Here is a 135,649-nt window from a genome sequence, read left to right as displayed (position 1 = left end):
GCGAGCGGTCCACATGCGGGGAAAAATCCCCTGATCATTTGCTCCTCCCAGGGGTGACGTGGCATGCCACGTGGCGCCTGTGACAGGTGTCACGCCATGATTGGCTAACGGTTTTTACCTTTTTTTTTTTACTGTCTCTTGGAATTCACCCCACTATAAATAAGGGGTGTACAAATCATTTGGACATTCTAGAAACTTTTAAGACAGAACCTTGGACGCTTGCTCTGACACTTTTGACGATTGCCGCTTGTTTACAGACCGCCTGTTCTCAGACCGCCTGCTTCCTCAGCCGCCCAGTTTTTCAAAAGTTCAGAGACTTCTTCTCAAAGGTAACCGCCTGTTCTCTTGTACTTTTCTCTTTGCTTTTCTTTTTTCCAAAAATGGTAGCCCAAAAGCACACGGCACAACCTAGGTTAGTGATCAGCCGGTCACCGGGGACGGCTGAATCTAGAACTAGGAGTGTCGTCTGCCCCTTGCTGGACCACCCTCTGCGAACTGCCCAGAGTTCGACTGTCTATGTGTCTATGCAGGACACCATGGCCAGAACAAAGAGAACTACAAGGGTGACAAACTCAGACGCCTCCTCATTTTATGTGCCTATTAGCGTGATCTTGGACGTGCTCAAGCGTCCCTAGCACCCCATGTGATTCTATTTTGGCAGAATCAGGGGAAGAGGTACAGAATGACCCTTCCATCATTGATCTATCTAGGCAGGCGGCTGCTTTTCCCGAGAGCTCAAGCGATGACTCTGAGCCTAGCACCTCCAGTCGGTACACTGACGACTCTGAGGAGAAACACTCTCGGCTACATACAGCGAGAGAAAGCCATGAGGCCGAAAAAGGGGAAAAATGGTCAGAGCTGGCTGCAACCCAAAGGGAAATGTATACCCCTTACTTTTGCCATGTTCCCAAAGGCAGGCGCAAGACCATGTTTAAAAAGATTGGGAGTTTCAGGGTTGACCATGTAATGGGTCATGATTACATTTTTACGGTGCCGGATGTCGAGGATACGGTAATCTGGCCAGAGAAAGTCCGGCTACGGGGACAAGTGTTTTGGCTGCTATGAGGCGGCTATTAAAGCTGGTTCAAGGTTTCCTCTACATCCGGCTGTAGAGAGGATTTTGGATGGGTACCAGCTGGGTCTCTGGCAAATGGCCCCAAACTCATGGTTCAACATCTTGGGCTATGTTGACGGCTGTGAGATTTATGAGGTGGATCCAAGCTTTGAAGCTTTTGCTCACATGAACTATCTCAGCCGAACCCCAAAAACAAGCGGGATCGGCTGGTACCAGCTGTCTAGCCACAAAGGCTACATGATGACCATGGGAAAGGAGAACAAATGGAAGGATTGGAGGAACACCTTCTACATAGTCTCCCACCCTGATAAGGTCAAGAATAAGAAGTTCAACAAGTGGAACATGGATCCACCATACTTGACAGGCGGCTCTGACCTGCCGCCTGTTCCTCGAAAAGCCAAAGAAGAGATCCTTGACCGAGGGCTCTTCAAAGTTATTATAGACTGGGGTGAGGGAGTTCATCCCTCAAAATTACATCCCAAAGTATAACTGGTTATACGATGGGACATATCTGGCTGCCTGCGGCCTTAGCGAGGAGATGCCTAGAGGTAGTAGACCGCCTGTTTAGAGTGTCTTGTTAGACTTGGCTGATTCTGTGTCTAACCATTTGATTCATCTTTTGCAGATAAAGCTATGGACAAAATTTCGGCCTCCAAGAAAGTAGCCGCCAAAATCCGCGCGACCATTTTGAGCAAGCGGTCCACTGAGGAGTCACTTGCCAAACAGGCGTCTAGGGTGAGTTACTTTTAACTTAGCACAATCTTTTTATATCTGTCGCCTGTTTGTGGCTAAATTACTTGTGTTACAGGGCAACGTTGTCAGACCTTTCTCCTCTTCCCAGCCGGACCCCAAGGTTAGGAAGCAGACGACCGGGGATGTGTCGACTCCTGACAACGCCAGGAGACAGGCGACCGAGAGGCCAAAAAGGACTCCCCAAAGTGGGGGAAAGACCCCGGCTACCCCTTGGAGCAGCCGGCCTCTGAGAGAGAAAGAGGTGGCGAGAGGTATAATTTGTTCAAATCTCCAAAGTTTCATCAAGCAACGGACTCCTCTGAAATCAGGCGGCTTGTTTTCTGTTATTATGCCGCGTATTAATCAAGGTCTACTTTGCAGATGCCCCTCAAGAGCCGGACCTGGTTCAGATGGCCAAGTCCATGTTGAAGGCCGTCCATGTTGAAGGCCATCCCTGTTGAGAACAGGAAGTCTGTTAAGGGAGTCGGAACCCTTAACCTTGAAGTTATCCTGGCTCTCCTTGCTGAGGTATACTTAGTAAAAAGTTCTCTCTCTTTTTTTTATTTTATTTAAGCATTTTCCTGGTCGCTTGTGGCTGACGACTGTTTTTGGCCGACTGCAGTCTATGCTGCGAGTGTATGGTTTCCGCAAACCTATCTCAGACAAGAACAAAAAGGTAAAAGCTGGGAATGCCATGACCGCCTCTGATTTCGATAAAGCTATGTTCCATATAGCTCAAAACGAGATTCTGACCACTGACATACTGTATTACCAGGCTTCAGCCACTTTGCAGGTCAAGAAGGACTTAGAGGCGGCCAGGAAGAAGATATTGGAGCTGGAGCAGTCTGTAAAGGACCTCAAAGCTGAGATGACGCCTCTAAAGGAGGCAGACAAGGAATCCGAGGGACTCTGCAAGCTGGTAAATAAACTTAAAGGCCGCCTGCAGAGTCAAGAGGCTAACCTCACCCAAAAACTCAATGAGCAAGCTGGCGAGGAGAAGATGGCCCTTGTTCAAGACATGATAGATGACTGTAGCGCCATTATGAAGATGACCTGGGCGGCTCTCTTTCTTGAATCCGGCTATGAAAAATGGGAGAGCCAATTCGCCGCTTGTTCTGATCAATACAACAAGAAGATCATGGAGCAGGCAGACGGCGAAGCGGATGCGGAGGATGAGGCGTCCGACTCCACTTTCGGGGAGTCGGATCAAGAAGAGGATGATAAGAAAGAGGCGGAAGCTGATGGAGAGCCGCCGCAGGAGGAGGCGGATGCCGAGAAAGAACAGGCGCCGGTTGAGGATCCAAACCAGGCGGCTGCCGACACTGAACACCCTCCAACTGCTTGAACTCTCATATTTTTATGTCAACTTTCCTCGGCCTGCGTGCCGCTTGTTCTGTATCATTACCCGACCAAGGGGTCGGGGTTTATTGACAATTTTTAATTTTTCACATTTCTGTCGGTCACCTGGCCGACTATTTATATTAAACATCCAGCCATTTTTGCCGGTTTCTCCAAATTTTGAAGTGTTTGAATTTTTTTGCTTTTCATGAATTTTTCTAAGTGTATGTAGCTTCTTGTCCTCATGAATGCTTTATATACCGACTGATTTTGCCCTTGGACGACTGCCGCCTGGTTTTCAAAGGTGAGTTGATTGACTTGGAATTTTTGATACTTAAAGAGTATTACTAAAAAGCAATCACTATGGTGATTGCCCCAAACCAGGCGGCCAGTCGGCCAATGCCCAGGTGAACACCTAGCATAACTCGGCTCTCGGCCTTATAGTAAACCGCAATATACTAAGTTTGTACTTAGTTTATTTTATTGATCATCAGTAGTCCGTCTTCTTGGTGCTTGTACAGAACAGGCGCCAATTTGGATGTTTTAAATCAGTTTTCGAGGAACAGTGGTCGAATGCCGCCTGTTTAGTACAAAGATAGGCGGCTTTATTCGTACCTTTTAGATTCCATTGTAGGTTGGATGAGCGACTATGAGTTAACCTTTTGAGGTTAATCGGTCTCCGTCACTTGAATTTTGAATAAACAGGAGAATTAGTCGGCCATGGCCGCATGTTGTTTTCTTGTTTACAATTTTTAAGCCATTGACCGTTTTTGTATGGAAACAGCCTAGTATTCGCCTGTAGGTTTACAAGCGGTTACTACTTGATACCTTTAGAAGGAATAGTGGGCGAATACCGTTTGTTTGCCAAAAAACTCGCGGTTTGATTCGCACCGTTTAGGGTCCATTCTAAGGTTGCAATGTGATTATGAGTCAACCCTCTGGGTTAATGAATCTCTGTTACTTTGATTTGAGTGAGTAGAAGAAACAGGCGGCTTTGGCCGCATGGTACCTCTTTATTCGCCAAGTTTTGCTTAGCTATTTACTCAAATTATGCCGACTGTATTGTCCCAAGCAATAACAGGCGGTTTCTGACTTAGATTTTAAATGTCTACCACGTGTATGCAGTGTAGCGGTACGTTTATCTTTATCTCAGGGCAAACGACTGCGAGGTTGTCTTGGAGACACTCGGTAGGGCCGTTTGTTTTAGGTTTATAGAGCAATGTGCCACCCAAATGGGAGATGCTCTCTGCGACGAATTCACCCGGATGGATGTCGTCGGACGCTTGCTCTTTTTTGGAACAGACGTATTATTTTAATTTCATAAGGATCAATCGGCCATGGGCTTCAGGTTGATCATCCGGCTTGTGGCCTCATTAGGTTGTTCAGAGAACAGTTTGCTAAGTTGTCTAGACTTAACATGTTTACTCATGCGAGAGTGAGTGATTAAAAGAAATAAGGTCGACTGTGACAGGCAGCTTGCCCCACTGAGGAGACTTACAAAAGGCTGAAAAGTCAATTGCAAATTTAATTGACATGCTTACATAAACAAATAATTTACAAATCTCAGAAGTAGTACTTTTTCAAGTTGTCTACGTTCCAAGTTCTGGCTAGCTGTCTGCCGTCTGGTGTTTCCAGGCGGTAGGTGCCGCCTTTAACCTCTTCATAGATTCGGTAAGGGCCATCCCAGTTAAGAGTCAGCTTTCCCTATTCGTTGGCCCTACCAACTGCTTCCATTTTTCGTAACACCAAGTCCCCTACTTTTAGGGGCCTCTTGTGCACTCTTTTATTGTAAGCTCTCGTCATTCTCAGATGGTAGATCTCATGGCACAAGGCTGCATTGCCCCTGCGTTCTGGAATGAATTCAATGCTAGACGCATGACTTCCCAATTGGCTTCTTCGTCATAAAGCATGACTCGAAGAGTCTGCTCATAGTGCTCAATAGGCAGAACAACCTCTGCCCGATAAACCATGAGAAATGGAGTTTCACCAGTCGCCCCCTTTTCAGTCGTCCTGATAGCCCACAGGACTTGCGATAACTCGTCAGCCCATAGGCCGCCGGCTTTTTTAATTTTCTTTTTGATGCCATCAGAGATTAACTTGTTGAAGGATTCAACTTAGCCGTTTGCTTGGGGGCGGCATACTGATGCAAAACAATGAGAGATTCCTTGGTCTCCCAACCAGTTCTTGAGAGCATGCGTCTCAAATTGAGGTCCATTGTCAAAGACCATAGACATGGGTACCCCATACCGAGTGATGACATTTCTCCAAATGAAGGAGATGACATCTTTTGTTTTTATGCCTTTGACTGCGTGCCTCCGCTTCTACCCACTTGGTGAAGTAGTCGACTACTACCAAAATATATATCCGTCCGCCTGTAGTAGGCGTATAAGGACCCAAAATGTCCATGCCCCATTTGGCGAATGATACTGGGCTATGGATAGCCGACAAATCAGCGACCGAACGATGGATGAGCTTGCCAAACCTTTGACACTTGTCACATTTTTTAACCATCTCCATGGCGTCTGCTTCTAGGGTAGGCCAGAAGTAGCCTTGCCGCCTAGCTTTCTTTGCTAGTGTCCTGTCGCCTATATGGGAGGCAGAACCCAGAATGCAAGTCTTCGAGGACCTCTCGGCCCTTTTCTGGGGTAACAAACTTCAAAAGAGATTGTAGATACCCTTTCTTGAAAAGTTCCCCTTTGTGAATCTCAAAGTTAGACGCACTCTTTTTCATTATGATCATCTCTGGGTAAGTATCCGGCAGGGTACCGTCTGTTAAATATGCCCGGATGCCATCCATCCAGGTTGAGCTTTGATCAAGGACCCCAATGGGTTCCTCCTCAATGCTCCTTTTTTCCATTACTTCCTAGAAAACAGACCTTGGCGTGTCATAAGAGGCGGATGATGCCAATTTGGAGAAGGCATCCGACTGGTTATTCTCAGACCTGGGCACTTGACTTAGGTGGAATTCTTCAAGTGTCCCAGCCTCTTCTTTGACCGCCTGTAGATACTTGATCATAGCTAGATGTGTGGTGTCATAGTCACCATGGAATGGCTAATAATCAATTGTGAATCAGAACAGGCGTCCACTTTCTTTGCCCCAGCCGCCTTACACATGCGGATGCCGGCTAGTAGGGCTTCATATTCTGCCTTATTATTTGAGGCTTGGAACTTGAAACGTAGTGCATACTCATACTTGTCTCTCTCAGGAGACTGCATATGACGCCTACACCATAACCGTTCATTGTGGAGCTCCCGTCCACAAATACCTTCCAGACTTGATTAGGATTTTCTGGATCGGTCGCCTAGTCATCTCAACAATGAAGTCGGCAAGTGCCTGCCCCTTCACTGCTTTTCTTGGCTCAAAAGTAATTTCTAAGCTTTGCATTTCAATTGCCCACTTAATCATTCGGCCGAATGATTCCATGGTTGTTAGTGGCCGCTTGATTGGTTGATCAGTGTTGACCACGGCTGGATGTGCCAAGAAGTAAGGTTTCAACTTCTTAACTGCCATAAAGAGGGCCAGGCTAAACTTTTCAACCATGGAATACCGTAAATCAGCATTTTTCAAAACATGGCTGATGAAATAGACGGGGAGCTGGCAGCCATCTCTTTCAGCAAGGAGAACGGCACTGAGAGCATGATCAGAGACAACCAAGTACATGTACAACAATTCCTTTGACAGAGGGCTAACGAGCCTTGGCAAAGAGTGCAAATGTTCCTTCAACTTCTAGAAGGCCGCCTTTGCATCCGCCCCCCATTCAAACATAGTCTTCTTCTTGATTGCTTGGAAAAAATAGAGACACTTATCGCCTGACGGGTGAGGAATCTCCCCAATGCCTCCAGACAACCTGTTAATTTTTGAACTTCCTTAACAGTACGAGGCGACTTCATGTCTATAACTGCCTGTATTTTTTCTGGATTGGCCTTTATCCCCGTTTGATCAATCAGAAATCCGAGGAACTTCCCAGACTCAACACCAAAAACACGTTTCTTGGGATTGAGCATGACCTGGTGTCGCCTGAGTGTGGCGAATGTTTCTCGGAGATCTGTAAGATGGTCCGTCTGAAGTTTGGATTTGACTATCATATCATCAATGTACGCCTCCACATTCTTTCAAATTTGATTAACGAAGACTGTATTAATCATTCTCTGGAAGGTAGCAGGCGCATTCTTCAAACCAAACGGCATCACAGTATAGCAAAATAACCCCTGATCAGTGACGAATGTTGTCTTTTCTTGATCCTTCTTCCACAAGGGTATTTGGTGGAAGCCTGAATAGACGTCCATAAAGCTCATCAAGGCATGGCCGGCTGTAGAGTCGACCAAACTGTCGATCTTTGGGAGAGGGTAGCTATCCTTTGGACATGCCTTGTGATAGGCTTATCGCGTACCTAACAAAAATAACCTAACTAATCCTCCTAACAATATAGTAGGGTAAGTAGGGATCGAATCCACAGGGACTATGGTTCACATAAATCTAATCAGACTCAAGTAATCACTAAGCGAATAACAGTCAAACAGGAATAATTATACTAATAACCTAAATAACACAATTAACTAGACTGAGAATTAATCAATAAACTAAAGCATCCAAGATCATGCATTACCGCAATTATGATTGATTCAATAACAAATTCATCCTCAATAACAATCCAATTGACACGAAGAAAGGAAATCCCTAATTAATACCAAATCGTCTCTCTCGAGCTATTCATTGGCTTCCCGAATTAACAATCAAACCTACTTTCGTGGAATCATGAAAACTAAGGACTTTAGACACCATGCTTATATTCTTAATTATTCAATCAACTACTTTCGTGATGATGATTTTCAAACCCTTAATTGAAATACCCTAATCCCGTTAATACCCAACTTTCGTTGATCTAATAACAAAGGGATGATAACAATACAATATCTCTAATCTAGCATTGGCATGAACACAATCAATTAAGCATGTCAATCAAATTATTATTGAGAAATTAAACGATTAAAACCTAGACATCAATCATAATCGGGCTTTGCAAGATCTTGGATTAGGAAACTACTCACACATACTAACGGAATCAAAAGCAATAATCAAATAAGTAAACATAATTAAATGCAGGAAATTAAACTGAAATTAATGTATAAAATAGTGAAGATGAATGCCGGAAGCTTCAATAAAATAATCCAAGTGCTGAAATACAAAGGTTGAATCTAAGGAACAATATGGAAGAATGCTTAAAGGAATTAAAATCTAGGGCTTCCGCCATTTCTACAGAGAAAATAAAAGTGTATCTGAATAAAAGCTAACCTAAAAATGAGGAATACATTGGGTATTTATAGCCCACAAAAGATAAGCCCGAAAAATTAATATGTCGGCTAAAATATAACCTTGCCCGGTCAGACAGGGCAAACAACGCCCGACCGGGCGAGCTGGACTGCTTCAGTCTTCTGTATGTTGCAATTCCTTCTTCGCCCGGTCAGACAGGGCGAAGCCTGCCCGACCGGGCGGACAGGGTCTGAATGTGTACTGAATTATTCTACGCATAATCTCTTGCATTGCTTGCTTCCTTCGTTGCCCGGTCAGACAGGGCAAGGGTGGCCCGACCGGGCAAGCTGAAATACTTGCTTCTTTAATTCACAACTCTTCCAAACATCAAATGGGAACGCGTCCGATCCTTCGTTTAAGCTCCATAATCCTGATAAACTCTAAAAATAGATCGAACATACTAAAGAAGAGATTGTTAGCAAGAAATAGCTCCGTAGAGCTTAAACTCATGTAAAATATCGTAGTGAACCTGGGGAAAAACATAGTATAAAACGCATATATCACCTTGTTCAAGTCTGTGTAATCTACACACATGCACCAGGTTCCATTCGGCTTCTTTACAAGGACAACATTGGCAACCCAATCAGGGAAGTAGCATTGCCGAATGAACTTAGCATCTAACAATTTTTCACCTAGGCGGCTGCTACCTGGCTTCTTTCTTTGCCATGGTTCCTTTTCTTTTGCCTTACCGACTTCTTTTTAGGATCCACAACAAGCTTGTGGACGGCTAGGTCCGGGCTAATGTCTGGCATCTCGTCCACTTCAAAGGCAAAGATGTCTTCAAATTCTTTTAACAAGTGGTGCAAGCCTGCACCGAGTTCAGCAAAAGCAGTCGACTCAACCTTAACAGTCCGGTCAGGACGAGAGTCATCTAAGACGATGTCCATGTGCTCACCAAACGGCTGGGGACGGAGTTCATCCGGCCTTTGACCGGTCAGTGATTGCTATTGTCTATCTTTTTTCTCGGCCTTTCTCTTCTTGCCAGCTGCTGTTGCAGCAGACACAGCTTCCTTGACTGGTTCAAGGTCAGTTGTGTTTCCACTGGGGCCGGTTACGACCACAGTGGGCTTGACATCAGAGAGGTAACACTCCCTGGCCATCTTCTGGTCTCCCCATAGGGAGCCGACTGTTCCATCATCCCTCTCAAACTTGAGAAGCATGAAAGATGGAATGATAACAGCCTTGGATTCATTCAGGGTGGGACGCCCCAAAATCATATTGTAGGCCGTCAATTCTTCAACAACTAAGAACCGGACCACCATGTGACGTCCCTCCCCCTTCTCGCCCAGACGAATAGGTAAGTCTATTCGACCTACCAGATGTACCACACCACCCCCAAATCTTACTAAGGGATGAGAGACCTGGTGCATACTCTCGGGCTTGTACCTGAGCTTGGTCAGGCACTTGTGTCTGATGAGATCAGACGAACTCCGAGCGTCAATGAGGATCTGGCCAACTCTTTGGTTGGCCACTTTGCATTTGATTACAACGGGATCATCATGCGGCCTCCTGACTCTGCCCTTGTCATCTTCAGTGATAATGACTTCGGGGAGGGAGTCCTTGGACGCCTGACTCTCGCCAACTGAGTTAACATCAAGCCCCCTGACATTGTCTTTATTACCCCAGATTCTAGGGCCGCCTCCAGCGAAGCCGGCTACTATTGTATAGATCGGAGTTTCATCAGTATCCGAACTATTAGCAGAGTGACACTTCTTTTTGGGAAGCTGCCCGTGTTAGTTTGTACGGTAACTTTAGACCTCAGAACATAGGACTTGAGTACCCCTTTGTCGGCCAGGCGGTCCAACACACGCTTGAGGCTATAACATTCGTTGGTATCATGGCCAATATCCTCCTGGTAGTGGCAATATTTGTTTTTGTTCCGATTTTTGGCGGAACCTTACATAAGAGCCGGCTTCTCAATAGAGACCTGGTCCTTAATCTCCATGAGGATAGAGTAACAGTCTTTATTGAATTCGTACTTTGGGGAGTACGTCTTCGATTCTCTCTTTTTCTCTCTGGGATGGTTGTTCAGAAGTTTCAGCCACCCAGACTTGTTTTCTTTTCTTTTCTTCTTTCTTAGCCGGTTGTGACGGCCGACTCTTTTTTTTTGTCAGACCTCTTTGAGTCCGACTGTTTACCGACATTGTAGAGTTCGGTCGCTTGTATGTAGGCTTCCGCCTCCATCAATGCCTCTTGGAGGGCATCCACCCTCTTTCTGACGAGGTCGAACTTGAAGGCCGACCCGTCCTTCAGACCTTTGAAAAAGTCTGTGTAGGCTACCTCATCAGACAGCCCTTGAATCTGAATTTTCATCATCAGATTAAAGCGCCTGATATACGAACGCAGCCCCTCCTTCTCTTCCTGCTGTATGGCTCCCAAGTCAAGACTTGTCTTCTTTGCAGGGATATTCATTGAAAAGTTTTACGCAAACAAGTATGCGAGCGTCTTGATATTATTGATGCATCCAGCTGGGAGGTTGCCAAACCATTGTTGGGCGACGCCCTTCAATGTGGCCGGGAAGCATCTACACCATGTGGCATTGTCCAACCCTTGCAGATACATAAGGTTGGTGTATGCCATCAGGTGGTCTTTTGGGTTGGAGGTACCATCATAAGTGCCTACCAACACATTCTTCACCTTGGCCGGATGTGCGGCCTCAGTTATTTCCTTGGAGAAAGCTGAGAGTTGTTCCCCAAGTCTTAGCAGTCGGAGCTTCCAGTCCAAGGGTTGGACATTATGTGTGGCCTGCCCGCCGAAAGAGGGTAGGTTGCATATACGGTTATCCATACGGCATGTATGGCTGTTGGGGCGTATACGGGGCTGCCTGGAACATCTGAGGACTAGAGTGAGCGGACATGCTGCCTGTCTGGTTCTCTTAGTTTGATTGAGAATACCTCATTGAGGTATTCTGAAAGGTGTCATTGAAGTTCGACGTTGAGGCCGACTCTGACAGTTGCATATTCTTCTTTTGCTAGATTATCATCCGAGCATCGGAATATGTTTTCTTGGAACCATCCGGCTGTACATGCCGGATGGCCTTTCTCTTTCCTGGCTCAGGGAACCGAAGTCTGGCCAAGTTTATCAAGGGCTTCTGTCCCCCCCTTGGTTTAGGGTAAGGAGTGGCCTCTCGGTCCTTGACCGGCTTATTCTTCCCAGAATGAGAGGGCTTTTTGGCCGACTGTTCCTTGGTAGGGACAGCCGTCCGTTTATCAATAAGATCTTTTGTCTCCCCTTTGAAACCTGTTATGAGGGTCATGAGCTCATTTCTAATGATGGGGGAGGATCCTTCGGCCACCTGGAGCTGACCAGCCGGCTGGCCGACTGTTTCACTGGACCCTGCCTAGTCGGTGTTCCGTTCCCTCCTTTCAGTAGGACGGATGCGCCGTGTTCTCAGGGACCCGTCAGAGGCCGTGTGGGTGGCGACTTCATAGTCGTCATCTGTATCCTGGTCTGAGTAGACCTGGACATCGGCCATAGGCCGTTTCTCATTTAGAGGCAGTACAGGTTTTTGTGAAGTCATCTCAGAAGTACTCTCCCGACAGACGATGCCAAATGTTTCAGGGTTTTTTTATGTCCTGCGGGAGAGTTACAATTCCAAGACTGACCTTTGGCCGCCTGTACCTACTCCGGTGGGTGGGAACTCCGCCTCCGACGATCAAGTTAGAACGTGTATGAGAAGTAAAGTGCGGAAAGTAAAATGCCTATCTTGGAAATCAAGAGAGTATCTGCAATGTAGAATTGCTCAGTTCGAGGTGTCAGGTGTCTGACGTTCTCTAATTGTGAGTTAACGTGAATTAACTATTTCTAAATAGATGTTCCTCAGAGGGAAACATCTCCCTTTTATAAGGTGTTGGAAAATGTGCCCAATACTAGGTTTTAGTAAACCTAGGCCTGACTGGGATTTGCCTAGGAATTTTGGGCCGTAGAAGGCCATTTTTCTGATGGGTTATTTGTCTGCCACATCTCGTGGCCTAATTGGTCCACCTTGGACCTCTCACGAGGTGACACGTGGCGGACTTTGGTTGGTCCACGTGGATGACACGTGGCAGGATGCGAGCGGTCCACTATAACCTATAGATAGTACTATAAATGTTTTTCTAATGGTACAAACAAGTATATAAATTGTACATCAAATATTATACCACTATAACCTATAGATAGTACTATAAAGAAAACCTATACTCTAATAATATAAAATACATGTATAATAGTAAATTAAAAATACCACTGTAACCATAAAAAAATTACAAAAATTATTCAGTGTCATGTACATTTACCAATTATCCCTCTTATATGCATCTCAAATAAATAGCCGCTATGCGCCTAGTTGCACTCCTATATTGTCATGATGTACTTACTCTATAATCTAGACAATCAACAATTTCCATAATAATTATCACCATGATGTTGTTTAATTTCTCCCATTATCCTACAACTCACACTTGCATCATGAATGGACAATATGCATTAATCAATATATTTCCTCCGTTTTTTATTAGATGCATTCTTTATTAAAAAATGAAAGTTTCAATTTCGATGCATCATTTTTTGTTTTAGTTAATAAATTATCTTTATCTCTCTGCTATTACATGAACCTTCTTTATTTTTTCTTTTCATCTCCTTAAAAAATTACCTAAAAATCCGCAATAACAAAAGTGATGATACAGCAAAAAGGATGAACACCCTATTCTTTTGAGCTGTTATGGTCTACTCTGTTGAGCCCTGCTATGCGTTATATGAATAGTTTGCTCTGTTCTACTCTGATGATATATGCTATACTGTGTTCTGCTCTACTAAGAACCTCAAAAGAATAGGGTCAAAGTATTACTAAACATTTAAACGCTTTCACTTTCCTTCATTTTTATCACATAATAATAAATTCACTTCCGTACTTCTACTATCTGGGCCCCATCTTGGCCTAAGCCATGATAAATAGCCCAAACTCAAATCTCGTGAAGAAATTAAATGCCCCAAATGCAAAATTATATTCCTTCGTATCCAATTTATTTCATTCTCGTGAGAATCCTTTATTACCCCTCAAACTTCTGCATGCACATTTACTCCACCTTCATCCATATATATATAAACGTTACACCTACTAAATTACCAATTTCTCAACCTCAATCTCACCAAAAATTTAAAAATACTCCCTCTCTAAAACAAATATGGGTTTTTTTCCTACATTACACACTACACTACTCGTTCTATGTCTCCTAAATTTACCCCTATCCATTTTACCATTTACCGTTATCATGTCCGATTCCACTCCCCCATCAGCCTTAGTTGATGCCCCTCAATTGGGTTTTACCATGAACAAGAATGGGGCTCGTACTGATACTCGTGAACAAAAGGCGGTATATGATATCATGATAGCTACCGGGAACCCATGGGCGACTGAAATACCCGACGTGTGTCGTGGCCGGTGGCATGGTATTGAGTGTATGCCTGATAAAAATAATGTTTACCATGTGGTTTCTCTCTCATTCGGGGCGCTATCGGATGATACCGCTTTTCCTACGTGTGACCCGACCCGATCATACATATCCAAATCCATCACCAAGTTGCCTTACCTTAGGACCTTATTTTTTTACCGTTGCTTGAGCAACACTCCTCAGCCCATTCCAGCTTTTTTGGGCCGTTTGGGCCCATCTTTACAAACATTAGTGTTAAGAGAAAATGGGCTTGTTGGCCCTATTCCAAGTGAGTTGGGTAACTTGACTAGGTTAAGGGTACTCGATTTGAGCCGGAATAATCTCAACGGGTCGATACCGGTGTCTTTGGGTCGGGTAATTGGGCTAAGGTCATTGGATTTGAGTGGGAATAGGTTAATGGGCCAAATACCCAATTTTACTCTCCCTTCTTTGAATGTCTTAGACCTTAACCAAAATCTATTATCTGGCCCAATTCCTTCAAATATAGGGCTTAGCCAATCTCTAATAAAAATGGACCTCAATCGAAATAGGCTTTCTGGCCCAATACCAGATTCAATCTCGGGCCTAAAAAACCTTATTCTTATGGACCTTAGCTTTAACAGGCTTACAGGCCCATTTCCAAATTCCTTCAAAAACCTTGATTCTTTACAAGCTCTAATCTTAAAGGGCAACCCTATGATATCCACTATAATTCCTAATAATGCTCTAGAAGGCATGAAAAATTTGGTCACTTTGATACTATCCAACATGAAGTTGCAAGGCCCTATCCCTAGCTCCTTGGCCCGACTCCCAAAAATCCGGGTCATCCACATAGACGGGAACGGGCTTAACGGGTCGATACCGGATAGTTTTCGGGGCTTAAAATCCCTTAGTGAGTTAAGAATAAACGATAACCAATTAAGTGGACCACTTCCTCTTGACAAGGATATGTTATGGAAAATGGGAAGGAAACTTAGGTTGTACAATAATTCAGGGCTTTGCTTCAAATATGCAAACAATGGTGATTTCGCGGGTGATTCGGATTTGTTGATGGAATGGGGCATTGGATGCTGCAGTGTACATAGAGCAGGCATGGCAAGATCAGTAGAACATACACTAAAAAGTAGGAACAATAATGTGGATAATATGCCAACATTAGTCAATAATTCATCAAAATTAGTCCATAAATATTGGGTGCTTCACTTGTTATGTCTTCTATTTGTTGTGTGGTCATAGTCTTATAGAAGATAGAAGTGGTTTAGACATGTTTTTAGCCACTTATAGTGTGTGTATATGCTCTGTATATAGTACAATTGAATCTAAATTTCTACTTCGCTCTAAAATAGATTGTGTAATTATTCTTTGTTCTCTTCGTCTAATATTTAATGAAATTAAATTATTTCTGCTCAACTCGATTCGTTTAAACTAAATTCGCATGATTTTAGCTTATCCATTATTTTAATTCTTCTTTCTAGTTACTGATTTTTCACTGAACTTAACTTATCTTTGTTAATATTTTTTATTGACATTAAATTATTTTTCCTTAATATCAAATGGAGTATGTTAGTTACGACTTTTGACAATGTGTTGGACGATCTCATAATATTAGGACAATGCGTGGAATAGAACAATTAGTCAATGTCGTCTCTAAGCTCGGAAGTCGGACTAAAAGGGCTATAAATTTCAAAATTAACATCATTGTCGAAGATGATTTGGAATTTTGCTATTATTGATACTTTACTGTAATTCAACGGGCAATTTTGGTTTGAAATTGGTCCACTCCTCTTATATAGTATTATTTGTACACGGTTTCTAGGTTACGAATTCAACACCAAACCCAATAAAAAACAAGAAATCTTGTTCTTATCTATCCAAAATTCCAAATCAAATATTCAAACCAAAATCACAACTAATCAACTTATTAATGGAAAAGTATTACCCCAAACATCGTACAGATCTTCGAGTACTTGAGGATATAACTTTGATTTGCAATCCCTAAAGATATATATAAGGAGATAGCATAAATTAAACATCACTAATTGAACTTCCTTTATTTATTTATTTATTTTTTATTTATTTTTTGTTTTACAAGTATTTTCTAAATTCTATAGTAAGCCTTCCGGTACATAGAGTAGGAGATCATATATTTCAAGAATAATAATGGATTTGTATGTAATTTTACAAGGTCTCACGGTTGTTACCATGTTAATGGAACTTGTAGAAACCTACAAATGTCTCCCCAAAACCAAACCCGATGATGAACTACCTTTCACCGCCATTATTGGTCGGGTCGAGTATTTAATCTCGAGAGTGCTTAAAACCCATATTCAGTCAAACATATTCAATCTACAATCAGTCCAAACCATTTTAATTCATTTCGTTTTATTTATTAATTAAGCCCGATTAGTAAATAATAAAACCCTAAGCCTGAAATAAGTTCGGAATAGCTAAAACGACGCCTAATTATCACGTGCTTAATGCTTAAGAAAAAGATACAATGAATTTAGACAGAATACAGGAAATCTGATTTGCCGCGCCACGGCAAACTGTATCGTGTCACGGCAATTCGCGCTGTGACACGACAATTTTTAGGTTTAATTTCTTCGCGGCGCTTCAATTTTAGGGTTTCGTGCCTCACCCCTCATATTTTATTTATAAATACGAGAATGATTTCTCAGTTTCGGGGCACCAAATCATTCTCTCTTTCTCTCTTATGCTCTAACCAAAACACTAGCCTTCCCTATTCTCTCACAATACATCCCCTAAGTACTCCCCGGATTACATACAACACCCGAAGATCTATACTTAAACCAGGGCGTGAAAGGTAGAACCGACTGAGGGTTTGAACCAAATCAACTTTACTTTCTTTTAATTTTATTTCAATTTTAGTTATTATTCTTTGAAGCTACTAACAATTTATTCATGATGTAGTAATTTAAAGAAGCGCGGAACATGAGTAATTAATTCACTTAATTACTATTATTTTTATTCTTATTGCTTGTATCATGATTAGGGTTATTATTATGATTTGATTTGACTAACATTATTATGGTTGAATTGCTTCCAATGCTGATGTTGATTTTATTGTATTGATCACCATATTGCATGTTAAAGGGAATATGTAATTGAATATAACGCCTAATAAGATAATTTGGACAACCAGTTTAGGTTCCTTTTTAATCTTGTTGTTCAAGTGATCACGATATTTAGAATTATATGTGTGCATTAACATTCAACCAATTTAACCTAATATTAGTTTGAAGCAAATTGAATCTTTGTTTGTATGCCTTTGAGATTGCAGGAAATACTTTTCACAATAAGAATCGAGTAGAGGCCAATACGGGCGAATATGACTCCATGACTCACTTCGTACCATCATCCCCGTTTCTCCTTTCGTGGTTCCGAACCATATGGAGTTGAGTTAGTAATCTCATGGATTATGAATGGGGTGTAACCATCACGGGTCAATCGTTGCTGCCTTTCGTTGTCCCTTAATCGTGGTTGCTTAAATGATCCGTGAACGGTTTACAAGTTCCTTAAAACTTTGTTGGCGGCTCCCTACTTTCCTTGTCCCTAATCGTGTCCCTAATCGTATATCAATACCCACTTCCTATGAGTGCCAAGCATTTTTACAACATGCTTAACGTAGGCGCGCTTTGAATGACGCCTACAGAACTTTACCAACAAACACATGATGTTATTCACATATTTTTTGTTAGGAAATAAGGGTGTAATTGTGTTTGATTAATGCGGAACAAGTAAATGAAAAATAAGAATGAGAAAAACAATAAAGAATTGAAGATAAACAAAGAACATAACAAATTTACATGGTTCGGTCAAATTAGACCTACATCCACGGGTGAAGGATTCGAGAGTTTCTTCACTATAATGGAGAAAGAACGAGAGAATAATACAAGGAGTTCTAAATCTAATGGCTCAAAAGGTATGATCTAATTGATCAACTAAAGGATCCTTTTATAACACAAGGAAACCCTAATAAAAACCCTAAATTGTTCCCCAATTATACTCAAATAGCCGTCATAGAAAAGATATAATTTTAGAAAATATCCCATAAATTATCCTAGAAGAGCCGAACTATCGAGCTATATCTAGGCAGCTAGCTCAAGTCTGCCGCAAGGCTTCAAAGGGCCGAGCTATAGCTCACTCGCCTAGTGCTGTAGCTCGTCTGCTTGTTGCAATTTTCATTCCAACTTCGTTAGGTTTTCCTAAAACGGCCATAACTTTCTCGTTTCTTATCGGAATTGGGCATATGACCTACCATTGGAAAGATCTTGAAATAAGCTCAAAATAACTTGTAGTTTGAAAGATACCTGCATTCAAAGTCAGCCCTACTAGATCTCGAGTCACAATTTAACATTTTCATTATATTACCGCACAACGCCATCTCTATTTTGGTAATGTATGTATATAGAACTTTGTGAAGAGAATGAGGTATTTGGAGAGAGATTAGCATTAGTATCACCATGGACATTGACATGAAATATTCATCACAAAAGTACTTATAAAATCAATAACATACCGCATTGCTTATTTTTTATTACCAATTATCAAACAGGTCGTTAAAACTATATTAATGTAATAATGTTGACTTAAAATAGATTTAGATTAAAATCAAGCTTAAATAAATAACTACTCCGTACGTAAGGCAACTTGAGCACAAATAAATAAAGATATCTCATTTCAATTACAATTTAACGTAAATCAATATATGTATTCCCTCCGTCCCATATTATAGTTTATGTTTGTGTTTTTTCATGGCACTCTCTAGCTCCGTCTCTTAATATTTGGGTTTTTTTCACGGAAATTAAGAAAGTTTGTAGAAGTAACATAAGTGCATGTGGGGTTAGAGAGATATAGAGAGAGAAAAAAAGAAGTGATTGGTAATAATTAAAGAGAGGGAGAAAGAAAGTGTTGGAAATTGATATAAAAAGTCATCATTAGTACAAAAAAGTGATGACAACTTATCAAAAAGAGGAGAATATTCTCAAATAGTACAACCTTAAAATAGAACTAAGTTCTTAATTTTGGACTCCCCTAAAAAGAATACAGGTTCTTAAAAAAGGGACGGAGGGAGTATTTAAGAAATGGGAGGAGAAAGTAAATGAAGTATATAAAAAAGGTGAAAAGTACAATTATAGACAAAAGTTAGCTAGAGAGGAGAAAGTGAATTAGTACATAAAAAAGGTGAAAAGTACAATTATAGACAAAAGTTAGCTAGAGAGGAGAAAGCGAATGAGTATATAAAAAAGGTGTAAAGTACAATTATAAACAAAAGTTAGAGAGAGAAAGTGGAAAAAAGTACAAAGCATGTGGAAAATTCAAGGGTAACTTAAAAATACAATAAATAAATTTTTAAAAAAAGAGGGTATAATGATATTTATATACGGAGTACTATCCAAAAATAAAAACAAGAACAACATTTTGAGTGTTCAAAATAGAAAAACATAAACTATAATATATGGGACGAAGGGAGTAGTAAATAAAAATCACATGAATAAACAACGTAAAACCAAAATATGGACATAATACAAGTTCAAATTGAAAGTTGTAAATGTGGGGTATGAATTGGAAATCTTTAGCTTTAGAGGTTAATCAAGAAGAATTCGTATTAGCCTCCAGGCCAGAGAGGAGTCTTTTTTCTGTCTAAAAGACAAGAAAGGTTGGTCGCGGTCCAGACAGCCTTTCAGTATTGGCAGCAGCGCGCTAAGACTCGACGGGATGCTCTAGGAGAGGTACATTCGAAACTGTTGTTCTCTCTCATTCAATCCAGGCAACGGCGTAATGTCATTCACTATTTAAAAGACCCGGATGGCCTCTGGGTTTCGGATCCAGTGGGTATTAGATCGTTGGCTTTGTCTTTCTATAAGAATCTGTATCAACCAATAGGCTCTTCTTCCATCCTAGATTCAACCTAGTAGGATCACCTTTAGCTTCCTTCTCTCTCATCTGTTCAACAAGAGCAGTTAATGGCCCTATTTAAGACTATGGAGATTAGGCAGGTGATGTTTGGCATAGATGATAATAAAACTCCCGGTCCGCACGGGTTTACTCCAGCTTTCTTTAAGTCTCATTGGCAGGAAGTGGGTTCTCTTGTTATTTCAACGGTCCAATATTTCTTTGCTCATGGTTATATGTTAAAAGACTGAAATCGTACATTCTTGGTTCTGCTTTCTAAGGTGGATAGCCCATAAATGATATCTCAGTTTCGTCTTATTGGCTTGTGTAATGTTTTATACAAATGTATTACCAAGTGTATTACAGGGCGTCTTCGTCTAGTGCTCCCTTCATTAGTTACCTATTTCCAAAATGCCTTTGTTTTAGGTCGCCTATTATCGGATAATGGGTTGCTAGCTCATGAGGTCTTGACTTATATGAATGCATCGAAGGCTAGGAAACACTTTTATGCAGCACTGAAGCTAGACATGAATAAAGCTTACGATTGGGTTTGCTGGGATTTCCTTTTGCGTGCTCTTCAGGCTTTTAGCTTTCCTTCTTATTAGGTACATATCATTCTGTAGACACCTGATTGTGTCTCCCCAAAAACCAAACCCAGTGATGAGTACCTTTTACGTCTTTGATTAACAAGTTCAGTGAAGAGTTGAAGAGTCTCGTGAAGTTCCCCTTAAGCCTTGACCATACCCCCTAACCTAACCTAAAATGTTTTAATCCAAAATCATTTATTTTGTGTCCTTGAAATCATTTATTTCATGTCCAACTCATAAAAACGTCCAAACCAGATTATTTTGGTTCATTTCCTGGTCCAATTATTGTTTATGTGGATGGGGTTTGAAAAGAGCTTTCCAACGATATATTATAAGCCCAAATCCGACTTATAACGAAGAAGTTTTGGCCAAAATACTAAACCGAGTCTAAACCGGACTTAGGTCCACCTTACATATGACCTAATGATGTGGAGGGTCCAAATACCTTAATCCCAATCCTAAACCAATTAGGATTCCTTAGGAGTTTCTAGAATCCTCTAGAAGGTTCTAATTTATCCTTTCCCCGAAAGATAATGATTAAAGAATTTGCACTACTAGAAAACAGCTGATTTTCGACGGAATTTTTCCGTCGGAATCAGCGAAAAATCCGCCGGAAAACACTTCGTCGAAAAATTGGAGTTTTCCGAGGGAAATTCCGTCGGAAACACTTTTCCGACGGAATTGCTTCCGTCGTAGGAGGATTTGACTTTCAACGTCAGTCCGTCGCAACTTTCCGACGGAATTTTCCTCGGAATAATCCGTCGAAATACTTTTTTCCGACGGAAATTTTCGTCGGAAGATGCCTCTTCCGACGGAATATTCCGTCGAAATCTGCTTTTTCCGACGGAATATTTCGTCGGAAATTTAATTAAAAAAAAAAAAAAAACCACCCCCACCACCAGAACCCACCCACCGAAACCTAACCTTGCCTGAACACACCCACCACCCCATCCAGATCCACCCCTGCCACCCCTTAACCCACCACCCCCACCCACCGTAACCCCAACCCACCCCTCACCCACCGTAACCCCAACCCATCTCCACCCATCGAAACCTAACCTTGCCTGAACACACCCCTGCCACCCCTTAACCCACCACCCCCACCCATCCATAACCCCAACCCACCCCCACCCACCGTAACCCCAACCCACTGTAACCCAGAAAAACCCACCCCTACCCACCGTAACCCCAACCACCGTAACCCAGAAAAACCCGAAAAACAAAAATCAAACACAAATCAAAAAATCAAAACCCACCACCACCATTTCTTCCTCAAACAAAAATCAAACACAAATCAAAAAATCAAAACCCACCACCACCATTTCTTCCTCAAACAAAAATCAAACCAAATTCCTATAAAAAATCAAACAAAAAAAAAATTCAAACACAAACACATACCTTTAAACCCGATTGAGTTTGAATTTGGTTTATTAAGGCCAAATTTGATCATGAAAATTCTAGATCTAGGCTTTTCATGGTCAAATTTGACCAAAATAACCATTACTTTACCGTCACCGGAAGGAGAAGGGGCGAGGAAGGAGGAGGAGAAAGAAGGGGCGAGGAAGGAGAAAGGGACGAGGAAGGAGAACGGAGGAGGAGGAGAAAGGGGCGAATAAGAAGAAAGGAGGAGGAGGAGGAGAAAGGGGCGAGGAAGGATAAAGGAGGAGGAGGAGAAAGGGGCGAGGAAGGAGAAAGGAGGAGGAGGAGAAAGGGGCGAGGAAGTAGAAAGGAGGAGGAGGAGAAAGGGGCGAGGAAGGAGAAAGGAGGAGGGGGGCGAGGAAGGAGGAAGGAGGAGGAGGAGAAAGGGGCGAGGAAGGAGGAGGAGGAGGAGAAAGGGGCGAGGAAGGAGAAAGGAGGAGGGAGGCGAGGAAGGAGGAAGAGAAAATCTGGAGAGAGAAGGGGCGAGGAAGGAGGAGAGAAGGAGGAGGAGGAGAGAGAAAGAGAAAATCTGGAGAGAGAAGGGGCGAGGAAGGAGGAGAGAAGGAGGAGGAGGAGAGAGAAGAAAGGGGCAGAGGAGTGAGAAGAGCATGTAGGTTTTATTTTTATAAATAAAATTCCGACGGATTTATTTTAAATCTGTCGGAAGATTAATTTTTCGACGGAAAATTCCGTCGGAGTATTCCGACGGAATTATAATTCGTCGGAAAATTTATTTCCCGACGGAATTAAAATCCACCGGAAATGTTAATTTCCGACGGAATATTCCGTCGAAAAGCCCATATATTCCGAAGGATTTATATTCCGTCGGAATTTTTCGACGGAATTCCTACGGAATCAAAATTTGTCGGAATTTCTGACTTTTTCGACGGAAATAAGTGTCCGTCGGAAACTGTCCGTCGGAAATCGGCCTATTTCTAGTAGTGTTGATATTGAATAAAACATCTCTTTTTTGACAATCCTAATCCCGGTCAAAACTGAATTTCGTGCCTCATAATTTTTATCCAAATACTGGATGGTTGGATTGAAAGGAATGGTGTCCTTCCTACAAGTGTATTATTCCGATAGAGAGTTCAGAATTATCAGAGAGCTAATTCTTCAGTAAGGTCAAGTGATCGGAATGCCTAGGTGGAGGCCGCTTCCGATCAGTGACATTAATGTCACAGCTTAATCTTGACTGAACCCTTCGGGTCGAACCCAATCGAACAACCGATCCGAGACGACGAATCAATCCGAAGGATTTAATAAGTCGTCGGTGTTTTATGAACAAAGACGTCGGATATCGAGCCCAGGGCGTCGAGACCGAGCGTCGCAAGTCGAGACGAATTTAGAATTCGACGAGACGTGAAATCAATCAACCCAAGTCCGAGTTAGTCCGTAGCCCCGCATTTGGCCTAGCCATGCGAGGGCTAGGCTAACTTAAGCCGGAGTGCCCATCGCAAGACTAGCATGCATCGCAAGGCTAGGCCCTTGCTAGCATGCTAGGCGCTAGTGTACAGCGTGCCTAGCAGCCATCGCAAGGCTAGGCCTTGCTGGTTGGCTGGGCGCTGGCGCTCAGCATAGCCCAGCACCCCTCGCAAGCATCGCAGCCATGCGTGCTTGCTTGGCGTGCTGGCAGCAAAGCCTCGCAGCCTTTGCAGCACCAGCACGCATCATCGCATGGCCTAGGCTATGCGTGTGTGGTTGTGCGTATGCTGGGCATCGCAGCACGCACCATCGCAAGCCTAGGCTGCGTGTGTGTGCGTGTGCATACTGGGAAGCAAGGCACCACGCACCAAGCAGCGCCTAGCTGGGCTGCGTGCGTGTGTGTGCTGGGCATCAAGGCACCATGCACCAAGCAGCGCCTAGCTGGGCTGCGTGCGTGTGTCGTGGCTAGTGATAGCACAAGGCATGCATGGCTCGCTAGCAGCACGCATGCCATAACTGGCCATGCGAGGCACCCCAAGCAGCAGTTGGCTATGCGTGCTAGGCCAGGCATAGCACCAGCGCCCAGCACACGCATCATGGTCAGCAGCCCGCATAGCGTGCGTGGCTTGCTGGCTGCGCATATGCGTATGCTGGCTGGCATACTAGCACAGCCATGCTGCTAGGGGCCAGCAAGGCAGCCTAGACAGCCATGGCTGGCCAGCAGCCAGCTGTCCCAGCCACCCTTTTGCTAGGATGGTGGGGACCACTTGCTTGTTGGCTTAAAGGGAGGGATTGCAAATGGTCCCCCCCCCTTGGTTGGTTAGTAAGAAGGGAAAAATGAGTTGGTCCCCCCCTTGGGGTGGTCCTCATTTTCTCTCTTCTTCCTCATGCCACTTGTTGCTTTATGATTGATTTGTACAAAATGAAATTCTCCCACATTGATCATGAATGGGGAGTTCAAGGTTCAATTCCCTATAAATACCAAGATTTTGGCATTTGGGAAGAACACTTGAGTGGAGCTAAAAGGGCATCTCCTTGGATAAGTGAGAAAACCCTAAGTTCGTAAAACTCTAGTTTTCTTGGTCAGGTCTTGACTAACCTTCGAGACTTGGACCGATCGGGTTGGGTTCGTGGGTACGAGCCGTCGGAGACCTTGCATTTGCGGGGTTCAAGTAAGAGCTCGGTTTACGAGCGAAGCACGCGTCAAGGGTAAGAATGTCTTTTCTTTCTCTTTTTAATTTGTTGTTTAATTAGTGATTGCATGCTTAGTTGCCTAAATTAGTGGGCGGGTCTTGGGCGGGTTTCTCTTCCGCGTAGAGTCGGACTCTACGAAACCCAACATGGATAGCCCTTGAAATTATCTTTCCAATGATATATTATAATCCTAATTTCGATAAGAAACGAAAAAGATATGATTAAAATTGAAGGATTTATGTCTTCGTCAAGTGTAATTACTAGATATATAATGGATCAAATTATGGAAATAATTAAGTTCGTCCATTTGGGTCGTCGTTATATCATAGCTAGAGGTACTAACGATCTTTGGGCTAGTAAAATAAGCCAAAGCCTAATTGGACAGATCCTATAAGGTCACACAAAGGGCCTAGATTAAGCATAAGAGAACGAGGCCCGTGATGGACCTCATCCCCCAGGTGGCCAGCCATATGGAGGTGTTTAGGAGGGTTTGGGCTTTGCTTCTAGTATAATTATAATAGGATTATAAATAGACTAGGTGCCTAGGGTTGAAAATACAATTCATGGTAAGTGATGAGATCAAACCCTAATTGGCAAACACGAAAACCAACCCCCTCAAACTTTCCTTCTCTCACACGGCTCTCTCCTCCTCCCTAGGCTCTGGTGGTGGTGATTGCGGTTTTCCCTTTCACTCGACCAATCTAGCATTGGTGGATGCTTGTACTAATCCCGTGGACTAGTTAAGTAGAGGAGTCACGCTTGGGGCTCTATTATCTCCCTGGTTTGTCAATCGAATAGCTACGTGGAATTCACGCTTCAAAGGTATAATTACGTGGTTCTTGTGTGTTATGCTTGTGATCCCGATTTAAGTACATATGAATATGATTCATGAAATTCCGCTTATAGTACCTAAAGTCCTACAGTGGTATCAGTTAGCCTCTTGCATGAACACGCTTGATTATAATAATATGATTACTTGAAGTCCATGTTCATAATTTTATAATCAATTAAGAGGAAGATATTAATTTAATTATGGTTCAATTATTATATTAAATATGATTTAACTCTTGGAATTGATTAAATATGATTTAATTTTCTCAAAATAGTCATAAAGAGGACCGATTTTTGCCCTAAATTGATTCGAAATTTTCGAACCCTAACGCTATTTTATTCGAAATTTTCAAACATAATGAGCCATAGAAATCCAATTTTGTGTGCTTGTTTTGCTCAATTTCGTTTTAAATATGTTTCATAATTTTAATTAGATTGATTTGTGCATAAAAATGTTTGTGTATAATCATCAATTTAATTTTAAAATTAAATTGGGATTAATTTTATGAAGAACCCTAATTTTAAAATTGAATAGGGATTTAATTTTAATTTTGAACAGATTTAATATAATTTTACAAAAGTTGTTTTATTAAATTGAAAAAAAAAGGTTTTAAGTGGTCGGCTGCCACGGCTGGGTGGCGCAGCCACGGTGGCTGCCGACCGGTGTCAGTCCAAGAGGGAGGGAAAGGAGGGCAGGCGGTCTGGGGTGGCTGGGCAGCAGCCGTGTAAGCGCTGCACGCTGCTGCCGTGGCTGCCACTGCTGTTGCTCGCTGCTACCCTTGCGACAGTGGCTACTATAAAGCGGCCAGCCACCGTGGCTAGCTTTGGCTAGTTAACCATGGTGGCCAGCAACCCGTGCAGTTTGGCTTTTTAAAAAAAAATGTTTTAAAAATATTTCGAAATAAAATCAGATTTTATTTTGGCAATAAAATCAAATTTTCAATAGTTGTTAAATTTGGTGATTATCCGTAATTAAAGTGGTTAATTTTGAATAAAATTAGTTAGGATATTTTGAGCATATTCCAAAATGATAATAATTTATTTAAATAATGTGATTATCCCATAATTAGATTAGGAATTAATTAATTTTAAAATTATTTGTTTGGCTAGTAATTAGGATAGAATCTCCTAAATTAGTTAGGAAAATCACAGAAAATAAATATGATTTATCCTTCCATATTAAAATAAGATTTGATTCTATCTCATGACATATTTCAATAATATGATATTTTATGGATGGCAATGAATAATATACGATTTTATCTAATTATGATTAAAAATATGAGACATTTTAGAAATCGTGTTGCCTTATTATGAACGATCTTTTAGTTTAGGCAAACATGTTGAGTGATTTATTATATGGCACTTTTATATAATATATGATATTATGTTGCTATATATAGACTAGTATGGCCCATAGATTCTAAATATGATCTGCGCATCGTGACGTATTTTTGTAATCTAGATACGATCTGCGTATCGTTAAGTATTTTTGTAACTTTATTTAAAGTAAATATATTAGTTATTTAAATAGTTTATTCCAAAGAAGCCCATGAAGTGAAGGCCCAAAGGAGCAAGGTGGATGGAGATCCATGAAGGTTCAAGTGGGAGCTTTTCAATTCTAGTTTTCTTAAGACTAAGGGGTCATACTATGTCATGTTTTATTTATACATTAGTAGATCATGCATGTTAGATTTTATTGATGTCTGTGATGATGCGCTAGAGTTCACTAAATAATCACAACATAATAAATCTAGGTCCCGGTAATATTGAGATTGCCTTTTCCAATTAGATACCCAACAACCCTTCAATCGTAAGTGATGGGTTTGCCTCCGCAGGGTGTCACTTGTTATCTTAGGTAATTTGGGGTAGATCACGTTCTACACATTTAATTGGTTGTGCTCAACAAGGTTACCTAAAGCGTTTAGAACCTTGAAGCAAAGGGTAATAATTAAACATGTGATGGTTAATTATTCAACCAAGAGTTACAAGAGTTGTAATCAGTAAAGAGTTTACTCACCTTGAAAATGTAATGCTTGATGGTAGGGCCTCAGTCCGGTTAAGTATTACACAAATAAAGGATCTTGGAATCACTTAATTTAAATGTGACCATTTTATATTGAATAAAGTGCTTTAAAGTAACCTATTTAATTCGTTTATGGTTCTTTAATTTTAATTAAACATAATTATTAAACTTTGCCTTATTGTGTAATAGATGGGTAGCCGTAATAATAATGACAACAATATTTACAACCTTCGACCATTCCTTAAGAAGGATAGGTTGACAGGAGACAACATTTCCAACTGGAAAAGAATGCTGAGACTTTCGAAGGGTCTCTCGGTGGATCCTACATGTCTTTTCTGTCGTTCTGAGGCAGAGACGGCCACTCATCTCTTTCGTGACTGCCCTGTGGTTAGTCAACTCTTGGTGAATGGTCCTTTGGGATTGGATAGTACTCTTCTTTACTTTAAGCCCTTCGCACTCTGGTTTACGGACTCAATTTCAGCCTTTAGACATGATCGGAATTGGGATGGACTAGTGTCCTTTGTCTGTTTCTTCTGGGCCGTCTGGCTTACTCGTAACCACGGTATTTTCAGACAAGCAGTTTGGTCTCTTTCCTCTATTCTCCACCTTTCTGAGGAGTAGATTCTTCGTAGCTCCCAAGCTAGGATCTTTCGAGATCACGTCTCTTCTACACCTCGGCTCCATTCAAGCTCGGTTTCCCCCTCTACGACTTACTGTCTTCGGGGAACTTCTACGGATACCGTGGATTGTTGTGTTGATTTTTGATAGGGCTTGGTGTTCTAGTGACAATAGTGCTGGTGCTGGATGGATCTTTAGGGAGGTTTCTTCGGACCGAGCGTTAGGTGGTACGGTGAGAGCTGGTAGATCTTCATCGGCCCTTCAAGCTGAATTACAGACGTGTTTGTGGGCTCTTAAGTCTGCCATTAGCAAGGGTTTCCATCGTCTTCTCCTTTATTCGGATTGTTTGGTTCTGGTTTCTCAGCTTTCTCGGGATTCGATGAAAGATATCAGTTGTGTGTGGCTTTTTCAGGAAATTCAGGACTGTCTACCTCAATTTTCAGTCTGTCGCATTCAGAAAGTTCCTCGAAATTGGATCGCCCCTGCACATTGGCTGGCTACTAGGGCTCGTCGTTGACAGCTTCTTTTTTTGGAATTTTAAGTTTAGTTGTTAATTTGTTTGTTAGTGATCTTTGTCATAAAAAAATAAAAAAATAAAAATTGAAAGTTGTCATTCTTGGCAACGTATATTAGTATAACACCAAGTCACCAACAACAGCGCAAAAGGAAAGAGAGACAAAAATTAAACAAATAAACAAAATAATTAAAATAAACATTCATTTAAATTCGAATCCAAATTACTTTTTTTCTGTAAAAAACAAAAAAAAATTCCTCTTTCTTCTCCACTTCCAGCTTAATAGCTGCCTGCAAGTCGTTAGAGAGAGAAAGAGGTACAGAATTGCTTCTAAGAGAAGATTTTGTCTTTTCACAGAAAAAAAATAAATAAATAAATAACCCAGAAAAAGTAAATTTCCACTACTATATACTTGAAAATTTATTTTCTGGGTTTTTTGCGTGTAGTGTCAAATGGGTATCAATTTCTTTTCTGCGTTTCTTTAATTTTTGTGAAGAAAAATTCATTCTTTTTGTGGGATAATATTTAAAAAAAAAAAAAAATTGAGAGTAAAATTTTAAGAGGACAGAAAAAGGGATATGGCGTTGGGGTCTATATTTTGCTGCGGCAAGGTTTTCGATCGGTATGTTTCTATTTATTTATTTATTTATTTATTTTTATGTATGTTAATGCTTTTTTCAGTTTTAATTTTGGAAATTTAGCTAAAAATGGTACGAAATTATTGGTGTTATTTGCAAAATGATATGAAATGAGCTCTTTTTATGTTACTGTATAATTTAGTTTATCAATAATCAAGACTTTGAATTACATGAAATGAAATTAATTAATATGTTATATGTTTGTGCTCTGGCAATTATTTAACCATGTACTATTAAATGTAGCTAAATTGATGTAGCAATTACTTAACTGTTCCAAATGATGGTCTTGTTAAGTTAATGTTTTTTTAAGCTCAATTTGCAAGTAATTATTGTTACAGAGACTAATTATTGTAATAATTGTCTTCAGAGATTAATTATTATTTGTAGATGAATTCATTTATATTTTGTCAAATTGTTAAAATACTCTAGAAAATTGTACAAAATTATATGGGTTATAATTTTAGTTTGTGACAAAGCTTGTTTAATTAGTCTGTTGTTGGTCTATTCAATGAAAGAGGTTTGTACTTGACAACTTGTTGCCCCTGTGCTCCATTTTGTTAAATAGTAGTGGTTTTTGGGATGTTTGAGTGATTTTTGGTTAAATATATGGAATTTGGTGTGATAAAGATGATACAAATAAAAACAGGATGCTTAGTTCATATTCGTAAGAGCGAAAAATTCCACTCGCTCTTAACGAAAGAATGGGGGGTTTGTGGGATGTTTGGGAAAATAGTGGGGTGGTAGTGAGTGGGTGGATGAACCAGGAGTTTCTCTACATAAAAGATCATTTTATTGAAAATTATTTTTTGCATATGAAGTGAAGTATGAACATGTCAATATGATCTTAAGTGTGTGTGTATTGTGTAATGAATCGACCTAAGAGGAGGGGATGAGAAGTATTTTAGGTGGTGTATAATAAATTAATAAGTACGTTAGGATCAGCTAGAAGTTGCTCTAATAATAAGAGAAGATTAGGGAGAGATCATTATGATGATTGCTGATGAGAGTTCTCATTTAGGTTTATTTTTAAATTTGGGAGAGTGCAAGCCTCTCGAATGCGGCTTGTGCTTATCTGTTACTTGTTCACATTTCCAGTTCTTCAATCATAATCACCATATTTTCGCATTGAATCAACATCACTAAATCTATCCAGCTATGTGAGTTCATACCAGTATGCGTGGGATGATATTTGAGCTTAAGATGTTCTGTAGAAGCTTCTTCCCCTTCTGTGTGTATATAGTTAAAGTCTGGTAGGTAGTAATTTAACTTCTCTTTTTTCTCTAACTTGTCTGCTTAGGATCAATATGGTTTCTTGCTTTCTTCTCCTCCCCTTCGAAAATGTATTATCCAAAAACACTTGTTCTTGTTTTCTGCTTGCAATGGCGTTGAATGTTAAATGTTGGTCTAAAAACTTTTGCAGGAAAAAGAAGGAAGAAAATAAGGCAGCATGGAGGATATTTTCTTTAAAGGAATTGCATGCAGCTACAAACAATTTTAACTATGATAATAAACTTGGAGAGGGTGGATTTGGAAGTGTATACTGGGGTCAGCTATGGGATGGTTCGCAGGTAATGCAGGGCTTTGCTAGTTTGCTCTTATTCTCCTTTGCTGAGAATGCAAGTGGGATGTTTTGAGTTGAATTTGTGGTAGTCTATCTACTAGTATTACTTATCTGCTACAGCATGCTGTTATATTGGCATATAAGTTTAAATATTCAGAGTTGTCAGTCTTGTTTTTGAAATTCCTAGCTAGCACCCGGTTGTACTAACGCCTTACTTGCTTTGGTGTTTCAATTTAGAAGTCTGTCTTGTGAGTTTATTTATAAACTTAAAATATGCTTGTATAAGCCATGTTATATAAAGCCTTACTGACCAACCCCTGTTACTGCTACAGCATCATTCAACATATTGTTAGTGATTGACCTGATTGTATTTTGTATTATGGGTGATGGAAGGGGATTAGTAGGAAAGGTGGAAAATAAAAAACCTATGTGTGTGAAAACTGTCATATTGCTTTTATATTTGAAAAGCATACAGCTAAAAGTCCTAAGATTGAAAAAGTTGCATGCTGGCTTTTTAACTGGAGAATTAATGGTTGACAGTTTCAATTGGCATGTTGGATCAGTGCATTTTCTTGTGATTTTTCCATTAAAACAAGAAGGGCCTGGTCTTGTGATGCTCAGTCTGGGCTGCGGGAAAACGTTTTCATGATTCTATGCATATAAAGTGTCGCAAACTCTATGTTTCTTCCCTTGAGTAAATATAGTCACCCAAAGTTCTCTCTTTCTTCTTCCCTAGTCCTTCAGACTCTTTACTTGTATGAAATCAGGTGTTTGAAATGAGTTTCTGGGTTAAATGTGTAGACAGTGGGTTAGTTCAATGGTTTGGGAATTTGTGGACGGAAGAACCATAAAGTTATTCTAAGCAACACCACCTCATCTTTAGTGAAATGTTTTGGGAAAAATGGAAGGGTATGCTTCTCTGTGCTTCTTCACTAGGATGCTGCAGAGTTATTCAGAAGAACACAAAAGTCTTTCACTTCTTCCTATAAAATATTTTCAACAAATCACACTAATTTTCAATTTTCTCAAGCCCATCCAAAAGCTATTGTACTCCACTTGCCATTTATTATTATTTTTTTCACTTTTTGATCAGTTGATGTAAGCATTTTGCTTGCTCTTACTTACAGATTCACTTATCTGGTTATTTGAGCTCAATGGGAGTGCAGAATATGGTTCACATTTTTGGTGAAAATTATAGTTATAAAAGGAAGCTTTTAAAGAAATATGTCTTGCAAGTGTGCTAGATTGAGATTTGATTGATGGAATTAATTTCTGCGTTATCAAACATGAATAAGCCCCATGGCTAGTCAGAGAGAAAAATAGAGTACTACCTTGTAAGTGATGAAAATCTTTGGGATGATTACTTGTGCACAACCTTACCCTAGAGAAGGCTAATGAACTGTTGTGTATGTTTAGGGGATGATTTACTCTGCGTAGGTTGATTGAATGCAGAAAACCTTCCTTGAGAAACTTGAATTGTAGGCCGGAAGATATGAGAACTTGTTCCACATTGGAAAAATGGGACAAGTGCCTAGTGCTCTATGCTCTTGGAATACAAATATGGTTTTTGCAAAACTTAGTCCCCTTTTGTCGTTGGGCCTACGCCGTAGTATCAAATTTGCTAGCCATTTTACTGTGTCTCTTAATGAAGTAGATACAGTCATCCCATTCTTTCTATGTGAGTCAAGTCACCCGATCTTCTAATTGCATAGTTTGGATTTTGGTAATAATTCTACAGTGTTGCCTAAATGACCATGAATTTGTTTTGGGCCCATAACTAATAGGCTAGCAGGCATGGCAGTGTGTCAGAATAGGTAAATAATGGAAGATGGTCGGTTGGAGACCTGTACTGTTTCATATGATGCTGTCACTAGTCTGTGATATTACTCTAGAATTGGAATTCAAACTTCTCCTGTGCAGAAAGCAGTATGTAGTGTAGCTTTTTCGTTGAGTCAAAGTTCTTTATGAATTAGGAACTTATGATGTTCTGACAATAGTATTGTTTAGCAATCATGCTAACTTGAGGACCTACTGTGGTGGCTGATGGATGTTCTGTTGATAATGTGGCCTGATGTGTCATTCCAACCTGAAGATGCAGGTATTGGAATGACTGACTGAAGCCCGAACTTTGATTCCACTTAGAAAAATAAAATCATCTTCACTGAGTTATTGAAGCTTGATATGAGAAAAATGAAGTCATGCTATTAAAATTAAAACAGATATATTGCAATTACTTGCTCATGTTGTCAGACATGAGCTAAAATTGACGAGTTGCTTCAATGCCACTTTTTTACTCTTCTTATTATCTATGATCGCTGCAACCTAGTATAGTTGTTTTTAAATATTTTTGGATGCTGCAGTTGTTTTATTACATCAATATTGGGATCTCTTTTCAGATTCCAGGCATGGATTTCAGAGAGTTGTGTTTATAGTTTATACATAACACATTTATGTTTGTACTCCCTCTGTCCTAAAGATATTGTCCACCTTTTATTTTTATTTATTTATTTATTTATTTATTAATTTAGTTTTCCCTGTTTATTGTCCTCTTTGGTTAGTGGGTGCATTTTTTATCCAATCATATACTTCGTATATTTTTCTTCTATACTATCGATTAGATTCAATTTAATATTTATACTCAACATTTTATAACAGCTAACATGGACTATTCTTGGGATGAATGGAGACTTCTTATTTACTTGGCGGCTTGTATTTAGTTGTTGGTTCTGCTGCCTGTTCTTTTGTCCTCATTTCTCAGTATAGTGTAATTACAATATTACTGAGTGATGATTGTTGTTTGCAGATTGCGGTTAAAAGGTTGAAAGTTTGGAGTGATAAAGCAGAATTGGAGTTTGTTGTTGAGATTGAAGTTTTAGCACGAATACGCCATAAAAATTTGCTAACTCTGCGTGGCTATTGTGCTGAAGGACAAGAGCGACTCATTGTGTATGATTTTATGTCTAATTCAAGCTTATTATCCCATTTGCACGGACAGCATTCTGCAGAATGTCTTATTGATTGGAAAAGAAGGATGAACATTGCCATTGGATCTGCAGAGGCAATTGTGTATGTCACTTGATCGTTTATTCAAACTAATGTCTCTTGTCCTATTCTGTCCTCCTTTCCCCTGATTTCCTCTCTTTAAAAAACCTCACGCTTGGCTTATTGCAGATACTTGCACAATCATGCAACACCACATATAATCCATAGAGACATTAAAACTAGCAATGTTTTGCTAGACTCTGATTTTCAGGCAAAAGTTGCTGATTTTGGGTTTGCCAAATTTATTCCGGATGGTGCAACGCATGTAACCACAAGGGTGAAGGGCACACTTGGATACTTAGCCCCTGAATATGCCATGTTAGGGAAGGCATCAGAGAGTTGCGATGTATATAGCTATGGAATTTTGCTGCTGGAAATTGCAAGTGGCAGAAGAGCTCTTCAGAAACTGAACTTGACATCAAATCGCTCAATCACTGACTGGGCTCTTCCATTGGCCCGTGAGGGGAATTTCAGAGAACTAGCAGACCCGAAACTGAATGGAAATTTTGTTAAAGATGAGCTGAAAAGATTAATCGTGGTTGCTCTCGTGTGTGCTCAGAAAAAGCCCGAGAGAAGACCAACAATGCTCGAGGTGGTGGAGCTTTTGAAGGGAGAAGCCAAAGATAAATTAGCCAATCTAGAAAACAAGCTGTTTAAGAGTTGGCGATCTGCTGATGATAAAGATGAGATCAGAGAAGATAAGGCAGACTCTATATCAGAGAAGAAAGACGATACTCCTAAACCTGAATCTAAAGTCGCAGAAACTGTACAAGAGGACAAAGATGTTGATTCTAAATCAGAATTTAAAGTTGCAGAGTCTATATCAGAGGAGAAAGATGATACTCCAAAACTGGAATATAAAATATCTGATTCTGGATCCGAAAGTGCACAGGAGCGCTGAGGGAACGTTTAGAGTGAGTATACATGGCGTCATGTCCTTAAAAGTTCGTGTTTAACTGTCTACAATGTTGAATATGGCTCTCTTGACAGGAAGTAGTAGCACAACTTCTGGTTGCTAGTTTAGTAGGTTTACTCTGGGTTGATATATTGATGCTCTAGATATGCTTGTGCCAGATCTTTGTTCTGGTTTATTACTTTTATTGTACGGGTTTGCCTAATGCATTTTCCTTCATCCTTCTCGGGCTTTCCTTTCTTCTTTTCTTTCGTGTGCTGGAGTTTTCAACACTAATCCTGCGTGTTTGTCTTTGGGGTGAGATAGAATCTTTGAGTCTAACTGTATATGAGCTTTGTTACTATTTTTCTGAGTTGTAAATTTTGGTTTTTGCTTACTGTTTCTCAACTATGGTATGAATGTGTCTTTGAATGTCCAATTTGTGATTTGCATTTGCTCACTTTGCTTACTTTTTCTCAACTTTGCTCACTTTATTTATTCCAGCAAAACGTCTCATACTTCCTCTGTTTTTTTAAGTTGCATCACTTTGCCGTGATAGGTGGTTAGGTTGGTGGGGGTGGTTTTTTATTTAATTTTAGGTGTTTGGTGGTTCAAGGGAGGGGGTTCAGGCATGCCGCCGTCGCTGGCACTGGGGTTAGGGGTCTGGGTGACCGGAGGTGGTGGGAGTGGGGGTCAGGGCGGCGGGGAAGGCTTGGGCTGGTGGTGGTTTTTAAATAATTAATTTTATTTATTTTTTCTTTTAAAAAAAATTTAACTTTTTTTAAAATTTATTTTATTTTATTTATATTTTTTTGACAAATTACAGGACGACATGTGTCAAGTAACTTGTTATAATAAGTTACATGACCGATTAGGACCCTTTTTGAGCAAATTGATATCAAAGGGGATTATTTAAAAATAACCCAAAGGTGAAATTATTTTTAACAAACGTTCTAAAGGTAGGATTATTCCGCGCAATTTTTCCTAAATTTTATTTGTTTTCCAACTGAACTCCGATAGTACCGTAGTAGTACTCTATTTTTCGGTATGTAATATACCTGATCGCCCAATTTCACTAGTTGCTAAAAGATTGTTGTTTAGACTTTATAGTCTTTTAATTTGGGAAAATTTCACCTAATTTCCCATACAAACATAAAGGCAATAAACCAAATTCAAAATTTTCCGTATTCATTTATGTACAGCTACTATAACCAGTCACGAAGTACTACACTTGCTGTATTTTACATGTATTCAACAAAACGATACAAGCCTGAAGGGCTAATTCTAGAAAAAAAGGTGTCAAATCAAATGGTGAACTAACTCATACTAACTCTGGAGGGTAAATGCGAAGAATTAAGTAAAGGTGTCCTCTCTGTCTCCTTCTGCAATATCAGCATCCTCCATGTTGCTGAACTCTAAGTAGTGTGTAGGGCGATGCTCTTCATGGTAATACTCTTTAGGAGTCCCAAGCTTGACTCCGTATTTCATGCTAGGGGTGTGCTTAACCCCCATGAAATTATAGTTCCAAGGACCACTATCAGGAGTCTGAAAAAGAATAATTCAAAGAATAAGCACCATAAAAATATTCTAACAGGAATTTAATTATCATAATCTGCTTATAAAAAGATTTTACAAACTTATCAAGAGCTTACCATATAGAAGCCAAGGAACCGATCACTTAGCAGCATCTGAACCTTCTCGTAATGAGTAGGTAGATAGCCATGGGGATTGCTGCCATTATCTTTATTTGCACGTCCCCACTCATATCCTGACGGGGTGAGCTTGTAGGCAGTCAGTGAACAAGAACCAGGAGTAAAACTGCAAGTAAGAATGATGCACTTCTCCCCGTCCCACTGCTTGTTGCTCTCCAAAATACGAGCATGACTAGTTACATCCTGCATTTGAAAATTGGTCAGGTTAAAGATGAAGTGGGAATTTTAAAAATATAACGTCACATGGGATGAAACCTAAGAATATTAGAGTACCTGAGGTGATAGCTGAGGAAGTTCGTTTGGCTGTGTATGCATCCACCCCAAAGGTTCCAAGTCATTCAAGAAATCATGCTCAGGCAACTGGGAAGGAAGATTGACCTGTTGATGAGTTCCCCATTGTGGTGGCATTGCAATGCAACGAATTTCTTTGACCTGAGGATTATCTGGGGGCTTACACCGTACAAGTAACCTGCAATCTGAGTCCTCAAATCTGCTATGCATATGAACTTCTTCAGAATGTTCTTTGGCATGATATATGTATATCCCGTTTCCTGTTTTGAAAAAAATACAAGGTTCGTCAACACAGATCTCATCAAAGAATAGCAAATCCACGTGCAAATGTGCAAGCACAGTTTGAAAGAAAGAAGCATATATCTTTATTGGCTGAAAGATGGATAAGGAAAAAGGACACTAACCTTTATATCCTCCGAGTTTACATAAATATGATTCACACGCAGATAGAGATTTGTTGCAGATATTGCTCTGACACGCCAATCAGTCTTAGAGCTAAATGCTGCCTGCTCATAAGGACTTGTGGTGGTGACAATTAATTCCTCACCATGCACATTCGAAGTCTTCGTTGTAACTGCTGTCAATTGACTAGAGGCCTTTGCCTGGAGAATGAATCAGGGAAGGGGCACATTAGCAAAATGTTAAAGAAAAATTATCAAGTAGAAATGATAGGAGGGGAGGGTCAGGCAGATTTTAATGGAAACCACACAGAACAAAACCAAGTATACTTGCCTGCTTCTCAATCTCAGCAATCTGCTGTCTCTGTTGAGACGGAGGGGTAATTTCAGCCCCAAGGATGATATCACGTATTTCAGACTGCGTCAATGCCGAGGTGTTCACATTGTTCTTCTTGGCATAGTCAGAAAGTATGAGATCTCTCAAAGCAACTTCAACCTACATAAAATGACAAATTGAACTTAGTTGCATGTTAACTTGAGCTACTGCATACAACTCATATTGAACAAACTGTGACAATTTGCAAGCTCTTTCCTAGACACAAAAGGCAATAATCTAGCAAATTACCTTCATCCATTGATCATCGGTGAGGGAAGGCCAAATATGATGAGGTTCAGTGACCACAGTCCTGTCTGGCTTCAGCAACATCTTGGCCTTCTCATTGTTGACATGAAGTGCCCGGAGTATGAGGATAAGCCGAGAGAATGCAGTATATGAAGAAATGCTTTTCAACCAGTCATCATATATGTTGAACAGAACCATTTGTGGCTCTGTAGCCTTCAAGATGAGATCACCAAATTTCTCAATTTTTAAGCAGGCCTGGAAAGGAAGTTGCAGTTCACTTCCTTTGATAACTATATTTGGAAAATCAAGCAAATGGACCTCCAAAGGATCCAACATTCCTTTACGAGTCACAATAATCTGTTTTGGTTGTTCTTCAACAGGTAAAGACCGGACAAGGGCCGCAACTTCTTCAGCTGTTTTCCACTTGGCCAGCTGACCTAGACGCTTCTGTCCAGCCCACACACTAGTGTGAATAACCTGCCAAGAGATCAACAGTGTCAAAATCTCAGATGCAAGAAAAAGGCAAGGCGAAGTAAAGCCAAGTGATGTAAATATAATTAATAATCACAGGCCCGGGTCTTACCTTCAAAAACAGCTGTCCAGTCCGGGGATTAAATATGAATATAGCACCGTTGATGGGTTTTGTGGTAAGATTTCCTTCAAATGTTTTATGAATCGTCACACGATAGACATTAGTATCATCAACAAACCATATAATCTGATTACTGAATATCTCCCCATAATTCTGGGAAGACAGATAAGGCTCAGTAGGTTCAGAAGAGTACAGCTGAAGACCCTTCCTTATACGCTCTCTCAGGACATAAAGTGCAGGATTTGACTGCACACAAAAAAATACATATATCATCAGACAATTCTTAAAAGGTTCACAATTCAATCAGTAAATGATAATATACAAAATAAAAATTATAGCAAGTGCAAACCTTCATGATCTTGTTCATAGCTTGTGCAATCAGAGGTTTGGAACCAGGGAACCAATTGCCAAAAGCCGAATGCAAGTTGTAAGCCAAATCAAGAGCAATCATAACTCCCATGGGCGATGGATAAATGGACATGTTATCAGTTGTGTAGTCCAGGAACTTTGCTCGGGTGTACCGCTCAATATCATGAGAGTCATAATCACCCCAACGAAGCTGCACATCCACCCAGTATTTGTTGCTTGCCTTCTGGTCAAACACATCTTTTGTCTCTGCCACCAAACTCGGTTTCGACATCGGCCACCTATGAGCAGCAAACAGAAGAATATCTGCACAACTACTGTTCATTTTATAACTTTTTCTGGGATGGATTGTCTCCTTTTGAACCGTCTCAATTTCTAAAGCATCCAGCTCCTGATCCAGAACTTGACAAAGATCCATGACAACACTTTCATGGATCTTCTGCCATAAATGTGCACGGAATATCTGAATTAAAGATATCTTCAAAGTTGGAATCTTTCCATGCATGAAAATTCCAGTCAGATCAAGCTGAACTTGAAAACCCACATAGACATTAGCACGATTAATTGTAGGAGACCACCAGAGTGTAAATCTACGATTAGGAATCTGGTTCAAACCAGATCGTTGCGCATTAGTCAGCTTCTTATATTTCATGGACTCCTCAAAACCAGATGCCTTCTCCCAGAAGAGACCCTCCCATGTTGGAAAGTATGTTCCCTTGAACAGAGTATGCTCCAGAATACCTTCCACTCCCCCTAGAGCCTGAATGACATCAGTTCTGTAATTGTTCAAGTTCCAAAGTTTTCCATCGTGCCTCTGATGCGTCCACCAGAAAGGATTTTGCTTCAAAACCTGATATTGCTTGAAATCAGTACGAACTCTCCAACCTTTATCATATGCTAAAGTATGACGATCCTTCTGAAACAAGGTATTTATTCGAGGTATACCACGATCCCAAGAATCTTCCAGATCCTCCAGGGTTAAACGCCGATTCTGCGACTGTGCTTCTTGCCTCTTCAATGCATACTCAGCCCAAACACGCTGTGAATCAATGAACTCGCTCTCCCACGGCTGTATGTATCGGTAGAGATTCGGAATCAGCTGGTCCTCTTCATGGCTCATACCACTTCTGAAGTGGGTCACACCCACATCAGTTTGTCTACTGTAACGGAGGTCACTCTGTGGAATCAAAATGTGACCCATTGACAGCATTCCAAGCCCTCCAATTTCCTTCGGAGTGTAGAAGATGACAGGAGGAAACCTGCTAGGCATTTTGGAGTTTAATCCAATCTTAATACGAGTTTGGATTTTGTTCTCACACTTCACCAGCAAGTCTAAGAGCTCTTGTGTATGCACAGTTGCCTCACGGAAGTAAGTCATGAGACCAATAAGGGCAGTGTTCCATTTGTTGACTATTTTCGTGAAAGTCGTAGAACCAGAAGACATAAGAATTTGCCGCACCCGATTCTCAAAGACTTTCATATGTTCATCATCAACCCTTAAGAAAGCAACAGCAGTTCGCTCTTTGGTCTGCTCATTTTGCAAGTTCCAAACCCCATCTTTGGTGTTACTAAAAGCTTCTTGTGTCATTCTTATCTTAGGCATTATCCGAACCTCAAATCCACACATGCTGAATAGCAGATTGGGGTTGTCCTTGCTGTAGACCGAGACAAAACTATTCTCCCATTCTAAGGTAGTGATACTCCGTGGTAGACGATTTTTCATGTCCCAGAATACACTTCGACCCAAGTTAACATCATGTTTCATGAGCCTCATGCGAGCATCTCTGGGCCAGCACTTTTTGTTGTTGTATCCAACCATATTCTCATTATTGGGGTCAGGATGCTCAGTAAGGTACCGCTGGATCAGATCTCGGGCCTCTTCATGAGTAAAGCGGAATAATATATGCACCTTATCAATATAACGAGAATACAGCCGAATAGGATGCCTGGTTTCAACCTTTGTATCCCAAAAGGTCATGAACTCATTAGGCATTTGTGGTGGACCAGCAATTTCACTACCTCTGGTCAAACCCAGAAGAAGAAGATCAAGCACAAGGCCATAGTACTGTACGACGAATGAGGCAAACTGAAGACCCCGTATCAGCCCATAAGAGTTGGTGTGACTCATATCCTTGTAAGACAAAACCACATTATTCTTTGCAGTAACATAATCAGCAATATTGTGATCCAGAATCAACCGCAGAAGTCTGTTGAGCATTGTCAAATCAATCTTCTCAAAGAACTTCTCAAATTTGGTCTGCAACATCACCACACATTGTCCATCACTTGTATCCCATATACCTTGCAGGTTATTAATTCCTTGGCACCACTTATACACCAAGAGAGGAGGTGGCTCAGTATCAGCAGGCTTCACCCAATTTGGGAACAAGTGCCTCTTGTCCCCCTCATACCACAGATATTGATCAAGATAAGCATCTGTAATTTTTTCAAGTGGCTCAATCTCATACACAGGAATGAGATAGCTATATAGATCCATAAATTCAATACCAACTTCTTTAAAAGCTCGCTGTGTGAGCAAGTGACGTTTAATTCTAGATAATGCCTCATGTGGGTTATCATAAGCCTGCTCAATCAGACCTAATTCTTCTCTTTGCTGTTGATTTAATCTAACAGCAACACTGTATGATTCCTTCAACCTCTCCAAGGCAAGGATAAGAAGCTTGGTGTCATGCTTATATGACAAGGGTGGGAACGGAATTGGGGAGAACTTCCTTGACTCTAGCCAATGCACAGTGGTAGTGTAGATAGCCACAGCTTCTTCAGGTGTAACATATGGCCCATCCTTCAGATAATTGTGCTGGCGTTCCTGCTCTGCTTTTAACCACAAACGAGTCAACCTCCCAAGATTCTTACGACAAACTGTTTTATCCACTGTGGCTCCTCTTCTGATACGTTCACGGTTATAATGGGCAACATTAGTCCACCAATCCGCTTTCGCTTTCACATAACGCAGGATCATATTTTCAATGGGAACCGGCAATCCTGGAACCTTCCAGGGGATATTTGCTTTCCAACAACGCCAAGCTTCACTGAGATGTTGCAAGATGGTTCTCGCCTTATTTTGCTTAATACCCTCTGGCATAGCATCAAGGACATCATGCATGACAGCAGCTCGAAGCTCTAAGTCAAAGTGACTTTCAACACGTTGCTTGGTAACTGTCTTCGCCACTCCTTTAGAATGCCGACCTTCAAATTGTCTAGCAAGTAGATTACCCAACCACCTCTCCAGCAACGGCACTATACCACGAAGGAAGAAGAGCCAGACCCTCCACATTGGTGCCCAGAAGCCACATCCAGGTCCCTTCCCAACCGGCCCAGTGTTAAAACGGTAATAAATTAAATGCTTCAGATCCTTGCACATTCTAATCTGCCTCATGAGCCTATATTTATAACGATACATTCCAGTCAACTGTCCAACATGTGAAAATATGTATTGCAGGCCATCAGCAAGTTGAAAAGCATCCACATTACCCAAACGGAACTGGACATTGGCATCAACCACAAGCTTCGTCAAACGGAGAATTTCACGACACAAATGAAACGCATTACCAAATCGCGACTTCTTACGCTCCTTGGTAGTAAGTGTCTTAACTGGCTTCAGATTGAAATTATAATCCAGATGCAGATAATTCAGATTTTTCCTGTGGATAAGCAAGTTTAGCATGTTGTACCCTTGCCTGCAGACCTGGAGGCCAACTTCAACCCAATCCAGTTCAGTACTCTGGAAAAACTTAGTCGCTGCAAGAGATCTGAAAAGATGTTTCTTCTTCTGAGCTTTTGGTGGCCTGTGATGCAACTCGTTCAGCACAAAACATTTCAACAACTTCTGATAGCTGACTCGAACCTTCACAGGATATGAAGGAGGGCTGCATAAGACAAAATTTCTTAGGATTGAGAATTCAATACAAAGGACATACATTAGTAAGCAAAAGAAACTGGAGAAAAAACAGATTTGAAGGCTCTCTTACCAATGCTCCTTGTACCACTCTGAAACCAGTGGTATATCTTCAGCACGTCGAGTGCGACCAGACCTCATATTGAACGGTCGTGGAGCACACAACAGTGAGATTCCAGCTGCCGTTGTGTCAGTGTACAATTGAGTGTCACCAAGCAATGGTTCAACACCTTCAGGCAGCTCAAAATCATCATCATCCTCTTCATAAACTTTTTTATCACGTCGGTCTTTATGAGACGAGGTAATAGGATGAATCAGTGGATCATAATAAAATGCTGGAAGATCAGGATCCTCAGATTTTATATACATCACCATTGGAGTGTGGTATACACAAAGCCTGACTTTCCTAGGCCTATTATTGTACAGATGTGGAAATGCAATCCGGTACTCTGTTCGAAGAGGTGACCGGATAATGAGTTTGTTGATGTCATTGAACTCATTCCAGTCCTCATCTCCTTTCTCCATGTCACGATACAACGGCTCAAACTTTGGGCCTCCTACAATTGTTTATAAGCAAACTCATTACAAACAATACATTAACTATTGACACTTTTATGACAAAAGCACATGCAGTAAAACAACGAACATCAGTCCAAGAGAAAAGTGGTGCAATGCAAGAATAAAGTTGTGTACAGGACATGCCAACATTACTACATGACTTCGAGCAAGAGTTCAAACATGCTGCAAAAGGCATTGCATGAAGTCAAATTGGAATTCCCTAACCCCCTTAACGAACTTTAAGGCAAACATGGACCTGAGCTGTTGAACATTGCTCAGTAATAAACTTAACGGCCAATATAACACCACCAACCCCATCCCGTCAAGCCCTCCACCGAGCAAAAAATTATTGGGCCTTACAAATTCTCAAAACATTTCTCATTGGTTTATCCAAAACTTATCAAAGGCTATTAGCCTAAAAAGGCTAGAATATATTCCACCAGAATTAGTATCTTACCAAATTACCTATAGCATATGGGATCAAGAAAAGTCTAATACAGCAAAATTACAGACACAAACTACTAAAATCAAAGACAACTTAAAAAAAAAAAAAAAAAAAAAAAAAAAAAAAAAGAAAAGAAAAGAAAAAAGGTAGCGGATAGCTATGACATACCAGGTATGCACATGTTCAGTGCCTTTGCAGTGAAAAATGATTCCATGTCAAACAAATAAAAGTAATTCCTGTCAACCATGTCAGAGAGCAATTGCCCAGCAAACCTATAAAGAGTTGCCATAATTGGCAGTGAAAGATGCCATCTTCTATAACTTGGCCCATTGATAAGCTTAGTCTTCACAAGAGGTTTATGGTCATAGAACCATGTATACACAGCAGAATCTTCTTCTTCATCTAATTCTAGTTGGATTGGTTCCAGTGGATCCACATCTAAAACATTATCAGCATAATCCAACGGAGGCTCCTCATCATCAAAAGGGGGAAACCTCATTCGTTTAAAATGCCGGCGATCTCTCTTTTCTCTTCTCATCATAATCCACATTGTACCCCACTGAGCCAAATAGATTGGTTCAACCACCCATGGTATTTCATTTACAAATGTGATGGCTCCAGTTATATGGTACAGAACTTTGACATCACGAACCTAAAGACAAATAAATAAAGGGTCAATGTCAAACATATCCCATTCATTTTCAAAGATCAAACGTGTTTTTGCTTCAAGAGAAGCTCCCATCACATTCACTATAAATCATTGGGCCCTCATTATAAAGTTCGCACATTATAGCTAGTGTATAAAGTACTTTACATATTTCTTACTATTCATTCAACCAACTAATGGCCATAAATTCCCTTTATTGAAAAGATGAATAAGCTAAAAAAATGGCTGTAAAAATCAAAAAAATTACCTGTTCCCAAGGCATTGGCATGTTCTCGAGAAGCTTGTAGACAGCATGGGGAACAAACTTCAAAGCACCAAGGTACACACGTTTATCATGGCGGAATTTCTTAGAAGACATATCACCATGATCTCTGAAACAAGGGAGCAAAACCTTTATTTTAGCAAATACTAAAAAAACGAGAATCCTAGAGAAACGAACAAAATTCAACAACAACAACAAAAAACTGATGACCATTATAAGATTATTTTCCCACACCTAATATAATTTCCCTCTCCCACCTCATTGAGACTGCAAATGAGCCAATGTTTTACTGTAAAAGCTATAAAGATCCATGGTTTGTTTATGAAAAAAATAAAAATTAAGCTTTTTAAGCAAACAAGCAGAGCTCTGAACCCAATGCTTCTGTGCTCCACTGAGTTACATTACTCGTATTTAGCATAAAAAGTAACATGATGTGCATATTCTTACATTAGTAAAATTTTAAAAGCAATATTACTCTTCACTATGCCAATTTTAATTTCAAATAAATTATTAATAAAACTTCCAAGTAGAGCATACTCAGCCAATATTTGTACAACCTAAAAATCATCAAGTTTTGCAAATGAACAAATCTGAGCTTATGAAATTCATAGCTCAGCTAAAACTCTACTCAACTCGAAATCAATTAATCAAGCGTGCCACTACTAAGTTAAACTCGACTCGATTGCAGCACAACACCTCCAATCCACAAGATCTCAGCACTTCCCAAACCCAACAATACCATTTCCATCTTAAGTACATCCATGTAATCATAATCACCAATTCACCATACAAATTCAAACACAAACTACAACCAAAATCTAAACAATCGAAATCACTATAAATTCGAAACAAGCGTAACCAATTAACCACTCACCGAATAATCTTCCGAACATGCTCAGGTGGCATATCCTCCTTCTGCGTCTCAACAAACCCGAACTTCCGCTTATCGCCATACCGCTTCGAATTAAGCTGCATCCACTTCCTCGCCTTCTCTTCCAGCCTCGCCTCAGCTTCCTCCGCCGATTCCTGCTGCTGAGGCTGCTGCTGCGGCGGCTGCAGCACTGTATACGACGGTTGCATCGCCGGCGGCGGTGGAATCGAAGTTCCCGGCGCCGGCGGTGGCGCCATGGGATTGTTCCCGTTCCACATCGCAAACGCAAAAACCCTAAACCCTCAGCAGATGCAAATTTAAAAACCCTAAGAGAGAGAAAATTACAAAGATTGATAAATTGGGGGTGAAATTAGAGAGATAAATTGAGGATGATTTGAGTTAGGGTTTATATTGAGAAATATGGAGAATTAGAGGGAAGATTTTTTTTGCTTTTTTTTTTTTTTTCCCCTCTCGGGGAGAGAAATTAAGTAAACAGGAGGAGAGTGAGGGAAGTGGAGAATATAATAAGGAGAGTGAAAGGCGGTAGAATGAGCAAGAAACCGACCTTTGTGTGTGTTCGAGAAATGGCGTTGATTTGGGCTACGGGGGATGGGTTGGGCCGAGGATGGTCATGAGTGTCACGATTAGAGTTACACTGTATAACACGATTTGGCCTGCGATGATGAATGAATTGATTCAACTCATTCAAGTGATGATGTATTATTTTATACAATTGATCCATATGTGCACAATAAATTAATACAGACCATTATATGATACGACCTGAATTAATTGGGCATGACTTTAACTAATTGTAGACCCAAGTTGAGAGCTTTAGCTCGTGATTCATTAAAACTCATATTTTGGTCTCGAGGCTAGGGTACGGTGTGCATTGATAAGCATCTACAAGTATTTGAAAATTGAAATGTGTGTGATGTGAACTCGAGGATTATGAACATAGAGTTCATGTACTTTATGCCATCACAGCATGGTATTGATTACATGGTATTATAATTGGTGAAGAATGATAATTTGTTGATGTTGCCATGTTAATATTGTACAAAGCTTGACAGCTATAAATTATGTCACAGCTAGAGCTGAGCAAAATTATCTGAAAGTCCGAATTTCCGATCCGTATTTGATTCGAAAATTATGGATAACCGATCCGAAATCAATTTCGGATATCCGATCCGATTTCCGGAAAAATACCCGAAGCCAGCAAACCTTAAATACTTGCAAAGGCCCAAATACCCCCAAAGGCCCAAATAACTAAACCCGCAAACCCTAACTCATTCCCTCAAAATATAACTCCTAACCCACCGCCCCTCTCTCTCTTTCTCTCTCTATCTATCTTCTCTCTCCTCTTTGTCGTCTTCACCATCCCCTTCATCCTCACCGCCCCCTTCAATATCTTTTCTCTCCTCTCTCTTCTCTTTCATGCTTCATTCTTCTCCTCCTTCAATATCTGTAATCCCACCGCACCACCTGACCGCCCGGCTTCCTCCTTCGATTCTCACGGCTGGTTCACCAACGGTCCTCGCAATGCCCTCCTCCAACCACCGTCATCAACAACTGCAACCATACGCATCATCGCTAGCTCGACCTTCGGACTCGCAACACCAACGATGGCTTTTCTTCGCAATGACAATTAAATTTTCTTTGTTTTGTTTTTTTGTGACAATTAGTTTACAAATTTGTGTCAAATTTATTTGTTTTGTACTTGGGTTTGTGTAAAATTTCTTTTCTTGTAATTTGCAAAAATTATTTGTTGGATATTTTTTAAATTCTAGTCTATTTAATATTTTTCTTATTCAAGTAGCAATGAATTAATTTTTTTAGTGAATTGACGTAGTATTAATTTTCTTGCTCAAGTTCAATTCAGCGAATATATCAATGCCTTTAAAAAAAAATTAATTCTGCCATTAAATAAGGTCGGATATTGTATATCCGAGCTATCCGATCCGAAAAGTTTTGGATCAGATATGGATATCAGGTATGGGAATTTTCAGATATTCGATCCATGTTCACCCCTAGTCACAACTTGCACTCATGTTTTGACAATAAATTTGAATCAAAATTGTGAACGATATTGCAAATTATAAACAACTTTTATGAAATGGGAAGAAAGGGTTGTAAGAAAGTGCAAAACTACTAAGTGAGCAATGAAATACACCGCAACCATGCAAAAATTCAACTTGGATGTCTAACATTAAACATGGTATTTTGTTACACGATTGCAAGTCAAATACAAAGTATAAATTAATAACATTATTAATAACCCTAGGGTGTTGATTTGCAAATGATAAGTGGTTTGGTGTGTATCCTTCAGCTACATCTTTGCAACTCCAATGAAGAAACTTAGGTGCAATATAACATTTGTTTCATGTCTCCATTTGTATATGTTTCTAACTTTGTTGGATTTTCACTTGACTTATTTTTGGATCCTACTTGAGAAATAGAAAAATTAACTAAACTATTTGTCTTATTTTTGAAACCCTAACACCATGCTATACTCCATAAGGTCAGAATTAAAAGGATAAAAATCATAATTTTATAGGATAAGTGAAGCCCAAAAATAAATAGAAAATAAAAAAAGACAATGGAACCTTGAGAAGAGGAAACTTAGGAAGAAAAACTATGTTGGAATATTTGCTTCAAATTGTTAGTGGTTACTTCAATCCTAATGTATAGGATTTTTTTTTTGTTGGTGCTGCAGCCATAATGTATAGGAATATGATATACGACGTAATTAGTTTGGGTTAGTGGAGTCATAAAAATAGTGGATTTATATTAGGCATGATCTAATAATCGTGGGATCATATTATGTAGTTTTAACTTAGTTTTGCACTATATATGTGTTGCGATGTATTATGTACATTTTTCAATGGATTGAATACAAGTTTATAATATTTTTCCCTCTCTCTCATCTATTCTATATTATTATTTGTAATTTCAACAAACTATCTTCATTTTAGAATGTCCCAAAATGGGTTTTCCCTCTTTAAATATTGTTTATTAGATATTAGACATGTGCAATTTTTCTGATGATAAGTTAAGGAGCTTATTATCTTGTGGCATGGTAAACTGGTAATGAACTAATGATATAGAAACTTACGTAAAGAAGAATGTTTTTGGTATTTCTATTCATTAAACTTGACTTTATATAGAGCCAATATATTAGTTAGAGACGGAAAAAATACCGTGTTAGTTATCAATTCTAATTTAACATAAGTAATTTAAGTTTTAATCTATGTTAAAGTGAACAAAAACCAAATAATGTTGAAATATTATTACTATATGTTACGGTTTCAACAACACATTTTCATATTTATTTTCATTGCTATTTAATGTTAATATATGAATCAATCAATAATATAATACTAAAAGCGAATCTGACATGACACTTGTCATGTTCTGATTGAAAAATTTCCCGCCACTTTCACTTTTTTTTTTCATGCATATTAATTTATATATCCTATAATATCTAACTTTCAATTTGGCAACAATATTCTAAGTATATTGTATATGCAATGAAAATATTTTAACATATCTTTCATATATTTTATAATAGGTATTTTCTATAATAAACAAACATATATTACGTATATAAAGTAATATTATTAGAATAATGTTTTACTCCCGTACTCCGTATCATTTGACATCGTATTTTTTTCCTTTGATTTTTTTTTTGTTCCAACCATGATTAACACTTTAACTTTTATTATATATTTGTTGATTTATTTATAATAATAACACTACAACTCAATAACTACAAATATAAATAAAAATAAAAAAAAACCTTAATCATTAATTGTCACAAAAAATAAATCACTTAAATTTGTATAGAATACTTGTGCCAGTCAAAGTATGCTATAAAGTATTGTGTCGGTCAAAACATGCCAACAAAATTGGGACATATGACGTATATAAGTACATTGCACGGGTTATAAATAACATTAAATTTCATCCTTGTATAAAATCCTATAATCATGAAATTTACATTTTAAAAAAATGTTTAATGATCAATACGAGTAACTTTTGATATCAATATAACATAAAATTCAAGTTATTTTTTTTAAAAAAAAAGAAATTCAAGTATTTGTTTAAATTAAAAATATAACTTTTTTAAAAAATTATTGTTAAATTAACATAGTAAGGTAGTGTAGATAAAGAGATAAAGCAGAAAGGAAATAATTAAAAAAGAAAAAACACAATTACCGCACAATTACTCGTTTGGATTGGCCGATCCACCAAGCCAACACCTTGACCACATTATATAAAGCCCTCAAACCAGCAACAAGAAACCAGAAATTCCTCCTTGTCTCTCTCTCAAAACCCCCAATTTCAGAAAAATCCCCAATTCAAAACCCTAACTTACACAACCTATATCCCTTTTCCTAATTTGAATTCCGATCCTTCAAATTTCGTCTTGTTTTCTAATCGACGTTGGATTCGGAGAAATTGGGGATTCGATTAAACTTCTGGGGTCGTTTTGAGACTCAGAGGATTTCTCTGAGATCGGAAAGAATCGAGAAGCATCTTAAGATGTCTGCAATTGTGTGTGGAAAGAGATCTTTTTTTGAAGAACAAACTTCCACCACACCTGTATCTAAGAAGCTTCGTTGTTCGTCTTCTTCCCCTGTTCGATTCTCGCCATTTTCGCCTCCGTCTCCACCGCCGAGGAGCTCTCTGCTTGATAAGCTTAGGGAAACCTTCCCTCGTATGGACCATCAGGTAATATAGATTTTTTCTTTTTTAATTTCTTGCTTTCAATTGATTGAGATTGTAGTGTTTTGAAATAATTTTATTGCAATTGTAGGATCTTTGTTTTCTGTCGGAATTAGTAGTGTTGTTTTGATAGAATGGATTCAACCCGAGGCCTGGAGAGGCCGAGACTTTAACTAATTAAGCTAGTTGACATCGGTATGACCACAAGTGCTTAATCTTGTTAGCCATTGATGCTTACTTAGTATTGATTTATAGTATTGGGTCAATTTACAATTTCACAGACAATAGTAGTGCTGAATTAATCAATGAATTTTCACTCAAAGTATGATTCAAATCCCTTGTAGTTCCTATGGGAACATAAATATGTATTGGAATTAATTGATTAAGACATTCTTTTAGACAGAAAATGTAATTATATTGTCTAATTTTTATTGTTACAGTTTGGTCCTCCTGTGTCTCATTAGATTTATGAGTCAAAATATTAAATTTTGCCGGATTTTAGCTAATACCTATACCCTGTCCTCCCGATTCACTAAATAACAGGCCACATTTGATTTGGGTCATTGAAAAGGAATTTAGCTAAATCACTCTCCATTATAAACTGTCTTTATCTCACCAAAGTATCCATGGTACAACCAATGCTATATTTTGCCCAGATGCTTATTTAAAGACTCCTTGAATGAGCAAACACACAAAAAAATTAGCCTTGGTTAACAGTAGAATTTGCCTGATGTAAGGGTTTTATGTTTCTTTTAAATTTTAATTAGGGTATCATTATAGTAATATGGGAAAGTTTAAATCTCATCTTTCTTAACATTAGAAGGTGGCTGATTAGGTTTGGGAGCTGGGGTCGCATAATTATGGCCAAATGTTGCGCTTATATTGTATGTTGTGCGTAATGCTGTATTATTGTTTATTTGCGTCGTCTATGTTTATGTTATTTACTGGGTATTAGTAGTTTCTGGGAGCTAGTTTTTTACACACTCTGCATTTTGTTGCTTAGCCTTCATCCACTCATATTGTTTAATCTTTGCCTTTCTTTGGTGATCAGACTCTAGAAAGAGCTCTGGATGAATGTGGTGATGACATAGATGCTGCAATTAAAAGACTGCATGAGTTATGTTTAGGATCCTCTGAGGAAAATCCGGGGTCTGTGAATCATGAGGAAGCACATGTGGAACAAGGTGTGTTTTTATCCATTCTCTTAGTATGGTGCTGAAGTTTGTTATCTGTCCAAATAGAGAATATCTATAACACGTCTTTTGTTTTGCAGGTGGTTTTTCTGCTCAGCAACAAGCTGTTCCTACTGCTGATTCTTCTGCCCAGAACAACCTCCCAACAGATGGTGCTCAATGGGTGGAATTATTTCTTAGAGAGACGGTGGGTGCAACTACTGTAGATGACTTACGATCCCGTATTGTTAAGGTGTTGGAAGTTCTAGAGAAATCAATAAGGGATAGTGCAACTGCTGAGGCTACAGAGAATTATCAGAAGGTATAATATAATACTCCTTCAGTATAGTGTTAGATAAATTAATTTATTCTGTTTTGCTTTTCTGCAGAATGAATTATCTTAGTCTTACATATATTGGGTGATCCTTTATGTAGGAAAATATGATGCTGAAGCAGCAAATTCAGGCACTTATGAATGATAATGGTATCCTTAAACGTGGTATTCAAATTCAGCATGAGCGACAAAAGGAGTATGATGATAAGAACCAAGAAGTGCAGCAACTGAAGCAGCTTCTTCCACAATATCAGGAGCAGTTGAGGAGACTCGAGGTCTGTTATCACCCCTATTCTTATTTCAGATTTTGATGTGTTTAGAGGCCATGCTACAAAGACTTTTTGCCAACTAACTGTGTTTTTCCATGTGCTTGCAGATTACTAATTATACGCTGAGTATGCATCTTAAGCAAGCTCAACAAAGCAGTTCTATTCCTGGACAATTTCATCGAGATGCCTTTTAAGTTAAAGATGTAATATCTGTAGTATGAATAGGTTAAGTGCTCAGCCAATTACCTATGTAAGGCCTTGTTTAGAATTTTAGAAGCCCTAAGCTAAAATTTGGAGGGCCATAATATGTTATTCTTTATTTTATTCTTCTAAATTTATGGTCGAGTTGATCAGATGCAATGATAAATTTATTTGGCATCTTACAACTGATGATTTAATGAAAGAAAAAAAAAAATACTTTGTGTATTGATAGAACGGGATGTGTACAATCTTTTTGTGGCTGCAAGGAAGAGTTGAGCAATTTAATTCTTTATGAACAAGGTGAAGATAAAAGTTTTAAACACAAGTTCCTATGAACTAAACCTTCTTGCTGAAGTTAATTAAGATGCAAGGAAGCCAAAATGGGGCAAAAAGAGAACAACATGCAATAAAATGATTCTGTTGATATAAATAGCAAGTTGATAGGGTAAGCTAAACAATTAGATTCTTGTAAATTTTGCCTTTGGACTTTGATACCAAGTCCAGCTTTTTGTCATTTCCTTTTCCAAAAGTTTTTGCGATTGAGGTTTACTAGGTTAGTTATCGTGCCATGCATAGTAATTTTTGATAATCATTATTAAACTATCGTTATAATTAAGTTTTTATAAACAAAAAAAAAACCTAAAAGTTTAATGATGTAGAAAATGATTTAATACGTATTTTAAGTAATTATATTGTCAAAGTATAAGATTAGGGAATTATTTTTGTATAAGATTTCTTTCTTTAATAGAATTTTATTCAGAAAAAAAAAGGACTCACCAGGTGATAACACGAGTTATTGCGCAGCATAGGATTGTAAATCTTGTTGCTTAAGCAAATACGGAGTAATTTACCATCTCGGATCATGTTTTATTAGAATTTAGGACATGCCTTTTTTAGGATTATGTTTCATGAGCCACTCTTAGGACAATCGGACTTGAGTTTTGTTTTTGAGAAACTCTCTTATATTCTTTTTTTTTTTTGAGGAAATTATATTCTTTTATTTTGTGGAAATGTATGTTGTTAAAATAATCGAAACTAAATAGAGTTGAGAATGCTATCAATTTAGTACTGTAGGTTTTATTTCAAGTATCCAACATAACCCAATTTAATTCATACACAATCGCGCCATATGATCAACAACAAAAAAAGTAACGAATTTGGTGTTTTGTACTCCCTTTGTCCCTTAATATTTACCCTATTTCCCTTTTTAGTTCGTCTCTTTGAGTTTGTCCATACTATTTTTAATTGTGAAAAGCACAACTTTACTTTCACACGTCACAACCATTGCATTTAACCCCACCACTTATCTCTCTCGTCAACTCTTTTAACCAAAAATTTAAAAAATGACTTCATCCTTTTGGAGCAAATAAAAAGGAACAGAGATAGTATATACATTTATATTCCACTCAAAACTATTATGATTATACGGACTTATGAATTACAGAGTATAAGATACCAAAAGAAATATTCTAAATTAATCGATAATTAAGATTATTCCACACACAAGTGTTTTATCAACGTAGCAAACCTATAAATCGATCCGTATTAATGTATTATATTTTCCAAAAAAGTAGGGGTAAACAATAAACTAAAAGGCAACGAAATCAGTTTCTGTAAAATTAGAGGCTCAATTTTTCCCACACATTCTCACACGGTCACACCACAATCTTTTTGTTTTTCTGGGTACTTCCTCCTCAAACTCCTCCATTTTCTTACACCCTTCAATAATCAATCACACATGAACACTTCAATTCAACACATTTTCTTCTCCTTCAATTCATAATTCAACAAAATCTAAAACTAAAACTAAAACAAAAAAAATTTATAAAAAAACAAAAAATGGCGACCACACCTTTCTATCTTCTCTCACCTTCTCTCACTATCACTGCCTCCACCGACCGCTCACATTCTCCGTCGATAAGCTCCTCCTCCTTTATCAATGGCGGAATCGGCGGCAGTGGTGGCGGCGGAAGCCTCAGTTTCCGGTCGAATTGCAATTTTATCGCTCTTTCGTCGTCGCCGGCTTATCGGAATAACTCACAGTTTAGTAAGAGGAAGCGGAGGTTTGTAGTACGCGCTGCTTCGTCGGATTATTATGCAACTTTAGGAGTTTCTAGGTCTGCTTCTGTTAAAGAGATTAAAGCTGCTTATAGAAAGTTAGCTCGGCAGGTAGTTTTTGCTTTTAATTTTTTGTTGAATTTTTTTTTTGATGATTTTGAGTTAGTTGTGTTTTTGTTGAGTTATTGTATTATTTGAATTTAGGTTTTGTTAGTTATGATTATTATTATGAAGTGTAAGTTTATAGAGATAAGGTAGTTAGAGAAAAAGGTTATGATTGTTGCTAAGTAGAATTGTAATATGTTTGGAGGTTTTTGTGTTAAGAAGTGGTGTGATTGCATAACGGATCTAGTATTTATTTGATTCGTCGATCGGTTTCCACTTTCAGTGGATAGGAGCTCTTTTTAGTGATGCATATAACTTGAATTTTGGGAAATGTGGAGTGAACTAGGTATTGTACACATTATTGTGTACTCGAATTTCCTGTTCATTGGTGAAATTGGAATAGTGCGTGGCAATATAGTATTTAAGCGAAGATTAATGACTGTGAAGTGTGCAATATAGTCTTCAAGCAAAGATTAATGCCCGTGATGTGTACTTGTGTAATTTGTGCTATCTCAATTTCCTATAATAAATAAATACTTGACTGATCATGCATTTGTGTGATGAAGATGAACTTTAATATTGACGTAAATGCATTCTACTTGCTGTGGACAGTGACGTAGTTAGCAGTAGTAGCCTTGGAAGCTAATGATGAAGCATTTGACTTTTACGTCAATGCAACATGTTCAGGCTAAAATATTCTCCATATTGATTATTCATGACTAGGAGGTTCCGTGTCTACTTATGCTTTATTCGTTAGAACGTTGAAGTTTTCATTCTCTCTATAGTTCTTGGTCCATGGAAAGAGCTGTTCTCTCTCTCTAGATATGTAGTCTCTTATTCCTATTATATGTTAGCTCCTGATTTGAGGATTGTATCTTTCTATTTTAGTTTCATCCGGATGTTAACAAGGAACCTGGGGCAACAGAAAAGTTCAAGGAGATTAGTGCAGCTTATGAGGTATGTCAAAAGTAAGGCTAGTTGTTATTGTATGTTATCGGTTCATAAAATATTAACTGAAGTTGTATGATCTGTTACAATATTTCCTAGTATTTTTCATTTTCTTGTGGATTGTCAGCGTGTTATATTGCCCATCCTCTTGTGGATTGTCACCTAATTCTATTTATGATCAATCAAGGTTGCCTGCAAAATATGGTTAAGGAACATGAATTTGGGTTAGCTTAGAACTCAAGGCTGGAATATGTTTGGTTTAGTTTGACTTTGATAAAGTCAATTTAATGCATGTTATAAAGAAACAATGTTGGATCATTAATTCATTATCTTGCATGGAAAGAGTGAGCAAATGGTATCTTGACTCTCATTATGTTCTTCAATTACTTCTATATCCCGCTTTATGATATCTTTGCTGCTTTGCATATACGTGCTGGTAGTGCATGTTATTTCTTTTGCTAATATCATGGAAACACTATTTGCCACTGATACAAATTCAGGTTGGTAATATCTTGGTAAGTTAAAGGGAGGGGGTTCTCATTGTTTGACGTTGCTTAGAATTTACGAAATATTATATTCAGTTTCTTGTATTATCCTGCCAAAGCAAATGTTGCTTTTATTGTGAAATGAAGTCATTGTCGAATGTCGATTGTCATATTAATTTGTGTTTGTGTCAAAAGAGACTCTTTCAATTTGTTAAGGTTGTACAGTGATGAATCCATTATGGCATTGCTTGTTTGCCTTAAGCATCTCTATAGTCTAAGGTCCATCACAGGTACAATGGTCCTTTCAGTGACACTTAGCTGTAGCAGCAGCTGCATGGTCTTCATTAACCCTCTATTCTTAAGCATGGTTTCTAAATCATTATCAAGAATCATGTGTGTAAAACATGTAGAACTGTCTTCCACTCGCCTTTAGGGCTTTAATTTTTTCTTGACTGAAAGCACGATCAAACTGATCAACAATATAAGATAATTAGCCATTATTAGACTAAAAGAAATTAATACCTTGAGTTCAATTATTGTTAACCCTTTCTATGGTTTGATGGAAATTCTTGCTTGTGGATGTTGCTGTGCTCCCTAGGAATAAAAAGGCAAGACCATTTAACATGTGACTGTTGTCATCCTAAGGTTCCTTAACCGTTATTTTGTGCTAACCTTGTTTAACAAGATCTAGCTATCCTGTGACTTCTGGTGCTCCAATGTCTTACATTAAAAGTAATGGAGTTGTTCAAAGAGATCACGTTTAGCTTTCTGTGATGAAGCCCTTGTGGGATCTAAATCAACTAATTCTGGACTTATTTGGGAGGAATATCTTCTTATGATCTGTGGAATTTCCAGACCTTTCATATTACCTTTTGAACGTTAAAGTACAATACTGTCAGGTGTTATCAGATGACAAAAAGAGGGCTTTGTATGATCAGTATGGTGAAGATGGACTGAAAAGTGCAGTTGGAGGAGGAGCTGGTGCTTACACGGTAATGAAGTTTCTGAATTTGCTCTTTATGTTTCCCTTTCTGCTATACAATAATATCTGATGTGTGTCTAACCTCTATCCATCCTCTCCCCAAAAGACCAATCCATTTGATCTTTTTGAGACTTTCTTTGGAGCAAGTATGGGTGGCTTCCCAGGGATGGATTCTGCATTTGGAACACGTCGACAGGCTACTGTTACAAAAGGTGACGATATACGGTGAGTCTAGTTCCATTTTTCAGAGCTACTATAAAACTCATTACGAATTTCCCGTTATTATTTTTCTGGTCCCTTGCTCTTACTTTACTTGATTCCCGATGGTCCAAGCTCTTAATTTTAGCTTAAGTTTTAATATAGTGCATAGAACTTCCTTTCATCACTACTTTTCTAAATTGATGATGAAGTTGACTCATGATTTTAAAGTGTTTCAGCTACGACATGACTTTAGGATTTTCTGAGGCTATTTTTGGGGTGGAGAAAGAGTTTGAACTTTCGCATTTGGAAACATGTGAGGCTTGTGCTGGGAGTGGGGCAAAAGCTGGATCTAAGATGAGGATATGCTCAACTTGTGGAGGAAGGGGTCAGGTGATGAGAACTGAGCAGACGCCTTTTGGTTTGTTCTCACAGGTTAGAAGTTATTCTGTCATACTCGATTAAGGTTCTATATTAAAATTGTACCAAATCTACAAACATCAGAAGCAAGCTAGGCAACTCTACTTTCAAGTTTTAACTTTAGTCTTTGGCTAAAAATGTTGTCCTTTTCCGCTCTAATTATATTATAAACTGAAAAAATGCTTAAAGTGCTTATATTTTCTTTGTCAAATGGATTTTTCTCTATTTAAGAAGAACCCAATTTATCAATTTGTTAGTTGCATAATATATTTGAGTTTCAATGAGAGTACAGTCAGTACACCTTTTAATCTTTTGTGCATAATATATTCATGTCAGTTCACTTGAGAATACAATCAGTCACCCTTTATTTTTTCTTTGTACTGGGGTGGTCATACATGTTAAAGTAGCTATGCATGGGGTTTGATGGGTTCACCTTGGAAATGTCAAAGATGTATTGGTGGCTCAAACGATATGTTACTGGGACAAATGGGTTGTTGAATTGTGTAACTTGCTCCCTATTGCAATTTGGAGTTTCACGTGGATGGGAAGGAAGAGACAAACTTTTGGTTGTTTAGCTTTTTGTTTATGGGTTCCAAGTTTATTTTTATGCGACTTTGTATAAAATACCATGAATGTTTATTTAGCTTGAAGGTGTGAATGTTTTTGTCTCCAGTTCTCCTTTTGTATAGGGGTGAGTGGGTGACACCCCCTCTCAAGATGTCCTTCCAATTAAAAATTAACTTAAGAAAAGCAGTTCATCCTCAGCAATCTAATACAGATTGGGAGTTGTTTGTTAATGTATTGCTAAATTATTTGGCTATTTTGCTTCCCTTTTTTGCCTCTTGGTCGAGCCGTAGAGGGAATAAGGCTCCACTATGACACTAAAAATAGCACGTATTGTGTGTAGATCTGATCTAAGATACGAGTCATGAGACCTTGTAAAATGGGTTTAATGTAGAGGGATATGATCCCTGCATAATTTGACATTCTTCTTTGGCCATGAAACCAGGACCAAATGTAAAAATATTAACTTCACCTTGAATGAAAAAATTTGGCCTCTCAAGATAGAGAAAGTGAGGAGGTAGAATTGAGAGAAAAGAGAGGAAGGTACAGAAGCAGGTGGCTTACTTTAGGGCTGTTATTATTATTTTAGAGGACTCATATTCTAATAAACAGGAGCATCTTCGTCTTTTTAATCATGACTTATAAGGTTTCATGAGTTACCTACTTTTATTACTGATATACTGGGCTTCTGCTGTCCTCCCCAGCTCCTCTCCCCCCCCCCCCCCCCCCCTTAATCTTCTCCGTCATTATCTTTGACATTATAAATATTACATGTGTAAAAATTTTCACGTCTTATAAGTTTGTAATCCAAGAATCAGACTCTCTGATGTTGACCCATGTAGATCCCTTATCCCGATTATGAGTGACACAGATGAATCATGGCATCTGTCAGGCTGGAAGTTAAATAAGTTTTTGAGAACTGTAGATCAGGACTAGGTGGAAGTTTCTTGCCTGAATTGATATAACGAACTTTATGAACTCTCTATGTTTCAGATAATGATATATCTTTTGATATGAGGAATTGAGGAGTGAGGACAGTAAATACTGATTACTAAAGTCATAACTTAGCAAATACAGAGTAGTAGATAGGATGATTAAGAAAAAGGTAAAGTTTAATATTTGTTAATGCAGCAGCAATTTTACGTTGCATGCAAGAAGAATAAGCTATTTATCTTATTTGTCACTAATTGTAACTATTTGGATAACTGCTTGTTAAAATATATGCGTCCATCTACTGAATCAACTGTAGTATTCTCCTCACTGATATGTATAGTCACTGGAAATCAATCTTCCAATGTACTATGATAGTTGTGTATAACTTTGTTCGATAATCTTCATATTGAAATGTTATCTTGTTGACGTAGCATTTCCAATATTTAAGATGGTAATTATCAATTTGTATGCGACTTATGCTTCTCAATTCTTCATTTTTCCAATGCCTTGTCTTTGGTCTTCTTAGGTTTCTGTATGTCCAAATTGTGGTGGCAATGGTGAAGTTATCGCAGATTATTGTCGCAAATGTGCTGGGGAGGGACGAATTCGTGTTAAAAAGGATATCAAAATCAAAGTTCCTCCTGGAGTCAGCCAGGGTAGTGTTCTCCGGGTTGCTGGGGAGGGTGATGCTGCACCAAAGGGGTATGTATAGTAACTTCTAATCAGGCTGCTTTCTATTTTTTATCTTTTTATTTTTTTAATTTTATTGAAACAGATTTTCTTGAGTGTCAGGGGTCCCCCAGGAGATCTTTTTGTTTACCTTGATATTGAAGAGATACCAGATATTCAAAGAGATGGTATAAATCTCCGTTCAGCAATTTCTATCAACTACATAGATGCCATACTGGGCACTGTTGTTAAGGTAAAGTTACGATTCTGTTTTCTTGCAGTAATTGAGATGGAACTATGCTGAACGGATCAGATAGTAACTTGATTCATAAGTAGTTTTGTGTGTTTAAGCTGTGAAGAAGGATTTGCTTGGTAAACTTCCAGGGGTGTATGCTAAGACTGCTAACTATTTAATTTTGACCCATTACCCTGTAATCTTGGTTTATGTGTGAGTGATGGCGCTCAGATAAGGTCAAATTTAAACTGAAACATGATTTTTCCTTTGATATTATTAACTGGGGCATATTTGAAATTGCTGTGTGATGGTACCGTTTAACTATGGACTTGAGCTCTCTAGTCTCTACTAACTGCCTAGAAATAAGCTGGTGTTAACCTCACAATGGAATATAACCTGTCCTACAGACCCTGTCCATTCCTTGCAAGTTTACCATCATATTTAACTTTCTTTCTTAAATTTTTCTTTAATTTGGTTGGTGGTGCTGTGATCTTGGAAGCATTATGCTTCCCTCCGGGATAACTCATAGCCATTATTGATACCTGTAAAATCCAAAGGCTGGATTTAGAATCTTCAAGATAAGATTCAAACTTAAAGTACATTTGTAATTTTACACCGCCTATTCATCACACTGTTCATGGTTCTAGGTATGTGTGTTAGTAATGGGATTTATTTATGGGATGCATGTAAAACCCATGGGCTGTCTTTTAGAGTCTTCAAGACAAGATTTAAACATAATGTGCAGCTGTAGTCTTACACTTAATTATATTCTCACTATTCTTGGTATATAAAGATGGGATTATTATGTACCTATGCCAGTGATTAGTGTTAATGGCACCTTGGTGATTAAGCTTATTGTTTGAAATATCACTTTGCACAAAGGCTATCTACTGTTTTGAAGTTGTAAAATGCACTCTGATCCCCTCCAGCCCTCGTCACTTGACAGTTGTCACATTGACTTCTCCTAAAATCATCGTCAACCACTATGCCCACCGAGTCAGTGTCTAAAATTTAAGTGAACTATCTCTGTCTGAAATGTTACGATTCATGTATATACTTTGAAGCTATGTTACATGGACTCGGGAACGGGTGTCGGACACGGACACATGTCCAAGTGTCCGATCCGGCAAGTTCCAAAATTTTCCAAAATTTTAGGACACGGGGACTCTGTTCAATATTTGGACACGGGTACGGGGACACGTCAATACATCATTTAAATTTACATAAATAAATTATATATTACAAAAGATTTATATTTTTCATTATGTCTACTCCTATTTTTTTTATTATAATTCTTTCCGCGGTAAATTCTCCTAATAAATGACAATCTTCTTCTCTCCATCTTCTCTATATTAATGGTGGTTTTCGAACAAGATATGTTTTTCTTTCATGTTTCTTCTCTTTTTTCCTCTCCTCTCTTAATGAAAGTGTCCGAGAAGGATCGGACACATGTCTCGTGTCCGTGAAGTGTCGTGTCGACACGGGCACTTTGCGATATTAGCTGTGTCCGATTAACATAGCTTTGAAGCATTATTGTATCAGACTTTTGGTGTGGGACTGCTGGGTTGCAAGGAATCAATATTTGGGGGAAGGGCTTGTTAGTCATAGTCTATTAGTAGTATCTTGGGGAATAAGCTAGAGGTTTGTTAGGAGGGATTTTCTATAAATGTCTCATTAGGAGGAATAAGAACATGTTGAATATTGTGAGGTTTGTTATTGGGAGAGAGTGAGCCTCTCGAAAGCTCATACTTGGAGAGCATCCACCTCTCGAAAGTGGAATTATCATTCGAGTTAGTGTAATTCTCATATTATCAATATAATCACCATTTTTCTTCCCTAATTTCTGCCATTGTTAGAGCTGTAATGATGTCAGTTCCTAGCATGGGTGAGGTTGGCAGATGATATATTTGTTCTGAGCAGTTTTCTTTATTATTTGATGTATTAGAATAATAGAAATCCATCCTCTAAGATATAAGATGTACGGCTTTCCTGCATTGATTGATCTCTAATGGAGGTATTAACATGTTTTAGTTCTCATTCAATTAAATTTTACATTTTTAGTGGACTTTGCCTTTTCTTTTGCAGGTTAAGACTGTTGAAGGGACCATTGATTTGGAGGTTCCACCAGGTGCTCAACCAGGAGACATCCTTGTTCTTGCAAAGAAGGGTGTACCGAAACTGAACAAACCCTCCATACGCGGCGATCACTTGTTTACTGTAAAAATTACTATACCAAAGCGCATCAGGTGAGCAAATTTTGCATTGTTTGTTTCACTTTTTAATTATTTTGTATGTTAAAGGTTGATTATTTTTTTATTTTTTATTTTATTTTTTTGGATGGAGGTCAGAAGCTACTTACCTTCCTTTCCTTGAGAACTTCCTGCATCAGTTTACGTTGCAGATTGAAGTTTGTGATTAGGGTATAAGTGTATTTGAAAAATATATGTAGCTTTTAACAAGGGAGAAGTTCACAATGGCATTTCATTTTTAGTGGTTTGCTACCCAATGATAGTTTTGTGATTATAGTGCACTCTATAATGGTAAATAAAGAGCAGAAGTGATTATAGTTTTGTTCCCAATAATCCCCTGGGTCATTCAAATCTATGGTTGATACTTTCTTTAGAGCTCATTAGTGACAACATTAGTTGATAGTTCCACCTGATTTATCATAAATCCCCTTCTCTACTAGCCTTCCATGTTAAGTTTTTGTAAGGCCTCCAGCCTCTCTAGCTCCCATTTCATGCCTGCATTTTATGGGATGGTTATAATTGGATGTAAGTTACTCATATTTGAAAGCTGATTCTGGGCTACTTAGAAAAAACAACTATTACAGTTTTATTTTTTTCACAAGGGGCTGATGTTTTGAATTTAGAGGCTGTAAGTGATTTTAACACTACCTGAACTTCTCACAAAAGAGGGAAATTCTATGACTAATATTTCAGCATAAATCTAGCAAACCCATGCTCTTTTCCTAAAAAATTGTCTTGCCTGTAGGAAACTTTTATGCACCTATTCCAAGGTATAGTTGGTCATGGTTATCATGGAACTGAAATAAGGCTGTTTTTGGGTCTCAACTTGCCATTCCGCGATATCTGTTACGTAACATGTTTTATAAATATGATGCTGCAACATCTGTTATAGACTTCTATTCTAATGTACACAATCAAACCCATATATAAGATGAATTTACAATCATTTTTTAATCATCATCAAGGTTAAGAACCCCTTTTTTCTATGCAAATTAACAAGATGGGTTTCTAGAAAGTATGAATTAAATCTAATGGCTTTCTCAAAATACTTGAATTACAATGATAAAGTGGAATGTATTTATTTTGGTCAACTCACTACATGATGACTGCAATGTGCAAAACTGTGAGATTCATCTTCACCCAACATTGATTTTGATAAGGGGTTTCATTGGTTCAGTGGGAATTTGGGATGATATGTCACCCAGTTGGAAGTCTTGTTATCTTTGTACCATGTATGAAGCTCTCAAGAGTAAGGGGCTTTAAGATTGCAATGAAGATGAGCTAATTTTGAAGGGTGTCATCAAGTTGAATTATGAGAGGCTAGGGTGGTGGAGCTAGGTCTCTTTCTCTTACTGATTAGGCATATTCCCATCCATTTTAGGAGAATGTTCAAATTCTTAGTGCAGAGTAATTTTAGAGTTTTGTTTTAGCATAACATTTTGATGATTTGATGTGAGGATTAACCCTTAAGGACACATTTCCCACTTTAGGAGGCTACTATTTAGGAAGTGTTATAATGAAAGGTAATCAGAAGCGTTCATGTAATTCTTTATCAAGACATATTATTGATAGGGAAGAAGATTCAAATGTAAAGCTCTTGGAGGGTCTGCCATTTGAGTAGGGCAATCTTGAGGGGAATAGCAAGTTGTTTTACAGTATGAAATTATGATAAGATAGTTTTCTATTCTGCCAAGAGTTTTTGCAGCTTTATTGAGAAAAATTTCTTTCTGGATTTCCTAGCTTATGATTTTTTTGAAGAAGTAAGCTTCGTTTAAAGCATATAATCTTGCATCAGTAGCTGTCAAATGTTCCCAACAGAGGATGTTCTTAGGAGAGAATTCATATTGTTGCAAATTGTTTTAATTTAAGTCTCAAGGAGAGAGAGTCTGTTGACTAATTTTACTTTTCTGGTCTTGGGTTCATCTCTTTGGCACTTATCTTAGTTGTGTTTGGGATGACTTGTGCACAACTTTGTGCTGTGAAAGATGTATCTGTAGCTTGGAAAAGAAGGATAGAGAAAGGTGAGATTGCTATTTGCTAAAGTATGGAGGATGAATCTATTGGCAATTTAGTGGTGCAATTTGGAAGAAAGAAACTGGTAAATTTTGGGGCTAGAGCTTTCTCGCATCAAGAGTTAAACTTCCCTTTTGGGGTCATTCACTATTGCACTGCTGAACAGCTAAGATCAAGTGCTCAGAGTAATACTTAATGATTTCTGATATTCTAGTTAAATGTTTACATGATTTCTTGATAGCTTGAGCTTTTTTAAACTTAACACTTCTGGTGTCATTTGCTACTTCCTCCATTTTTGTTTTGATTGTTGCCAATTCTGTCATAATTTCCTGTTTAGGAGCTGCTAAATAGTTGCAACATCACTTTGTATGGCAAGTTTTTTTTTTTTTTTTTTCCTATCTATCTCTCTCCTTACTTTCCTAACTTGATGCTCGGGACGATTGGGGTCCTGCAGCGATTTTTTTTTTGTATGTAAGTGTGCTTCATTGAAGTGAGACACACTTAATAAAGAAATTGGGTTGGAAATGGCCTTTTTTTATAAAAAAAAAAAAATAAGTTTTATTATTTTATGGCTATTTCTGACTTTGGATGACCTAGAAACAGAAACCCTATAGAGAAAATATGCAGGTGCTCACTGATTGTTATGGTACCACTATTTTGGAGAGAGCTACTCTTTAGGATATAGAATGTTGTATATAAGGCTACTCTGTGTGCATGGTTAGTTCTTATGATAAGGTCGTCTGCTAAGGTGAGTGGGCTACATCTTGGAAAGAGCAGGAGATCTAAGATGAGGGTGATGTATGTAAATAAGCTTAACTAATCTCTGAGTTGCAGGAGTATGTGAGATCTCTAGATGACTTGATTTCATGGATGGTTCAAGGTGATCTTTGACGCCAATGAGCTTATTATCCTTTGTTATTGCTAGATTGTCATACTTGATACTTCACTTTTTATTCAATGACTGTGGTTGAGGTTATACATGGTGCTGCAAATTACTCTTTGTTAGCTTTGGTTTTGGGAATATAATTTAGCTCAAACTATGATTCTATCAAGCAGGCTTAGGTATCATTGATACTTTCACTTTTGAGAAGGATTCCTGGTCCTCTCCTTCTAGCAGCAATATATGTAATTCACTCATTGGAATATGGTGTTTCGGTGTTTGGCATTTTGTGTGAACTTTATGGATCTTTAGCTGAAATAATAAAAAGGAAGCCAAAAGCAGTTATTTTCTCTTGAAAGAGGAAAAATATCATTGAATATTGTTTTCTTTGCTCTTTGATATGGTTTCATGTTTTATACAAATCATAACTCTTTATTAATGGTTTTAGCTTGTGTTGTTGGCCTAGTTGCAGAGTATTTTAATAAGTACTGATGTTGGGATATATCACTTGCTATTGTTTGAATCATTTATCTCTTTGAGTCCTTGGTCATGTGATCCTAATATACTTAAACTGTCTTTGAAGTCGGAAAGGGCCCTTATATGTATTGCTTTTTACAGTGTTCGAGAACGTGAATTACTTGAAGAACTTGCTGTCCTTAGTACTACGAAAAGTAACCGTACACGTCCTCGTCCTCAGCCTCGACAAGCTGGTGAGTGATTTTTCTCCTATAAAAAGAGATGCAGAATGTCAAGTGGCCTCTGCCAGGGGTTAGATGGCCTTTACCCCTTCATCATAAAAAAAGATCTCTGTTAGACCTTGATTTGAAAATTGACTGACTCACTGCTTCATGACAAAGTAGTAGTAGAAAACAGGTTAAGATTCATTTGTTTATCACAATGTATTTTGAAGCTAAGGTTTCAAACATTGGAGACTCACTCAACTCTACTGAAAATGATATACTCGTATCTTGGTTGACCAAGCATATACAGATTTTACTTCATGACTCTTTGTTTTTCACATACGAGTGATAATAACTTTGCATATTTCCTGTCAAAAAAAAAAAAAAAAATACTTTGCATATTTAAAGAAAAGGCTTCATTTGTTTCCCATTTTTTTGATCATGAGAAAATAATCATGTGCTCCTTTTGTTAAGTTGAAGCGCCGGAGACTCAGGCAAGTATTGATACTGAAGAAAGCAAGGAATCAGGAGATCAGAATGACCCGTGGAAGAAATTAAAAGATTTTGCTGGGTAAATTAACTTAATCCTTCAAACTTTATCTTTTATCAGTGAGCTTTCAGTTTCTTTTCATTGAGATGTTTGTCGTGTGGACTTGTGTCAAATATTGGCAAGATTCATAAATATACATGTCTTTCTGTTGATTTCACTTAAAATATGCATTTTGAATTTTTGGCTGCACTTCATAGGTAATTTCTGTTTCCTTTTTTTTTGATGAGAGATGAAAAACAGGTTTTTTCTTGTAATTGGATTGGAATTTGCAATATATAGGAAGGGCTACTATTTACTTATTTGGATGTTGTTGATGTAAGAAGACTGATATGTTGTATCTACACCTCTGTTTAGAAGATATTTAATTGCTATCTGGAATGTTTTCTAGTTGAACTAGGACCAATGGGTTTAAACACTTACACAAGAACGTATATGATAACTGTCTAATCTCAACATATTGGTGGAAAAGCAATCCATTCCAAACTGTCCTCCTGTCCAGGCAATTACCTGAATGACTGAATAGTACCCGAAACTGGAAGACCCAACTTTTACTCGAAATGGAATGGACTCACTCTGAAAATGATCTGAATAATATAGATCTATATTACATAATAAACTAATTTATAATAGACCTGTTTTGACTAGATACCCGACCTGAACGATCTATCATCAGGATCAGTGGCGGACCCAGGATTTCCAATCAGGGGTAGCATGTAGTCGTTTAAAAAATTTAAAACCGAAAAAACATATCGAATAACTGAAAAACCGAACTTAATTTAGGTGGTCCTATCAAAAACATTCGCCAAAAATGGTACAACCTATGTTAGTACATTGTTATAGTAATTAACAATTGAATTCTGGACTTCTATACATTTGCATGACTGAGAACTAATTCAAAAAAAAAAAAAACAAAAAGCTGCAAAGTACTGTAATACAGAGTATTAAATATTGAAATGTGTATAAATTTTCGTTTTATTAAAATTAGTAGTTTTGAACTATATCTAACTTACCATTACAAATAACAAAATATTCCATACTCATTAAATAATTTAATTTGTGAAAACGAAAAAAAAGATCTTTATTATTGACAAGAGTATTGAAGAAATTTAAATTAATTTTTTTTTTTTTTAAATATAGTCCAAAGGAAAAAAGTAATTTGGAACAAAGAGAAAGGATGGGTTAAAACTTAAAAATGTCGGAGGAGAGGTTCGAACCCTTGATGGCTTGCCGGGACAACCAATAGTTTAGCAAAAAGATCCATTACCATTGCAGCAAAGCATTAGCATTAAATCTAAATATGCAGTTATAAAATTTTGTACCAAATTTCTTGGGGTAGCATGTGCTACCCCTAGTTACAATGTGGATCCGCCTCTGATCAGGATATGATCCAAACTAAAGTGACCTGAGTCAATTTCAATCCAAACATATTTGCCACCGCTTTGTACGACTTTATTAGTCTACTAGTGGTAATTTGTCTCATAAAACATTTTATATAATGTTAGGGTAACTTTTTATTCATTCAGGGGTGATGTGTATGTCTCACCCAAGACCAGCTAAAAGTATTACATATGGTCAAGCAAATTATAATTGAATAAACAAGGTTTATTCTTCCTTTGATTTTCAACAATTCTCAACCTTCAATTTTTACTTTAAAGAGTATGTGGACAATTTCATATAGGGGAAGGAAAGGTAAAATGCGGGAGTAAGGAAGGGGAGGGAAGTGAGCTTGCATATTTTTTTTTTCCAAATCTTTTCAATATTGGAAGCAGTTGGTTTATTAAAAAGGGGAAGGGAATTGAATCTTCTTTTCATTCACTTCCCCCCCTCTTATTTAAACAAGAGAAAATGGATCCCCTGTTTCCCTTCCTTCAAATTCCCTTATCCAACCACAGTATAATGCCTCTATGTTATTTTCGTCCTGTATCTTGCCTTTTCTTGCTTTCTCCATCCCTCATTCCCGGTCACCCTAAATCCTTACAGTGCTGCTCTAATTTAAGGTTTTATGTAATTTAATTTGTAGGACAGTTTTTCATAAACACTCCTGCTTAATATGTTCTTCTCGCAACTTGTCTGAAAAATATGTTCATGATATACATTAAGTTGGGATACTACTTTGTTCTGATAGAATCATACATTGTATGTTACCAATCAGCTATTCCTAATTGTCTTTTGAGGTTACATATGTTGTTTATGCACATTTACACATCTAACTAAATGAATGGTTGTGGCAGATCGGTGGCAAACGGTGCTCTAAAATGGCTGAGGGATAATTTGTAGTTGTGATCTCAGCTTGTTATACTGATATCTTCTGTTGTGAGCATGCATTTTAAAATGCCTTGAAGGAAGCAGGTGAGAGTAAACAGAATTGGTTGCTTGGCCAGAGAGATTGGCTGCAGCTAGGACAATTTTTTGATTCTTTTGCGCAGTTTTTAAATGGCTCAACCTGATGGTGCCTTTTTTCAACCTATTGTAATGCAAATATGCAATGCGCAAATGTAGAGTAATATTGACTCCTTTTTGAACAGATGACATGATTCAGGGAATTACAATGATTGGTAAATTGAAGAGTATTAACCGCTTGGTGTTTGAGTGCGCTTCTTTCTTGCTAAAAGGAATGCAAAAAATTGTGTTACCTGCCGACAGAGTCCGAGACAGTAGTTTTTCTTAAATCAATTATAAACAATATCTTTCAAATAAACTATCTTTTGTAATTTTTGTAAAAAATGACTACGTTCTCGATGTTTAAGTTTTTACTGCCCACTTGTGAAATTCATTCAATTTGGTAACAATAAATAATATTAGTTGGTACTAACAAAAATGAATTTTGTTATTGGGTAGAGACATACTCGTATTTTGTACCAAGAAATGCATCTAGAACTGCTACAAAAGAGTGAGTATTACAACATTAGACAAGTTTTCGAAATTTGCAACTTGCATTCCAATCGTTGTTATGAACACTAATTGATGTACATAACTGCTGTAACTTCATAATATACAACTGAATCTTTGTTTGCCTCTTGGCTCAAGTGTCCGCATTGCTTCAACATATAGCCATGGTATTCGTTAGTGTCCACATCCTGCTACTCCGTACCACACAAGAGGTCATTCTTTACGACTACCGTTGGATAAAAGCAGAATAGATATGACTACAGGAGAAGAAATCATCAGCAAAGCCTGGGTAATGTTGGGTTTGGTGATGTCGGGGATAATAGCACTGCCATATTTGATCAATGCTGCACCGAAAATTGAACCAGCAGCTAACTTCAACAAGTAGGTAAAGTCGTCCTGCATTGTTAATGACAAATGTATCATGTACTCATGTTAAGAAGCAAGAAAATCCTATTATTTGTCTACTGCAGGTTATTTAATCGGTGGCATTGCTAGAGTTGTTTGAACAATTAAGTCACAAAGTTTGTGAGGGGCTTCTAAATTCCTTTATTAATACTCTGTATGATATAGAAGAATGTTTAGGTTATTGAGGTTGGAGTGTTTGATACTATACCTTGAATGTCACAATAAAATTGCAACGATATATTTGGACAATGTTTCACGTTTCACTAAAATTGCAACGATATATTTGGACAATGTTTCACGTTTCACTAAAATTGCAACGATATATTTGGACAATGTTTCACGTTTCAATAAAATTGCAACGATATATTTAGACATGTAGCTTGCAATTTAAGTAAAACGGAGGAAGCATATCAATACTAAAGTTGTCACATTATTACAACTTTACAAGTACTTTGCAATATTGATACATATACATTAATTTTCGATTTTGAATACCAATAAAATAGCTAACAATTTATAAGCATATGAGCGTTATCTCAATAGATAAATGTAAAAATGAAAGGTGAAGAAGCTGCAAGCAAGTGACTTTAAAACTCAGGTTCAAACTCATATACAAGAATCCAATAATTCATATCTGTGCCCTTTCTCATATGCCTATAAAAATATGAAAAAAATTAAAATTTCTGCCACAAATTCCTAATAACGGGTTCTTAAAAATCCCAGCAAAAAAATTGGAAATTTAGCTTCATCTAATTAAAATGGTTGATAGATACGTCAACAAAATCAAGATCAAATACACTCACAATTGATCTAGTACCTAATTTCAATTAACAGTACACGAATTTCGGATAAAAATAATGAGCAAAATAAAGAGAAAAATATAGAGTATTAACCTGAAGATTAGGAGGAGGAACTGAGTTTGAAGGTGAAGTTGGTTCAGAAGAATTGGGGCCAGAAGAAGCTCGAACAGCAGGAAGTAATGGAGGTCGAATTTGATATTTGTAGTTTTTGATTGTTGTTTTTGTGATTGTGATTGTGTTTGTTAAACATGGTGAAGTTTTGGTGTTGATGGAAGTTGGGGAAGAGAAACAAATAGTTGGTGACAAAGTGCACAACTTAATTGCCATTAGATTTGGGTATGGTTTGGTATCTAAGCTTCACCAAATGTGTTTCTTAAATTGAATAAAGAAAAGAAAGAAAATAATACGGATACAACTTAGGCCCTGTTCTTTTGAGCAGGAGTCAGCAGAGCAGAACAGATTTCTGCAGATTATTATTAAATATTAATTATTATTATTATTAAATATTAATTAAAAATGATTATTATTATTATTATGTTATATTAATTATTATTATTATTATTATTATTATATTATTTTAATTATTATATTATTTTATATTAATTATTATTATTATTAAATATCAATTGTTATTATTAAATATTAATTATAAATGATTATTATTATTATTATTATTTTTGTTATTATTAATTATTTATTTTAAAGATATTATTAATTATTATTTTTAATCCAGAGCAGAGCAAATTTCAGTAGAGCAGGGCTCAGCAGACCAAAGCAGAGTAGCTTTAAAAAACAGGGCCTTAGTCAGTTGTTGCAAGGATATACGGAGGAGAAGATACAACTCATACAAGTTAATACGGAGTATCCTATAAAAACAGTTATTTATATTTAGGGTAATTTTGTAAATTCACCCTCCATCTTCTTTCTTGAGTAGAGATGGCATGGATTAGATTTGGATTGGCTGGAGCTTCACCAGCATCCATCCATTATTCCAATCGCTCCATCCACATCCATCTGCCACCCGCTTCACCCATCATCCATATCCGCGGATGAAACGGGTGGAGCGGATGACTAATGGATGAGTATTTAAAGTGAAAATAAAAATTAACAGAAACTCTAATTTTCTGTTATTTATACAATAATTTTTATTTTTATTTATAAAAAAGGAAACAATAACAACATATGGTTTGAAGAAATTAATTAGCAATAAAAAAAAAGTGACGAATGAAGCAGTTAATTAGCATTGTTAAATGGATGGTTACCAGGTGAAGTAAAATATCATCCACATCTGATTCGATCCATCACCCGCTTCATTCGTCACCAACTTCTCATCCATTTAATACGGGTTTCCGTTAATTTATTTAAAGCGGGTGGAGCGGGTTAACGGATATCCATCTAATATTGCCATCCCTATTCTTGAGCAACCACCCCTTTCTCTCTCCTCTATCTACACCATCAGACCATCACCACCCACCACCGCACGACCATTAGCACCACCCACCACCGCACGACCATTAGCACCACCCATCGCAGCGTCGCTCTAGCTACACGACCCCACCAGTATCGCTCAACCCCAATTATAAAAACCATCAATGCTTTTAAGGTTTCCGACCACGACATGCCTTGCTTCTTCGTCTTCAACCGTACACGAGCAAATACCTTTCCTTAAGGAGGTACTATCGCCCCACTTACCTGTTCGCTACTGTTGATAGTTTTTATTAAAACTAGATTAGTGCCTGTGCGATATACGGTTGTAATAATCTTTTTCCCATAATTAATTGTTATATAATACAAAAATGAGGCAACTCATGTGGAATAAACAAATGCAACGCATATAGAAAAATAAAATAATAAGACAAAAATTATTAAAACTATGATTGAGAAAAAAAAAATTATTGTTGATTAGTTGTGTTGAAAATATTTAAAAGTGGTATACAATATATTACATTAATGATGCATATTATTTCCTAATAAAACTATACAATCTATTGACTATATGACTAAAGACTTATTAATAAATGCTTTTTAATAAACATGAAAATATTACTCAAACAATAGAATAAAATCTACAATAAAACTATTAGCACAGGATATATATAAATATATAAATTACAGATAATATATCACATACAAAGTATAATTGTTAACTTAATCTTACAAAATTTAATTTATACTTCATATTAGAAATATCTTAACTTAATCTTACAAAAAAATTTCAATTCAATTTATACTTCATATTAGAAATATCTTAACTTAATCTTACAAAATAACATTACACATACAAAGTATAATTGTTATCACTCACTCTACTTTTTTAAGTGTTACACCATTTTTTGTTTCATTTTTATTTAAGCACTACACTTCCTTATTTTTGGTAAATTAACTACCGTTAAATTAAAGAGTATAAAATATTATTATTGTAGTAAGTTGCTTATTATTTAAAAACTAATTTAATTTTAATAATATACAACTTTACGAAATATTTTTTGGTTAAATCTGTGCATCGCACGGGTACTAATCTAGTACTCTGTCTAAAACATGTCCAGGCGGTAATGATAGTATATTGTACCTAAACCAGTGGCTCACTTTTTCTATAATTAAAAAAGAGTTGGAATAATATTTTAGGTAAATGTGTATGGAAGAAATAAGAATACGAAATAAACAGATATACATTTTATGTAAAGATAATATATAAGACTTTGAATAATATTATTATCGGCGTCTTTTTGGTGCAGCAGGCCGCACCGTGTGGCCTGCTGCCAAGTTAGCAAAAATAACAGGCCCAGACGCGCGCATAACGGGGTTAGTATTCACGCGCATAACAAACTGATATATATAAAAAATCCTCTCTAGCGCGAATCCCTAAACCTTAAAACCTAGGAAAACACATTGATTGCGACGATTGAAATCGGCGATCAAAACGAGGAAACGTATGCGAAAATTGAGTTAAACTCAAACAATTATTCTTCCAGAAATTCAAAATAACAATGACAAAAGAATGCGAAAACGAACTTACCTGATTCACAGGAATTAGTAGAGATCGAACTAATTAGAGATTCATTGATGAATCTGGAAATCCAAACCAGTAATCAGGTATTGGATCTTGAAGATGAAAACAGATACAAACAAATTGAAGTATATGATGTCAACAATGAGTTACAAGGTAAATTATGTGAATATAACCCTAAATTTAATCTACATTGTTTTTATCATTTAATAAGTAACCATTATAAATTTAATGAGTAACTCTCATAAATTCTGTAAAAAGCTTACAAGTAACCCCTGAATATTTAATATATTTCAATATACTTTAATAAATTAAGCTAACAAGTAATATTGATTATATAACATGTAACACCTGTATACTTTAATAAAAACATAACAAGTAACCCTTGTGTAGTTTAACAAGTAACCCTTGATTAAATACGCTAACAATAACTCTTGATAAAAGTATATTTTAACAAGTAACCCCTATATATTATTAAAAAGTAACCCTTGTATATTATAACAAGTAACCAAAGTATCCCCTGCATATTATAACCAGTGTGTATTGTAACAATTTCCAGTTGTATTTCCTAACTTCAATTTACAATTTGCAGAAATGAATACAAGTACTACAGAAATGAGTTATAGTACATTGACAGAAGAAAGTGGAAATCAAGCTGAACTTCAAGTAGACGATTTCGCAGGAAGTCTAGTACGGTTTACAACATCAACTTTAGATGAAATATATGAGCAATATAGACTTCATGCTATGGTAGTAGGATTTAGTATAAGACATTCAACAACAAGATGGTCACAAAGAAAAGACAGAGAAATTAAAGGAAAGGATTTTGTTTGTTCTAAAGAAGGGTTTAGATGTGCACCAAAAGCCAAAAGAAACCCCCTCCACCAAATGAAAAAAGAAAAAAGGAACACACCAAGTACCTATTACTAGGACTGGTTGCAAGGCATTCATTAGGGAAAAAAAAAAAAAAAGCAGCGAAGGAATGTTTGAAGTAGAAAAATATGTTATGGCATATAACCATGAGTTGACAAGAAGTGTTTGACAACATCTACACACATCAGAGAGACAAATAGCAGAGGACAAAGCAAAAGTCATTGATCTAATGGCAGATAGTGGATTAAGAACAGTAGAGGCATTTAGATTATTAAGTAATGAAGCTAGTGGAGAAGAACTTGTATGACATAATATGATAGACCACTACAATTACATTTCAAGGAAGAAGATGAAAGAAATTCAAGGAGGCGATGCACAAACTGTAATAGATAGATTATACAAAAGGCAGGAAAAAGATGAAGATTTCTTTTTCAGGTAAACCCTATAAGTAACCTCTATTAAAAACAACTAATCTGAACTTTTGTTACAACTCATAGAAATAACCAAGCATATAAGTAAATCCTAAGAAAAACCCCTTAAAATACAATTAAACCCCTTTAAATACAAGTAATCTGAACTCATACAAATAACCAACCATATAAGTAACCAATACAAGTAACCCATACAATTAAATACAAGTAATCCCTTTAAATACAAGTAACTAAATATAAGTAATCCCCTTAAAATATAAGTAACTCCTTAATTTCTTTTTTAGATTTAAGTTAGGAGGAGGGGAAAACCAAAACAAAATGAATGCTATTTTTCGGAGAGATACTGAAATGAAGGAAGATTTTCAAATTTATGGAGATGTTGTCGTATTTGACACCACATACAGGACAAACAAATATAATCTTATTTGTGCTCCTATTGTTGGTGTCAACAATCACTAGCAGAATGGAATGTTTGCCTGTGCTTTTATTGCTGATGAGAAAATTGAGAGGTTTAGTGGGTGTTAGACACTTTTAAGAAATCAATGGGTGGTAGTGAACCTGCCTAAATATTCACAGATCAAGACTTCGCCATGTCTAAAGCAATTGAAAAGGTAATCTCTGAACTTGTCTATTATTTCAGTAAAATCACTTTAGTAATCCTTGTTTATATATTAACAAGTAATCCCTGTTATTTTTATACAGGGGCTACTTGTTAATAAACAATTGTGGTTACTTGTATAGTTCAATAAGTAACTCTGAATATGAAACAAGTACTATTTATGCATAGTAAACTAACAAATAATATCTATATTTACACTTTTGTAGGTGTTTCCTCACTCAAGACACATCTTTTGTATTTGGCATCTTATAAAGAATGTTGTATCAAGGATTGGAGCACTGAAAAGAGATACATCATTCAAAGATGCATTCAACAAATGTCTTTTTGGATGTGTGATAGAGGAAGAATTTCAGGTAGCCCCTATATGTATCTTCCTAATACAAGTAACCTTGTTATATTGACAAGTAAGACATATATTAACAAGTAAACCCTTTAACGATTTTTTATTTAGTGACACCTATATAAGTAACCATTACACGTAACCTCATACAAGTAACAATTACATGTAATATAAGTAACCCATTTAAATACAAGTAATCTATGTGTATTAACAAGTAACATAACAAATATAAGTAACCATTACATGTAATGTCATACAAGTAACATTACATGTAACATCATAAAAGTAACCATTACATGTAACCTCATACAAGTAACCATTACATGTAACCTCATACAAGTAACCATTACCTGTGATATCATATAAGTAACCATGACATGTAACCTTTAATTAACAAGTAACGCTGTTATTTATTAACAATATAACCTTTAATTAACAAGTAACTCCTGTTACTTATCAACAAGTAACATTTGTAATTAACAAGTAACCATTACATGTAACCCTTAATTAACTACCTATATTTAACAAGTAACTCCTGTTATTTATTAACAAGTAACATCTGTAATTAACAAGTAACCATTACATGTAACCCTTAATTAACTAACAAGTAACTTTTGTAATTAACAAGCTAGTACCATTCTTACTTATTATTAATCCATGAATTTGCAGATATGCTCGGAAGGAATGATTGCCAAATACAAACTTGAAAACAATAATGGTTCAAAAGGTTGTATGCTTTGAGAGGAAAATGGTGTACAACCTTAAGTAAAGACTTTTTTTCCTGCTAGTATACTATCATCACAGAGAAGAGAAAGTACCAATAATGTAGTTAGGTTTAAGGTCAACAAAAACACAAGTCTAATCGATTTCTTCAAAATATTCAATCAAACAGTGAAGAGGTGGAAAAAGAACGAGTTAGATGCTGATTTTAAATGTTCAAACTCCAACCCAACTTCAAGTATTCCTTTTATTGATTACTTAGACATGCTTCAAAAATATATACGCAAACCATTTTCAGATATTTTGAAACTGAATTCATGTACTCAATTGGATGCATAACCTCTCTTCATGCTACTGTGGGAGTTTTTTACTTTTATTGGGTGCAGATTGAGTATGATGATACTAGCAGACAAAAGGTTACATATAACAGAGCTGAAAAAAAAATAGCATGTTCTTGCAAGAATTTTGAAGAAGTTGGTAGGTTGTGTTATCACTGTTAAAGATCTTGCATCATCATAATGTGACAAGAATTCCTACGTTATACATTTCTTCAAGGTGGACCAAAGTGGCAAAAGCACATGTCTGGAAAAAGAAGGATGAATATGCAGCAGCACAAGAATCTCAAACAAACAAATTCATGCCTTGGCATCACACAATGGCAAGAAGAAGCTACAACCTAGTTCTAAAATGTCAAGTGCACAAAGAGACACGCGACTTGGTAGAAACACATTTCAAAATGATACAAGAGAAGGTAGAAGAATTTGAAAAGGAATTGGAAAAGAGAAAGGAGAAGGAAACTTTATCTGATCAACAGGAATCTACAAGTAATCAACAACAAACTTCAACTGATCACTAGGAAACTTCACCAAATCAGCAAAATGAAGAAGAAATCCCTGCAGTCATAGATCCAAAAAAGGCAAACACAAAAGGAAGAAGCAAAAGAATAAAAGGGAACTTTGAGAAAGGGAAGTAACCTAAAGCAAAGAAAACAAAAGTAATGCAAGCCAAAGGAAATGCTAGAGAATTTGGAACCATAACTCCAGTTCAAAACCCAAAGTTATTTTAGTCCCTCACTGTTATATGTCAGCTTACTGACTTTAATCTGATACAATTTTTATATTCTAGTTTTATATTATTTTAAGTTTTGAATTAATGACTGTATAAGTGACTGATACATGCTGTAATAAGATATAATCAGACTTTATAATTTGAACTATAATATAAGACCGATACATGCTATAATCAGACTTTATAATTTGAACTATAATATGTGACTTATACATGTTGTAATCAGAGATAATCAGACATTATAATTTGAATTACAAATAACTCCTACTAAAATTAACCCTCCTTGTAAGGGTTACTTGTAGGGGTTAAAAAGTAACCCCTAATATAAGTAACCCTCCTTTTACAACCCATACAAGTAAACAAGTAATCCCTTATTAATAACAATCCTTAACAAGTAAAATTTGCAACAAGTAACCCCATTATGCAACAAGTAACCCCATACATGTAACCTCATATAAGTAACGTCATATGAGTAACAAATACAAGTAACCATTACATGTAACCCCTCATGTAAGTAACCCTTCTGTTACAACCCATACAAGTAATCACTTATTAATCATAATCCCTACAAGTAAAATCTTATACAAGTAACCCCATACATGTAATCTCATATAAGTAACAAATACAAGTAACCATTACATGTAACCTCATATAAGTGACCATTACAAGTAAAATCTTATACAAGTAACCCCATACATGTAATCTCATATAAGTAACAAATACAAGTAACCATTACATGTAACCTCATATAAGTGACCATTACATGTAATCTTACTTAAGTAACAAATACAAGTAACCATTACATGTAATCTCATATAAGTACAAGAACACGAATATAAAAAAAAATGCATGTAAATTTCAGAGATTAATATAGTCTAACTGCCATAAAAATGCAAGTATAATTGCTATATTACAAATATTTATATATAATTTCATAAATATACCATAAAAATGCAAGACTACCATTGTCATATTAAAGAATATTTAAATATCATTACAAACTATAAAAATATATAAACGTAAACGTAAATTGTTCAACATTGAATGATTAAATTTTTTTAAGGACACGTCTTACTTCTTTTTTTGTGTAAAACGAGCAGACTTAGCAGCAGCTTTTGGAGCAGACTTAGCAGCAACTTTAAGAGCAGACTTAACAGCAGCCAAATTTTCTGCTGCAATTGTAGCAGCAATTAGTAAAGCTTCCTCTTCCTTCTCTAAACCTTTCTCTTCTTTCTCTAAATCTTCCTTCTCTAAATCTTCCTCTTTCTCAACAAACAATATTTTCTGTTTCCTCATTTTACCCTTTGCTGAAGTTCTTCTTTTGATCTTTGACTGACTTGTCTTTTTAGCCTTCCTACTTTGTTGAATCTTCTTATTAACACTGATGATATCCTCATTAAGCTTAACTTTAGCATAAATCTCTTCATTGTTTTCTTTGAAATGTTCTACACTTTCTAAAACATCTGCTCGTCTTAAATTTAAATTGCATAACACCAAAGATGCACAAATTTCAGCTCATCTAAATCGCCGTCTCTCCAATGCCTACAAAACAATATAACATTAAAAAAATTCATAACCTGTAACCCCCATATAAGTAACCCAATTAAAAGACAATGTACTTGAGTCAACTCTTTACATTTGAATGCTTTTCCTTCATACACAGCACAGTGATACAAACAAAAGACTCCACAATCATAGGTCTCAAAAGTGCACTTTTGATTATCAAGCGAAATCATACGAATGTTAAACCAGTACCATTAACAAATTCTCCCCTATCATGTCCTTTTAAAACCAAATATTTCGACATGTAGAGCCTCTGAGAAAAAACCAAAAAAAATACAATTAATCAATGCATAATACAAGTAACACATACATTAAGTAAATAAAACAAAATTACCCACAGCCTTTGACAAATACAAAAAATATATAAATAACCCATACAAGTAATCCCTGTATTAAAAATATATAAATGACCCATACAAATAATCCCTGTATTAAGTAATCTTTAATCAGTAACGCATACATTAAGTAATTAATACAAGTAATCCCTATTAAGTAGGCAATAAAAGTAATCCCTATATAAGTAAGAAATACAAGTAACCTTATATAAGTAACCGATACAAATAATCACTATATAAGAAATCAGTAATCAGTGCACACAATAACTAAACCATACATTTAAACCATAATCACTTAATCAGTGTACATAATAACTAAACCATACATTTAACCATAAAAGTAACTCCTATATAAGTAAGGAATACAAGTAAACCATACAAGTAAACCCTTATATCAACAAAACATTAAAACAACATTTTAAAAGTTTAAAACTCACCAAATACCAAGTGAGAGTATAATACACAGTGTGAAATTCATCAAAATTTGTTGAGATGCTGATTTTTTTGCCAACTTTAACATGCATTGAATAAGCTTTGTTGTCTAAGTAATCAACAGTCTCTTCTCTAAAGTTTATGACAACAGCAGAATAATGTTCGCCATAGTAGATTGGTATGAATATCTACAAAAAAAATACAGTAATCATGTATTCCATGCTTCAAGAATTTCATTCTCATAGAAAAAGACTTATAAAGAAAACATACCAACATTGCATCTAACAATTCAAAACATTGGACTGATTCAGTCCATATATCCCATGCTCCATATACTTCTTGCTCATCTATGCAGCCTACTCCATAATAAATACAACGCAAAAGAGACCACTATAGATACACAAAAATAAAAACAAAGTAAATAATTTAATATAAAAATAGAAAAAAAAAAATAATCTTAAAAATATAAAAAAAAAATAGTAATAATATACCATAAGTTCACCACCAAAATAAAATATTGGATTATCAAAATCATGTTTTTCAACCTCAACATAATTGAGCAGGATAAAAAAAAACAATTCAAAATACGACTAGAGATCATTTTCCGCTCCAACAATGTCAAAATTTCTTCTCGTGGCAAGTTGTAGAATTCGTTAAAATAAACTAAAATCCCCTTGTTGAAACAAATAAAAAAAAAAATATAAATAGCCTCATACAAAATAACATTAAAATAAACTGAAACTTCACTCTATACAAAATATTATTAAAATAAATTGAAACCACATACAAGTAAGCAGCTTGAAACCACATACAAGTATAATTAAAACATACAAGTAACCACATACAAGTAAACACATTAAGTAATCCCATACAAGTAATCACATATAAGTAACCCCATATAATTATAACATACAAGTAACCATATATAATTATAACATACAAGTAACCACATATAAGTAATCCCATACAAGTAACCCCATATAATTATAACATACAAGTAACCAAATACAAGTAACTACGTATAATAACCACATACAAGTAATCCCTAAATTAAGTAACAGAATATAAATTAAATAGAAATAAAAGCAATAATGAACTTTCGACATGGAAACTCCAGAATAATTCTCAATAAAGCAGTAATCAGCCACCATCAGCCATAAACTCTTCATTGTTGATACTCTTTTGCTGTTAGACCTCATAAATTTTGATATTAACTGTAATTTATAAGCACCATGTTCACCATAGTTAAAATCATAACTAATTAATTCAGCAGATTGAACAGCAGTATGAACAGCAGATTGAACGACAGTATCATCAGAATTTGGATTCTTCTCACCGTCAGGCATTCCAACATCAGCAATTTTTTTTTTGAAGAATCTCCATAGGTTCTTCAGGAGTGCATCCATAAACAAATGAAGTCAAAACTTCTTTCCTTTTTCTTTTTTTCCCTTTGTTTGAGTGGAAGACTTTATTCGAGCAGTTTTGTCTTTGGTAGCTGCCACATTTTTGGAGGAAGAGACAGGTTGATCGGAAGAAGTAGGAACATTTACTAATAATTCTCGGTGAGAAACAACAGCCTGATGGGAAGAGGTAGCAGGGTTGGAAGATAACTCTTTTTCAGATACGACATGAATATCATTTCTTCTGACAGGAATATCATTTCTCTGTATTTCTCTAAGTTCTTCAAGCCATTCTTGAGTTGACAGATGTATGACTTTTGAAGGAATAACTTCTTCGGTAATTTCCTGAGTAACTTCTTCAGGATTTCCATAATAATATCCTGAGTTGATGGATTAAACTCCTGGCTTGACACATAAATAGGCTCAGACTCAGTTAGAGCTATTTCTTGAGTTGAAAGCATAGCCAGAGTTCAAGACTTCCAAAGATATCTTGAGTAGTAGAAACTTCAAGATTCTCCTAACTAGTTGAAATTACAATGTCCTGACTAGAAACAATAGGATTGTAGATAACCATAGCCAGAGGATTAACTTTAGGAGCAACAACATAGTAGAATGAACTTCTGGAAGAGAATTAACTTCAGGACAAACAACAGATTGTGCACCGACAATATCAGAAGCAAGATGAACATCTGAAATAGCACCAACAGCAAACTGTGCACCAACTTTTTTATCCAGTGATTGAGGAACAACTGAATGTGCACCAACTTGTGCATCATCAACAACATATGCAGCAGATGCACCAACTTATGCACCATCAGCAATAGATGTTCCTGCTTGTGCATTATTATCTCGTGCATCATCATCTTTAGCAGCAGTAAGAGGATCCTCTTCAACATTAATAGATAACAAAACATCTTCTACAACTGATTTGGCATGAGCAGCAGCTAATGAAACATTAAATATAGGAACCTTTTCAGCTTGAATTGGTTGAGTAGCAACGTCTTTCATTAAATTCTGAAAACCACCAAGAGAAAACTGGCTTGGAGGTGTTTCAATTTCAGGATCACTGTAAGAAAACAAGTTGAATGAAGGCATTTCATCTACAACTTTCTTCATTGCAACATTCTGTTTCATAATCTTGTCGATTTGATCCCAAAATGATTGCTCATTAAATATAGGATCCAACTGAGACACAACAGGGGATTTATCCTTTTGAGGTCTTTGAGATTGAACTTCTACAACTTTCCATTGCTGCTTAATTCTATCAATATATTGTTGAAATTGATAAGACATTAACTTCATGTCCCTCTACATCAGCATGTAATTCTTCTCCACATCCTACAAGAGTAAATTACACTTACAAATTTACAAAGATAAAAAATACAAGTAATTCCAAAACCAAACCCCTACAAGTAAGTTCAAACAAGACCACAAATAATTCCTAAAAACATAACCCTTACAAGAAACCCTCAGAACTAACTTCAAGCAATAAACACTCTACAAACAAATAATCCCATATACTTCCTCCGTCAATGATTATTTGCAACAAATGTACTTTTTGCGGAGGCCTAGGCAAAACTTTTAAGGCATGATAATTGAAAAATAAGGGCACTTGGTTAAGTATTAATCCTACCTAAAAAAAACAAAAAAAAACAATTAAACAAAAGCATATCACCACCGAAACCCAAAACCAGAACCACCACCAAAACCAAAAACCACAAAACCCAGAACCCAGAATCACCACCACCACTACCGAAACTCAGAACCCACCGAAAACCACCAAACCCAGAACCCAAAATCACCACCACCACCACTACCGAAACCCAAAACCCACCGAAAACCACCACCACCGAACCCACCAAAAACCACCACCACCGAAAACCCAAAACCAACTGAAAACCACCAAACCCAGAACCCATAATCACCACCACCACTATCGAAACCCAGAACCCACCGAAAACCACCACCACTATCGAAACCCAGAACCCACCGAAAACCACCACCACCGAAAACCCAGAACCCACCAAAAACCATCACCACTATCGAAACCCAGAACCCACCGAAAACCACCACCACCGAAAACCCAGAACCCACCGAAAACCATCAACACCCACGAATCGACTGAAAACCACCACCAAAACCCATTGAAAACCACCAATATCCACCGAAAACCACTACCAAAACCCGTCGAAAATAACCACCAAAACCCACCGAAAACAACCACCACCACCACGAATTAAATTAATCCTAACCACCACCACCACGAATTGAATTAATCCCGATTAAGCCACCACCACGAAACCCACAAAACATAGACCCATGATACTTAGATCCACCCATGAAACCCACAAAACCTAGACCACCATCAACGAAACTCGTGTCTCCCAGAACCACTACACCCATGAAACCCACAGGTGACCACCTTCCACATCTGGACAGAAGCTGGGGAAGATGAAGGAGGATCGAAGTGAGATTTCGATGATGAAGGAGGAGAGAGAAATTTTGATGATGAACCACCAGGAGGAGTGAGATTTTGATGATGAAGGAGGAGTGAGACATTTGATGAGCAAGGTGAATGTTGAGATATTTGGTTTTTTTTACAGATTTGATTTTTTTTTTTTTTTGAAGATCAGATTAGTTAAGTTAGGGTTATAATAGAGTATGGTTAGTGAAATGATTAAGGGAGTAAGTTGGTTAAGTGAGGGCAGTTTGGTCATTTCTTACAAAAAAAACTTACTAAAAGAGGAAAAAAACATTTGTTGCACATAATAGATAGCACCTGTTTATGGAAAATGTTGCAAATAATCGTTAACGGAGGTAGTATACAAATAAACCATAAAAACAAGTAATCCCTATTCAAGTAACCCCATTAAAAACATACAAGTAAAACAAATTTCAAGTAACCCCTAAACAAGTAACCCTAATTCAAGTAACCCCATTAAAACAAGTAACCCCATTAAAACAAGTAACTCCATTAAAAATAAGTAACCTCATTAAAACATACAAGTAAAACAAATTTCAAGTAATCCCTACAGGTAACCACAAAAGAAATAACAACAAAACAAGTAATAATCCCAACACACTTCCCAAAAATAAAAGCCTGAGTAGTCTAAAATAAATCTAAAAGAAATTATACAAGTAACCCCAATAAAAAATAACAAGGGAAAACCAATACAATTACCAAAACATTGTAATATTAATTTGATTAAAGTAACATACTAAGATTAAAAAAGAATAACTCACGTTCTTTGCTATTTGAAAAATTTCTTCACTTGTTTGAACATCAGCAGGAAGTTCAAATAAAACAACACGAGTAGAACGCTGATCAGTTGAAGAAGGCACCACACCAAGAACAGAACCTTCAGCAACAGTATCAACATAATCAGAAAAAGTTGAAGAAGAAGGATGATCAACAGCTGAAGAAGGTTTATATTTGTCAATAATTTTCTCAATTATGTTGACATCAACTTTTCTTCTCTTTAATTCATTCTCTTTCTCTTTTTCATTTGTCTTCTCAGTCACATTAGAAGACTTGTATTTTTCAACAATTTTTTCAATTGTATTCTCATCACCCTTAAACTTTTTTTACAAACGCCTTCTCTTCTGTTCCTTAAACTGTTCCCTTACCTATTTCTTCTCAAATTCCTTTAAATCCTTCTTTCTTTTAAGACTCTTTTTTTCCTTATCTTCTTTTTTCTCTTCCTTTTCTTTTCCAAAGTCTTTCTTTTTTCCCTTCCTTTCTTTTTTCTTCCCTAACTTGTTTTCTTCACTGACAGACTCTTTATTTTTTCATGACTTTTCTTTTTTACTTTTTTCTCTTCTTTTTTATTTGCAACAGAGCAAACCACATACTTTTTTTTTTTTTTTTTTTTTTGCTTTTCCACCGTCTTAGTTTCATCAGCATCACCAACTTCAGTAACAGGGTATGTAATTTTATCCAACATACCATGACCATACTTTCCATTTTCTTTGCCCAACCTATTTCTGAAAGTTTCTTCAGTCCAATGCTTAATCAAAGGCAATGAACTATCAACTATACTCCCTTCCAACTTAATCCTATGGAAATAACAAATCTGCAGCAACAGTACACATCCAGGCACATACTTCTGCGAAGGAGAACAACTTGACAATTTGTCACGCAAATCATTCAATACATACTGACACCAGATCAAACAACTGATTTGCTTAACATTCTCTAAAGCTAACACAAGTTTGAAATCAGCTGATCGAATTGATGTAGGAGCAAGTAATGTAACCATTGCATACATGACAAAGAATTTTTTAAAATCATCATTCCCTTTTAACATCGCCTTATCAGTTGTCATCTTATTCATCAAAAGAGGAACTGATATATCCAGATTTTTACTCCCATACATTGTCCTTCAAACAGTCTTCAAATTAGTATTCTGCTTTTTAAGTGAAATAGGAACAAGTGTTTTTCCCATTGGTATCATAAACACATCATGAACATTAGTTGCTGTTAGCTAAAAATTTTGTCCAGAAGGTAACTTAAAAATACAATTTTCTAGATCAAAAGAACTACATAGCCAATGAATCATTTCCGTTGGAAATGTATTCAACTTAATTAATGTTAAACTACCAAAACTAATGGATTTAACAACTTTCAATTGATCTTTATTTATAACTTCTTTATTAAATCCAAAATACCAGCAAGTCTACAACGCAGAACAATGTCATCATCCCTAAAACAAAAGAAAATAAAAAGTAACATTAAATTGACAGAATAAGTAGCCCCTTAACAAATCAATTAACCAATCAACAAATAACTACTCCCATATAATAGGTAAACACACAAACAAGTAACCCCTCAACAGGTAACCCCTTTCTCACTACCTCTCTCTATCTATCTCTTTAATTATTCCCAACTATTTTTTCTTTCTCACTACCTCTCTCTAACCTCACATGCACATATGTACTTTTAATTATTAATTTTAGACAATTTATAACTTTCTTAATTCGCGCAAAAACCAAAAGAGGCTTTGTATTAGGGGACGGAGGAAGTATTACGTTATTATGTTACGTTATTGATTAAAATAACTAAGGTGATACTCGTAAAATTTCCCAAAAAATAGCTCGAACAATTTCTCACCCAAACCCGCAAATAATCACCTCTAAAATTCACGTTCCCACTTTTTTTTTTTTTTTTTTTTTTTTTTTTGGAAGAAATCCCACTTTAAATAAAGGCAAAGCAAATTTTTACAAGTAACTAGAGGTGGGCACCGTGTCGTGTCTGGCCGTGCCCACCAGTTCTCGTGTCGTGCCTCATTTTGGCACACCCCAGCCTAATGCACGGCACGGCCCACGTGCCCGTCGTGCCGTGCCGTGCCGGGCAGCGTGCCGTGCCGTGCCGGGCAGCGTGCCGGCCCAACTCTTCTCTCTCTCTTTTTTTTTTTTTTAAAAAAAAATAAAATTTAAAGCAACTTGTACAATAAGTATATATAAATTAAAATTTTATTATTAATTTAAGTTTATGTTTTTGTATTATTATATTGTTAATGTGCTTTTATTATTAATTTATTATTTATGTTATTATTATACATATTTATTATTATTTAGCGAAAAGTAATAATGCACATAATTTAAAAATTTACGAGTACGATAACACAAAAATTGATGAATAACTTATTTAATTTTATTATAAGTCGGTACGATAAATCGATAATACACTAATTTATAATGATAAAATCGTACAATAATTGATGAATAACTTAACTTTATAGCTTATTTTATTATATAGGGTGCAATAATACAAAAAATAGCTATAATTAATAGTATGTAATAATCTAATTATTATTGTTGGTCTTCTTCGTATTCGTCTTCTTCTTCTTCTTCTTCTTGTTCATCAGCCAATTGCATTGATTGAGAACTAGTAGAACCCGACGTTCCTTCATCGTCGTCGTTTTGTGCATAAGTACGATCTTGGCAACGAGTTTCGGCATCCAACCAATCCTTGAAACAAACACACATTTCAAGTGTTTCGGGTTTAAGTTTTGTTCTTCTATCGTCTAAAACCTTCCCTGATGCACTAAAAGCTCGTTCGGAGGCAACGGAGGAGACTTGGATAGCATAAATATCTCGTGCCATTGCCGCCAAAATTGGATGCTTCGAGTTTTGTGATTTCCACCATTCAAGGATGTCGAGGTCGTACTTCTCTTCGTCATCCATGCCTTTCATGAAGTCGTAGTTTAAGTACATTTGTAACTCTGAAACATCGCTTTGTGTTCTCCTAGATGATGATTCAGTACCTGAAAACTTAGACATCATGTTAGCAGCTTGTGTAAATAAACCTTTGGCCCTTTTAGGATATTTTGGATTTTAACACCTTACAAAAGGCTGAAAATGTTTTTTAACACCCCCCAAAAAAAAACTTTTATTTTAACACCTCCCAAAAATATAAAACTTGGAAGTTAACACCAAAATCCATCTTCCGTTAACAGAACTGTTAGTGGGGCCCACCCCAACGGATATATTTTTAAAAGATCTGTATATAAGAACCATTCTTCCACGATTCTTGCACGATATATAAGAACCATTCTTGCACGATTCTCCCCCAATGAACGAAATCGTTGTTCTTATTGAATAGCAGCAGCGCATTGCATTGTTGCACGATACTTGAAACAATTCTTGCACGATTCTTCCACGATTTTTGAGAAGAGGAACAGATTGAAGCTGCTGAAACAGGTGAGTGCGGTCAATTGTTCGGTTGTTTGGTAATTATGGTTTAAATTCTCTTCAATTATTATTTGCAATTGTTTCGTACTCGGATTAATGGTTGGATTATGTTATGTACGCATCTAAATGCCCAATTGCGAAATTAGGGTTCGTCAGAAATTGAATTTGGGGCTTTTCGTATTATGAAATTAAAAATGAATTTTGTTGCTGTCAATGTTAATTCGTCAGTGTACAAATCTGTAAATGTGATTGTCGATCTAAAATTGATGCAGATTATGTCGTTTGTTAGCTCTTCCCCTCCTGAGGCCAGAAAATGTAAGTGTGGTGTGCCAATGGCCAAGCTCACTAGCTGGACAAGGGAGAATCCAGGCAGGAAGTTCATATCATGTAAGTTTTATGACCCAATAACAGAAACAAGGGGTTGCAAAGCTTTCGAATGGGTTGATCAACCTGATGGAACAGATTGGCAAACAGGGGTTATCAACAACCTGTTGTTGGATAAGAAGCTGCTAAAGGGTGAAGTTAATGAATTGAAAAGGGAAGTTGATGAAATCAGTGGCCAAAGGAGGTGCCTACTTAATGAAGTTGATAATTTGAAGATGAGATGCAAGGCCTTGAACGCTGACAGGAAGAGAATGAACAGGGAGTGCAATGAAGGGAAGGTGTCTTCAATCAGCTGTTTTGGTTGGGTGGGCATGGCCATTTGTATAGGTTTGTCAATGGGTGTAATTTTCCTAATGGCTAGGGGTGTGTAATAGTAAGCTGTATTAAGTAGTTATAATTTCTTGTAATGACTTGAAGTGTTATAAATATGTCTTTTAATCAACCTATTTATGCCTTGTCTAAGTTGTTAAATTGAGAATGTTTAAACATTGGAAAAGGATTTAAACATGTGAAACATTAAAACATGGGAAATATGTGAAACACTAAGATAGTTCAAGTACAGGTTGACAAAAGAACCTTACTTCAACATGTTTCAATGGCAATCAAAGCCATGCAACCATTACAATTCAATATCTAATTGTTCAAATTTGTTAAGGGAAGCCACTAAAAAACTAGCAAGTTACATAACCAGTCATGAGTACATAATAAAAGTTTGAAATTGTTCAACAGACATAATGTTTGATATCCAGCATGAGTACATCACTGAGTAAGGTTGTTGAGGGATTGCAGCCTGGCCCTTGTTACAACACCTGTGGCTGTTGTAGGCTGACTTGAGGAAGACCTTGTCTTTCTTTTTGGTTGGCTTGAGGCAGGCTGACTTGAGGAAGGCTGAGCTGAGGATGGCTGACTAGAGGATGGCTGAGCTGAGGAATGCTGAGCTGAGGAAGACTGTGGCTGTGGGCGCTTGCTGAATGGCAGACAACCTTCTTGCTCTTGAGGAAACTTTTTGTTTCCTATGCTGTTTGGTCCAGCCCCAATTGCACTCTATGACATGCATATCAAAATAAAAAGTCAATGGAAAAGACACATACATATATAAAACAAAGGGGGAGTTGGTGTAATGCTTGTGTTACCTTTTTAGCAGCCCTAATCTCTTTCTTCTTCCTCTCCTCCACCATCCAAGGAGTGTTCAGTGGGGGTCTGCCTGCTGACTTTATCAGCTCTGTAGCTGGTGCAGCAGGTACTTTGCAAGTCTTGGCATAATGCCCAAATCCCCCACAGTTGCTGCATTGCTTCTTCCTCTTGGTACTTGCCTGACCACCTGAAGAAGAACATTCTCCTGGCTCAAGCTTCCTTTTTTTGCTCTTTGGTCTCCCAGGTTGCACCTTAACAGAAGGGGGTAGTGGTTCCCTCATTTTGACTTTCTCCCAGTGCTTTGGGCCAGGCATTGGTTGGACAACTGGTTCATAAGCAGACCTGTATGTGTCCATGGTATAGTATGGGTCAACAACAGCCTCTATGTCACCCCTCATATCCAATATGCAGGCATAAGCATGAACACATGGAATGCCAGTGAGTTCCCAATGGTAACATGTGCAGGTCTCCTTGTCCAAATCAACCAACACCTGGTCATCCTTCAGCTGCACCTCATATGTATTCCCTCTGGATGGCTGCACCACACAGGACCTAGCCACAAATTCTATCCTCCCCAGAACATGCCTCACATATGGCACTAAGTTGTGTGTATCTGTTTTTGAATCCTCCCACTTTTCATTATTCCTGTTCATAATATACCTCCTCATCCATTCCATTTGGGTGAGGATAGGTTTATCTCTGGCAGGCCTAATGACTGCATTGAAAGTATCACACATGTTGTTCAACAACATGTTGGACTTGCAGTTTGGTGTGAATGCATGTCTAGACCAATGGTGGGGAGGAATGTTGATTAAATACTCATATGCCTCTTCATCGAGGAATTTGATAGACTCCATGGCAATTTCATGCTCAAACTGACATATAAAAGCATACCAGAAATCACACCAAGCATATACAAGCTAACCAATATAAAAACACACCAACAGTCATATAAAAGCATAGGCTAGCTTCAACAATCAATAAACTTACAATGGTGGTGGCCCTAGCTGCTCTCCAAAACAGCTCCTTAAAGGTTGATCCAGTGAAGTTGAGCTTGAAGTTAGCCCAAATATGCCTCACACAAAACCTTTGCTCAGCTTTGGGAATAACATCAGCCATTGCTTTAATCAAACCCTACCAAATGCAGAAAAAAGTATAATCATCAGCCAATCACATACATACACATGAAAACTTAGAAATTGAACCTAAATAGTTAAGATGGAAATAGAAGCATTACCTTTTGCTTGTCAGACATGATGGTCAGCCCAGCTCCTTGATCATGTGTGAACATTGACATAAGGGATTCCAAGAACCAACCCCAAGTTTCCTGGTTTTCAATCTCCACTGTGGCCCAAGCTAGAGGAAACAAGTTGTTATTCCCATCCTTAGCAACTGCCACCAGAATTTGCCCAGGAAAGGCACCCTTGAGGTGACAACCATCCAACCCTATTAAAGGCCTACAACCCTTTGCAAATCCATCTCTCAATGGCCTTAAACAGATGAACATCCTCATGAACAATGGTGGCTCTGGCCTGTCAATACCATCAACAACAACATTGCACCCTGAACCAGGGTTGTACTTCATCACAGCTTTCCCATAATCCCACACCCTAGCATACTGCTCCCTAGCTGAACCAAATATCAGTAGTTTTGCCCTACACCTAGCTAGCCATGCCTTATAGTAACTCACATCAACTCCTAAATCATTCAAAATCCTAGCCCTAATCTCCTTAATTCTCCAACCAGGGTTACTCCTAAACTCTTCTAAATACCTCTCTGCTATGTATTCAGCAGTAAGCATCCTGTTCTTCTTTACTCTGAAGCAGGAATGGTCTAAATTTAAGGTTTTGATTTGCCAAGTTTGCTGCTTAACAAGTTTTGATGCAAACACCTTGAACTGACACTTTACCCCCCCCCCCCACACATGTACAAGCAGACATTCTACAAGTGTACCTATTGAACTCACAACCACATCTATATCTACACTGAACTGTAACCCTTGTACTGTCATTATGCAAGTAGTAGAACTCATACCTGTTTTGAATGGCATGAAGTCTTAAGGCCCTCCTCAAGACTGAAGCATTACTGAATTTCTGATTTAACTTCAACTTGATTGGGTTGTCAAAGTCCACATCAGCATTAAACCAAGGAGCATAGTCCTGTTCCTCATCAGATCCACACAAACTCCTTGAATCATCTGAATCAGCATCACTTTCTGGAATCACCTTCGGTTTTCCAACATCCAAATCATCTCTCAACTCTACCCTCTTATCTTTGCCAACCCTGTCATCTACTGCACTCTCCAAACCTTTCCTAAGGCTCTTGTTCACTTTGGCCAAGATCTCCTTTGACCCTTCAATATACCATTCCTCATCCCCTTCATCAAATTCTTCTTCACCAGGTTCCCAATCTTGTCCCTCATCACTCAAATCTGAACTTGAATAACCAGATCCTTCACATCCATCATCCTTTTCTTCATCAAACCTCAACACTTTAGCATTAGCTGAGGCTTTCCTAGGTGGACTCTCCTCCCTTTGTTCAGTTTCTGTCTTCTTAAACCTAGGGCTCCTCCTAATAGTCGATGTATTTGAACTTTCTACCTTCTTATCCTTTTTTTTTGTCTTTGTAGGATTAGGTTGGGCCTCTTGTATGGGCTGACTAGGACCTTCTGTTGTTACAAAAACCTCAACATACCCCTCTCCATTTACTGTCTCCAAAAGTCCCTTAACCTCTTCACTGTTAACTAGTTCCCTTTTCCCAGTGTTAAAGGTTTTCCCCTTCTGCCTATACCAACAGCTGTAATGCATAGGCACATCCATATCACCATTAACAAAACCATGAATTGCAGTTGTTCTAATCAAATGCACATCCAACTTAGATACTTGAACCTTCCTCTTCCAGTAACACCAACCACCACACCAACACAGCAGCTGCCTGTTTTTGGTTACTCTTTTAGGGACAAAAGCACCTCCCACTCTAAGGCAGATGTCAACCAAACTATCCTTGTCACCCATTATCTACCCACCAGTGGAAAACATATAAAACATATTAAAAGCCATGTAACTATACATGCACAATACGAATAAACAAATCCATAACAGCCACACAAACAAACACATAAAAAAATTGAAAATAAACATATACAAGCCAATGTAGGTGCTCAGTAACATAAATTAATCAACAAACCACACTTGCTAGTTTAATTAACAATAAACCACCTTAATTAATCTCTACTTTCAATTACGAAATCCAATTAACCTAAGTCGCATAGTCAGTTACAGAAATTGATTTATCAAGGCTTTCCTACTGTGGTCCCAAAATTTACCCTAATTACCCAATTATTGCAAGGTTTACAGCAATGAAGCACCAGTAATTGACGAAATTGCTATCAAAGGAGAGCAATTTTACCTTATTTTCTGTGAATTTCAAGCGGCTTTCGCACTTTTGTAGTTGAAGAAGATGATGAAGAAACCCTCCTGAGCTTATCTTCTCCAACGTTGACACCACCCTACACTCCACTTCTCAGCCAAGATCTCCTTTGGTTCAAAAGTGAAATCAATGAAGGTTCAGAAAGAATTCAATGCAGACGGTTGGTGCGAATTCAATGAAGAAAGAAGTTTCGTGTTTTGCTGGGTGAAAATTGAAGTTCAAGCCAATTTGTGGGACCCACGTTAAATTTCCGTCACGGAAATCGTTAACTGGTGTTAACTTCCAAGTTTTATATTTTTGGGAGGTGTTAAAATAAAAGTTTTTTTTGGGGGGTGTTAAAAACCATTTTCAGCCTTTTGTCAGGTGTTAAAATCCAATTTATCCGCCCTTTTACTTACATTTTTGGATGATTGAGAAGGAGAAAATCGAGTCACGGATCCATATTTAGATTCATACACTCTATATAAGGAAAAAAAATTGATCCGTTACATTACTTTTATAAGATTCAACATCATCTTCAAAATTCATGCATTGAAAATAAATATCAATTAACAAAAATGTGTCATCATACTTTTGCCTAGAATCTAATATAGAAGCAAAAATATAAATCATAGGAATAGTAGTGTAATAAATACGCCATTTTAGCTCCATTGATGGAAGATATCCATCATAATCGTGTTGTGATCGGTGTTCAGCGAAAAGTTGTGCAAGTAAACATGCATTACTAAGAAAAGAATGAGCACAAGGATTATAAACGGAAGAAAAACAATGTGTCATACTATACAATAATTGTAAAAACTGCATATACTTTTCACAATTAGACCAATCATCATCTAGTAAAGCAAATTGTGGAAATTTTTGATTATAAAAAATTGTCAATGGACCCTTGTACTCAATTGCCCTACTCAATATTTCATAGGTGGAGTTCCACCTAGTTACGCAATCCGTTGATATTTTGACCGCCTTTATCCTTTGTTGCCTGCAAAAACCTTTCCATTCCTGAAATCTCATGTTAGAACTGTTAATAGACAAAATAGCATTTCTAATTTTGTGATAAAATGGACCAATTGCTTGTGTTCCATCCTTCACACACAAGTTAAGAACATGACAAATGCATCTAATATGAAGTGCATCTCCATCTAATATGAAGTCGGTCAATTGTGCTTTAACTAAAATTGCACAAAATGTCACAGAAGTTGCATTATCAAAAGTCATAGACATGATTTTGGACCTAAGATCATATGCATCAATAGCTTGCATTAAATGATGAGCAATATTAAGACCGGTGTGGGGGTATTCAAGCATTTTAAAATGAATAATGCGTTTTTGTAATAACCAATCACTATCCAACCAATGACAAGTCACACACAAATAGTGATATCCGTAACCACTATCCCATGCATCAGCAGTCAAAGAAACTTTACAAGTAAGATTACTTAATTCATCATGTAACTTCATTTTGTACTCTAGAAAAGATTTCATGGCAGCCGAACGGACAGTTTTTCTAGAGATTTTTTTGTGTTGGGGTTGTAGTGCTCGGTTAATGTAATTGTTGAAAGGATCATTTTCGGCAAAAAGAAAAGGTTGTTCGGCATGTACTAACATTCTCCCAAGTTCATCTCTATCTTTCTCATAACTGTAAGTGAAACCTTGTGGGTGGAATTGAGAAATTTTGGGTTGAGTTGGATCACTAGACGGATTACCACATTTTTGTACATGTCTAGTAAGGTGTCCCAGGCCTCCCTTGGCCCTTAATCCATCTTTACTTAATAGAAAAAATCCCGAAACATTACTCTTTCGCTTGCTATTGGCAAGTTCCTCTTCGGTACACCAGTCTAATGTGTTTGGAATTTCGGGGGATTGTTCACTTGACCCGGAGGCATTTGTTTGGCTATTTTGGGTAGGTTGATAAGAAAATTCATGTTGTGAGCCGTATAAATGAGGTGAGAATTGGTTTACTTGAAATCCCGAACTAGACACATTCCAAGGAGATATATCGTTAAATTGTTGAAATCCTTCCATGGTTTGGGGATGGAAGAAGGGGGTAGAAGGGTTCGGATTGGGCATGGGCATGGTAGGGGGGGCATTGTAGTGTTTGGGTTTGGTGATTCTCTACTAGTACTAGTTCGTTTTGACTTGGCTTTTCTAGAGGAGGAAGAAGGGTTCGGATTTGATGTCATGATTAATAGTTTTAATACAAATAATAATAACAATAATAATAACAACAATAATAACAACAACAATAATAACAACAACAACAATAATGATGAAATTGTTAGTACAGATGATGAAATTCCTTTATGTTGCAGGTATCGTCTCAAAAGAATAGTGATAAAGCAATACTATGGAATCGAACGGGAAGTAGGAATGATCCTTTTTCTCCTTAGGAAAGCATTAGCATTGGAGGAATTGGTCATATTTCGAAACCAGGTTACTCACTATCCAATTCCAGATCAAATGACAGTCTTGAACTCGTTGAACAGGTTACCAAGAGCGTCAACCAATTGTTCAATTCAAGTACGATGATCAACACGGCATTCCAAAAGTTAACATCTATTTTTTCTTCCCTACAAAAAACAATAGTTCTATATCTTTTAAGTAGTCCTAATTTGTCCATGATCCTTGAAATCTTTGTAAGTTTGTGCCCATTAAGGCATTAAGTAGTACTAGATTGAATCTAAAAAGGCTGCAGGTTTGCAAATTGTTTAAGGAATCCCAACCAGAAAAGGTCTCAATTGGACAGTTTTGCATTTACTATATTAAGAACTAACATATATTGTGACTAATCCATTTAATCAACATATCACTCCATCAAGAAGAACTAAGATATATAGCACAACATTAGAAGGAAAAAAAAATAAATCACTCCATCCTTTATGTTTTTCACAATTTGACTTGTTTTGTTTTCAGTCAATTTACAAAAAGATTTCACGGAGTAAAAAAAAAAAAAAAAAAAAAGATTAGAGTCAAGGGAGCACATAATATAATTTCAAGTTAATAGTGATAAAATCTTACAAAAGTTAAAGTGATGCAATTTATACAAATCATATGGAGTATGAATAAAGAAAATGTTGATGTTGATTAACATTATCATGTTTGGTTTTGTTTAATACTAGATTAAGTCCCGTGCCAAGCACGGTTTTTAAAAAAATTTATAACGAATTATAATTAATGTTAATTCAAAATTTACCAAAAAATAATCCTCATATTTTTAAATAAAATTGAAAAAGTTTAAATCTTAATTTATACCCAGAATTGAGCCCCGAATTAGAATTAGACCAAACGGTGAACAGTAGAACACCAAAAAATAAGTAAAAGATATAGTATAATATTTTATACAATAAAAATATGGAAAATATGTGAATATTTTTTTAGGAAGTGCATCACAATATATATGATTTGGTGAATATTTTTTTTTTTAAGAAAGTGAATTACAATTATATAAAGAAGTGAATTTTGTTTTTTTTAGGAAGAGAATAAAAAAAACAAAGAAAAAAGTTTTGGAGGGAAAAAAAACACAAAGAAGTGACACGTGTCATTCTTAGTGTCTGTTTTAGTATTATGTTATTGATTTTTAGATTATTTGACCAAAAATTGACCTAAATCATATCAAATTTGATTATTTCTGAAATAATTTGATACCAAATTAAATAAGTTGAACTAGACACAACGACAAGTTGACAAGTATAACACTGCCATTCGTGAATATCTTTGCACGGGATATAAAAAATTACTCCATATTTTGATTTCCTATTGCAAATTGGTGGAAGCAAGCATAGATATCTCTATTAAATGATTGGTTCAATAGTCAAAATATTGAAATAAGCGATGAAGACAACTCCCATAGATCTTCAAAGTCTTGGGCAAATTATAGTTGCCAAAATACAACTCAAAGAGCTTGATCCCCCCTCTAAGAAATTTCCACAAGTTAAACTTTGATGGCTCAAGAATAGGCAAATGTAGCTCTTCTTTTGCTTTTGTAATTAGAGACCATAACAGGAACCTTATTCTAGGAGGAGCAAAGGCTCTCCATCCGAACACTTCAATTTTCCAAGCGAAAGCGATGGGCCTAAGAGAAGGCTTAAAAGGAGCTAACTTCTTAGGTATTTGTAATCTGATTATAGAAGGCGATAATCTTGCAGTCATAAATGTCATTAAGAGGACAAGGCAAATCTCATGGGAGATCAACAACATCATATGCGACACGGAGGTAGCTTTGAACACTCTTGATTCTCTTTCCATTCAGCATTATTGTAGGGAGACGAATATGGCAGCGGACTACATGGCAAAGAAGAGCACTACCATACTTTACGTTGGTCCTTAAATAATTTTGCGCCTTCCCTCTCCATTATCATCCAAAGGCATGCTTTAGGTATTCCCAATTAAAGGGGCTAACCTAGCTTTTCACAGTCAATTAAAAAAAAATGTCTTATCAAATGGCAAACTTGTAGATAAATAGTTAAAAATTTGCATTGTTCGTGATAAAACCGCTAACTTTATGATTAGGGGTGTTCGTGGTGCGGTTTGCAATTTTTTCAAACCGCACCAAACCGCACCGCAAAATGCGGTTTGGTGGGGTGTGGTTTGCGGTTTAGCCACATTTTATTTAAAATTATAAATATTTAAAAAAAAAAGTGTTTTTATATTATTTTGTAATTATTAATTTATAATTTAAATATTAAACTCTTTTTTTAAACTTTAATTAGATAATAGTAAAAAGTTACATCATATTTTTAAGCTATTTCATATATTTTTTAATAGAAATGGTATAAAATTAGTATAACGGTTTGCGGTTTGACGGTCTAAACCGCAAACCGCACTTAAAGTGCGGTTTGGTCTAAAATGCTTTGGAAATCACACCAAACCGCAAAAGTGCGGTTTGGTATTTTCGGAAACCACGCATCGCAATTTTCAAACAGCAAACCGCACCAAGCCGTAAAATTACGGTTTGGTTTACGGTTTATTGCGATCCAAACCGCACTCTGAACCATCCCTATTTATGATACATGTTTTTTCAATTTATCAAAATGATGATAAACTTGTATTTTTCTTCAAATTTTTTTTCCTAATAAAACCCAATCCCTATAATTATAAATTATAATCCCACTTCCCTTTTCTCTCTCTTCAATCCTACGAACACTCCCCTCGCAAATTCACACAATCATCTTTCCATCAAACTTCACGATTTCTAGGGTTCTTTAATTCGATTCAATCACGCCCAATTTCAATTTCAATTTCAATTTCTAGGGTTCCTAATTAAATTCTGCAAACATGGTGTTAGCACAATTAGGGGGGAGCATATCCCGTGCTCTCCAGCAGATGAGCAATGCGACAATCATCGATGAGAAAGTTCTCAATGAGTGTCTCAATGAGATCACTCGTGCTCTTTTGCAATCCGATGTTCAATTCAAGCTTGTTAGAGATATGACCACTAATATTAAGAAGATTGTTAATCTTGATGATCTTGCTGCTGGTCATAACAAGCGTAGAATTATTCAACAGGTATGTTTTCGATTTTGATTGTTTAATTGCTAGTTTGAGGACTTCTACTGAGTTTGAGATACTAGTGTAAATTAGAATTATTGGATTTAACTAGGTTTGCATGAATTGGTTTAGGTTTTTTTGGAAATTGGCTTCTGTAATGTCTTGTATCTGTTGTTGTAATCTTGAAAAAGGAATTGTTATAATTCGGCAGATTGTTTGATCTTTAATGTTGATAACTTGGTATTAGATTGAAAATGAAGTTGTTGTATTGACATGATTAAACTTGATATAGTTACTCGCCGACTTGCGAATTCAAATTTATGTATGTGGATTTAGAGGTTTTCTGTAGTAGTGAGAGGTAGGAGCAAAATGTTTATGATAGGGCTACACTTTGAAGCTGGTAGTGAGAGATAGAGGGTTGAAGTCATTGTAGGTAAGGTTAGTCATTGTTGAAATAATTCAATTGAGTTGTAAATTACGGAGTAGGTTTCTTGTCAACTCGCGATTTGTGATGCAATGTGAATGTATTTGAAGGTTAGCTGTAGTAGTGAGAGATGATATCAAATGATTTTTAGGTGGTGTTATACTTTGAAATGGTAGAAAACTTGAGGGTTGGAGACTCTATTGGACTAGTTTTTATGGCACAAATATGAGTTAAAGGAATTTGTAATGTCATTAGGTTGATATGCTTAGACCTTAGAAATAGTGTCATGTCAGCTTGCTTAGACCACGATGTTTTGCAGGTGTTCTTTTGTACTTTTATCTTTGTTTTAAAGTAAAATTCTATGGTGTATTGCTAATTAGATAATCTGCAATTTAGGCTGTTTTTAATGAGCTCTGCAAAATTTTGGATCCTGGGAAGCCAGCTTACGCTCCGAAGAAAGGAAAACCTAGTGTCATCATGTTTGTTGGTCTACAAGGTAAGCTGAATGTTGAGGTGTAATGCGCTCTACACTTAGTTGTTGGAGTACTATTTTTCTGCTCTTCTTTCTAAAAGGATGTTTTTACGCAAACTTGACTCTGCTTTTCATGTATAACCATTGCTGCATGCTCTAATGTTCAGGATCGGGGAAGACAACCACCTGTACAAAATATGCATATTATCATCAAAAAAAGGGTTGGAAACCAGCTCTGGTTTGTGCTGATACTTTTAGAGCTGGTGCTTTTGATCAGTTGAAGCAAAATGCTACCAAAGCTAAGATTCCCTTCTATGGAAGGTACTCTACGTTTTGACTATGAAATTCTCCGTGCACTTCTGTTTGAGAATTTAATTGTAATTTCTTTTTAAATGCATTTGGAGCATTTTAAATACCCCTATTTAGGTATTCTGAAGTGTACTTGGGGAATAGTCACTGAATAGAGCAGCTTTTTAGATACCTTGGATTGGCTATTATGACAGCGAACTGGTTGAAATGGAGATTTATTTCTGGAGAAGAAGCGATTGTGTTCTGTATATTTCTTGAGTTGATAGTTAGATCTATCTGTGGAGACTATTGATTATATTTATGTTTATAATTGCCTACTATATAAACAGTTACATGGAGTCAGATCCAGTGAAGATTGCTGTTGAAGGTGTAGAAAGATTTAAAAAGGAATCCTGTGATCTCATTATTGTTGATACCAGTGGACGCCACAAACAAGAGGCTTCTCTTTTTGAAGAAATGCGTCAAGTTGCTGAAGCAACAGTAATATATTTAACACTATATCTTCTTCTGTTGTTATAACAACTTTCTATCCATTCTTCTTCGAGTGGAGGACATGCAGTTAATGACCCTTTATAATTTCTTTCCTTGCAGAAACCAGATCTTGTCATATTTGTTATGGATAGTAGCATTGGTCAAGCTGCATTTGATCAAGCTCAAGCTTTCAAGCAAAGTGTTGCTGTTGGTGCCGTGATTATTACTAAAATGGATGGTCATGCAAAGGGAGGTGGTGCTCTTAGTGCGTAAGTACAATGGTGCTTACAAATTGTTTAATTATTTTTCTAGTAACTATCCTCCCCTTCCCCCTCAATACACACGCACGCACACAGACAACTAAGTCAAATAGAGAAGATCTAAAATTAAATAGGAAGATTCATAATCAAGAGAAGCTTATGTTTACCAGTGGCTTAATTAAATTGTTGGCGGGAGATAAAAGAATTGGTCTGCAATGAAAGTTTTGTCTTCTATGAAAGACTGGCTCACTCTCATTGACAGAGGGAGAGAGAATGATAAAGGATCTAAGTAGTGTGGGCTTTAAAACTATTTTATGAATAACTTTTTGTGATATTTCTATGCACTGTAAATATCTCTTTGTTTGAAACTAGTGTTTCTCAAAGTGCTTTAGACTTCCTTTTCTTTTTTTTTTTGAAGTTCTTATGTGTGACTCCCAAGTGCTTTGTAAATTTACTGTGCAGTGTGGCTGCAACCAAGAGCCCTGTGATATTTATTGGAACTGGAGAGCACATGGATGAGTTTGAGGTTTTTGATGTCAAGCCGTTTGTTAGCCGACTTTTGGGTAGATTCCTGTTCTCGTATTTGGCACTTTTTTTTTTTCATTATTCTGCCTAATGGGCTGTACATCTCTGATATTCTGAATGGCTGTGCTATTTCTTTCTTTAGGTATGGGTGATTGGTCAGGGTTCATGGATAAGATTCATGAAGTGGTTCCCATGGATCAGCAGCCTGAACTTTTGCAGAAGCTATCTGAGGGGAATTTTACTCTCAGAATCATGTACGAGCAGTTCCAGAATATCATGAAGATGGGGCCTATTAGTCAGGTATGCTATAGCTGTGTCGCATTAATCAGAAACTCCAGGTTTTGCTTGATTGCCCCTGTAATTTGAAAATGTTGATAAATTTTGGCAATTTGCGAGTACATCAAGTTATTTGCTGCTTTCTCTTAATCAATACAATTGTTCTCTCTCCTGTAAGCCTTTATCTCACACTTTTTACCTCAAATGGCATGTCTTGCTATTGTATAGACATCCCATATTCTCTGACTTCTTCCCTTTTGCAATTTAGTCGCTACATATTCAAGTTCTGCAATGTTATGGTCTGCTGTGGCATGCCAGATACCTAACCATTCGGGCTTCTACTCTTAAAAGCAACAGCATATTAGACCCCTATCAAAGCCATATATCTGGCTTAACTTCCTCTTTCTTTCGTTCCCTCTACTCATAATCAATTATTCAATTTTCCACCAGGACGGTTGCTGTTTAGTTAATCCTCGCCAGGGAAGATAGTCACTCTGAAACTCAGGGTTCTCTCAATGCTTTTTATCTCTGGGGAACGTTTGTGTTACTAATCTTTTTTCACTCTAGGTTTTCTCAATGCTTCCTGGATTCAGTGCTGAGTTGATGCCCCAAGGTCAAGAAAAGGAGAGCCAGGCAAAGATCAAGCGCTATATGACCATGATGGATTCAATGACAGATGATGGTAAGTAGTGGATACCTTGGATGTATTCTGTTTGGTAGAACAAGTGACAGTGCATTTAAAGTACTTTCTCCGATTTTTTTTTCAGTTGACACGTTTTGACTATAGCACTTTTCACACTCCCCTTTGATCGTGTTTTGTGCTTTATACATAATGAAAAATATAGTCATGTACTCATATGGGATCTTGTTACATTCGTCACGATATATATTTTCAAAATATCAACTTTTCATAATTTATGCTTATCGGTAATTAAAGATATTAATGGTTGAATTTGTGCATTGGCAAACGTGACTAAAGAAACGTGTTAACTAAAAAGAAACAGAGGAAGTATTTACTTATTGGCTTAATTGAGCAAGACTTTTTTTTGCAACAAGAGGCATAAAAGGGCAATAACATGGTTCAACTGAAATGATTGGATCATTGGAGTATTTCTTTGATAGAAAAACAGACACTATTTTACTGAACCTTATGCTCGCTATGGTTGTGTCTTGTGTGCAGTACCAAATCATTGTAAACAAGTTTTGAAAAAATCCATTGAGAATAAGTCAATAAGTTGTTTTGGTGAATTTTGAAGTATGCATCCTTAATTGGTGCATTAACATTTATTATTGTGAGTAGTGATTTTCAGCTGCTATTTTCAAAATATTAAGTAAAATCTAGGCTGTGTGGTAAATCTATATCAACAAGAGGAATGTATGCCATTTAATCATGTTGCACAGGTTTGAAGAACATCCCTGGTTAAACTGTGTGAAAGTTATTGATGATTACAAAGACCCCTCTCCCTCCTCTCCTCTATTGTAGAGTGGTGTATATTCTATGTACACTTTGTCATTATGTTGTTTTAGTGTGCCTAATATAATTATGGGGAGGATGGTTTCTGGTGTTGCGTGTTTTGTCAAAATACACATGTACCATGCGCCTTTCAAGTTTTGTTTTATCGTTTGGGTAAGGTCTGCCCTACACAAATTGGCCAGCTTTTGTTTTTTTTGTTTTGTTTTTTTAGAGGAGGAGGGGGGGGGGGGAGGGGAGCATTGTTATTATTATTATTATTATTATTATTATTATTATGACTTATTAATTTCACGTATTGCCGACCCCACTTATGGGATTAAGGCTTTGCTTGATTGATTGAATTTCACGTATTGGCTACGTCTGCTGTTGAACCAAATTTAGAGCTATTAATTGTTTCTGAATCTGGATTTTTGCAAAAAATATGTCATAATAATATGGAAGTAGTTAGTATATCATTGTACTATATGTCACTTTTTTTCCCTGGGTAGTCCTTGAGCATTGACTTTGTTTTGATCTGGCCATAATGCTGCAGAGTTGGATAGTTCAAACCCAAAACTTATGACTGACTCGCGAATTATGCGGATTGCTCGTGGAGCTGGCCGTCATGTTAGAGAAGTTATGGATATGTTGGAGGAGTACAAACGCCTTGCAAAGATCTGGAGCAAGATGAAGGGACTTAAGATTCCAAAGAAGGGAGAGATGAGTGCCTTGTCACGTAACATGAATGCACAACATATGAGCAAGGTTCTTCCTCCACAGATGTTGAAGCAGATAGGGGGTATGGGTGGTTTGCAGACCCTGATGAAACAAATGGGTAATATGGGTAATATGGGTTCTGCTAAAGACATGATGAGTATGTTTGGCGGGGGAGGAGATAAATAAAAATCGTTGTGTGGCTCATGTTGCTGTTAACTCTAAATTAGTTTCTGCTGCCATGAATTGTTTTGCTATATGGCCTATATCCCAGCCTACCAAACTTCAGCATGCCTTTTCCAGCTATCTCTTGCCGGAATTGCAATTGAATATCATGGCAGAATTCGAGATTCAGATTGAAGATGCCTGCTGTTTGATCTCGAAAAAGTACAGTGATAGGTTTTTTTAAAATTTATTTTTCCTTACTGTGAACTCAGTTATTACATACTATAAAATTCTTAGTAGTTCATATCTCTGTAATTTTTCCAGGCTTTTACCCACTTTATGAATTTGAATGGAAATCTCCGTTCACATTTGAATCAATTTGTCATTTCCAAGTTCTTTTATTTTAAGGACAGCAGAGGAACAAGTTCTTTTGTTTAGATTCATTCTTATGTACCTCTGAAAAGTCATTTCGTAACGAGTATTGAGTATGAAAGATTGATGCAAAGTTTGTGAAGAACTAGATTTTCCAACACAAAGGTGCTACAAAGCAAGTGAATACACACTCTAGCCATACGGCCCATATTAGTTGGATTTTAGTTGGTTAATAACTAGACAATCTATGAAGTTCACTTCTTCAAAAATAAAAAATCTATGAAGTTCACTGGAAAGAGTGCCATTGAAGATGAAATGAGCCACATATATCCTCTCAAAAATATTGCAATATAAGAGATTGAAAATTGAGCCAGTTTGCCAAAGAAAAGCTCAATCTTTTATTTTAACAATACTCCCTTCAAGGGCACAAGAGATCATATACGTACCATCAGATCATTTAGTCAATAAAGTGTTACATGTAATTTATCTGTACATTAATTGTCTTGTCTAACATTCACAAGAACTTTCCTAAGACCGTTTGTTTTGAGGGCACCTCTTTACCTTCATCTGACAGGTCAAGTGTCTTAAGAGCACAGCGGATTAGAGAATTTATTTGTTTCCTTCTTGTGGCATTATCAACGAAGAGCTCTGTAACCATTTTTCGTAGCTCAGCTACTGTTTCACTGTTTGATCTGTCGGCTGAATATTCAACATCTTGTGCAAGCAGCTGTGCCTGTCACAATTATGATTCATATTGAGATGAAGGCACTAAATACAACAGCGCAAGGCTTAGAAGGTAGAGACTAGAAGGCGAAGGAAAAAGTATAAAGATTACAGATTTACAACCATCCAGATATTAGCTCACTGGCACATAACATGAGGATATACAACCATACAAAATATGGAGTAGCACGTACTGCATTAGTTGATGATATACTATCATGAAACAAACTCCACTTCGGAAAAATTTGATTGTTTTTGCGAACAGGGTCTTTTCATTTACTAGTTAAGCTGTTATATACACCCGGGTGCACGGTGCACCCAAGGTATCTTTGCTTAATTTGATGATTAAGTTAAAGGATGGTTTGAATCATCTATTTCATCTGTTCTGAAGTGCTGGGGCTTCTAGAGTTCTAGTCCACTTGATAAATTATAATCATCACTTTAAAAAATACAGCACACGCATTTTGGGACTTTAAATTATATCACAACCACCTCTAAGCTAAACAAATCCATGCATGCTATGGTTTTTTGCAGATTAGCAATGGTTCCCTAGGGAAGGTGGTGTTAATGATCACCTTAATTAAGATCACACGGAAAATGAAGTAAACATGAAAAGGCATTGTACCTCAGCCAGAAGAAGACCAATTCGATTATCAGACGTGGTAAGAAGATCAATAGCATCTGAAGTATCCAGCACTAATTTGTCTTCCTCTTCAACCAGGAAGTTCACACTGGATTCTTCAAGCCGTTTTTGAAGAATTGAACATTCATGCAGCAACTTCTCATTAACAGAACTAGCATATACACTTTTTTGCCTCTCGTTTTGGAGATCTCTCTGATATCAGATGATACTAGAATAAGTTAGAACACTGAGCACACACAAAAATTAATACATACTCAAAAGTCTATCAGAAAAGAAATAGCTTGCACGACTGGCTAGCACACTTTAGTTGAAAGAATCCTGAAGAACAACTAATAGTCCATGGTTGAATTTCACTTAATAATATCTTTTAACCCATCTAGTAAAGAAAATAGATGAAATATTTGACTATAATGAAACCCAGAGAACTTAAAAAGTTAGGCATGAAAGCATGATTAAACAATTCAAATAGATGATAGCGGAATGCCCATATGAAGAATACATGATTAATGGAGATATGACTCAACTTGGCGCAATCATCTAAATACCAATCATTTAAAATAAAAGGAATACTAGGCTCTTTTGGAATGAAAAATTACCTCCAATTCTAGCTTTTCTTTTGTTAAGTTGCTAAGCTCCTGCTTCAAATCTGATTGTGAACTTCGAAGAGACTTAACCTCTTTAACGAGAACTTTCAAATCTGTTTTTGATTTTGTTTCGGACTCATCATGATGTTTCAGTGAGCTTTCAAGTTGATCCCTAGACACGTCTAATTTCTGTTTCAGCAATTCATTCTCCTGGATAATAGCTGAATTTTCTGAAGCCAAACACATCTTTTCATCCTGAAACATCACACTACGATGTCATTATAAGAACCTTAAACCATTCTAGGATGCATAAAGGATTGCTTACAATAGGTGTACAATTTTAAACCTGTTCAGCTTTAAATTTCATTTCCATTTCTAGACATTTCTTCCGAAGTTCCTCCATATCCCATTGCATTTGAGTATACCTCTCCTTTTCAGCTGAAAAAGCTTGTTGAAGATTGTCTTTCGTACTCTCTTTAGTAGTTTCTAGATCCACTTCCAAATCTGTGAGCTGGGAAGAGCATATAAAGTTACAACCTCATATGCCAATGATTAAAAAACAATACTTGGCATAATGCATGGAAGGTTCATGGGATGGGACAGGTAATTACACTAAAAAAGAGGAGTTTTCATTGGCAGCCCTATGTTTTTGTACTTTTAACATTTAGTGCAATTTTGGTACAATTTCCAGAAACTGATTTATAATTCTTCGACTACATTGATAGAACCATGTCTTCTACAGATAACTGGGAATTTGAACAGCATACAAGCTTCAAGATCACATAAGACTTTTCCAAACATCTTGGTTACATGAGATAAATAAACAATGAGACTATTATGAAGAACAGACATCATAATATAATGGCTCCATCATATCAGGTAGGAACAATGGCAAAAAGGACTATCCTGCCTAGGATTACTCATATACAAACAACAAGACAATCAATAAATCTACAATAAACCACTTAGCCAAGGAAGGCAAAGAGTAGGATGTGGAAACCAGCAATTTCTTGAGTACAAAAATATCTAGGAGGGTAATATTAGTGTGATGAGGGCAACTACCACCACCATCAAAAAGTATCAAGAAAAATTAAGAGCAAGAACCACCATTTGGTGCTGTATGCAGCATACTTAAACAGATACAGACAGGATAAACAAGATTAATCTGGATACAGAAAGGTACCTTTGTTGTAAGGTATTGTCTCACTGCAAGCTCTTGATTCAGTCTAGCAACTAGGTCCTCCATATCAGCTTTAGCAGTAGCCAGCCGTCTTTGCATGGTAACGAGAACCCTACTGAATTTATGGCGTTGATCTGATGGAAGAGCCACCAATAAATTGCTAGGAGATTGTAGATCATCATCTATTGGACCTTCAGCTTCCACAGGAGAGTTGGGTCCACCTTCATCGTGAATTCTTGATGTTCCCCAGTCACTAGCTTTTACAGAGATCAGATCACTTCCAGTACTATCGGTTGACATACTTGTCAAATGGCCCATCACCTTGTCCTCTCCTTCAGATAGAATCTCCTTTCCATCCTCATCATGAGGTGTATTTCCAAAGGTATCTTCATAAGATTTATCCTTTTTCCTATCACTATTAGCCCTGTTATATTTGACGCAAGCACCAGCAGTTTCTGATCCACCAGTTAAATCAATATCTGATGCAGAGTTTTCCTCATTAACCCCAGATACAGCATGACCTCCATGCCCAGGTGTTTCAGCGTCCGATTTATTATAACTAGTGCTATCACCGTAGTCTGATGCGACTGATGAGACTCCATTACCAGATGAATCATTGAATGCTGATATAATTTAAATATAAATATAAATCAAATCACTTCATTCAACTTAAACTATTGTCAGATAGAGACATTGCTAAGGTGGTTCCAACTCCCGAGCTTTCAGAAAAGCTGATTAATAAAAGAATACAAGACAAAAATAACCAAAGATATTAAACTTATCAGGAAAACACCCACATGACCTGGCAGCAGCTTCCAACTCCAGAAAGATTGCCACAGGTGCACTCCTTGACACATCAATATTTGATAATAGCTTATCCATCCAACCTTCCAAAGAACTTCTTCTCTGTGTGATAGAGACAGTTGCAAATTATGAGTGCATCAATTCAAAATATTTCCATGTAAGTTTGAAGAAATTATTACAAAGTCTGAATCCGACAAGATAAAAGTGCATATCATTGAGAAAATCATAGTGGTCTAGGCATGAAGATCCACTTAAACAGAACTTGACAAAATTAGGTAAGCTTATAGAAGCTACTCTTCTGGACCAAAAGAACAAATACCTAAAAGTTCATTCAACTGTTAGACAGGATTAATTGGATATGGGATCACATTGACTTTGTCCATACGAAAGCCCTGGCGTTACTAGAGTATGTTAAGACATTGCAACTTAAATAATACATGATGCACCAAGTTGCACTCTACCCAGTCATCTTGCCCTCTTTACTGCTTAATACTTTAGATAAGGATGAACCGGCTCAATAAAGGGTGCTAATGAGAGGAAACAACTTGCAAGCTACTAGAGCATGACTGGGTCAAAACTCAGCACAAGTGAATTTGCTCGATTCAATAAATTAATGATTCGGTTTTAGAAGCTCGCAACTCATTTGACAAAGCTCGCCAAATACTCAGTTGCACTACAAAAATTATCTTCTACTGCTGCTACATATCCCCCCAATAACATCGCTTGTACTTGATTATAAACAGCTTGCATACTCTGGAAAATCCTATTTCAGAACATATTTTTTAACTGGGCCAATATTACAGTTCTTGGAGCACAAAGAAAGTAAACAGTATATATCATAATCTAATATCCACCAGAATAAAAAACTTTTCCTTATCCCTTTCCATTTCATATATCCTTCATTAATTGAGGACTACCATCCCCCATTAATAACAGCACTGCCAGCATATGCAATCTCTTTTTATCTCTTCCTCTCATATTTCATGTTTCTCACTCTTTCTCGAATCTTATGCTTCTCTCGCTTTCTCAGTAAACATTTTTTCAACCTTGTTATCTACCTATTGTCTCTCTGAATTTATCTTAGGTTCACCACTAGGGACATGCACTATCAATTGCATTAACAGCTCTTATGAGAACACTGCCTTATTTCTGTGATATGTGATTTAATTGCTTTTTTTTCCCTCTAAAGTTTCTGATTTTCAAACATATTTATGGGTTTACTATAACAAAACCAAAGATTTATGGTCAAAGGGTAGGTTGGCTGCATGAACTAAGAACCTATCTCTCGTAGTCTCGTGCATCCACGACAATCTGATAATGGGTTAAATTCATTAAAAGATTATTGGGTCTGAAAGACATAATTACAATGTATACATGAGATTTGGATCAGATAGGACTGAATTTGGATCAATGCACACTTATTCAAACAAGGCTCTTTAAATTTTTGGATAGAATTTCCCCTAAAAAATGGATAAAATGTCAGCTAAGATATCTGACTAAAATCATTTTGGACTAGATTTAGGATTGGCAAGGCCCAATCCAACCCATCCAATTCGCACACCTAGGCTACAACAGGAAACTGACAAAAAGGACAGATTGTATAAAGATATGGATCAAAAGTTTCGTCTTTATACAAAAAGGCTGGGGATATTGTGGTGGATCATCAAAAATCTAGATGAGAACTTTCATTACTAAAGACAGCCAGAACCCACAGCTGCACTTTAGACAGCAAAAAATCTCTTAATCACCACATGCACTACTGGAAGAGACACTTAAACATAATACAGGAAGAGCATAACCAGCTAGTCCGGTCCCCTATAAATGAAAATGCAAATTTGAGACTTTTCCTGTTAGATCTTTTAGCAAGTACCATTTGGTAATTGGAGAGCTTAGTGAATAAGTTCATTATAGGTAGATTAAAAGTCAGAAGCTTTTCAGAATCCATCAAATGGAACATTATTCTCACCTCTTCAATCAAACTCCTGCTTTGAGCTCCCATCAGCTTCCTCGGAGGAGGAGCAGGCAGAAAATTCTTGGGAAATAGCTTTTGGAGCTGCAAAAAAAAAAAAAAAAAAAGATCTATACTATTAATAACTGCAAGCAGCCAAGCAGTAGCAAATTAGCAAAAAATCTCTTAGATATTTGATACATGAGCTCTTTCAAAGAATATTGCATTACCAATCCAATTACAGGGTATATATAGGAAAAAGCACCCTGATAAAATATTTTTTTTTAAAAAAAAAAGGAAAAGAAAAAGGGCTAACCTCTGAAAACAACTTCAAAAAGTCACTAAATCTACGTAATATTCCTCGAGTGCTCGTGACTGCTTCTGGTGTCTGTATGCCAACTTGGATCCTGTAATACTGTTGCTTATAGTAGTGAGAATAGAGTAACCAACGGCCAAAAAAACAAATAGAAACTATGAATGTAACCCAATTAAAAAGACAAGGGGAGGGCGTGAGGCTGCGTAAGCTGGAAATACTATTCAAAAATAAACTGCGGTGATTTCATTCACTACAACCTCAAACTGACAATGTAAATGTCTTTTATCCATCTTCAGCAGGAAGATTACATGTTTCAAAAATATACATAAGTTAAATCATAAGGAAAGGGCGACACGCTGCATACAATTTTACTTCCATCAGTCAGGCCTTCCTATGACTGCCCAGGAAAACAAAAAAAAAATTGATTAAAGAATTCATGAGTTAAATAACAAGTGGCCAAGCCAATCAAGACTTTATATCACACACATAGACTATGAAACCTCATAGAAAACAAATCCATGACATCTGATGAAATTGTCTGATTGCAATGGTGAATACAATGAAATAGAAAATATGTAACGGAAGATAAAAGAAAGTTTTTATGGTCAGCTAATTTATAGAATTAAAGCTGTTTCTTGACTGGGATGGATTTCATGCAATTATAACATGACACAAAGATCACATACAAATGACTATTGCCTCTCTTTTCATTAAAAGTCTAAGTGACAAATCATGTTAAAAATATATGTAATTTTTACCACAACTGGACCGGAGCCTCTTGAATCTGATAGAGTAGTCCAAGAAGGAATAGTGATGCAATAACTCCATCCAGTGGGAGGATCATGAGGCCATACAGTGTGACGTCCATCCTGCAGACAAATCAAATAATTTCAAAAACTTGTACATTTTTTTTTTGATAAACTCATCTTTACTTGAAAAATAAATGCACTAATCTTTCCTTAAAAAAATGAATATTCTCTATTAACAAGAAAAGGAGTTCTTCTATAGTTTACTTGCTATTGAAATAGTTAATTAATCAAAATACAATCCATTTTGTGATATCTCTAAAATGTTGTAATTTCAGTCATGACAGTTCACTTAACATTCTCATTTTAGAATGACATATAATATCCATATTGAGTACTTTTCTTAACTCTTAACATTTCCATTCAAAAATTTCAAATCAAGATAGTTCTCTGAGCATTGCATTCCAAAATTTTAAATCAAGATACTCTAGGCATTTCTCATTCCACAAAATTTTCTTTTGATTTGATTCAGCAGAAATGATAGCTACTTAAATAGGTACACCGCGTTCCATAATCTTTTGCCTGCTATGAACCACTATCCCCTTCTCTCTTTTAAGCACTTTTGAGCACATTGCTAATCCTCTAATTCAACCAGTCTCTCCTTCACCTATAAAACAATCGCTAATGCAAAAGGAGGGCCACTTTAATTCATCAAACCCTTTACCTCGATCAACATCATTCAATCCAATTACATAGTATTCACACATAACCAATTATAACAAATCATCTCCCACATTTACTCTCAACTTACAATATTTATCTAGTAAAATCAAACTATTCAAACCCCCGCCCTCCCCCTCTTCAGGAATCATGAGCTTCATAACCATCATAATCATTCATAGAAAATCAAATTTCCAACATTAAATTGACTAAAATCATGCAATTATATAAAGAAAAAGGTAAAAAATCACTAAAACCCAGAAATCAAATACCCACTAAATTTGTACTAGCAGACTTAGAAAAGCAAAAATTCCCAAACCCAGAAATCAAATACCCACAAAAATTGTACCAGCAAGCTTACAAAACCCAAAATCCCAATTAATAATCAATCAACCCCAGAAATTATAAAATTTAAAATTGGGGAAATTAAAAAGAAAAAAGCATACCCATATTTGAGGAGGGGAGCTCCAATCCATGCCCAAAGGCAAAGGGGAAGTACCATCATGACGAAAGGTAGACTGTACTTCGACGATTGGTGAAGAATCTTCAAATTCACGAGTTAATCTTTCATATATAAGATGATCAGAAATTCCGAAATCCAAGAGTGTAAAATCCATCCCATAAGCATTCATACTAGTTGTATAATATATCTCTCTTTCTAAATTTCAATTTTTCAGGGGTGATGATGGGTAATTAACTGCCATTTTTGTAGTAGAGGAGATAAATTTGCAGTTTTTGGAAGTTGGAGGAAGTAGTTTATCACAAGGTGGTCGGTATTGAGAAAGGGTTTTTTGCTGAATCGTAGATTTTGGCATTGGGGTCTACTTTCATTACCTAGGGCTTGTCAAATGGATCGAGTCGTGTTATAATCTTCGAAATCGGGTCACTTTCTAGTTGATTCGTCGAACCATGCATTGATTCAATCAATATTAATTCAAAGTCAATTCAACGATTTAAGAGTTCAGTTTATAATGTTTTTTTTTTTTATTTTTAGTCGTGATTGTACTCACCTTATTTCTTTTTCCAAAGTATTTGAGCATTGATATGTATATTAGTATTTTGAAATTTTATACCGACAAATGCAATAAGATATCACATTAGTATACATTTTTCCATTTTTTTTTCTTTGACACATATTTTTCCATCTCCTAGTTGTTGCACTGCATGTCTGCATGCTACCAATGCCCCGTGGTAGTGAAACCTAATTAGTTTTTCTACTAGTGGAGATTATTAGCAAAATATTAATTTGGTAGAATTAATAGTGAAGTTTATTATATTCGGGGGTATCTGTTTTTGAAAGGCTTTCCAATTGCATTTCTTTGTTATTCTTCTAATTCATTGGTCAAAGTTTAAACATTTATATTGCTAATTAAAAATGCAATTGAAAAAATATTTAAAGAACGGAAAGAGTAACAAGATTAACAAAAGCAATCAATGATATAGTTAGTAGTCGATTTGCTCCATGAACGTTTTATAGGGGTGAGCAAAAATTTAGGGTACCCTGACCTAAAACCGGAACCTGTAGATCAGGTTCCGATTCTGGGTAATAAAACTGGGAACCTATTGCAACAGCTTCAGGTTTCGGGTAATAAAATTTTGGACCCGGAACCTATAGGGTACCCAGTTAGTTCAGGTTCCTTGTAGGGTACACGAAACCGGAACCTATCTTTAAGCCCAAATATAAAAGCCCTATATCAAAATTGTATAATTAAGTAAGCTCCAACAAAACAAAAAAAAAAAAAAAAAAAAAAAAAAAAAAAAAAAAAAACCTCGGCCCTAAGCTCATACATCATTTCTCATTTCCTACACCGGCCATCACCTACCTCTCTCCCTCCTCTATTCATTTTTCATCTTACTCTTAAAGGTTTAATTAAAGGTAGTAATATAAGTATTTGTAATTTTGTATTCTATATTAAAGTTGTAAGCTTTTATTGTGAACATCCATTTTTTTTTTGTATAAATTTTGTAACAATTTATCAAGTAACTATTAAGCTTACTTGAAAAGACAGGGTACCCTGTTTCGGAACGGTAACCTGTAGGTTTCGGTTCCCAATTTTTAGAAACCTGTTGAACAGGTTCGGGTTCCGGTTCCTATTTTTAGGAACCTGTTGCAACAGATTCCAGTTTCGGGTCCTGAGATTTAGACGTACAGGGTACCCTGCTATGCTCACCCCTACGTTTTATATGCTACACTGGCTTTTTAAAGTCATTTCATCACCAAAACACTAACAAGTACTCCATGTAAGATATAACAAAACCCAGAAAAACCACAAGAAAGCACAAAAAATTGGAGCAAAGCATAGCCAACCCTTCTAGGAAGATCCCTAAGCTAACATCAAACCTGTAACAGACATATAGCAAAACAAACCTATTACATGTGTTTTTTCACTATAACATAAAAATCCTAGGAAAACAAAATGCTATTTCCGTTATTCTCACTAAGCAAAAATTCATTAATAATATGCAGAATGCAGCCTTGTTAGACTCCATCTTGCAGCATCTTATATTGAGCACAAACAGTTCAAAGGAAGTTCTAACAGCATAATGGATAGATAGATGTTAACATGGAATGTGGTGATCATAATACTGGAATCGAGCAGGTGACTGAGGCTTTTGGTAAATTCATCAATGTGTTCTCGACTGACATCTGATTTTGATATGGAATTGCATTTCTGTCTCGGGCTAAGCATATGACTAGTTCCTCCAAAACTAACGCATGTCTCAGGAAAAACTGGCTTATTACCACTTCGCGTTCTATTCCAAAGTATTTCTTTATCACTATTCTTCTGAGATGATATCTGCAACATACAGGAATTTCATCATCTGTAGTAAAAAAATCTCGTTCCAACTCTAGTTCCTTTTTTCTGATATACCCATATATATCATCACCCATAGCCACGTCAGACTGATCCATGAGTACTCCCTATAAAATAACCAGCATATAATTAAAAAATTTTGTAATCAATACCAATCATACCATGTACATAAGATAAATACTAAAACCACACACCAACCTCTTGAAAAACAAGTGTTTCTTCTAGGGAGCCTCAGTTTCTCACGGTGAGAAACAAAACATGGTATTTTTGTAAATAAACCAACAACTTTATTCAATTGTGGAGCCTACAACAATGAAAAAACTGTTGATTTATTTACGAAAATGCCCCCATGAGAAACAAATTTCGTTTCTCACTATGAGAATAACAGGGAATTTCCCGTTTCTAAAACAGGTGAACAGTTGAGAAAGTGCAACAACAGTTCATTCCAGCAACATATGTCAATTTCACCCAGCTCTAGATGTTTAATTAAGATTATGAAACACGGGCAGTTGATCCTTTAAGACCTTTTCATCAGCCTGGCCGAATAGCTACAACCACAGGTTAGCCAACTGGTGAATTCCATAGTTTATAGAGTACAGAAATAATAGCATCAGACAATTTTAGAGATAGAGACGTACCGGCACTAACAAGCCCTGCAACGATAAATGTTGAACATAACACAAGGGTCTAATGAGATTAATTATTTTCTGAAAAGCTACTTCAAACACATCAAATTCTAACATCTCAATTACACACAGAACTGCTTTAACAAGACGATGCATTATCGGTATCGAGTAACATTTTGCTATATGATCACGGTAATCAAGGTACTCAAGGTTGGGAGCATTGATAAGCACCAAGTCATTAGCCTCGACAGAAAGCCTTCATTAGCAATAAAAGACACATACAAGAAGAGCAATTTCAAGTTTGGAAGACGATAAGATGGCATGGTAAAAACATGATCAAGGCCAATATTGACCCTCTTAGTATTTTGATGATTGACAAAACAAACAAACTTTGACTAATGATGTGTGATAGTCTTTGGTAGAACGAAAAGATTCAGGTGTTAACAAATTGTTCCAGAGTAGGAGCAACCGAATTGGAAGTCTTGATATTCTTATGCAAGCTTTCAAGAAGAAGAGAAAATTCCAGTCCGTAGAATTCATTGTAAGCACTAGAGTCTTTATGTGCAGAGAGGAAGAACTAAATGTTTTAACGTAAAACTCCTTAAAAGTCAATAAAATAGAATCGGTTTTCAAAATAAGATATATTTTGTAAGTAAATAAATAATAAATAATTGTTTAATTAAAAGATAAGTTTGTTATTTTTAAATTAAATAATTATTTAAAGTTTTTATCTTTTTAAACAATAAAATCTTTTTAACTGCTTTATTTTGACCAAGTAAAATTGGTTATCTAATTTTTAAGGAGGCACGTTGAAAGCTTGAGAGGAAAGTCAGGGAGATCTTACCCATTCTCTGATCAACGTTCTTTAACTTCCAAGGTTAAGGTGAACGTGGATCATGGGAGGAGTGGGAAACAAGATTGAGGCTTTCCATCTCTCTATAAAAGGCTTGCAACGAACTCTGATTTTTGGTGTGGAAAAACATTCAATTTTTAGAGCTTAAGTTTTCATAAAATATTTACTGTATAGAGCTGAGTTACTTTCTGTCTTAATCTTCTCTAGTGCACTAGGAAAAGTCTTGTAATTACTTTTGTGATTCGAGATTGGGGTTTGAGAGAATTGTAACTAAGAGACTTGAGTGAGTATGTTAGAGAGTTGTAAGTGATTCAGAGTCGAATCATATAGGAGAGTTAAGCTGCGGTAGAGTGACCGTAGCTGGGATACTTGAGTTCCTAGAGAAACTTGAGTGTAGGCGGAAGTTTCACCTTTGTAAAAGAGTCTTTACATAGGGAAAATATTCGAAAAGCCTACATGTGTTCTCTTTTTTCTTACATTGTTTAATTCCGCAAAAAATTCACTATTCTCTATATCCTACAATTCACCCCCCCTCTTATAGTAGACATCGATCAAACACAAGCTAACACCTCCAACGTTTCACATGTGAAAATAAGCTGGGGGCAGCTGTGCGTCACCTGGTTCTCTCACCAGAATACAGAGATCAAGCTCCCTAAGTCCACAAAGGGTCAATGGATAAGAGATCCACGCATTAAGTCGTGAAGATTTCAAGTCAAGGAAGCAACCTCGCTTACACTTATAGGCATAGCAACCATTATAATACACTCTAGCAAAGTCCCCGCTGCCAACTTGAAGTCTAAACTTGGTGAGATACCGCGATTGGTGTGCTTGGAGTACATTATCAACAAAGCTCACAAAAGTGGGGAAACGTTCAATTGCATAGGGATGTTTCAAACAAAGAGATATAGGTGAACCATCAAAATCGAGGCTCGTAATCAAAGGAAAAACACGCCTCAATCTCCTAGACAAGTCGGAAATAGCAGCAGCATCCTTGGTGGGAAGCAAAGATACGTCCGAATCAACAATTCATCAGGCAAATTGGTGAGCCTATCATGGCTATCAACCAACATAACATTTCATTTATATTGCGATTCCTGCTTAAAAATATAATGTTAATTAAAAACCCTTATGGAAAAATAAGCATACAATCATGTTCATAGTTCCGTTATTTAACAATAATGTAAGGTTTACGAACAAATTTGACTCAAATTAAATTCTTCCCGCTTAAGAAGTTACTTAGAATTCTATACGATTAAAAAGACTTTTATAGATTTGTCTGGACATATAACTTCTCCTAAAAATAGATTAGAGATATTATGGTACGTGCATCAACAAGCGTGAAGTATCGCGTGTATGCTAGATTAACATTAGAACCCTGAATTGAATCAATTTGATGATTGACGTTATTAGATTCTGAATTGAAATTCAATGGTTAAGAAAAGAAATCTATTGTACCTCAGGAGCTGCGGAGAATGCAGAGTATGCTAGATTCAAGAACACAATCAAGAGTAAACGTTAGTTCTGTATTTTCTGTGTGTGTATTGCTGAGCAGTTAGCACATATAGCACCGTAGTATGTACTCTAATTTTTATAATATACAATATGTGAAACTCTTTTTGAAATTAATAAATAAATGAATAACCTAATGGCGCGGCACCTTTTTTTTTTGTGCAGCTGACCACACCATACGATCGCTTGTAACCTTATAACACTAATTAATGAAGTAACTCTCATGATGGCTTACCGTATAAAAAATTTGTGATAAAAGATTTGGCTATAAACTATTATAGTTACACAATATTTTATATGTGGCTGGCCATACCGTGACAGGGGTTACTTATTCTGAGATTACTCGTTTGGTGAGGGGTTACTTGTAAAGGTTACTTATTCAGGGTTTACTCGTTTGATTAGGGGTAATTATTCAGGGGTTACTCGTTTAGTCAGGGGTAAATTATAGGGGTTATTTATTCAAAAGTTACTCGGTCGGTCAAGGGTTACTCTCACACAGAAAACACGATATCCGAGTGAGTAAGTAACCCCTGAATAAGTAACCCCTAAAAGTAACCCTTGAATAAGCAATCCATACAAGTAACCCCTGAATAAGTAACTCTATAAGCAACCCCTACAAGTAACCCTTGAATAAGCAACCCTTTCAAGTAAACCTTGAATAAATAACTCTATAAGTAACCCCTGAATAAGTAACTCTATAAGTAACCCCTAAATAAGTAACTCATACAAGTAATCCCTAAATAAGTAACTCTATAAGTAACCCTTGCCACACGGTGTGGCCAGTCACACAGATTAATTGCTGGTAATTAAAGCACTTGCATGGACGAGTATATTTTAAACTGAGTATAATTTATTGGAAAATGTGGTAGTTTAATTATGAAGGATAATATTATAATTTATATTGGGTGCTTATATTGCCAAGGCAAAAAAGTCACTTTCAAGACAAATTATCTACCTATTGCCCGTAATCTTTGATAATCTAAATATGTCAAACTTATTAATTCAATAAAATACTTTATAATATTTTGTTGCTTATAATTTAGTAGCTAAATATTCTAATTAAAATCTTATTAATTTAACTCCAATACGTTTAATACATCTTCAAGGAGTGCTTCACGAGTTTGATACTGTGTACTAAACATAACATCCACATCTTCTTCCATCACTATATGATTATCCATAATCTGCCAAAGAAATAGGTAAATAATTAAGATGCAATATTTAAATCCCTTTGTCTACCTTAACAAGATTTTGAAACCAATTCTTAACAATGTCCAACAACTAGATTTTTAGAGTTTGAGAATTGAAGTAAAACACGCATACAGACATAGTGTTATTTTTTATAAATAAAAAAAAATTCTTTAATCTTTATTTTCTTACACCTAAAAAGTAAATATGAAATTTGTTCAATGGCAAATTTAATAATAAAGGTAGAACATCAATACGTTTTAAGTTGATATGAAAACACGTTTACTAATAGTCAATTACAAACAAATTAAGGGCTTGATAAATAAATGAAATTAATTAATAAACTAATTTAGAGGTAGCTAATACCTATAAAGCTTTGATAATGGTATCTCTCCCAATAAAATGTTAAATTTAGTGATTATAAGAGGATTATATGGATGGTGAATAATTTAATAAATTGCATATTTTAACGTGAATAATTAGTAGTTGGAGTTGGAAAGATTTTAATTGGAATATTTAGCTACTAATATTATAGGCAACAAAATATGACAAAGTATTTTATTGAATTAATAAATTTGATATATTTGGATACTCAAAGATTACGGACAAAGGGTAGATAATTTTCCTTGACAATGGCTTTTTTTTGCCTTGGCAATATCAACGCCCTTTATTATATTCTACGAAGATATGCAAAACAAGTTAATAAGCTACTATTTTATCTTTAAAAAGTCTTTAGAAAAATAGATTATTATATCATATACGTTTTTTTTCCTATGTATACACAAATATTGGTTAATGTGGGTCAAGTAAATAGTGCCAAAAGTCCCAGTGAAGCAAAAAACAGAGGGAGTAACTTTCGACAAATATCTTATACATCTGTTACGGAGTATATATATATATAATGAATTTTGTTTTAAATCGACTAATAATAATAAAAAGTTCAAAACCTTATATGATTGTTTTATTATAATTCATAATTTTTTAAAGAACGTTGTGGATATTATTAACTTAAATCAAGATCTGTCAAAGCTTGAAAACTTTGGGAAAATCAGTCGTACGTACTTAAGTATTCCAAATTTATATCATTCTTTTATTTAGCTACCATATGGACAACCGCAGTACCCGCATGTCAAACATAAATTGGTGTAACTCCAAACTAATTTCTTTTAATTGCTCTAACTATGCTACTTGTGTTACTTTCAAGAACTACCAAAGAGTTCAAACTCTTTCTCAAATCCACCCACAACCTTATGAGCAGTAGTACTATTATATTTTTAATTGTCAATTGATTATTAATCTATGAGTAGAAAATTTGAATAATTTAAATATTTTTCTCATGGTATCCTATGTCAAAATATCCTAAATAAAAAAGAATATTCACCTTTTACATAACACTGTTTGTATTAATGATATGTTTTAAAATTAGGATATAAATAAATAGTTTATTTTAAAATTCAATAAACACAAAACTCACTAGTCATTTAATTATTAATTTTTTTTAAGGAAAACTAGTCATTTTATTAAATGTAAACAAATACAAAGTACAGAGTACAAACTAATTATTCTTTAATGTTTATACATAAATGTGTATATAAGCCTCATCAAGTACACTACAAAGATTAGAATAATTAAATTAATTAAATATCATTATAAATTTATAAGAACTTATTCAACCAATAATAATATTACTTCCTCTTCTTTTAGTTACTACGTATTTTCTTCAACAGCACATGCATGAGCTAAATAGTCAAGCTCAATTTCTTCCTGGAGGTCCAGGAATGTAACCTGGACTTCCTGAATGTGATGATGGGGAAGGCTTTCCTTTAGACTTAACCTCCAATGAAACAAGATTAGCCTCCTCCTTCATCCATTGAACGTTGTCGTCGCGCTTATAATGAACGTTGTCATCACCCTTTAAAGGCCTACAATTTCCATGCTCTACAAGAAGGTTAAAGCTCAAGAACAGAATCAAGATCATCAATGATTTAATTATCTTATTATAATAGAAACTCATTTTTGTGGAATTGCCTAAATTAAAGTTTGGTTAGTTATGAAAAAATTAAAATTAAGAACAAGTTAAGGATTTTTTGCACAAAACAGATGAATGGAATGAGATTTAATGCATATGATAAGAGGTGTATATACGTACGTGTATTTATATGCATGTTTTCCCATGACTTATACGTAGGTAATTAAGGATTTACTGTTGGATCCCCTTTGACAAGGTACGATACTTTGAATAATTGAATTTATTAATATAGCAAGAACAAGATATATTCGGTAAAAGAAGTAATTAAAGGGTTGGATTAGTTGATTACAAATATTCTTAAATATATTCAACTTTAAGAAAGTAAGAATTAAAGGGTTGAATAATTCTCTTAAGAAAAAAAATATTCAATTCTATAATAAAAATGTTGCACCATTTGCACTATTGACATTTTTCAATTACATATCATAATTTATGGACAATTTTGCAATGGCTATAAAAATATTGTAGCCATTGTAATCTTTCAATCTGGACCTTTAAATTTGGTATTAAATCTTGGCCATCCATAGAGTTGACTAAATAATTAATATAATTATATTTTTGTATACAATAAAAAAAAAATTATCTATTTTGAAATAAAGTTAATGATAATAAGTATTTTCCCAACCCTTTCTTCCATTGATACGTTTGATTCCGAAGTTCGACTTCAGTATGATGCATGTATTACATATAACATTGGTCTTGGGTGATACTTTGTTTTGCGAGAAAGATAATATAGAATAGTTAATTGTGGAGGATAAAATATCTAATATTTCTATTATACGATACTAACAAAGTTACCCATGTTAATTTTCTGCTCTACAATTATGGAGATTCACTACTAGAAAACAGGTCATTTTCGACGAAAAAATTCCGTCGAAAACACCCTGATTTCCGTCGGAAAGTGGCGTCGTAACAGTATTTGTAGGAAAATCGACCTTTTTCGGCGGAAACACTTTTCCAACAGAAAGTCCGTCAGAATTCATGCGACGGAAGAGGTTTTCCGGCCCAGAAAAGTTTTGCCCTCATTTGACACACGATCGCTATCCTCCGTGAACAACTCTGGAATTTCAGCGTCGTCCACGTCGGCATTCACATTTCGACCGAGATCTCGTGTTTAAGTGTCAACCGTCGACTGAAAGTAGTTACTGCAGAAGTTTGCTATCTCTTCGGTGAGATAAGCATTGCAAATGGATCCTTCAACTCGAGCCTTGTTTCCAATTTTTCGTTTCAAATGATTGAGGAACCTGCAATCATAGTTATGTGAATGTATAAACACGACATGACATTGAATCTGATGTAAGAAGTAGGATGTGCATGAGTCTTTGATTTACCTTTCGAACGGATACATCCATCTATATTGAACTGGACCACATAACTTCCCCTCATATGGCAAATGAATAGGTAAATGCTCCATGGAGTTAAAGAATGCAGGGGGAAAGACCGTCTCAAGCTTACACAGGATCTCAACTATGTTTTTCTCCAATCGCCCCATGTCACTAACTAATGTTGTATAGCAACACAAATCGCGAAAGAATTGGCTGATCTCTGTTATTGCATTCCAAATATGGCAAGGGAGCAATTCCCTCAGAGCAGTAGGCAACAACCTCTCCATGAACAGTGACAGTCATGGCTTTTGATTCCGTGTAGCTTATTACATGCTTGCATATCTACGCATCTGCTCAAATTGGAGGCGTAACCATCGGGAAATCGCAGCTGTTTAACCCACTCACACAACACTTTTCTCTGAGCCTTGTCAAGAGTGAATGGAGCCCTTGGCATGAACTCTTTTCCTCTATCATCCTCCTGAAGATGAAGCTGCGGATGTTTACAATATTTAGCAATGTCATTTCGAGCGGATGGCGTGTCACACGTATGCTTTTTCACAGCCATTACAGTGTGAATTAACTTATCAAAGAAATTCTTCTCAATGTGCATGACATCTAAGTTGTGACAAATAAGCAGATGCTTCCAATATGGAAGCTCCCACAGTATGCTTTGCTTGAACCACCCCTTCTTTTCTTTTTTGAGGCTTTGAAGTGACTCGGGCCCATCTGTAGCCTTCGGAAGGTCTTTCACACATTCCCACAGCTCCTCTCCTGACATAATGTGTGGAGGTGCACCCTTTTCGACTTTGTTTTTGCAGAATGCAGTTCTACTGTTCCGAAAAGGGTGATCTGTCGAAAGGAACTGGCGGTGGCAATCAAACCAAGAAACCTTACAACCATGTTCGAGCCAAAATGTTTTGCTTTTTCCCATGCAATACGGACATGCTTTCTTACCAGATGTGGCCCAACCGGACAACATACCATATGCTGGGAAGTCACTAACAGTCCATAGGATGGCTGCTCGAAGATTGAAATTTTGTTTCATCGAAATATTGTATGTATACTTGCCAACTTCCCATAACTGTTTCAACTCCTCTATCAACGGTTGCATGTACACATCCAAGTTACCCTTAGGATTTTTAGGACCAGGAACGAGCAACAAAAAAACATAAATTGTCTTTTCATACACATTGAGGGAGGCAGGTTGTAAGGGGTCAAAATGACAGGCCAACAAGAATATTGTCCCCTAAACTTGCCGTGAAGAGCAAAACCATCTGTACACAAGCCAAGCCGAACATTATGAGGCTCAAAGGCAAACTTTGGAAAGCAACTATCGAGGTGTTTCCAAGCTTCCACTACAAGAATTAAGCTTATTTCCGACGGAAATTTTCCGTCGAAAAATGTCTGTCGGAAAACCTTTCGTTTGAAAAAAGGTCTTTTCCGACGGAAGTCGTAGCAGAATTTGAATTTCAAAGTAAGTCCGTCGGAAATTTCCGACGGATTTTTCCACGGAATAATCCGTCGGAAGATTAGCTTTCCGACGGAATATTCCGTCGGAAATTTTATTAAAAAAAAATTAAAAAAAAAAGCCCCCACCCACCCAACCAGCCACCTGACCAGACCCACCCCACCACCCAACCACCCTCTGACCAGACCCACCACTAACCCACCCCCCTAACCCACCCAACATACCACCCAAACTCAACAAACGTACCACCCTCACCCACCCCCACCACCGAAAAAAACCCACCCCCACCCCTAACCGTAACAGCCCACCAACCCACAAACCCAGACCACCGAAACCCACCACCAGCCCCCACCTCCACCACCAGCCCACACCCACCCACCCACCCACCCATACCCGCCTAGCGAAACCCCCCCACCAGCCCACCCATACCCACCGTAACCCACCCATACCCAAAAGATACAAAAAATCAAAAATTACAAAATCAAAAATTACAAAAATCAAAAATTACAAAAATTACAAAAATCAGAAATTACAAAAAATCAAAAATTACAAAAATCAAAAATTACAAAAATTACAAAAAATTACAAATCAAAAATCAGAAAATTACAAAAATTACAAATCAAAAATTTCCGTCGTTGTTGTTGTTGTTGTTGTTTCCGTTGCGTTGTTGTTGTTGTTGTTGATGTTGATGTTAAAAAAAAAGGAAGAGGAAGAAGGAGAAGTCCGAAAAAGAAGAGGAAGAAGGAGAAGGAGGAGAGGAGGAAGGACTAAGAAGGAGAAGGAGGAAGGACTAAGAAGGAGAAGGAAAAAGAAAGAAGGAGGAGAGGAGGAAGGGACGAAGGAGGAGAGGAAGAGGAGAGAAGCAGAGAAGAGGAAAGAGGGAAGGAGAGAGAAAAAGAAGAGAGGCGGTGAGAGGAGAGAGAAAATAAGAAAGGCTAGGTTAGGGTTTCGGTTTTATAATATTACATTCCGACGGATTTAATATCCGTCGAAAGACCCTGATATTCCATTTTTTTTTGTTTTATTTTTTTCCGCTGTTTTTTCCGAGGGAAAAAAATCCGTCGGAAAATTTCCGAGGGATTTTCCGACGGAATTTTCCGTCGGAAAACCCTGATATTCCATTTTTTTTTAATTTTTTCCGACGGATTTTTTTCCCTCGGAAAAAAATTTGTCGGAAAATTTCCGAGGGATTTTCCGACGGAATTAACCTTTTCCAACGGAATTTTCTGACGGACCAAAATTCCGTCGGAAATGTTGAAATTTCCGACGGAATTTATGTCCGTCAGAACGTTTCTGTCGGAAATTGGCCTATTTCTTGTAGTGTTCATGGTAGGCGGAAAGTGTAAATCTTGAATTGAATACCGAATCTTGAATTGAATTGAAGGCGGAAAGTGTAAATCTTGAATCTTGAATTACAAAAGTAAAGAAGAAAAAAAAAATAGAGAGAACTAGTTCTTAATAATAGGAATTGAAAAATAATATAAACTTAATGAATCCCCCAAGAAAAACAAAGCTAAAGAATATATATACAAGCCCAAAAAGATAAGAAAATCGGCCAAGCCTTGGCGCACAAGAATCCCAGGAGGCACGGACGTGCCTCTCCATAGGCACGGACGTGCCTCTCTAGAAATAAAAACGCTGCAGAGTCTGTCTTCCAGGCACGGACGTGCCTGCTCTGCTGCGCGTATCACTCATTTTAAATCAGTCATAACTTCATATCCGGAGCTTCGTTTGAGGCGTGTAATATATCGTTGGAAAGGTCTTCAAGTCTACTTTCCAATGAAATTTGAATCACTCCAATATCATTTGTATATCAAAAGTTATGATCATAATAGTGAACAGGTGTCATATTTGTCAAGTATTTCATCAACGTTTTGCTTCATTTCTACTCAATTACTCCGTTAATCCTGAAATACATCAAAAACAACGAAACTACCCATAAAAGCATCGAATCATCGAAACTAAACCAAATTACACCAAAATGGACTAAAACATTCGACTAAGCTAATAAAACCAACTAAAAACAAGCTAAATAATATACACAAAACACGACTTATCAAACTCCCCCAAGCTAAACTAATGCTTGTCCTCAAGCATTTGACCATAACTCACAAGGGAGGAGAATGAAAACTTCTCAAACCATCACAATGTGCCTTCAATTTGAAATCACGAGGAAAACAAAAATAAGAGTCAATATGCATAAAAACCACCATAAACCTCATATACTTGGAATTGACAAACATCTTACCACACATCTCCCCATACCAACTCACACAAACATGAATAGCTCTCACTTTAGTTGTGAAAATAAAAACAATAAACGCTCTTGTGTTTACGGGGTGAAATATGATACCACTCAACCTAAGCATAGAATGTACATCAACTTCACATGAATCGGCCTCTTTAGGCTTGCAATGTGACTTTCTCCACTTTTAATGATTGATGCAAACACGAAAATCATGAAATCCATATTAGGTAAGCTCGGTAGATAAGGGTTGGACGACGTAGTTTGGGAATGTGGTGCTCAAAATAAAACAAATCCTAATCCCACTACACATTTAAATGTCGGGTTCAATCCAACCTTATTTCCTCCAACTCCATACAATTATAAACATAGCCCTTTATTCTTTCCTTCCCTTTTTTTTATTATTTTTTTTTTCATAAAGAGGAGGGAATTAATAAATAAAAACAAATGGAAGCACTCTCAATTTTTCAAAAACCTTTAAGGCCACTTTTCTTTTCTTTCCTTTCTTCCCTTTTCTAATATCCCCTCTTTCTCTTGTTTTCTTTCTCTTTTTTTTCGAAAACTCTCTTTTTTCGCTTCTTTTTTTTTTCAACATCATTCACACTCATAGGGCTTAACAAATGTAAAACACCTTCAAAATAAACCTAGAAAAATAGCTCTAAAGCTTTAAATGTAGGGTATCAAGAAGGGGTTAATATGGCTCAAATTGGTTCAACCTACGGGTGAATGTAAAATAAAAATAAATAAAAACAAAAAGAAAAAAACATGAAGGCCTAGAATGTGGAGGCTCTAAATTCTACAAGGGAATTTCAATCATCTTTTCGCGACATGCATCAAAAAGTCTCAAATAGTCAAAAAGCAAGACCAAGAATTCGATTATATGAAGGAAAATCTAATCACACAAGAAGAAACATGACTGAGGTAGAGTGAAATTAGTCAAATAAGGCTCAAGACTCTCACCGGGTACACAAACTATTCACATAAGTAAAGCGGGGAGACCATCCTGGCCACAACCTAGCTCAATCCAAGCACATCAATGAATGGGTTTTCAAAAACTCTTTTTTTTTCTTTCAAAAAGCACACATATGTGATTATAATCATAGAAGCATAGTCATGCAATGGCATATTATTCGACACTAGAAAGAAATAAACTACCCAAAAACTGAAATAAAACTAATATATACAAGGTGAAAAGCATATCCTCCCCCAAGCTAAATCATACATTGTCCTCAATGTATGCATATAACAGTGGTAAATGAACAAGGGGAAGGAAAAAGCAAACTACTGATCAGGAGGGGTAGGGGAAAGCCATACCTCGGGTCGGTGCTAGGTTGGAAGCACGGACGTGCCTTATTTCGTGGACTCCATCTTCGTAGAATTTGCTCTTTTCACCTATTTAGATAAGGAAAATAATAAAAATTAGAACACTAATAACCACATCGAGAATCAAAAATAAAAATAAAAAAAAAAGAATAAAAGAAAAGAAAAGGATCGAGAATGGGTTGCCTCCCATTTAGCGCTTGTTTATAAGGTCTTTAGCTTGACCGTAGTGATACTCATTGGCTCAACCGGGATCACCACACGAAGGGGGAACTCCGCAATGTTGCCCATGGGGATGATTGCCTCCAAGTGACTCCTTCATTTTATTGTTTACCTGCCTTATATCCGAACTCACCTTCATGTGGCCAAGCACATCATCGGGTGGAATTTTGTCCTTGCTTCTCACAAAATTTCTATCAAATACATACTTATCAGACAAAGGGTTAGTAGCATCGATTCTTAAGCAAGTACCACCATCAAATATAGAATTATGTTCATCAAAGAGCTTGAACATGACTTGTTTATCCTGGGCCCTAATGGTTACTTGTCCTTTAGGAACATCTATTAAAGCTTAACTTGTGGCAAGGAATGGACGACCAAATATAATCGGGATCTTATGGTCTTCTTTCATGTCCATAACAACAAAATCAACAGGAAAAACAAGTTCACCAACCTTAAGTAATACATCTTCAACCACACCCTCAAGGAGTCTAGAGGTCCTATCAGCCAATTGAAGAGAAATAGGGGAAGGCCTAAGTCCTTGCAAGCCTAAACTCTCATATAATGAATAGGGCATTAAGTTAACACTAGCACCTAAATCGCACAAAACCCTATCGAAAAATTTCTCGTTTATCGTGCAGGGAATAGTGAAACTACCGGGATCATGCAGCTTAGGTGGTAGGTTATCATATAAGAGAGTAGGGCCCTTCTTATGTGCTACTTCCTTATCCTCTTGTTGATCTTTGATATTCTTTACAAAATTGCAAATTGAGGCATTTGAACTAAAAGATCAGAAAAGGGAGTAGAAGCGTGTACCTTCTTGAGGGCTTCACATTATTTGCCAAAATGTCTATCGAGCACGACTTTTGACAACCACTGCGGGAAAGGCATCGGTTCCTCATAAGCCGGTGGAGCCACATATTTGGAGCTTTGAACATCTTTGCCCTTTTCGTCTTTTCTAGACTCCTCACTGCACATCTTCTCAACAATTTGCCTTGGAAAGGCTTCATTTCTTCTCAAGAAAACAGCATTGCATTGTTCTTTTTGAACCTTTGCTTGATCTTGAAGAGTTGATAGGCGACTCACCTGTTGTGAAAGTTGGCTTATTTGGCTTTCCATGAGCTTACTATGGGCTTGCAACTGTTGGATGGAGTTACCTTGTTGTTGGATAGCACTATTGGTTTTGGTAATGAAGCTCTCTATTATCACTTCAAGGCTAGATTTTTGGGGTTGTGGTTGCATTGGTTGTTGGTTCATGGATGGTCTTTGTTGGAAACCGGGTAGTGGTTGGTTGTAGTTGTTGGGTTGGGGTGGTGGTGATGGATTTTGCTGTGCTTGGGTGTTCTTGTATGATAAGTTTGGATGGTGTTTCCAACCTTCATTATAGGAATTTGAGTAGGGATCATAAGGATTTTTGGGATTTGAGGAGTAGAGAGCATTGGCTTGTTCGATGGACATCTCACTCGGGTTCTGCGGGCAATTTGGTGCGATATGGCCCTGCACATTACACGTTTGACAAACTTCCTGGGGGCTAGTAGAAGTTCCAGCTTGGAACTTATCAAACCTGCTTGTTAGTGCATGCACAGAACTGGCTAACATAGTCAAAGCATCTACTTCAAGCTTACCTCCTTTTTTCACATTATTTCGGCCTCGTGGATGATAGTTATCATTGGCTGCCATCTTCTCTATAAGTTACTTTGCTTCAGTGGGGTTCTTTGTCAAGAGAGAGCCTCCTGACGCAGCATCAATATAGATTCTGAACTCATGAGTCATGCCATTATAGAAGGTTTGAATTAATATCCACTCTGGAATGCCATGATAAGGGCATTGTCTCTGTAGCCTCTTAAACCTTCTCCAAGCCTCATAGAGAGACTCATCATCTGACTGTTTAAAAGTGGATAGCTCATTCCTCAACCTAGCAGTCTTCTCGTGTCCCAAAAACTTCACTAAGAAGGCCTTCACTAGCTTGTCCCACGTATCGAACGAGCCAGCGCCTTCATCTCTCAACCACTCCTTTGCCCTATCCCGTAATGAGAAGGGGAAAAGGCGTAGTCTAATAGCATCATCTGTTACACCATTCATTTTCATTGTATCACATTTCTCCAGAAAACTATCAATATGACTTACCGAACAATCATGCGGTAAGCCTGCGAATGAATCATTGGAGATATATTGAATGCATTGTGGCTTAAGCTCGAAGTGCTGAGCCGTTACAGGTGGCCTGACAATGCTAGAAAGAAGTCTGGTAGTCGTATCACGAATACCGTACTCCAAAAGGGATTTCGTGGCGTCCGTCATGTTTCTATTGGTTTGATTTCTCCTTCTTCTTCTACCTGCTCGTCTTCTTGCGGTTGCTTCGATTTCAGAATCAAAAGGTACTAGATCTTCCGAACCTGAGCTTCGTGTGGGCATGCAACAAGAAAACTAGAGAAAGAGTATCAAAAACACAAGAGAAAATAGCCGAAGCAACGAAATAAGCCTAGCAAAAATGAATCACAAATAATCTAATGAAACCGTTAGTCCCCGGCAACGGCGCCAAAATTTGGTAGGCGTGTCGCGTACCTATTAAAAATAACCTAACAGACCAATACTAATGTAGACTGGCAAGTAAGGGTCGGATCCAAAGAGACTAAGGTTCAAAAATAATTAAATAGACTCGAATTTCTACTAAGCAAGAATCAATTATAATCAATTATCTACGGAACTAAGTATGAGAAGAATTCGAAAATAAGCTAAATAAGATGATTAAATCAAGTACTTAAAACATCCAAGATCTAGTTTCACCACAATTATTATCGATGCAATTGTAATTCTACCCTTAACATACGATTTCAATCGAACGGGGAAAAGTAAACCCTAATAATTACCAAGGATCTCTCTCGAGTATCAATGGCTTCCCTAACATACAATCAATCCTATTCTCATGGTATCATGCATATTAAAGACATTAAACACGTTACTCTCACTTCCCAATTATCAAACATAACTACTCTCGTGTTATGAATCAAACCCTAAATTAATTTACTCAAATCCGTTTATACCCAAATCTCGCTGTGATAAAAACAATGGAATAATCGCAATACTATAGTTACGTCTAACCTAGCATTGGCATAATTCACAATCAATTTAGCAATTCAATTGTTAAAGTTGTTAAAAAATTTAAAGATTTAATTCATGCATCAATAATAATAGGGCTACACTAGATCTTGAATTAAAGAATCTACTCACACATGATTAAATAAACAATAACAATAATAATTGAAGAAAACATAATTAAGAAACAAGAGATTAAAAGAAAATACGAATCTTGAATTGAATTGAATGCGGAAAGTGTAAATCTTGAATCTTGAATTACAAAAGTAAAGAAGAAAAAAAAAATATAGAGAGAACTAGTTCTTAATAATAGGAATTGAAAAATAATATAAACTTAATGAATCCCTCAAGAAAAACAAAGCTAAAGAATATATATACAAGCCCAAAAAGATAAGAAAATCGGCCAAGCCTTGGCGCACAAGAATCCCAGGAGGCACGGACGTGCCTCTCCATAGGCACGGACGTGCCTCTCTAGAAATAAAAACGCTGCAGAGTCTGTCTTCCAGACACGGACGTGCCTGACTGCTGGGCACGGACGTGCCTGCTCTGCTGCGCGTATCACTCATCTTAAATCAGTCATAACTTCATATCCGGAGCTCCGTTTGAGGCGTGTAATATATCGTTGGAAAGGTCTTCAAGTCTACTTTCCAATGCAATTTGAATCACTCCATTATCATTTGTATATCAAAAGTTATGAGCATAATAGTGAACAGGTGTCATATTTGTCAAGTATTTCATCAACGTTTTGCTTCATTTCCACTCAATTACTCCGTTAATCCTGAAATACATCAAAAACAACGAAACTACCCATAAAAGCATCGAATCATCGAAACTAAACCAATTACACCAAAATGGACTAAAACATTCGACTAAGCTAATAAAACCAACTAAAAACAAGCTAAATAATATACACAAAACACGACTTATCAGTTCACTATCACTAGGGTGTGTCATTGTGCCTTGAACTCGAGGATTTTTCGAATGTCATGTCATTTCCTCTGAAATGTTCTTGGTTGTAAAGAGCCTTTGCAACCTGGGTATGATCGGGAAATAAAACAAAACGTTCAAAGGCACTAGGGTACCCTTGGAAGTCTACTTGTATCGGTCGCTGCCACACGCCCTACATGTAGACAGCTGAGCATCATCCTTCCAAAACAACATACATCCTTTCGGGCATGCGTGAATCCTTTCATGAGGCAGTTCCAACCCCTTCACAATCTTCTTCACCTCGTAGAATGTGTCGGCCATATGGTTGTTGTTAGGAATAGCTTCATTGAGCAAAGAAACAAACCCATCAACTCATCTGTGGGGCATATTATACTCGCACTTTAGACTAGTGACTCTAGCGGCCATCTCTAACACAGACAACAAACTCCCTTCATATAATGGCCTTTCAGAAGCCTTCAACAAATCCAGAAAATTCTTAGCTTGTGCATTAGGCTCCTCCTCTGATGAAACACTAGCCTGCTCGGAATGCCCTTGATCCTGATTATGACCAAAAGCATCGAAAACCATTTCACGATATTCAATGGACCGTCGTTCAGGAACTCTCGGAAACCCTTCCCCGTGACACATCCACTCATAGTAATTAGGTTATAAACCCGTGCGAAACAGATGAATTTTAACCGTTTCTGGATCCCAAAGTCATTTGTTCTTACATTTAGCACATGGACACCTAACTTCATTCAAGTTACTACTCTCAGGATTATCTTTGACGTATTGAATGAATTCATCAACCCCTTTCACAAACTCTGGATTAATACTTTGCCCAACCTTCCTTTCATACATCTAGCTACGTTATGTTCGTTTCATGATTACAACTTCTACACAGCTCACGCATATGTATAATCACATTAGTCATAAAGCGTATTTCCTAGTCATTATCTATCAAAGTGTTATGGAATGCAAATGAGATTTGAAATGCTTCCAAAGGGTCCTTATCACCCTAACCTAACCCATCCTTGTACGTTTAATCTCACTAGTGAATGTAAGCCAGGTTTTCAATTCTATGGAAAATTCGCAAGCATTTCCCTACAGTTCTCCAAGCACACGATGTAGGCGATTAAACACACCTACATATGTACCCATAGAACATTGTAGAGAAATGAAAAGGCAGGATTTTCCCTAGAATCAATAACAAGGCATACATTCACCACCTAAGTGAGAATAAGCGTACAAGGACAGTCCCAACCGGGGACTATTCAAGACATACTCCTAATGTGTATGTCTTGAACGGGTATCTAGGAAAATGATTATACAAATGATTCATCTACAAAATACATACACTAAACTAACATACATTATATTAATAACATTAACATATCATAACATCATAATATTCAAATAAACCAAAGCAAACAAAACCAAAGTAAACTAAAATATCATAATGTTAAACCAATATAACATACATTATATAAAACTAAACTAAACTAGGCTACATTATATTAAACTAAACAAAATTAAACTACATTATATTAAATTAAAGTAATCTAACATACATCATATTAAACTAAACCAAACCAAATTAACATATCATAATATTAAACTAAACTAACATTCATTACATAAAACTAAACTAAATTAAAATACATTATATTAAAAACATGAAATTAAACTAACATGCATTGCACAAATCCTACACAAATTTTAGTTTAGTTTAGTTTAGTTAAAACTAAAAAGAACATAAAAGGGTTTTCTAATGATTCATTTAAGTAAAAAATAATTTAAAAATAAAATAAAAAAAAAATAGAAAAAAAGAGGAGTTAGGAGGACTTACCACCGGAATTGTGGTGGTTTTAGTCGCGGCGACGGGGGGAAACGGTGGTGGAGCTGGCGGTGGTGGAGCTGGCTTCGATGGTGGCTGCGTGTGAATTAGGTGGCTTAGGGTTTCGGGTTTTTGTAAAAAAATTAAAAAAAAAAGGAAACGAACAAGAGGACTTACCACCGGCGGCCTCAAGGCGGTAGCTAACTCCCTCTAGTGGAAGCAACGACGGTGGTGGCTGCGGCAACGGAGGTGGTGAGGGTTAGAGTACCGAAAACAAAAAAAATTAAAAAAAAATTAAAAAAAAAAACTCACCGGAGGTGGAAGACGGTGGTGGCCCGACCTTCCTCTTCCTCTTTCTCTTCCTCTTCCTATTCCTCTTCCTCTTTCTCTTTCTCTTTCCCTTTCTCTTTCTGCTTTCTCTTCCTATTTCTCTCTCTTCGTATTCTGAATTTGGGCTGAACTTCCTTCGCATTTTTTTTCAGTTTTGTTTTGTTTTCCGACGGAAAATTTTCCCTCGGTATTTACAGCTTTCGACGGAATTTTCCGTCGGAATACATTTTCCGTCGGAAAGATTCCGACGAATATTCCGTCAGAATATGTACATTTACGAGGGAAAACAAATCCGTCGGAAGGATTCTGACGAATTTTCCGTCGGAAAGTACATTTTCCGGCGGAAGTTTCTGACAGCCAAAAAATCCGTTGGAAAATTCAAAATTTCCAACGGAAAAGTTATCCGTCGGAACAATTCCGTCGGAAAACAGCCTATTTCTAATACATGTTCCCACCCACCAAAACCCACCTAAAACCTAAAACCAACCAGACACATCACCACAACCCACCTAAAACCTAATTAAAACCGACCCAGATCCACCCACCAAAACCCACCTAAAACATAAAACCGACCCACACCCATCCACTACAACCCACCTAAACCTAACACCGACCCAGACACACCCACCACCACCTTCCTAAAACCAGGACGGACCACCACCCAATTTTTATTTTTTATTTTTTAAAAAAAACTTAAATACAAATCTAAAAAATTAAAAACACGAAAACATACCTCAAAATTTGAAATTGGTTCGAATTTCACCTCAAACTTGGTTAATAAGGTCAAATTCGACCAACTTGGTCAAAATTGACCTTAAAATATGAAAATGGCATAGAGGGCAGAGCCGTGGCGATTGGGGCAGCGACGTCCGACGGGGACGGAGGATGAGAGAGTAATGAAAAGGAGGAGGAGAAGAAACAAATCGAGAAGAAGGAGAAGAAAGGAGAAATTACGAGGAGAAAGCCGGAGGAAGGAGAAAGAGAAGAGAAATGACGAGGAGAGAGAGGAGAAAGTGAAATGAAGGGTAATAGTGGGCGGCTGCTCATGTAAGGTTTTGGGGTTTTTTTTTTATTTTAAATATGGGAATTCCATTGGAAGTCATTAAAATTTCGTCGAAATTTCCGACGGAATTTAGTTCCGTCGGAAATTTCCTAAGAATTTTAACTTCGTTGGAAATTATTTATTTTTCGACGGAAAATTCGTCAAAAATTAAATGTTTTTCGATAGATTTGAATTCCGTTGGAAATTTCCGACGAAAAATCTAAATTCGTCAGAAATTTCCGACGGAATTTAAATCCATCGGAAATTTCGTTTTTTCCGATGGATTTTCGTGTCCGTTGGAAATTGACCTTTTTCTAGTAGTGATTGAGAGATTCACTAGATATATCAGATCGAGAAAGTGGAAACTGCTTGTATAAATTATATAATTGGAATCAATAAGTCTTGTGTAAGGCAAGTGTACGTTAATATTATGGTAAGACCGTCAGTTTGAGGGTAACTTTTACTATTTTAATGGTAACTTTAACCTCTTAAAGGGTAACTTTTAATTTGTCGTTGGTTTGAATTTTATTTTAATGTGTAATTTATTATAAATTCATGATTACATAGTATAAAGGCTAATATGATTAATCTAAGGCCCCGTTCACTTCATCTTATTTTTGCTAAATTGAAATTAATTTTACCGAACTTAAATTAATTTTGCTGAACTTAAATTATTTTTACTAAACTGAAATTATTTTTACTGAACTAAAATTAATTTTGCTGAACTGAAATTATTTTTACTGATTCTCTATTATATTTCTTCTTTAGAGTTAGGCTCCGTTCACTTCACCTTAATTTTGCTAAACTGAAATTATTTTTACCGATCTGAAATTATTTTTACTTATTAAAACTGAATTTTCCTGATTAAAACTGAATTTTACTGAACTTGGTTAAACTAAAATTATTTTTACTGAACTGAACTTATATTTACTAGACTAAACTTAATTTTACTAAAATGAACTTATTTTTACTGAACTGAACTTATTTTTACTGAATTGAAATTATTTTTACTGAATTGAACTTATTTTTACTGAACTGAAATTATTTTTACTGAACTGAACTTATTTTAACTGATTTAAATATTATTTCTACTGATTTTTTATATATATATATATATATTAGGTAAAATAATCTATTTTTGTAATTCATATAGTTGGCATATATCACGATAATATATTATGCCAACCATATAAATTTACATAATATCGTATATAAAAATGGTTGGCCTATAACGATAATGTATATGATTGTCAAATTAAATATATTAACTCTGACATGCATGCATATATATATGAGACTATTAAAATATATAGACCTTGTTACAAATAGTTGATCATTTAAATAGTTTCAAAAGCAGCGAGTTCGTTGGAATTAACGATCTCAAACCCAAGGACTTTAGCACAATTTATGACATGCATGAAAAAATCTGGTTAATTAAATTTTTTGGTTTGAATTGTCAGTCAATATTTTACTACGTATACATTGGTTAACTGCGTGGAATTTACAAATAATTATAGCAAATATTAGTAGTTTGATTGATCATATCAAGGCATGTGATATTTAAGCAAAAAAAATATAACAACATATTGGTAGTATTGTGTAGATCATGTATATATAATCATATATGAATATCATATTTCAATATCTTATTGAATTTATTGTAAATGATTAGGTATCCTATTACGATGAATTTTGTTACCCTTTTATAAAATATAGCACTTGTATTTACCAAGTATAACTGACTAGAATATTATCAAGACATAATATTTTATACTTGACAAAAAAATAGATATTACATTTTATAACTA

At 36.7% G+C, this 135,649-nt stretch overlaps 10 protein-coding genes and 1 pseudogene across 12 annotated transcripts; 6 read left to right on the top strand and 5 right to left on the bottom strand.

The window, feature by feature from the left end:
- The first annotated feature begins 13,264 nt into the window (after positions 1-13,264).
- LOC110698887 (protein TOO MANY MOUTHS-like) lies at positions 13,265-15,268 on the top strand. The gene has a single exon (XM_021876394.1). It carries the CDS (start codon positions 13,622-13,624, stop codon positions 15,101-15,103), a length of 1,482 nt encoding a protein of 493 aa, XP_021732086.1. The 5' UTR covers positions 13,265-13,621; the 3' UTR covers positions 15,104-15,268.
- Positions 15,269-28,563: 13,295 nt separating this feature from the next.
- On the top strand, positions 28,564-34,969 carry LOC110698645 (PTI1-like tyrosine-protein kinase At3g15890). The gene is made up of 4 exons (XM_021876124.1): positions 28,564-29,019; positions 30,456-30,603; positions 33,400-33,662; positions 33,768-34,969. The coding sequence occupies exons 1-4, from the start codon at positions 28,976-28,978 to the stop codon at positions 34,537-34,539; spliced, it is 1,227 nt and encodes a 408-aa protein (XP_021731816.1). The 5' UTR covers positions 28,564-28,975; the 3' UTR covers positions 34,540-34,969.
- Positions 34,970-35,648: 679 nt separating this feature from the next.
- LOC110698644 (pre-mRNA-processing-splicing factor 8A-like) lies at positions 35,649-45,508 on the bottom strand. Its single transcript, XM_021876123.1, is given in 13 exon segments — positions 35,649-36,075; positions 36,183-36,425; positions 36,516-36,694; positions 36,697-36,793; positions 36,938-37,135; positions 37,266-37,427; positions 37,557-38,030; positions 38,137-38,391; positions 38,495-42,398; positions 42,501-42,984; positions 43,599-44,082; positions 44,345-44,468; positions 45,234-45,508. Coding segments are annotated over 13 exon segments (7,071 nt in total). The 3' UTR covers positions 35,649-35,883.
- Positions 45,509-49,535: 4,027 nt separating this feature from the next.
- LOC110698643 lies at positions 49,536-52,168 on the top strand. Its single transcript, XM_021876122.1, has 5 exons — positions 49,536-49,964; positions 51,010-51,142; positions 51,232-51,452; positions 51,566-51,739; positions 51,841-52,168. The coding sequence occupies exons 1-5, from the start codon at positions 49,776-49,778 to the stop codon at positions 51,925-51,927; spliced, it is 804 nt and encodes a 267-aa protein (XP_021731814.1). The 5' UTR covers positions 49,536-49,775; the 3' UTR covers positions 51,928-52,168.
- A 1,221-nt stretch (positions 52,169-53,389) lies between these two features.
- LOC110698641 (chaperone protein DnaJ-like) lies at positions 53,390-68,492 on the top strand. 3 transcript variants are annotated; one of them, XR_002506759.1, is made up of 12 exons: positions 53,391-54,103; positions 54,986-55,054; positions 56,430-56,522; positions 56,619-56,737; positions 56,950-57,145; positions 59,154-59,329; positions 59,420-59,549; positions 61,617-61,777; positions 65,292-65,383; positions 65,828-65,924; positions 68,135-68,252; positions 68,429-68,492. XR_002506759.1 is itself a non-coding variant. In XM_021876119.1 (11 exons), the coding sequence occupies exons 1-11, from the start codon at positions 53,774-53,776 to the stop codon at positions 68,178-68,180; spliced, it is 1,503 nt and encodes a 500-aa protein (XP_021731811.1). In that variant the 5' UTR covers positions 53,390-53,773; the 3' UTR covers positions 68,181-68,492. The 3 variants fall into 3 exon arrangements, 2 of the variants coding, with proteins under 2 accessions (XP_021731811.1, XP_021731810.1); XM_021876119.1 differs by having other exon boundaries at positions 53,390-54,103; positions 65,834-65,924; positions 68,135-68,492; XM_021876118.1 differs by having other exon boundaries at positions 68,135-68,492.
- A 180-nt stretch (positions 68,493-68,672) lies between these two features.
- Positions 68,673-70,381, bottom strand: LOC110698642. The gene is made up of 2 exons (XM_021876120.1): positions 70,091-70,381; positions 68,673-69,188 (listed from the first exon to the last, which is right to left on the bottom strand). Exons 1-2 carry the CDS (start codon positions 70,322-70,324, stop codon positions 69,006-69,008), a joined length of 417 nt encoding a protein of 138 aa, XP_021731812.1. The 5' UTR covers positions 70,325-70,381; the 3' UTR covers positions 68,673-69,005.
- A 16,750-nt stretch (positions 70,382-87,131) lies between these two features.
- LOC110698639 lies at positions 87,132-88,304 on the top strand. Its single transcript, XM_021876117.1, has 2 exons — positions 87,132-87,487; positions 87,751-88,304. The coding sequence occupies exon 2, from the start codon at positions 87,754-87,756 to the stop codon at positions 88,231-88,233; it is 480 nt and encodes a 159-aa protein (XP_021731809.1). The 5' UTR covers positions 87,132-87,487; positions 87,751-87,753; the 3' UTR covers positions 88,234-88,304.
- Positions 88,305-97,696: 9,392 nt separating this feature from the next.
- LOC110698638 (signal recognition particle 54 kDa protein 2-like) lies at positions 97,697-103,415 on the top strand. Its single transcript, XM_021876116.1, has 9 exons — positions 97,697-97,927; positions 98,730-98,829; positions 98,973-99,126; positions 99,444-99,594; positions 99,706-99,854; positions 100,308-100,408; positions 100,513-100,670; positions 101,214-101,328; positions 102,653-103,415. The coding sequence occupies exons 1-9, from the start codon at positions 97,697-97,699 to the stop codon at positions 103,000-103,002; spliced, it is 1,509 nt and encodes a 502-aa protein (XP_021731808.1). The 3' UTR covers positions 103,003-103,415.
- Positions 103,416-103,668: 253 nt separating this feature from the next.
- On the bottom strand, positions 103,669-112,149 carry LOC110698637 (PX domain-containing protein EREX-like). Its single transcript, XM_021876115.1, has 10 exons — positions 111,461-112,149; positions 110,307-110,417; positions 109,549-109,647; positions 109,251-109,337; positions 107,278-107,386; positions 106,484-107,103; positions 105,647-105,811; positions 105,313-105,555; positions 104,699-104,908; positions 103,669-104,083 (listed from the first exon to the last, which is right to left on the bottom strand). Exons 1-10 carry the CDS (start codon positions 111,644-111,646, stop codon positions 103,865-103,867), a joined length of 2,049 nt encoding a protein of 682 aa, XP_021731807.1. The 5' UTR covers positions 111,647-112,149; the 3' UTR covers positions 103,669-103,864.
- Positions 112,150-113,592: 1,443 nt separating this feature from the next.
- LOC110698958 lies at positions 113,593-116,379 on the bottom strand (annotated as a pseudogene).
- Positions 116,380-126,964: 10,585 nt separating this feature from the next.
- Positions 126,965-128,292, bottom strand: LOC110698957. The gene is made up of 2 exons (XM_021876461.1): positions 127,487-128,292; positions 126,965-127,394 (listed from the first exon to the last, which is right to left on the bottom strand). Exons 1-2 carry the CDS (start codon positions 128,290-128,292, stop codon positions 126,965-126,967), a joined length of 1,236 nt encoding a protein of 411 aa, XP_021732153.1.
- Positions 128,293-135,649: the final 7,357 nt, after the last annotated feature.

Source organism: Chenopodium quinoa, unplaced genomic scaffold (genome assembly GCF_001683475.1).
Source record: "Chenopodium quinoa cultivar QQ74 unplaced genomic scaffold, ASM168347v1, whole genome shotgun sequence".
Taxonomy (NCBI): domain Eukaryota; kingdom Viridiplantae; phylum Streptophyta; class Magnoliopsida; order Caryophyllales; family Amaranthaceae; genus Chenopodium; species Chenopodium quinoa.
The sequence above is the reverse complement of the archived record's forward strand: the minus strand, read 5'-3'. Positions and strand labels throughout refer to the sequence as shown.

Bases quoted from the DNA above. Each gene is read 5' to 3' on its own strand.
- LOC110698887 (XM_021876394.1), top strand. From the start codon at position 13,622: ATGGGTTTTTTTCCTACATTACACACTACACTACTCGTTCTATGTCTC.
- LOC110698645 (XM_021876124.1), top strand. From the start codon at position 28,976: ATGGCGTTGGGGTCTATATTTTGCTGCGGCAAGGTTTTCGATCG. The intron at 29,020-30,455 runs GTATGTTTCTAT...AAACTTTTGCAG, and splicing joins TGCGGCAAGGTTTTCGATCG to GAAAAAGAAGGAAGAAAATA. The intron at 33,663-33,767 runs GTATGTCACTTG...GGCTTATTGCAG, and splicing joins GGATCTGCAGAGGCAATTGT to ATACTTGCACAATCATGCAA.
- LOC110698643 (XM_021876122.1), top strand. From the start codon at position 49,776: ATGTCTGCAATTGTGTGTGGAAAGAGATCTTTTTTTGAAGAACAAACT. The intron at 49,965-51,009 runs GTAATATAGATT...TTTGGTGATCAG, and splicing joins TCCCTCGTATGGACCATCAG to ACTCTAGAAAGAGCTCTGGA. The intron at 51,143-51,231 runs GTGTGTTTTTAT...TTTGTTTTGCAG, and splicing joins GGAAGCACATGTGGAACAAG to GTGGTTTTTCTGCTCAGCAA.
- LOC110698641 (XM_021876118.1), top strand. From the start codon at position 53,774: ATGGCGACCACACCTTTCTATCTTCTCTCACCTTCTCTCACTATCACT. The intron at 61,778-65,291 runs GTGAGCAAATTT...TGCTTTTTACAG, and splicing joins ACTATACCAAAGCGCATCAG to TGTTCGAGAACGTGAATTAC. The intron at 65,384-65,827 runs GTGAGTGATTTT...CCTTTTGTTAAG, and splicing joins TCCTCAGCCTCGACAAGCTG to TTGAAGCGCCGGAGACTCAG.
- LOC110698642 (XM_021876120.1), bottom strand. From the start codon at position 70,324: ATGGCAATTAAGTTGTGCACTTTGTCACCAACTATTTGTTTCTCTTCC. The intron at 69,189-70,090 runs GTTAATACTCTA...TTAACAATGCAG, and splicing joins TTCCTCCTCCTAATCTTCAG to GACGACTTTACCTACTTGTT.
- LOC110698639 (XM_021876117.1), top strand. From the start codon at position 87,754: ATGTCGTTTGTTAGCTCTTCCCCTCCTGAGGCCAGAAAATGTAAGTGT.
- LOC110698638 (XM_021876116.1), top strand. From the start codon at position 97,697: ATGGTGTTAGCACAATTAGGGGGGAGCATATCCCGTGCTCTCCAGCAG. The intron at 99,855-100,307 runs GTAAGTACAATG...TTTACTGTGCAG, and splicing joins GGAGGTGGTGCTCTTAGTGC to TGTGGCTGCAACCAAGAGCC. The intron at 100,671-101,213 runs GTATGCTATAGC...TTTTCACTCTAG, and splicing joins AGATGGGGCCTATTAGTCAG to GTTTTCTCAATGCTTCCTGG.
- LOC110698637 (XM_021876115.1), bottom strand. From the start codon at position 111,646: ATGAATGCTTATGGGATGGATTTTACACTCTTGGATTTCGGAATTTCT. The intron at 109,648-110,306 runs GTAAAAATTACA...TATAAGCAACAG, and splicing joins GAGGCTCCGGTCCAGTTGTG to TATTACAGGATCCAAGTTGG. The intron at 107,387-109,250 runs GTGAGAATAATG...TCTATCACACAG, and splicing joins GCAGGAGTTTGATTGAAGAG to AGAAGAAGTTCTTTGGAAGG.
- LOC110698957 (XM_021876461.1), bottom strand. From the start codon at position 128,292: ATGGCAGCCAATGATAACTATCATCCACGAGGCCGAAATAATGTGAAA. The intron at 127,395-127,486 runs GTTGTCAAAAGT...CTGATCTTTTAG, and splicing joins CCGATGCCTTTCCCGCAGTG to TTCAAATGCCTCAATTTGCA.